At 45.8% G+C, this 122226-nt stretch overlaps 2 protein-coding genes and 2 pseudogenes across 5 annotated transcripts; all 4 read right to left on the bottom strand.

The window, feature by feature from the left end:
* Nucleotides 1-18630: 18630 nt before the first annotated feature.
* LOC116988226 (C-reactive protein-like) lies at nucleotides 18631-20100 on the bottom strand (the record flags this gene model as incomplete). Its single annotated transcript, XM_033044778.1, has 1 exon — nucleotides 18631-20100. A coding segment is annotated over one exon (669 nt), but the record flags the coding sequence as incomplete, so codon positions are not given.
* A 14624-nt stretch (nucleotides 20101-34724) lies between these two features.
* Nucleotides 34725-34830, bottom strand: LOC116988664 (annotated as a pseudogene).
* Nucleotides 34831-37687: 2857 nt separating this feature from the next.
* LOC116988570 (C-reactive protein-like) lies at nucleotides 37688-102709 on the bottom strand. 4 transcript variants are annotated; one of them, XM_033045411.1, is made up of 3 exons: nucleotides 102663-102681; nucleotides 40162-40237; nucleotides 37688-38360 (listed from the first exon to the last, which is right to left on the bottom strand). In XM_033045411.1, exons 2-3 carry the CDS (start codon nucleotides 40223-40225, stop codon nucleotides 37744-37746), a joined length of 681 nt encoding a protein of 226 aa, XP_032901302.1. In that variant the 5' UTR covers nucleotides 40226-40237; nucleotides 102663-102681; the 3' UTR covers nucleotides 37688-37743. The 4 variants fall into 4 exon arrangements, with proteins under 4 accessions (XP_032901302.1, XP_032901304.1, XP_032901303.1 ...); XM_033045413.1 differs by lacking the exon at nucleotides 102663-102681 and adding an exon at nucleotides 51852-51861; XM_033045412.1 differs by lacking the exon at nucleotides 102663-102681 and adding an exon at nucleotides 40357-40451.
* LOC116988571 lies at nucleotides 49992-51723 on the bottom strand (annotated as a pseudogene).
* Nucleotides 102710-122226: the final 19517 nt, after the last annotated feature.

Raw genomic sequence — 122226 nt, 5'->3', positions numbered from 1 at the left:
ATCTATGAACCCCAGATGAACTGGACAGTGGCCTGGGTGATTGCTGAGGCAGACGGGCAGGGAATGGGCTGCACTTGTGCCCAGTACAAAAGCCCCAACAGCGACACACGCTTGATGACCAAATTCATTCCCGTTATTGAGAGGGAACGCTGCTTCCACCGCCCCAAGTTTATTCCGACCTTAGCTATTAGCTCCAGCTAATTCTTGTCACATACCTCGGTCCCTCCAGAATCATATCCTCGGCACCTTCAACAAGGAAGACTTGATGGTGAAGGAGATGGTAGATCAGTCAGGCCAGTTGCCGAGGAGCAAGACCTCGCTTTTCCTGCGGTTAACTTTGGATCCTGTTGCCGACTTGAAGTGGGCGCATGTGCGCATGTGCGGGGCTCTTCTAGAGTGTGCGCATGTGCGGGGCTTTTCCAAAGTGTGCGCATGTGCGGAGATTTCGGGCGGGAAAGAATCAGCCATGTTTGTCAGACGTTTCTGTGTTATATATTAAAGAAATAAGTTGCTTAATGCTTAAATAAAGTTAAGTAAATTACGAGTAGTGTAAAGTTTCATTTGCCTCACAACTTAAGCAACTTAATTTTAAGAAGTCAAGCCGTCCGACATCGGGATGCAGAAACTATTGAAACCACAACGCTTGGATCTGGATCTCAACTCGCCTGCTGCTGCAAAGAATTGGAAGCACTGGTTTCTTTACTAAATAACTTATTTGATGAGTGTGGCAATGATGCACCAGACAGACTCAAGACATTAATAAGCTCTGTCTCTTCTAATGTATACGATTACATAGAGGAATGTACAACTTCTGACTCTGCTATTGATGTACTAAGCTCATTAAGACACCCAACCTGACATTCGCTCGACACCTCCTTGCTACTCGGAAACAAAAACCTGGTGAGTCACTTGATGAGTTTTTACAAGAACTTCAAAGACTTAGTAAAGACTGTGCCTTCAAATGCGACAGAGACTATTAGAAAACAAAACCTTGGATTTACAGTCAGCTTACAATCAAGCTTACTCATTAGACTTGGCTCAGAAAAATTCAGATGCTTATGGCTCATCTAATGTGTATTCTGCTGCAACTACTACAAAAGAATCTCACCCATGTACTAATATGGAGCAAGCTGAAACAATTTCTACTGATAAAGATGCCCTTGCTGCAGCATATAATTATTCAAAAAGGAAGTGTTACTTTTGCAGGGGTAATATTCATAAGAGTGAGAGAGATGCCCTGCTCGAGGCAACTTGTAATAGTTGTGGCAAGAAGGGGCATTATGCAAGTCCAAAGCAACTACTAAAATTGTGACTGCTGCCATGTGTAAGCCTTCTTTATGTGCAATTACAGCTGCATTTACTCAGAGTTGTCTCATGCAGCTACAATGGTATCCATCAATGGCCATACACTTAATGTACTACTTGATTCTGGCAGTTCAGAAAGTTTTATAAGTGAGCAAGTGGCTTGATCTTTTTATTTATTTATTTATTTATTTTATTTATTAGAAGAACAATAAATTACAGTAGTACAAGCCACATATATCTTATTACATTTGTTGTACCCCTTCATTTTTTGGGCTTTGAGAAAGATAGAAATAAACAAAGTAAAGAACGTGAGAGAGAGTCGTAATAGGGCGAGAAAGTGTTGGAAAAAAAAAGAAGCCCATTAATGAAAGAGTTAGGGAAGAAAGTTAAGAAATAGACCCTAGAAAAGAAAGAAAGAAAGAGAAACAATTGCTCTATTGTGAAAAACCGCACAAAAAGGGATATACCAACTTCATATTTTTCATCCCGATTACCAGATCCTGGCACCATTTATTTTTTAAATTACAGTTGCACCTTATACTTGTAGTAAGTCAATAAATGCAGACCATGTCTTTTGGAAGTGGTCTGATTTGCCTGCAAGGAGGAGTCTCATGTCTTGACTAAATCTAACTACAATTCCTTCAAATAGAGAAATCTCGATGGCTCTGACAACTCTCAATACTCAAATTATTGGATCTTGTATTGTAGACTTTATTCTGAATAAAACTAGCTATAAATCTGTACGTCATGGTATTTTGAAAAATTTGTGCAGCGATATATTTCTAAATCAGGATTTTCAGAAACTTCACAGATTGTGTGGTTTTTCTGCTGCATCTGTTGAATGTCCTTCATTATTCATTAATTTATCCTCTATGCAAGCCAATTGCTACAAAATCAAGACATTTTAGTAAAGATGATAGGAACTTTATCAACACAGAAGTAACTAATCTTTTACAAGAAGATATCATAGAACCCAGCTCTTCCCCTTGGAGGGCACAAGTCATGGTTAAGGACCCCTTGGAGAGACATCTGCATTGATTACTCTCAAACTATAAACCAGTTCACGGAGCTTGATGCATATCCATTACCTCGTATAGAAGAGATTATCAATACATTAGCTAAGTATATTAGCTAAGATATTCTCTATTTTTGACTTAAAGAGTGCATACTACCAAATTCCTTTGAAGGAATCAGAGAAGAAATACACTGCGTTTGAAGCAAATGGGAAATTATACCACTACTGCAGTTCCTCTTGGTGTAACTAATGACGTGGCTGTTTTTCAGAGAGAGATGGACAAACCTGTTGAACAGGAAAACCTTAAAGATATTTTCCCTTATCTTGATAATATAACTATTGCAGGAAAAGACCAAGCTGAACATGATGAAAATGTACAATGGTTTTTAGATGTTGTACATTCTAAAAATCTAATATTAAATGAGGCTAAGTCAATAACATCAGTGTCATCAATTAATATTCTTGGTTATTGAGTTGGAAATCAAGCCTGATCCAGAAAGACTCCGGCCACTCAAAGGGATACCTGTTCCAGCCACATTAAACTCTCTACAAAGGGTTCTTGGGATGTTTGCATATTATGCTAAATGGATACCAATTTTTTCCGACAAAATTCAACCTTTGATTAGAGCAAAATCTTTCCCCCTTGACTCTACAGCAAGTTTTCTAAAGTGTCTTTACTTCTTTAAAGAAACAATTAGAATCTGCGACATTACACGCCATCGATGAGGATCTCCCCTTTGTTGTTGAATGTGATGCCTCTGATTTAGCAGTATCAGCAACATTAAACCAAGGAGGACAACCAGTGGCGTTCGTGTCTCGTACTCTCCAAGGCAGTGAATTGCACTACCCACCCGTCGAAAAGGAAGCTACAGCAATTATTGAAGCAGTGAGAAAATTGAGTCATTTCCTTGCTCGCCAGCACTTCACATTGATAACAGATCAGTGTTCAGTAGCTTTTATGCTGGATAATCGGAAACGAACAAAGATTAAAAATAGTAAAATTCATGAATGGAGGATTGAATTATCTGCATATAGTTATTCAATTGAGTACCGCCCTGGTAAGGATAATGTTGCTCCGGACACATTAACTCGAGCATTTTGTGCCTCTCTTCATTCTTCTGCACTCACTGATCTTCACAATGGGCTGTGTCATCCTGGAGTCACTCGTTTGTTACACTATGTTCGTTCCAAAAACTTACCTTTCTCTACAGAAGACGTGAAGATGACGTGTGCTTCATGTAGAATCTGTGCTGAATTAAAACCAAGGTTCTTCCGTCCTGAAGAAGGAAGATTGATCAAAGTTACTCAACCTATGGAACGCTTGAGTATTGACTTCAAAGGGCCTTTACCATCCTCCTCTCGAAATGTTTATATACTTACCTTAGTTGATGAGTATTCGAGGTTTCCATTTGCTTTTCCTTGTCCAAATATGTCAGCTGCTACGATTATCAAATGTTTAGATCAACTGTTTTCATTCTGTGAATTTCCAAGTTACGTACATTCTGATAGGGGCACCTCATTCATGTCAAAAGATTTAAAAGACTACCATTCTAAAAAAGGAATTGCAACAAGTAAAACAACACCATATCATCCCATTGGAAATGGTCAGGTTGAGAGGTATAACGGAATCATTTGGAAAGCAGTGAAACTGGCTTTAAAGTCAAATGATATACCAGATCAGCAGTGGGAATGTGTTCTACCAGGTGCATTACACTCCATCAGATCTCTACTGTCAACTGCTACCAATACTACACATGAGCGGTCTTTAACGTCAAACGGCGTTCTTCTAGTGGTACTTCTCTTCCATCATGGTTGACTAGCCCTGGGCCTGTGTTGCTTCGTCGTTATGTCCGATCAAATAAGGATGAGCCTTTTGTTGATGAAGTTGAACTGATTGATGTTAACCCTTCTTATGCTATTATCAAGTATCAGGATGGACGTCAGTCACCTGTCTCACTTCGTGACCTTGCACCATGTCCGTCTTCTCCATCAGCTCCGTCACGCCTTGATAACACTAATCGAGAACTTCCTCCAACACTCCCATCACCCCCTATGGAAACTTCTATTAGAAATTCTAAAATTGTAATAAAAGTTTAATTTGCCTCACAACACGACTCAAACTGGTCACAAATGCTGATCAAACTGCGGCCCGACCATGGGTCCTAATAGAAGGCGGAGACATCGTCCATATACAAGGATCTGGGTGCCTCCAATGTCTGGCAATGTCACCCCTCTTTTGCTCTTAGGCTCTCGTCCTTCCTCATGGATTTGACAAATGGTTCCATGCAGCACACAAACACGGCAGGGAATAGTGAGCAACCCTGCCTGACTCCAGACCTGATGAGAAAGCTATCCCATTCCCACCTGTTGATTTGGACAGCACTACAGATTACAGTGTAGAACAGTTGGATCCAGTTCCTGATTCTCTCCTCAAAGCCCACATGGATCGTGTACATCTACGATATTCTGTCGAAGGCCTTCAGGTCCTTCTGACCTGCATGTAGGCAATGGCATCCCTGAGCAGTGCCAGGCTGCCTAAGATTTCCCTGCCCGGAACAGTACACGTTTAACGATGGCCTTGGACAGCATCTTATAATCCATGTTGTTTAAGAAGGAACTGCAGATGCTTGAAAATCGAAGGTACACAAAAAAGCTGGAGAAACTCAGCGGGTGCAGCAGCATCTATGGAGCGAAGGAAATAGGCAACGTTTCGGCCCGAAATGTTGCCTTTTTCCTTCGCTCCATAGATGCTGCTGCACCCGCTGAGTTTCTCCAGCTTTTTTGTGTATCTTATAATCCATATTTAGCAATGAGATGGGTGCACAATTCATAATATCATTCATTTCCCCCCTTCTTCTTGTAGATGAGGGAGATGCTGCCCACCTTCATGGAATCTGACATGCTGCTCGGTGGAAGGGAAGCATTGCTCACTTTCAGCAGGACTGTGCCCACCAGTCCCACAGTGCCGAGTACACTCAGACGGTAAGCCATTGCGTCCAGGGGTTTTATTCAAATCAAAGCTACGGATGGATCATGTCAGCTCCCCCAGTGTGAGTGGTTGGCCCAGACTCTCCCACTTACCGTCCTATAAGACCTCCGTGATAGAGGACAGGAGGTACAAGGAGGCTGTGCTGTCTGTTGCCTTTCCGTTATATAGACCAATGTAGAAGGAACTGCAGATCCTCAATATGTCCATCTGGGAGTTACCAAGCCATCCTCTTCCTGAAGGTTGTTCATCACAGACCTCCCGCTGTGAACCGTTTGGAAGAAACTTGTCGGTTCTTCACCTCTCGGAGTTCACCGCTCATATGCACCCCGTTCAACTGCAGAAGAAGTAGCTGTAAATCTGTCCATTGGCACAATTCCCTCTGTTTGATTTAGTTTTAGTTTAGTTTAGTTTAGTTTATTGACATGTGTAACAAGGTACAGTGAAAAGCTTTTGTTGCGTACTAACCAGTCAGCAAAATGTCAAAACATGATTACAATCGAGCCATTTACAGTTTATAGATACACGATAAGGGAATAACATTTAGTGCAAGGGAAAGTCAGCAAAATCCGTTCATGGAAAGTCCGAGGATCACCAATGAGGTAGATAGTAGTTTAGCACTGCTCTCTAGTTGTGGTAGGATGATTCAGTTGCTTGATAACAACCGGGTAGAAACTGTCCCTGAATATGGAGGTGTGTATTTTCACACTTCCATACCTTTTGCCTGATGGGAGAGGGGGGAAGAGGAAGTGGGCAGGGTGCGACTCATCCTGGATTATGCTGCTGGACTTGGCGTGAGGTTTAAATGCAGTCAATGCTGTAGAAGGGAGGTTGGTTTGTGTGATGGTCTGGGCTGCGTCCAAAATTCGCAACAATTTCTTGTGGTCTTGGATTAACCAGTTCCAATCTTAGTTATCAGGAAGCATCCTGGTAAAATCCTTTCTATGGTGCATCTGTAGATGTTGATGAGTGTCATGGGGGACATGCCAGACTTCATAGCCTTCTAATAGCCCTGTCTCACGGTGCGAGTTGACCCACGAGTGACCCCGAGTGAAAGACTTGTGGTTGTGTACAAGACTCCAACTTTATGATCAAGAGTTTAACCGAGTTCCCACGGGTATGTCTAAGTTTGCCGTTTACTATGTTTCTGTCCTGTGTCTATGTCAATGTTTTGGAACCAACAGATACTGATCCTCCCTTCATCATTGCGAAAGAGGGAGAATGTCAAAGAGCCGGTTTTGCGGTAAAGCCCCAACACCCTTCCCAATTGCCCAATCAAGACATCAAAAGTCAAGATTCAACTGTCAACAGTGTTTATCAAAAGTATCAAAATGGAAAAACAAGTTTCTGACTTGCTGCAGTCTAACCTTTCTGTAAACACAGTATTGAATCGATCACATAATAAACAAAGAAAAAATTCAATAAAGTTCTCCTTGGTTTCTTCCCATCAGTGTGCCAGGGATTCATAAAGGGGCTTCACGATTCCACAACCTGCATAGTCCCTCTTTAGCTGCTCAATATTCTCTGGGGTCATGAAGAGAAAGTCTATCCAAGACCGAGCTCAGCAGTCTGGTCTCGACTGGGTGAACAGTGGCTGACATGTGCCTGCAGTGTTGCTGAAAGCGCCACATACCTATGCATCTTTGACAGTCTCCATCAGGAGTTTGGAGGTGCTGTTCAGTCTGCTGTCTGCACTGTTGGAATGTCCTGCTGCATCGCTGCTGCAGTTGATGCACCGACCATCCAGCACATCACCAGCAGTGGTGGGAGGTGGTGGAGAACGGGCAGCCGCTCACTATGCACGGGCGAGAGGTGTACACATTGAACAGCCAGAGTGGACAGTTATGGTACATTACATCCACCATGAGCAGATGACTCCCAACCACCTCCCTGACTTCAGTGATGGCAAAGTTCCCTCCCCACAGCAAGATCCCCAGGCCGGAATCGCAGCTGACATTGCCCCCTGACCAAGCCAACAGTCCGTGAGGCCACCGTCGCGACCACCATCGCGACACTGAGTGTGGCAGCCCACACTCCTGCAGAAAAGTCACGTCTGCCTTGACCTTGGCCATGTACTGCAAGGCATTGTCACATCGCACAGTGCTCTTCACACCTCACACATTTAAAGTTGCTAGTTTTATCTCCATTGTTCCTTTGGAGTTCACACTCCTTTGGCCTGAGTCCTCGTGCTCGCAACTTTGGTGAATTGCAACACCTCATCTGGGCTCAGGTACCAAATGTTTTCTTCCTCAGTGACAGGGGTCTCCTGGTGGTGCTGGGGGGAGAACCCTCCTTGTTTCTTTCTCTATTGGAAGCTCTGGACATTCTGTTTCCCGGAACTGTGTTGCGATGGTGAGTTTACTGCTCCTGGTCTCTGCTACTGCTCTGTGTTTCACAGCTCCCAGTCTCCCAGTGCTGGCGGCTGCTGGCCTCCGCAGTGCTCCCAGTCTCCCAGTGCTGGTGGCTGCTGACCTCCGCAGTGCTCCCAGTCTCCCAGAACCAGGGTGCAAGAGGCATATTTATCCCCTAGCTCCTTTCCGGTTGCTTGGCTGCCATTTCCGTTCCTGACCTCTGCACATTTCATCTTCCTTTGCCTCTGTCGTCAGCTTCTCAAATTTGATTCATCCTCCGACGAAGAGAGGTTGTTGGCATCTCTATGGCAGGAAGCTTATTTGCCATTGTTGTTTTCCTAGTCTATGCTTTGCTGTTTGGATAGTCGTTTCACTACCGTCTGCCATGCACCTTGTTCTTTCCATCCAGGAGAGGGGTCTGTGGATCCCTGTGAAGATCACTCTGTACTAGTTGACCTGATCCATGTCATGTTTTATTGCATACCAGAGCTGCCAAAGTGTGGGTGAAGGAGAGTGAAGCCATCACTGGAGCTGACTGCAAGACCAACATAATCTGTGAATGCAGCGTTGTTTCCCATGTGGAATATTCCATCATTTCTGTTGCTCCTAGTACTGGACTTCATTGTGAAATGCATGTTGGAAGATTGGGAAGTGGTAAGTTGTGTGGAAAACCAGTGTTTAACTGTGTTAGACTGGCATATATAGGGTAGGATGAAGTATTTTACCCATGGTGGAAATGTCCAATACCAGAAGGCGAAGATTTAAGATGAGAGAGGGAAAGTTTAAAGGAGATGTGGGGCAAGTTATTTTACACACTCTATGGTGGTACATGGAATTTGCAGCCAAGCAATTGGTGGAAATAGATACAACAGCAATGTTTAAAAGATATTTAGATGTGAAGTGGCAGGAGGTGCAGAGACGTGGATCATGGGAGATGCCATTAGTTTATCTTGGCAGCATAGTCGGCAAATACATTGTGGCCTTGTAGGTAGGCACAAAATGCTGGAGTAACTCAGCAGGTGAGGCAACATCTCTGGAGAAAAGGAATGGGCGATGTTTCGGGTCGAGACCCTTCTTCAGACTAATGTCAGGGGACGGGGCGGGACAAATATAGAATGTAGGCGGAGATAGTAAGACTAGTGGGAGAACTGGGAAGGGGAAGGGGATGGAGAGTGAAAGCAAAGGGTATTTTCATACGGCTGCGGTGTAAACTACCCAAGCGAAATATGAGGTGCTGTTTCTCCAATTTGCGCTGGGCCTCACTCTGACAATGGAGGAGGCCCAGGACAGAAAAGTCAGATTGGGAATGGGAGGGGGAGTTGAAGTGCTGGGCCATTGGGAGATCAGGAAGGTTAAGACAGACTGAGCTAAGGTGTTCAGTGAAATGATCGCCGAGCCTGCGCTTGGTTTCGCCGATGTAGAGAAGGTGATACCTGGAAGTAAAGGGACAGTACATGGGGCGGGGAAAGTACATGGGGAGGGGGTGGTTTGGGTGGGAAGGTACGAGATGACTAGGGGGTTTCGGAGGGAATGGTCTCTGTGGAAATCATAAACAGGTGGAGATGTGAAGATGTGGCCAGTTGTGGGATCCCGTTGGAGGTGGCGAAAATGTTGGAGGATTATATGCTGTATGCGATGGCTGATGGGGTAAAAGGTGAGGACAAGGGGGGACTCTGTTCTTGTAATGAATGGGGGGAGGGGGAGTAAGAGCAGAGCTGCGGGATATCGAGGAGACCGTAGTGAGAGTCTCATCCATAATGGAAGAAGGGAACCCCCTTTCTCTAAAAAACGAGGGCATATCAGATGCCTTAGTATAGAACACTTCATCCTGGGTGCAGATGAGGCGTAAACGGAGGAATTGGGAGTAGGGGATAGAATCTTTACAGGAAGCAGGGTGGGAACAAGTGTAGTCAAGATAGTCAGTAGGTTTGTAGTAGATGTAGGTCAATAGTCTGTTTCCTGTGATGGAGGCGGTGAGATCTAGAAACGATATGGAGATGTCGGAGATGGTCCAAGTGAATGTGAGTGCAGGTTGGAAATTATTGGTGAAGTTGATGAAGTTGTGGGCTGCAGGGCCTATTCCTGTGCTGTACTGTTCCAATGAAAAGAGACACAAAATGCTAGAGTAACTCAATGGAACAGGCAGCATCTCTGGACAGAAGGAATGGGTGATGTTTCACGTCAAGACCCTTTTTCAGACTCCAGTCAGAGATGCTGCCATTCACTGTTCTTCAGTGTAAACCACATCTGCAGTTCCAGGTTCTGTGTGTGTGAGCATTCCTCTGGCTTCAGGCATAATTTCTGTCTTAATGGAACTAATTGATGTGACACTGACTACCTGCCTTGTTAATGTTGCAACAGAGAATGTCAACGAGCCGGTTTTGTGATAAAGTTCCACCCCATCCCTGATGTGACACAAAGCTCAGTACTCCACCCAACCTGACATACCCACAGCCACGGCTGAAAAACAAAGCTCCTGTTACAGACATTCTGCATGTGGTCCTGGGAACAATTACATTAATGGGGAGCTTATCCCCTCTCATTCAGTGGACACAACTTCCCCATGAACATAACCAAGACATCAAGAGTCAAGATTGTTTACTTGTCATATTACTGAAACGGAACAACAAAATTCTGACTTTCAGCAGCATAACTTTTCTGTAAACACAGTGTGAAGGTTTTTGTCGGAGGCAAGGCTCTGTTGTGACTAGCACAAGAAGACACGTCCACCACCGAGTTAAAGAGCATCTTTATTCAGCAATCACTGCTTTTTATAATTAAAGGTCACCTGGCCTCAGTCTTGAAGCTCAGGCACAAGTTTTCACTTTAGATTACACAATCTAATTACTTGGCCTCCATCACGAGGATCAGGCACAAGTTTCACAAGCTTCTACTTTAGATTACATATATATTTATATTACATATATTACATTTCGTGCCCAGACATCACACACAGTGTTGAATAACCATATAACCATATAACCATATCACAATTACAGCACGGAAACAGGCCATCTCGGCCCTACAAGTCCGTGCCGAACAACTTTTTACCCTTAGTCCCACCTGCCTGCACTCATACCATAACCTTCCATTCCCTTCTCATCCATATGCCTATCCAATTTATTTTTAAATGATACCAACGAACCTGCCTCCACCACTTCCACTGGAAGCTCATTCCACACCGCTACCACTCTCTGAGTAAAGAATCACATAGTAGATAGATCACATCTACTATCACATAATAAACAAAGAAAGAAGTTCAAGAAATAAAAACCCCAATATTTGTGCAAAACAAAATCCCAAAGTCCCTCAGGCAACTAAGACAGTTCACAGTTCAAAGTTTAGTTGGTGCGTTTGATATTCAATAGCCTGATGGTTGTTGGGAGGAAGCTGTTCCTGTACTTGGAGGTCATGATTTTCTGACTCCTTCTTACTGATGGCAGGAGTGAAATGAGAGCATGGCCAGGGATCCTTGATGTTGTTGGCTGACTTTTTAAAGCAGCGACCCCTGTAGATTCCTTCAATGACGGGAAGGTCAGTACCTGTGATGCACCAGGCAGTGTTCACCACTTTGTGTAATCTCCTTCATTCCTGGTTCGAGTTGCCACGACACAGGCTGTGATGCAACGGAAATATGCTCTCTACCGCATACTAGTAGAATTTCAAGAGAGAATTTGTCAGTGTACAGAATCTCCTCAATCTTCTAAGGAAGAAGAGATGTTGATGGACTTTCTATATGATTGTATCAATGTGATATGTTCAGGACAGAACGTCAGAGATATGCATGCCTAAAAAGATTAAGTTGTTGACTCTATCCACCACTGACACGTTGATGAAGACAGATTTGTAGAGCCTTGGCCATCCTCTTCTGAAGACAACAATTAGCTCCTTGGTCTTACTGACATTGAGGGCAAGGTTGTTGTTCTGGCACCATTCAAACAGACGATTGATCTCCCTCCTATACTCTTACTCATCATTACCTGTAATTCGTCCAACAACGGTGGTGTCACCGGTGAATTTAAAGATGGGGTTGGAACTATGTCCATCTACACAGTGTTTAAGAAGGAACTGCAGATGCTGGAAATTCAAAGGTACACAAAAATGCTGGAGAAACTCAGCGGGTGCAGCAGTAATCTCCTTTATCTCCTTCGCTCCATAGATGGTGCTGCACCCGCTGAGTTTCTCCAGCATTTTTATGTACCTTCCAGCTCCACAGTTATGGGTATAGAGTGAATAGATCAGAGGGCTGAGAACATAGCTTTGGGGTGCTCCTTTGCTGATGGTTATCAAAGGGTTATTGATGTTGCTGCCAATTCTTGCAGCTTGTGTTCTGTTTGATGAGGAAGTTGAGGATCCAGTTGGATTGGAATGTACCGCAACCCATTTCCTGCGGTTGGTGACAGGTTTGCAGCAGATTATGCTGTTGAACGCTGAGCTGTATTCGATGAATAATGGCCTGGCCTATGTTTTTTTATTGTCCAAGCAGTTTGGTGCAGGGTGGAGAGTCAGCAAAATCACATGGACCATTGATTTATTGTGGCGGAAGGCAAGTTGTAGTGGGTCCAAGCTCTTGCCAAGATCGGACTTGATATGTGCCACAACCAACCTTTCAAAACATTTCATCATTGATGCCAGCGGTCAATAGTCATTAAGGTATGACACCTTAAGGGCCTGTCCCACCAGCATAACATGGTCTCTTGAGCCATACGGCCTCGCGGGGCCGGTTCCACTTCGATCGCCGGAGCCGTATGTAGTTGTGCGGAGCTGGTCCCGACATCGAGCGGGGCTCCGAAAAACTGACCGTGTTTAAAAATTCTCCACGGCAACGGCCTGCCGGCCCGCAGCCGCCTCGACGATATGTCACTCACTCGACCTCCGCGCGACTCCCGCTTCTGGTTTGGTCGCGCTTGCCGCATGCAGGCGCATGCTGGTGCGACCGGCCCTTTAGGTCACGCTTGCCGCATGCAGGTCGTATGCCCGTGGGACAGACCCTTTACTCTTTTTGAGCACTGGTATTATTGATATTCTTTTCAAGCAGGTGGGAACCTCAAACCTCAATAATGAGAGGCTGACGAGGTCTGCAAAAACTCCAGCTAGTTGGTCCATGCAGGTTTTGAGAATACTATACCAATAGGTTGGGATGTTTTCTGAGAGTTCACCCTCTTTAAGGACCTTCTGATATACGCCTTGTTCCATCTCATGAAATTGAATGGGAAACTTTGTTTAGTGCGTGATCCAGGCAAATCATCCCAAACATGAGTACAACAGGTCAACAGTGCAAAAGAGAAAGGAAACAGGGTTGTAGAACATAGTGTTACAGTTACAGAAAAAGTGCAGAGAATAAATGTACAAGGGTGTTACGAGGTAGATAGGAAGATCAGGATTGGCACGTGAGAAGTTCGATCAACAGTCTGATATCAGCGGCTAAGAAGCTGTTCTTGAATATGCTGGAATGTGCATACAAGCATTTGTGTCTTTTGCCAGAGGGGATGTTCAAGGAGGTAACCAGCAGAGTGCACAGGGTTAGGAATGGTCAGGTGCTGTCTGTCAAGGTGCCACATCACTGGCACAAGGTGCACAAGGTGAGAGCTCACAGTGTCGGGAGGTGAATTAGGACGGAAAGAAGAGTGGTTGCACCTGGAGCAGCAATAGGTGGATAAATGTGTCTTTCTCAGGATAGAAGGATGTAACGTGTAGAGGCCCACAGATCAGTTCTTAAACCTCAATTACTCACAATTTCTATCCACGACTTGGAGAGGGTGGGGCAGAGTGTAAATCCTCCATGTTTTCTGATAACCCACAAACGTGAGCAAGTGCAAGATCATGCACATCGTTCAGGGGAAACTAAATGTGGACTATTTTCTCAATGGAGAAAGACCACTGGTGACCGAAACACAAGCAATTCTTGGGGTTCTTGAACACAAATCACAAGAAGTTATCCAGCATTAGCAGCAGGTGCTGGGAAAGCAATTGTCCTGTTGGCCTTAATTACAAAAGGATTGAAGTTTGGAAAAGGCAAGTATTGTTACAGTGGTAAAGGAGATTGACTGGGATGAATGTAGGGAAGGGTGACTGGTCCTACCAGGTGTGGCTGGAGTATTTTGATCCATATTCTCTGGACGTCAGAAGAATGAGGGTAGACCTGTGGGGATTCAATGGGAACATGAGGTAGATGTTGAGATGTTTCCATGAATGGGAGAGTCTAAATGAGAGACGTAGTCACAACATATGGGAACAGTCATTTAAAACTAAGATGTGCAGGAATTTGCTCACTCAGGGTCTAGTGAAATTCTGGGAGTCTCTGCCTCAGAGGGTTGTGAAGGCTGCATCAATGGAGGTAGGAAAGGAGGGATCGGGGAATTGAGGATAACGGGATGGGTACAGAGCGATGAGTCCCGGTGCACATCATACATGATCATATTGAGTGGTGGGTCAGGTTTGAGGGGCTGAGTAGCCTCCTCTCTGATCATATTTTCCTATATCCAACTTTTCTTTATATTCATGATTTACAGGTCACTCTGTCTTACGGCTAGGGAGGAGAGAAGATTTGTTGGAGGAATGACACTGGAAACTTGGCCTTCTCTGAAACTGCAAATGCATTGAAACTGGTTGAAAATGTTGAAAATGGAAGGATGGGATGAGGCACAGTTTTGCTGCAAGCGGACACAGTGATATATTTCCAGATGAGCATGGTGGGTGTTCCCATGCACCTGCTATATTCTTGTCCTCCTTGGTTTAATTTAATTTAAAGATACAGCCAACCAGCAATCCCCGCACATTACTCTACACCCACTAGGAACAATTTTACATTTACTCCAAACCAATTAACCTACAAACCTGTAGGACTTTGGAGTGTAGGAGGTCATGGGGAGAACGTACAAACTCTGTCGTGGGAATCGAACCCGGGTCTCCAGCGCTGCATTCGCTGTAAGGCAGCAACTCTACCGCTGCGCCACCGTGATTTGGTAGTGGAGTTCATGGGTTTGGGAAGTGCAGACACATTGGCCTGAGTGAGCATCTGCAGTGCGTTGTGCAATGGTACACACCGCAGCCACAGTGTGTCTGTGGTGGAGCGAATTAATGTTTAGGTTTACAGATAGCCTGTCAATCGAGCGGGCTGCTCTGAACCTGTGGCCACAGTGTAAGTGGGCAGACTCACTGACTGTGGAGTCATTGATGGTGGAGGACTCGACAGCGGTAATGTCAGTGATGGCACCATGTGTGTCTGGACTCTCTCTTGTTGAACTTGCCCATTGCCTCCCACTTCTGTGGTGCCAATGTTACTGGTCACTCACCAACCCACACCTCAACGTAGTCGAGGTCCAGTGATAGAAATCCAGTGCTTTCCAATTCCCATTAGAAACGAGAATGGTATCGGAGGATTGGCGTACTGTGCATGTTGTTTCATTGTTTAAAAAGGGTTCTAAGAGTAAACCTAGCAATTATAGACCTGTTAGTTTGACGTCAGTGGTGGGCAAATTAATGGAAAGGCTACTTAGAGATAATATATATAATTATTTGGATAAACAGGGTCTGATTAGGAACAGTCAACATGGATTTGTGCCTGGAAGGTCATGTTTGACTAATCTTCTTGAATTTTTTGAAGAGGTTACTAGGGAAATTGATGAGGGTAAAGCAGTGGATGTTGTCTATATGGACTTCCGTAAGGCCTTTGACAAGGTTCCACATGGAAGGTTGGTTAAGAAGGTTCAATTGTTGGGTATTAATGGTGGAGTAGCAAGATGGATTCAACAGTGGCTGAATGGGAGATACCAGAGAGTAATGGTGGATAACAGTTTGTAAGGTTGGAGGCCGGTGACTAGTGGGGTGCCTCAGGGATCTGTGTCGGGTCCACTGTTGTTTGTCATATACAACAATGATCTGGATGAAGGTGTGGTAAATTGGATTAGTAAATATGAAGATGATACTAAGATAGGTGGTGTTGTGGATAATAAAGTAGATTTTCAAAGTCTACAGAGAGATTTAGGCCATTTGGACTGAAAGATGGCAGATGGAGTTTAATGCTGATAAGTGTGAGGTGCTATATCTTGGCAGGACAAATCAAAATAGGACGTACATGGTAAATAGTAGCGAATTGAGGAATGCAGTTGAACAGAGGGATCTAGGAATAACTGTGCATAGTTCCCTGAAGGTGGAAACTCATGTAGATAGGGTGGCCAAGAAAGCTTTTGGTGTGCTGGACTTTATAAATCAGAGCATTGAGTATAGAAGTTGGGATGTAATGTTAAAATTGTACAAGGCATTGGTGAGGCCAATTCTGGAATATGGTGTACAATTCTGGTCGCCAAGTTATAGGAAAGATGTCAACACCCTCAATAACTTCTCATTTGACTCCTCCCATTTCCTCCAAATACAAGGCGTAGCTATGGGCACGCGCATGGGCCCCAGCTACGCCTGCCTCTTTGTCGGGTACGTCGAACAATCCTTGTTCGAGACGTACCAGGGCCCCATTCCGACCTCTACCTCCGGTACATTGATGACTGTTTTCGTGCCACCTCCGGCACCCACACACAACTGACTGACTTCAACCACTTCACCACCAACTTCCATCCGGCACTCAAATACACCTGGATCATTTCCGACACTTCCCTACCATTCCTTGACATCACTATCTCCATCGCAGGTGATAGACCTCTGACCGACATCCACTATAAACCCACTGACTCCCATGACTATCTGGACTACACTTCTTCCCACCCTGCTTCCAGTAAAGACTCCACCCCCTATTCCAATTCCTCCATCTACGCCACATCTGCTCCCAGGATGATGCGTTCCACACCAGGGCATCTGAAATGTCCTCATTCTTCAGGGAACAGGGGTTCCCCTCCTCCACCATAGATGAGTCTCACACCAGGGTCTCTTCAATACCCCCTCCCATTCCGTATCCGAACTCTCTGTCCTGGGTCTCCTCCATGGCCAGAGTGAGCACCACCGGAAATTGGAGGAACAGCACCTCATATTCCGCTTGGGGAGTCTGCATCCTGGTGGCATGAACATTGAATTCTCCAAATGTTGTTAGTCCTTGCTGTCCCCTCCCCTTCCTATCTCTCGCTCAGCCCTCGGACTCCTCCTCCTCCTCTTTCCTTTCTTCTCCCCTTCAGTCTGAAGAAGGGTTTCGGTCCAAAACGTTGCCTATTTCCTTCGCTCAATAAATGCTGCTGCACCTGCTGAGTTTCTCCAGCATTTTTGTGTACCTTCGATTTTCCAGCATCTGCAGTTCCTTCTTAAATACTTATTCTACCTCCTGTTTAATCATTTACCTTAATCTAATTTAGTACCTCCTTCCAAGGTGCAGACTTACCCCTGTTCAAAAACATCTTAAAACTTATGAACCAGTTCTCCAAAGATGCTGTCTTTCCCATTGAGTCACCCCAGTACTTGTTAAAACGTATAGAGATGTGACTTAATGAAATCAACAAATTCCACATGGGTGGAAGAGGTAACCCCAATGTAGCGGAGAAAGAGTTGGAGGATGGTGCCAGGGCATGTTTGAACAAGGACTATTCAACGTAACGCACAAAAAGGCAGGCATAGCTGGGGCCGATGTGAGTGCCCATGGCTACATCTTTAACGTGGAGTTAGTGAAAGGAGTTGAACAAGAAATTGAGGGTGAGAACAAAGTCCGTCAGGTGGAGAAGAGTGTTTGTAGATGGAAATTGATTGCGCCACTGTTCAAGGAAGCACCGGAGGGCGTGGGCACCTTCCTGGTGAGGGATGGAGGTGTAAAGGGACTGGGCATCTGTGATAGAGATGAGGCAAAGGGGGCTTGGAAATTGAAAGTTTGTCATAAGTTAAAAGGCATGTGGGCTGTCTCAGATGTAGGTCAGAGGGCCTGGACAAGGGGGAATAGGATGGAATCAAGTTATTTGGGAGAAAGTTCTGTGGGGTAGGAGCATGCAGAGACAATGGGTCTGCTAGGGCAGTCCAGTTTATGGACATTGGGATAGAGATAGAAATGCAGGGCTGGGGATCAATAAGATTGGAGGCTGTGCAAGGGAGATAACCAGGGTGATGCAATCAGAAACAGTCGAGAAGATGATGGCCTAGTCTTCAACTGTGGGGTCCTGGTCAAAGGGTAGGTATGAGGAGGTGTCTGAAAGCTGGTGCCAGTCCTCAGCATGATAGAGACACTTCCTCTGACAGCTTGTTCAGTGCATCCAACACCCTCCGAGTGAAAAAGTTGCTCCTCTGGTTCCTATTAGATATTCCCTCTCTCACATTTGCCCTATGCCCAATGGGTCTTGATACCCTTACTCTGGGTAAAGACTGTGTGCATTCACCCGAGGTGTGGGCAGCTTGATTGTGAACATGTATAAACATGTATAGTCTTTTCACTGACTGAATAGCGCCAAAGCACCTTGATACATGTGACAATAAATTAAACATGTCCCGGAAACATCCTCGTAAATCTTCTCTGCTCAGTTTACAGCTTAATGACATTCTTCTGTAGCAGGGTGACTAAAACAGAACACAAAAATCCAAATGTGGCCTCACTAATGCCTTGTCCCACCCTGCTATAACATACCAACTTGTACACTCGGTACACAGATTGATGAAGGCCAATGTACCAAAAGTCTTATTCTCTACCCCATCTACCTGTTACACTATGCCTCTTTAGGGGAACTATGTACCTGCACTCCTAGATCCCTCTGCTCGACAACACTCCCAAAGGCTCTTCCATTTATGGTGAAGATGCTATCCTGGTTCAACTTCTAAAAATGCAACACCTCACACTTATCTGCATTCAACTCCATTAACCATTCCATTGCCTACTTGCCTTGCTGATCAAGATTCTACTGAACTTTGTGCAAAAGGCTTAGACGGTGCAGAATTTGATGGGTGTATTTAGAGATGTTTTTAAGACTTAGTAATGGACACTGAGTGCAGTGAACATTACATGGAACCTGGATACACAAACACAGTCATTCACACACAAGATTCTTTTTGTTTTGATGCTTGTTTATTAAGCTGATGAAACTGCAATGTTACAGTTTAATCACAATCACTGGAAGCACAGAACATATTGTGAGCTTTCCAAATCTTGTTGTAACAAACAATGTGAAATCAAGAGGTTAAATACAGAGAGAGACAGTAATAATTCCAATCAGCACAATCTAAATCAAGACAGGATCAGCCTCCACCACAGGGACTTTCCCACAGTCCGTGTCTGCCCATCACCACCACCCCCGTGCCTCTGACACTTTCTTGTCTACATGTGTGTGTCAGAGAGATGGCACCAAATGTCCTGGACACTGCTCTGTACTGCTGCATCTTTTAACTGGGATGCCCAACTGTTCCCAGTGGGATTTGAGGAAGGGCTCCAGCAGAATGGACGAGGAGGGGAGTCTGGTTAAAGAGGGCGGACTTGTCTGTTCTGAGCAGTCCCTGGGCTTCAGTCAAGGGTCAGTGTGTGGGGCAGTGCCCTGGGGTTTACACCCTGCCGATCCCTGTAGACATCACCATGGTTCCCCGCTCTCCATCCCTCTCTCAATGTGTGACGGAGAATGGCCGAGACTCTTGTGTATTGAGTTTGAAGCCATTACCCTGTCAGTGAGGGGGATGAGAAACTGGAAGGACAGTGAGTTGTCCCTTACCCCGACGTAAACAGCCCTTTATTCTGGAATCAACATTACTTTTACTACCAATCTGGTTTAGAGAGGAAAGATCGCAAAGCAAGGTCATATTCAGCTAGAGTAGTTTGAGGAGATTGTGTTCCCCTCTGCAAATTTAAATGCTTTTTGGAGCCAAAGCATTTAAAGTGTACAATCATTATTGTCTTTAATTATGACATTCCCTTCTGTTGTAAATATTGTTGATCCACAGTCAATGAGGTTCCCTCCAATATTGTAACACCCCTGACTGATGAACTTAATCTCATAGGGTTTTAGAGCACGATCCCACATATTAACATCAGTTATCTCTCCGACAAAGGATTGTTCGATGTCAAATTTACCACCGACTGTGTCTTGCTCCTGACCAAGAATAAACTGCCCACCATTTTTCACAACTCCACCCTTACTACTAACATTCGTTAGACTACGTCTCCCATTGACCCAGGCTGTTATCTCACCATTTTGAGACTCCCAGCTCATACAGATGTGTCTCAACCAGGCATCCATTTTTGGGAGGGAAAATCCCGTTATAACAGATCCTAAATACAGGTCAAGTTGTGCATTACTCTTTTGCCAAATCAGCAGCTCATTGTGGGATTTCTTTGTTGCGTAGGAGAACAAAGCGTAATCATGGTTCTCTTCAGACGCTGCTCTGAGGCAGACAGTAAAGGCAGTCAAATCAGAGAAATCAGCTGCATTCAACTTGACGAAGCTGGTGGCTGTTTTGGTTGGGAATATCACTGATTTCTGCATCAATCCTGTAAAATATGAAGTTTGAATGTTAAATCTCTGTTTGAAATTGTACCTTTGTCATCGGCGATGGAGCACAGGATAACTAGAGAGCAGATTTCTGCAAAATGATTTTTCTTGAATTCTGAGAGACAGGGCAGGAGTTTCAGAAGTGCATTCTGCAGAACCTTCCCTTCAGCCCGTTTCTAGTTTACAAGGAAGGCAGCATTGCTGAAATTGTTCTGGTAAATTAGCCAGAACTGGTAGAGCAAGTCATGGAACACCTTGGAAGCAGAGATTACTGCATCCCAAGGGTTAACAGGATGCAGATCATTGCATAGAAATGGAGGTTGTTGTTACTCCCCCAGAGGAGAGTAGGTCAGGAAATGAAAGGCAAATTCTGGAATGGTCAGAGAGAGCAGGTATGGACATCATGTGCTAAATGGCCACTATCCATGCAGTATCCTACAGTGCAGATAAATGCACATTGCAAGCACTACCAGTAAAAACCTCAATGACTTTTAGCCACAATGTTGAGCGTTAGGTACAAGGAGAGATTGGACTAACTGGGGTTGTTTTCACTGGAGCATTGAAGGTCAAGTGACAAACTGATAGAAGCACAAAATGACGGGGAGCATAGTTAGGGTAGAATGTCTTTACTTGGAAATGGCAAGTACCAGAGGGCACAGGTTTAAAGTGGGACAGAGAAAGTTTAAAGGAGACTAGACCAAGTGCGGTCTCCCCCAACGCACCCGTTCCCTACCCATAACCCCCACGGGAGGGGTGGTCCTCCAACTCAAACCGTTCCCGAATGTAAGATTCCAGCACTCCCCTTGCCTTCCTCAACAGTGATCTTTAAACAAAATTCCAATTGCACCTGCCCTGTGTGTTGCAATAGTAATTCGCCCTCCCCCTGCTAGTCTGGCCATTGTGACATCATCAGTTGAAGCTGTTCGGTTTGAAATTAAAGGTACTTTGATTTTATTAAACTTTAATCCGTAATAAGTCAAGAAATAAAGCATAACATGTTTAGTGAAAGTGATCTCTGCCTCGAGGGGAAAAATGTGAATCAGAATATGTAACAATCTTGTGAAAGTTGCCATTTTTAAAGCTTTAATCATGAATAATGTGTCAAATATAGGACGATATCTTCACTGAGGCAGGTCTCTACTAGCTGAGACATTCTGACGTCATCATTTGAAGCTGATGGTTTTAATTTCAAAGTCCTTTGACTTTTTTTGACTTTTAATCTAAGGGGATGGAGCAAACTCTGCTGCCGCCCAATACTCTGGAGCAGGAAATTATCAAGAATGTTTTCTTGTCATATGTCCCAGATAGATCAATGACATTTTTACTTGCAGCAGCACAAAGTATATGTAAACAACAGTGCACTGTAAGCAATATAATAAATGAGAAAGACAAGTTCAGTGTGTATATATATATACACTTATTCACACATACACACAAATGTATATACATAGACATATATATATATACTCACACACCACACATATGTACACATAAAAAACAAACAACAGCAGTGCAGTACTAACAATGATAGTAATTCAATAATTGTAATTCAGAGCTTAATGGCGGTTGTACTGTTTAATAGCCTGATGGAACTGTTCCTGAACTTGGACGTTACAGTTTTCAGGCTCCTTTATCTTCTTCCCGGATGAAATGAGTGTGTGGCCAGGGTGGTGTTGGTCTCTGATGATGCTGGCTGCCTTTTTGAGGCAGCGACACCTGTAAATCTTTTTGATGTTGGGGTGGTCAGAACATGTGATAGAATGGGCCGTGTTCACAACTTTTTGCAGTCTTCTACGTTCTTGGGCATTCAAATTGCCGAACCAGGCCATGATGCTCTCTACTGTACACCTGTCCGGGAGTGGCGGCGCTGTTGAATGGCTGCGGCTCGCCTGCAGTCCGTCTCTGTTTTTACTTTTTTTTGTTGTTGTTTTGTTTGTCTTGTTTTAGTCAAATTTTAGTTATTAGGTTGTGTTATGTGTGTTGGGGGGGGGAGGTGAAACATGGTTTTCTGTCTCTCCCTTCGGGGGAATGCTTCTCGTTCTGTCGTAACCCCCTTCTCTGCCTCCGTCTGCGCTGAGGCCTAATGGCGGAGCTGGTGGCCTCCAACTGCCCCGACGTAGAGGCTCCGGAGGCAGAGCCAGCCAGGACTTACAATGTGAGGCTGGCCGAGTTCGGGGCTGTGGCGGCGTTCCGGCATTCCGGTGGCAGCGGCACGACTCGGGGCTGAGACGGTGCTCCGGTGAGGGCTGCCCGACTCGAGGCTGAGACGGTGCTCCGGTGGCTGAGGCAGCGTTCCGGCGGCGGCGACCTGAATCCAGGGCTCGGCCGCGGGCCAGTGGACGACATCGTCGGGAGCTCGCAGGTCACAGGTTGGTGCCTGTTTTTCCGGAGCAACAGCTGTGTCCGCTGGACTGGAGGGCGACATCTCGGCAGCTTCGACCACCCCGGGCCGCGGAGCTCGGTTGAGCCGCGGGACTGACTTACCATCGCCCGGTGGGGTAACAACATCGGAGACCTGGATCGCCTCAGCGCAGAGGGAGAATAAGGAGGGGAAGAGACAGTGACTTTAAGACTTTTGCCTCCATCACAGTGAGGAGGTGCCTGGTGAACTCACCGTGGTGGATGTTAATTTGTGTTTATTGTGTGTTTTGTTGTTTATTATTATATGTATGACTGCAGGTCACGAAATTTCGTTCAGACCGAATGGTCTGAATGACAAATAAAGGAATCTAATCTAATCTAATCTATTCTAATCTGTAGAAATTCAAGAGAATCCTCTGTGACATACCAAATCTCCCTAATCTCCTCAGGAAGTAGAGGCATTGATGGGTTTTCTTTATAATTACATTAGTGTGGACTTAACCTCGAATATTCACCCATTCTTTCTCTCCAGAGATGCTGCCTGTCCCGCTGAGTTACTCCAGCTTTTTGTGTCCATCTTGGGTCCAGGAAAGATCTACAGAAATATGCACGCACAGGAATTTGAAGCTTTTGACTCCACCATCGCCCCGTCGACATAGACAGGTTTGTGGATCCTCATCCTTCCTCTTCCAAAGTCCACATTCAGTTCTTTGATCTTACTGACATTGAGAGCCAGGTTGTTAAGCTGGCACCATTGGTCGGTCAATCGACCTCCCTTCTCCCAAAGAGAGAGAGCTGTCATTGATCTGTGTGTCGACATCAGTCAGCATCAGATAATGAGAGTGAAAGTGTGGAGCGAGCCATGGGAGATGAATGAGTTCAACTCTCCCACCTGGTCACGAGCATTTTCCCCGCTACACCCACTCCGACTGGGAACCCATCCCATGGTTGATGCCCTCTCCTGATCTCAGCCTTTCCCTCTACGTTTGGCCCCCAGTCCCACTGAATCACTCCCAGGGTTAATCAGTAAGGATAGTCCAGGAGACCATCCATCTGCTTCATCCCCTGTCTCATGGACTTTGATCAGATCCTCAAATCTCATACTCCTCGGGTGACAGGTGACTGTTAGATACTAGACAATAGACAATATGTGCAGGAGGAGGCCATTCGGCCCTTTGAACCAGCACTGCCATTGAATGCGATCATGGCTGATCATCCACTATCAGTACCCCACCGACACCAAAGTGACTCTTGCACCATTGGCTTTGTTACGACTCCCGAATGCAAGTACTTCAGAGCCACGTAACACAAGTCAAAAACCAGGTTCAGGTTCAAAAACAGTTTTAATTATTCATTGGAACACAAAACTCAAACCTGATTTAAACAACCCAGTCAGGGATATGGATAAACCGACAAACAATTTAACAATGCTCCAGCCAGCCACGCCATGGGCCGTCGAACCGGAGATTCCAAAACCTGCCCAAAGAGATACAACCCTGAAACCAAAATACACGAAAACTCTAAGGTCAGCCCTTATCCGTCCCAATTCAATATCTGTTAACAAGGAATGGTGAAAATACACAAAGTTCTATGCCATGTGGTCAGGCTTCCTCAGCCCCCACCAACAGTCTGCTCATCAGTCAGAGTCTACGACGAAGAGAGGAATCCTGGGAAGTTCTGGTATTTATACTTCAGATGAGTCACCCGTCACCTGACGCAGCTGGGCCAATCGGGACAGGAGCCTTTAACCCCTCGATTCCAGACTCACAGCCACGAGGCCTGTACTTGGGATAGAAACAGAGAGGTAAGTACATAGCATTCACCAGGGGGGGGAAGCGCCTAACACCCCCACCCAAAGATACTGAATAAGTTTCTGAAAATGAACAAAAAAAACACCACCAAATTTCAGCAACTATTCAGTAACACAGACATCACTGGCGCGACAATGCATAAGCCAATACATCATCCTTGCCACGGATATGCCAGTCAAATGAGACAACCGCAAGGGAAGCGTCTCCAAAGCCTCAGAGTTACTCAGCTTTCCCTGCGTTACTGCCACAGACAACCGTGCCTCCCCCACATCACCACCCGTGTCAGGGGGCAGCACCACTGCAGTGGGGCGTAACAAAATGGGGGCTCGTCCGGGATATGGATAAACCGACAAACAATTTAACAATGCTCCAGCCAGCCACGCCATGGGCCGTCGAACCGGAGATTCCAAAACCTGCCCAAAGAGATACAACCCTGAAACCAAAATACACGAAAACTCTAAGGTCAGCCCTTATCCGTCCCAATTCAATATCTGTTAACAAGGAATGGTGAAAATACACAAAGTTCTATGCCATGTGGTCAGGCTTCCTCAGCCCCCACCAACAGTCTGCTCATCAGTCAGAGTCTACGACGAAGAGAGGAATCCTGGGAAGTTCTGGTATTTATACTTCAGATGAGTCACCCGTCACCTGACGCAGCTGGGCCAATCGGGACAGGAGCCTTTAACCCCTCGATTCCAGACTCACAGCCACGAGGCCTGTACTTGAGATAGAAACAGAGAGGTAAGTACATAGCATTCACCAGGGGGGGGGAAGCGCCTAACAGCTTGATATAGGGAGTGAGTCCCCAGGCTGTTCTCCGTGTTGCCGCAGCGTATGAATGAGAAACTTTATCATGTGCCTTATCAAATTCCATGTAAACAAGATCCACTGCCCAACCCTCATTAATTGCCTTTGACAAAAAAACTATATCAAGACATGACATACTGCCAAGAAAGTCATGCTGACTTTCCCTACTTAGTCTATTCTCATTCAAATGCAAGCAAATCCTATCCCGACCTCTGACATGAGGCTCACTGGCCTAGAATGCCTTGGGTTGTCTCTACTTCTCTTTCTTAAATAAAGGACCAACATTGGCAACATTGGCTCGCCTTTTGACCGGAACTCGAAAGAGGGAGCACATTACGCCAATTTTGGCCTCCCTTCACTGGCTCCCAGTGCACTTTCGAGTTCATTTTAAAATTATTTTATTTGTTTTCAAATCGTTGAATGGGCTCGCCCCGCCTTACCTCTCTGAGCTGCTCCACCTATATGCTCCTGCCCGGTGCCTCAGGTCAGCTGATCAGCTGCTCCTTGAGGTACCACGGTCTAAGTGGAAGCTCAGAGGGGATAGAGCCTTTTCTGTTGCTGCTCCGGCACTTTGGAACACCTTGCCGTTGCACATCATACGGGCCCCCTCACTGTCCATCTTCAAATCCTCCCTAAAAACTCATTTTTATTCTCTGGCTTTCGACACTGGCTGAGACATTGCTCCTGTTCTTAGTGCTTTTAATGTCTTTTAATTTTTACTGTTTTTAGTCCTTCGTTTTACGGTTTTTAATGGTTTGTAATAACTTTTTGTCCATGAGTTCTCATGTACAGCACTTTGTGGCAACTGCGGTTGTTTAAAGTGCTTTATAAATAAAGTTTATTATTATTATTATTAACTCTTCAGTCCTCCCAGACCTCATCTGTGTCTACACAAATTGCAAAGATATTTCTCAAGGTCATGACAACTTCTTCTCTTGCCTCTCTTTATAACTTAGGATAGATCCCATCGGGTCCTGAACTTTAATCAACTTTCATCATTAACCTTTAAACATCTCCCACATGTCAGATGTGGACTTACCCAATGACAACTGCTCCCAATGTACTCATTCTACCTCCTGTTTAATCATTTAACTTAATCCAATTTAGTACCTCCTTCCAAGATGCAGACCCCTGTTCAAAACCATCTTAAAACCTATGAACCAGTCCTCCAAAGCGACACCTGTAAATCTTTTTGATGTTGGGGTGGTCAGAACCTGTGATAGAATGGGCAGTGTTCACAACATTTTGCAGTCTTCTACATTCCTGGGAATTCAAATTGCCGAACCAGGCCGTGATGCTCTCTACTGTACACCTATAGAAATTCAAGAGAATCCTCTGACATACCAAATCTCCCTGATCACCTCAGGAAGTAGAGGTATTGATGGGTTTACTTTATAATTGCATTAGTGTAGACTCAACTCGAAACGTCACCCATTCCTTCTCTCCAGAGATGCTGCCTGTCCCGCTGAGTTACTCCAGCTTTTTGTGTCTATCTTGGATCCAGAAAAGATCTTCAGAAATATGCATGCACAGGAATTTGAAGCTTTTGACTCTCTCCACCATCGTTCCATAATTGTACTTCCGGTGGCGCTGGTGCCAGTAGCCTCCACCTACAGCCCGGTATCTTTTTGTTTTTTTGTTTTTTTGTTTTTGTTAAAGTGTGTTTTTGATGTTTTTTTTAATGTCTTTATGTGGGGGAAGCGGGCACGGTAAGGGGGATACCGTCCTTCAGTCGCTTCCTGGAGAGGACGCGACTATTATTCAAGTCATGTCCTCGCCCCCCCCCACCCCAGCGGCCTCCCTGGATTGGCACGGCCTTTCCTGCCGGGATCGACCAGAGCTCCAGCAGCGGCGGGACAGCGCTGAAACATCGCGGGGCTGGCGATGCCTTACCGGGGGTCGCCGTCTGGAGCCCGGAGTGCAGGACCTGCTGCACTGACATCCTGGAGCTGCGGTTTGTGGGCTCCCAACGTGGGCGGCGCTGATGGACAACGCGGGGTCCTGCGACTCCGCCCGGCTCTGCCTGCGGACTCGGGAGCTGCGGACTCCGGCTGCGGGAGGTGGCTGATCTGGAGGTCCGGGCCGCTGAGGAGGATGTTCACCGTCGGGGATCGGCGTCGGCGTTCCACCAGCCCGGCGTGAGGGCCTGAACATCGGGCCACCCGGGGCGGCGACTGCGGGTGCTAGGAAGGCCTCGACCACGAGTGAACAACTGGGATGAACGGAGGGGAGGCTGGCTGGACTAGGGTGCTTTCCTCACCTTGGTGCCACTGTGTTATGTTATGTCGTGGACTTTCAGTGTTTGTGCTTTTTTTTAAATTCTATTTTATTTTTAATATGTTTTATTATTTATTATTATTTATTTATTTTTATGATACTGCCTGTAAGGGAAATTCATTTTGTTGTCTCTAACTGAGACAATGACAATACATTTGAATACAATACAATACAATTCCATCGTCATAGATCCTCGTCCTTCCTCTTCCAAAGTCCACAATCAGTTCCTTGATCTTACGGACAATGAGAGCCAGGTTGTTGCGCTGGCACCATTTGGTCAGTCAATCGATCTCCCTTCTCCCAAAGATAGAAAGCTATCATTGATCTGTGTGTCGACATCAGTCAGCATCAGATAATCTGATTGTCTGGATTGAAAGGGTTATCTCTTCCCTTTCTTAAATAAAGGACCAACATTGGGTACTCTCCAGTCCTCCCAGACCTCACCTGTGGCTACACAAGTTGCAAAGATATTTCTCAAGGCCTTGACAACTTCTTCTCTTTATAACTTGGGATAGATCCCATCAGGTCCTGAACTTTAATCAACTTTCATCTTTAACCTTTAAACATCTCCCACATGTCAGACGTCGACTTACCAAATGACAACTGCTCCCAAAGCCCTTCTCGTGGACCCCCCCCCCTCATGGCCTTCCGACTTTAGAACTTTTTATCCAAAACTGCCGTTGCGACATCAACTGCCTCAACTTCTCCACTCCCCTGTCTCACTCTAATCTCTCCCCCCCTGAATGTACTGCCATCGACTCACTCCGCAACAACCCAGACTGGGTTATCAAACCCGCCGACAAGGGAGGTGCCGTGGTAGTCTGGCGTGCCGATCTCTACAAAGCTGAGGCCACGCGCCAGCTCTCGGACACCTCCTCCTACTTACCCCTGGACCATGACCCCACTGACGAGCACCAGGCCACCATCTCTAACACCATCACCGACTTCATCAACTTTCACGCCCTGCCCGCCCGAGCCTCCAACCTCATTGTTCCACAGCCCCGCACGGCCCGATTTTACCTTCTCCCCAAAATCCACAAACCTGGCTGTCCCGGTAATAATAATAATGGATGGGATTTATATAGCGCCTTTCTAATACTCAAGGCGCTTTACATCGCATTATTCATTCACTCCTCAGTCACACTCGGTGGTGGTAAGCTACTTCTGTACCCACAGCTGCCCTGGGGCAGACTGACGGAAGCGTGGCTGCCAATCTGCGCCTACGGCCCTTCCGACCACCACCAATCACTCACACACATTCACACACATTCACACACAGGCAACGGTGGGTGAAGTGTCTTGCCCAAGGACACAACGACAGTATGCACTCCAAGCGGGATTCGAACCGGCTACCTTCCGGTTGCCAGCCGAACACTTAGCCCATTGTGCCATCTGGCGTCCCGGTAGACCCATTGTCTCTGCCTGTTCGTGCCCCACCGAACACATTTCCACATATCTTGACTCCATCCTATCCCCCTTGGTTAAATTCCTCCCTACCTATGTTCAAGACACCTCAGACACTCTCCGTCGTCTCCGCGCATTCCATTCTCTAGACCCTCATCCTCTCATCTTCACCATGGACGTCCAGTCACTCTACACCTCCATCCCCCACCAGGATGGTCTCAAAGCCCTCCGTCCTTCCTTGACCGGAGAAACAACCTATACCCGGCCACCGACACTCTCCTCCGCCTAGCGGAGTTGGTCCTTACCCTCAATAACTTCTCATTTGACTCCTCCCATTTCCTCCAAATACAAGGCGTAGCTATGGGCACGCGCATGGGCCCCAGCTACGCCTGCCTCTTTGTCGGGTACGTCGAACAATCCTTGTTCGAGACGTACCAGGGCCCCATTCCGACCTCTACCTCCGCTACATCGATGACTGTTTTCGTGCCACCTCTGGCACCCACACACAACTGACTGACTTCATCCGCTTCACCACCAACTTCCATCCGGCACTCAAATACACCTGGACCATTTCCGACACTTCCCTACCATTCCTTGACCTCACTATCTCCATCGCAGGTGATAGACCTCTGACCGACATCCACTATAAACCCACTGACTCCCATGACTATCTGGACTACACTTCTTCCCACCCTGCTTCCTGTAAGGACTCCACCCCCTACTCCCAATTCCTCCATCTACGCCACATCTGCTCCCAGGATGATGCGTTCCACACCAGGGCATCTGAAATGTCCTCATTCTTCAGGGAATGGGGGTTCCCCTCCTCCACCATAGATGAGTCTCACACCAGGGTCTCTTCAATACCCCGTAACACTGCTCTCTCTCCCCATCCCCCCACTCGCAACAAAGGCAGAGTCCCCCTAGTCCTCACCTTTCACCCCACTAGCCGACATACAACAAGTAAACCTACGTCAGTTTCGCCAACTCCAACGTGACCCCACCACTCCCCACATCTTCCCATCTCACCCCATGTCTGCTTTCCGCAAAGACCGCTCCCTCTGTAACTCCCTTGTCAATTCTTACCTTCCCTCCCGTACCACCCCCTCCCCGGGCACTTTCCCTTGCAACCGCAAGAGATGCTACACTTGTCGCTTTACCTCCCCCCTTGACTCCATTCAAGGACCCAAGCAGTCGTTCCAGGTGCAACAGAGGTTCACCTGCATCTCCTCCAGCCTCATCTATTGCATCCGCTGCTCTAGATATCAGCTGATCTATATCGGTGAGACCAACACCTCATCTCGGTCCGCATTAACCAACCTGACCTTCCGGTGGCTCAGCCCGTCAACTCCCCCTCCCATTCCGTATCCGAACTCTCTGTCCTGGGTCTCCTCCATGGCCAGAGCGAGCACCACCGGAAATTGGAGGAACAGCACCTCATATTCCGCTTGGTGAGTCTGCATCCTGGTGGCATGAACATTGAATTCTCCAAATTTTGTTAGCCCTTGCTATCCCCTCCCCTTTCTATCTCTCCCTCAGCCCTCGGGCTCCTCCTCCTCCTCCTCCCCTTTCCTTTCCTCTCCCCTTCAGTCTGAAGAAGGGTTTCGGTCCAAAACGTTGCCTATTTCCTTCGCTCAATAAATGCTGCTGCACCTGCTGAGTTTCTCCAGCATTTTTGTGTACCTTCGATTTTCCAGCATCTGCAGTTCCTTCTTAAATACTTATTCTACCTCCTGTTTAATCATTTACCTTAATCTAATTTAGTACCTCCTTCCAAGGTGCAGACTTACCCCTGTTCAAAAACATCTTAAAACTTATGAACCAGTTCTCCAAAGATGCTGTATTTCCCATTGAGTCACCCCGGTACTTGTTAAAACGTATAGAGATGTGACTTAATGAAATCAACAAATTCCACATGGGTGGAAGAGGTAACCCCAATGTAGCGGAGAAAGAGTTGGAGGATGGTGCCAGGGCATGTTTGAACAAGGACTATTCAACGTAACCCACAAAAAGGCAGGCATAGCTGGGGCCGATGTGAGTGCCCATGGCTACACCTTTAACGTGGAGATAGTGAAAGGAGTTGAACAAGAAATTGAGGGTGAGAACAAATTCCGTCAGGTGGAGAAGAGTGTTTGTAGATGGAAATTGATTGCGCCTCTGTTCAAGGAAGCACCGGAGGGCGTGGGCACCTTCCTGGTGAGGGATGGAGGTGTAAAGGGACTGGGCATCTGTGATAGAGATGAGGCAAAGGGGGCTTGGAAATTGAAAGTTTATCATGAGTTAAAAGGCATGTGGGCTGTCTCAGATGTAGGTCAGAGGGCCTGGACAAGGGGGAATAGGATGGAATCAAGTTATTTGGGAGAAAGTTCTGTGGGGTAGGAGCATGCAGAGACAATGGGTCTGCTAGGGCAGTCCAGTTTATGGACATTGGGATAGAGATAGAAATGCAGGGCTGGGGATCAATAAGATTGGAGGCTGTGCAAGGGAGATAACCAGGGTGATGCAATCAGAAACAGTCGAGAAGATGATGGCCTAGTCTTCAACTGTGGGGTCCTGGTCAAAGGGTAGGTATGAGGAGGTGTCTGAAAGCTGGTGCCAGTCCTCAGCATGATAGAGACACTTCCTCTGGCAGCTTGTTCAGTGCATCCAACACCCTCCGAGTGAAAAAGTTGCTCCTCTGGTTCCTATTAGATATTCCCTCTCTCACATTTGCCCTATGCCCAATGGGTCTTGATACCCTTACTCTGGGTAAAGACTGTGTGCATTCACCCGAGGTGTGGGCAGATTGATTGTGAACATGTATAAACATGTATAGTCTTTTCACTGACTGAATAGCGCCAAAGCACCTTGATACATGTGACAATAAATTAAACATGTCCCGGAAACATCCTCGTAAATCTTCTCTGCACAGTTTACAGCTTAATGACATTCTTCTGTAGCAGGGTGACTAAAATAGAACACAAAAATCCAAATGTGGCCTCACTAATGCCTTGTCCCACCCTGCTATAACATACCAATTTGTACACTCGGTACACAGATTGATGAAGGCCAATGTACCAAAAGTCTTATTCTCTACCCCATCTACCTGTTACACTATGCCTCTTTAGGGGAACTATGTACCTGCACTCCTAGATCCCTCTGCTCGACAACACTCCCAAAGGCTCTTCCATTTATGGTGAAGATGCTATCCTGGTTCAACTTCTAAAAATGCAACACCTCACACTTATCTGCATTCAACTCCATTAACCATTCCATTGCCTACTTGCCTTGCTGATCAAGATTCTACTGAACTTTGTGCAAAAGGCTTAGACGGTGCAGCATTTGATAGGTGTATTTAGAGATGTTTTTAAGACTTAGTAATGGACACTGAGTGCAGTGAACATTACATGAACCTGGATACACAAACACAGTCATTCACACACAAGATTCTTTTTTGTTTTGATGCTTGTTTATTAAGTTTATGAAACTGCAATGTTACAGTTTAATAGTAAGATTAAACGAGAACTTACCAGTTCGAAGTTTGATCTGTATTTTATGAGGAGTAACGTTGAGGGAATACATGAAGAACCCGCCACTTCGCACGTGTGTCATTCTTCAAAGCAACGGAGTGAATCACAGATACGTGTAATGACTTAAGCATAGTAAGATTAGAGAAAAGATACCAGTTGTGTTTATGATCAAGGGTGGGAGCGGAGGGCATGTATTCCCTCAACGTTACTCCTCATAAAATACAGATCAAACTTTGAACTGGTAAGTTCTCGTTTAATCTTACTATTTTACTTCGGAGTCACGTGAGTGACTACATGAAGATTTCAAAGCTCTGTGATTCAAGCCGTGGAACGAGTCCATCATCACGTCTGCCTTGGTTTTGGGGAGAATAGTGATAACATATTAAACATCAATATGATATATATAAATAACCATAAAGTTAATAATAATTGATAGCCCCTGTTTTTTGGGGTAAATTATGGTACAGAAACTTAACAATGTTTCTGAAAAATTCCAGTTTCCATTACTGGTTAGTTATAATCCTTAGAATGTTCTTTCCGATGGCCATCCTGCAGTCCTGAGGATTTTATCCATAGGAACCTCCAATTTAAATGCTGCCGACGTTGCTGCAGCCTGGTGGAGTGAGATTTTAACCCAGTTAGTGTTTACACCAACTTATGTCAATACTATGTTAGCCATTTAGCTGGCCTGGCCTGTTATTCTTTAATGAGGCTGTCTGTCGTTGATGAGAAGTTCCTCTTCTGTGCCACTTATGGTCTGGGTTTGTTCCATGTATATTTGTAGATGTCTCACAACACAGTCAATCATCTGTAGGGTAGGCTCTAAAAAATGTTATTTTAAGGCCTGCTGACCCCTGTCTGTTTAGTTCCCTAATTCCTGAATATAGAAGTGTAAGTTGCCAGGTGAACTGGTCAAGGTATCCAGCCTTAATTTGGTAGGGACTGAGTCCTTAGTGCCGTGACCTAAGCCATCAGCATGACAGTTTTGTAAAATGTCAAAAACTGTAATGACAGCGCTGTGGCTGGAGCCCAGTTCTTTAACAACGTTAAGACGATGCTGATGTCCCATATTTGGGAATACCTGGTCTTTGGGGAATTCTCATAAAAAGTGTTCCTCATAAGCTGTTGTTCCGTTCTCTTGCCATAGGTAAGTAGATGGGCCACTTCTGGCACTAATACTAAGCCCCTGTAGGTTAACAAAGCTTCCAAACAGGCTGGATGATGTATTATGGTTGCAACACATCTGCCATTACTTTATGTATTTTAGACATTGTCTTTAGGTTGATTGTCTGTGGCCCGCTGTGATCATGTCCATTGCTCTGGCCGTCTGTTTTTGGATGGTGCTGCATGGTTCTAATCTCATTCCCTAATACCACCTAGAACCATGGTTCGGTAGGTCAGTCGGGTACTGTTAAAAACACCAGACGCAGAGTCTCGTAGTATTTCCCTTAGTACCCCCCCCCCCCTAATGAGGTTGCCAAATTGTGTTGGCCAGATTGTTACATGATGTAGATTCCCTTTCACCCATGTGGTTGATATGTGCTACCACAGTAGTGTTGTTAATTTATAATCTAATAACCTGTTTAATATATTCCAGAGCAACATGACTTTAGGCCATGAAAAAACACCCAACATTTCCAGGTAGTTATGCCCAGTGTTAGTAATAATGATGCTTGCTGTGTTTTCCATCTTCCTCCACAGCTGGAGGTGGAATTGGTAACACACCATCCTAGTGCATAGCATCCATATGTAGGACCATAGACTGGTTGCTGACAATGATAGGATTGGAGCAATGCCCAATGTTATCTTTCCACCATTTAGTTCCAATATGGCTTCTGTATGGCTTCATCATTCTATTGAAATGATCACCATTAATTTTAAGAGCTCATATTTTGGCCCTCTGTAAATCTTTATAATGTAAGGGTCTGAATTATGTGGCTGGAAACCATATGTTGCCAATATTCTTGCTACCAGTCTGATGGATGGTTTATCCTCATGTCAATGATTTTGCTGTATGCCTCTATTAAGGTTGTAACCTCTGTTGGCAAAGTTACTGACATGAGGAACTGAGTTAATGGTGAACCCCAAATAATCCCTTTAGTTTGAAGGCTTTAATTTTGATTTAATTGGATGGATAATGATCCTAGTTTCCAAATAATTGTTAAGTGGCTGTTACCGTTTGTTCAGCCCGTCCTAAGTTTCCACACAATTAGTATGTCATCCAAAGAAGCCATTACCAATGTGTGGCTGGTTGTCATATTTTGTAAATAACCTCGGTGCTAATGTAAACACATTAGGTAGTGCTCTATACTGCTAGAGCTGAGCCATCCAATTAGATAAAAATAACGTCCGTGGTCACCTGTTATGGGTACTGAAATTGTAAGCATCTTTTGAATCAATGCTTGCCATTTTCGTTCTTAAAACGAATATACTTATCAATAGAAAAGGTTTCTGTTCTTAAAACGAATATATCGTTTTATTTATTTTTCACTTTCCCATCTATTTATTTATTTATTTAATTTTATGGTATATGGTTCATAGATAAGGGACATATCAGACATTTAAACTGATAACAGATATTATACTTGATCTTAGCCAAAAAGCCGAGATCTGATCTATGATTGATGCGTCAAGCGCCATATCCTATTTTGTTAGGAAGGGAATGCGTAGATAATAATTCTTCCCTTGCAATGCAGCTAAAACCCCATCTGTTGCTGATGTCCAGTGTCTGTATCCCTTATGACATATTTGTTAATTGGTGAATATGTCTGGATACGAGTAGATCGGCATCTGGTGTTCCATATCGTGTAGAAACATCAGCAAATACTATAGCCCAACTTGGTGTTCTCCTCCAAATTCCTCTCTCGATATATCAGCTGGACTAGAAGATTATGTGTTGTAAAATTCTATTGTGTATCCCCGGATACTGTTTAAGATATGAGTGTCAAAAAGTTATTTATTCGATGTCTTCTCGCACCAACCTCCTTGCTTCCTTCTGGTTTTACTGTTTTCTTCTGGATCCCCGAGGCCGTGTGTTGTGGGTGTACACATCTTCCAGCATAGGGGCGATACCTTTGAGGATGATGTTTGGACGTTTAGATGAGCTCCAGTTTGGGTTCATTGTCCAACTCCTTGACCTTCTAGATAGGTCACCCCCAAATAAAAAGATTTTGCTAGGAGGTTTCGGGTTTACACAGGCCCGCATCAATCCCGGTTGGATGTAACCAGATGCATAAATTGATTAGTTTAGTACATTCAGGGATTTACAATCCCCGGTGGCAAGTGACAGCTATGGTGTCAGCTAATGTTTGCCCCTGCAGTAGATAGAAAACATATGGTCTATGCTGGCTTCTAACCTGGTTTGTAGATCTTTCCCAGTTAGCTTTACTCACAGCTGTACTGTTGTTCCCCCTGAAACATAAACAGACATTCCCGTGTGACTTCCCAGATGGGAATGGAATTTGTCAGTAAATTTTTGGACTGCTAAATCCTTCAGTCACAACATAAGTATTCCTGTATTTCTATCAGGAAAGGACCAATAATGCACTCTATGTACTTTGTGACTTAGAAAAGGCATCAACTCATTGTTACAGCTCTTACATCTGTTTACCTGTCCAGGGTTTGCCCTAGACTTGACCCCAGCACTCTTCTGACAGAAGAGTCTACTGGGGAGAGAGAAGCATGATTATAGCCCTATAGAAAAGGTGCTGCTTCCTTCTCCCTGAGTCTGTCTTTTCCTCAAACACTTCCCTGTAATAGTAGAAGTGAAATACAGCCCTGTATAAGGTGCTGCTATGGGACTTACCCACTGGCGGATTTCTTCTTGGACCTGCATCGTTGCAAAACGGTATGTTCTCGCAGGTGCAGGCCCCGCAGTGCCAATGCGGAGCGGTGTACACGGTCACTGTGCCGCCTGTATTCCCGTTGGCCTGCGGTGCTCCAAAGCGCGGTGCAGTGCTCACAGCACTGAGCCGCCCGTACTGCCGTTAGCCTGCGGTGCTCCAACGCGGTTCAGTCCCTCGGGGAGCTGGCCGCTTGCAAACCGCAGGTATGGCAGTTTTAACGCGGTGCAGTGCTTCCCGCACTGTGCCGCTCCTTCTCCTTGTGCCTGCGGTGCTCCAACGCGGACCAGTCTTCTCGGGGAGCTGGCCGCTCGCAGCCGCAGGTCTGGCAGTTTACACAACGCGGTGCAGTGCTTCCCGCACTGTGCCGCTCCTTCTCCACTTGGGCCTGGGGTGCTCCAACGCGGTCCAGTCCTCTCGGGGAACTGGCCGCTCGCGACCCAAGCCCAGCGGCTCCAACGCGTACTCAGTGCTCTCGGGCACTGACCGCTTGCCGCTATTTTTAGTGCTGTGGAAAAACCCCCAGCACCTTCCAGCCCCTCGGACCCATGTAGTATAGGTCCGTGGGGCTGTTGTCCGAGACGTCGGAATGACGGCTCCAGAATGCTCCACCGCTGTCGGCGTCCTGCTGGAGCTGAGGTCGGCGTCGGCTCCGGCTCCCGTTTAAGGGAGATAGTGGTGCCCCCGGCCGTTGCTGGCTGCCTGCTGTTCTGCAGACTCTCCCCAGCCAGTTTTCATCAGCCTGCCTGTAAAAAAGGTAAGTCAAGAAACTAAGTTCTCCTACCTTACTTGTTGCAGGTTCAACCCTGCCGTTTGGGAGGAAACGTCCTCCCCTTGTAATGACTTGTTCACAATGCGTGTAGCGATAATGACACACGTGCGAAGTGGCGGGTTCTTCATGTAGTCACTCACGTGACTCCGAAGTAAAATCACAATCACTGGAAGCACAGAACACATTGTGAGCTTTCCAAATCTTGTTGTAACAAACAATGTGAAATCAAGAGGATAAATACAGAGAGAGACAGTAATAATTCCAATCAGCACAATCTAAATCAAGACAGGATCAGCCTCCACCACAGGGACTTTCCCACAGTCCGTGTCTGCCCATCACCACCACCCCCGTGCCCCTGACACTTTCTTGTCTACATGTGTGTGTCAGAGAGATGGCACCAAATGCCCTGGACACTGCTCTGTACTGCTGCATCTTTTAATTGGGATGCCCAACTATTCCCAGTGGGATTTGGGGAAGGGCTCCAGCAGAATGGACGAGGAGGGGAGTCTGGTTAAAGAGGGCGGACTTGTCTGTTCTGAGCAGTCTCTGGGCTTCAGTCAAGGGTCAGTGTGTGGGGCAGTGCCCTGGGGTTTACACCCTGCTGATCCCTATAGACATCACCATGGTTCCCCGCTCCCCATCCCTCTCTCAATGTGTGACGGAGAATGGCCGAGACTCTTGTGTATTGAGTTTGAAGCCATTACCCTGTCAGTGAGGGGGATGAGAAACTGGAAGGACAGTGAGTTGTCCCTTACCCCGACGTAAATAGCCCTTTATTCTGGAATCAACATTACTTTTACTACTAATCTGGTTTAGAGAGGAAAGATCGCAAAGCAAGGTCATATTCAGCTGCAGTAGTTTGAGGAGATTGTGTTCCCCTCTGCACATTTAAATGCTTTTTGGAGCCAAAACATTTAAAATGTACAATCATTATTGTCTTTAATTATGACATTCCCTCCTGTTGTAAATGTTGTTGATCCCCAGTCAATGAGGTTCCCTCCAATATTATAACACCCCTGACTGATCAACTCAATCTCATAGGGTTTTAGAGCACGATCCCACATATTAACATCAGTTATCTCTCCGACAAAGGATTGTTCGATGTCAAATTTACCACCGACTGAGTCTTGCTCCTGACCAAGAAAAAACTGGCCACCATTTTTCACAACTCCATCCTTACTACTAACCTTCCTTAGACTACGTCTCCCATTGACCCAGGCTGTTATCTCACCATTTTGAGACTCCCAGCTCACACAGATGTGTCTCAACCAGGCATCCATTTTTGGGAGGGAAAATCCCGTTATAACAGATCCTAAATACAGGTCAAGTTGTGCATTACTCTTTTGCAAAATCAGCAGCTCATTGTTGGATCCGGTTACTGCGCAGGAGAACAAAGTGTAATTACGGTTCTCTTCAGAGGCTGCTCTGAGGCAGACAGTAAAGGCATTCAAATCAGAGAAACCAGCTGCATTCAACTTGACGAAGCTGGTGGCTGTTTTGGTTGGGAATATCACTGATTTCTGCATCAATCCTGTAAAATATGAAGTTTAAATGTTAAATCTCTGTTTGAAATTGCACCTTTGTCATCGGCGATGGAGCACAGGATAACTAGAGAGCAGATTTCTGCAAAATGATTTTTTCTTGAATTCTGAGAGACAGGGCAGGAGTTTCAGAAGTGCATTCTGCAGAACCTGCTCTTCAGCCCGTTTCTAGTTTACAAGGAACGCAGCATTGCTGAAATTGTTCTGGTAAATTAGCCAGAACTGTTAGAGCAAGTCATGGAACACCTTGGAAGCAGAGATTACTGCATCCCAAGGGTTAACAGGATGCAGATCATTGCATAGAAATGGAGGTTGTTGTTACTCCCCCAGAGGAGAGTAGTTCAGGAAATGAAAGACAAATTCTGGGAAAGGTCAGAGAGAGCAGGTATGGACATCATGTGCTAAATGGCCACTATCCATGCAGTATCCTACAGTGCAGATAAATGCACATTGCAAGCACTACCAGTAAAAACCTCAATTACTTTTAGCCACAATGTTGTGCGTTAGGTACAAGGAGAAATTGGACGAACTGGGGTTGTTTTCACTGGAGCATTGAAGGTCAAGTGACAAACTGATAGAAGCACAAAATGACGGGGAGCATAGTTAGGGTAGAATATCTTTACTTGGAAATGACAAGTACCAGAGGGCACAGGTTTAAAGTGGGACGGAGAAAGTTTAAAGGAGACTAGACCAAGTGCAGACTCCCCCAACGCACCCGTTCCCTACCCATAACCCCCACGGGAGGGGTGGTCCTCCAACTCAAACCGTTCCCGAATGTAAGATTCCAGCCCTCCTCTTGCCTTCCTCAACAGTGATCTATCAACAAAATTGCAATTGCACCTGCCCTGTGTGTCGCAATAGTAATTCGCCCTCCCCCTGCTAGTCTGGCCATTGTGACGTCATCAGTTGAAGCTATTCGGTTTGAGATTAAGGTATTTTGATTTTATTAAACTTTAATAAGTAATACGTCAAGAAATAAAGCATAAAATGTTTAGTAAAAGTGGTCTCTGCCTCGAGGGGAAAAATGTGAATCAGAATACGTAACAATCTTGTGAAAGTTGGCATTTTTAAAGTTTAATCGCGGATAACGTGTCAACTATCCGATGAAATCTTCAGTGAGGCAGGTCTCTGCTAGCTGAGCGATTGTGACATCATCATTTGAAACTGGTGGTTTTAATTTTAGAGATTTTTGACATTTTTAGACTTTTAATCAGTAATGAGTCGAGAATAAATCGAGAAATAAAGCATGAATTGTTCAGATAAGGCGATCCCGGCCTCGACGGGCAAAATGTCAACCGGTATATGTAAAAATGTAATCATTACCGCATAATGTATTGGGGAAGATGTAAAGATAACCACATATACACACACATGTAAACAGTAACAAGATCAGAGTTTTAATAAGTATATGATTATGTGAAAGGCAAGTGTTTGCTTACAGGTGCCTGGAGCACACTGCCAGGTTGGTGGTGGAAGCTTTTACATTAGTAGTGTAGAAGAGGCATTTACACAGACACGTGAACATGCAGGAAGAGAAGGGTATAGACCATGTGCAGAGAGATGGGATTAGTTCAGACCAATATAATGGTCAGCACAGCATGGTGGGCTGAAGGGCCCATTCCTGTGCTGTACCAAGTTCTATCCCTCCACTACCTTCACCAGAACATGCTCCATTTACTAAAGGTACAATTTTCAGACCAGAGTAAGCTAGAATGTTTCAGTACCTGTCCTAACATGCACCATGTCTGATGTTTGCCCTCAGAAACCCCTCACAGCAGAACAAGTACTAACCTGCACTGCCCGATTCTGACACGTAAATGCACAGCACAAGCACAATTGTAACAAAGGGCTTCATCCTGTCTCTGACCTGTTGAAACAAAGAATCCCCCATTCATTTCATTTCATTTGGTGTCAATCCATTGAAACTGAGAACCAGCAGCCAGTCCCGTGTGTCAGCAACACACAAACAACCCCTCTGGTACTCACTATGTCCGTCTCCAACAAGCCAGTTTCACCTCAGGTGGGTCCAATACCCTGGGCACAAGCTGCTGCAATTTATATCCTGCTGAAGCTAGTCACTGCCAATCGCAGGAAGAAACTGAGGGGGTGGAGCAAACTCTGCTGCCGCCCAATACTCTGGAGCAGGAGATTATCAAGAATGTTTTCTTGTCATATGTCCCAGATAGATCAATGACATTTTTACTTGCAGCAGCACAAAGTATATGTAAACAACAGTGCACTGTAAGCAATATAATAAATGAGAAAGACAAGTTCAATGTATATATATATATACACTTATTCACACATACACACAAATGTATATACATACATATATATATATACTCACACACCACACATATGTACACATAAAAAACAAACAACAGCAGTGCAGTACTAACAATGATAGTAATTCAATAATTGTAATTCAGAGCTTAATGGCGGTTGTACTGTTTAATAGCCTGATGGAACTGTTCCTGAACTTGGACGTTACAGTTTTCAGGCTCCTTTATCTTCTTCCCAGATTAAATGAGTGTGTGGCCAGGGTGGTGTTGGTCTCTGACGATGCTGGCTGCCTTTTTGAGGCAGCGACACCTGTAAATCTTTTTGATGTTGGGGTGGTCAGAACATGTGATAGAATGGGCAGTGTTCACAACTTTTTGCAGTCTTCTACGTTCCTGGGCATTCAAATTGCCGAACCAGGCCGTGATGCTCTCTACTGTACACCTGTCCGGAAGTGGCGGCGCTGTTGTACGGCTGCGGCTCGCCTGCAGTCCGTCTCTGTTTTTCCTTTTTTTTGTTGTTGTTTTTTTGTCTTGTTTTAGTCAAATTGTTGTTATTAGGTTGTGTTATGTGTGTCGGGGGGGGGGAGGTGAAACATGGTTTTCTATCTCTCCCTTCGGAGGAATGCGACTCTTTCTGTCGTATCCCCCCTTCTCTGCCTCCGTCTGCGCTGAGGCCTAATGGCGGAGCTGGTGGCCTCCAACTGCCCCGACGTCGAAGCTCTGGAGGCAGAGCCATCCAGGACATACAATGTGAGGCTGGCCGAGTTCGGGGCTGTGGCGGCGTTCCGGCGTTCCGGTGGCAGCGGCACGACTCGGGGCTGAGACGGTGCTCCGGTGGCTGAGGCAGCGTTCCGGCGGCGGCGACCTGAATCCGGGGCTCGGCCGCGGGCCAGTGGACGACATCGTCGGGAGCTCGCAGGTCACAGGTTGGTGCCTGTTTTTCCGGAGCAACAGCTGCGTCCGCTGGACTGGAGGGTGACATCTCGGCAGCTTTGACCACCCCGGGCCTCGGAGCTCGGTTGAGCCGCGGGACTGACTTACCATCGCCCGGTGAGGTAACAACATCGGAGACCTGGATCGCCTCAGCGCAGAGGGAGAATAAGGAGGGGAAGAGACAGTGACTTTAATACTTTTGCCTCCATCACAGTGTGGAGGTGCCTGGTGAACTCACCATGGTGGATGTTAATTTGTGTTTATTGTGTTTTTTGTTGTTTATTATTATATGTATGACTGCAGGCAACGAAATTTCGTTCAGACCAAAAGGTCTGAATGACAAATAAAGGAATCTAATCTAATCTAATCTAATCTGTAGAAGTTCAAGAGAGTCCTCTCTGACATACCAAATCTCCCTAATCTCCTCCGGAAGTAGAGGCATTGATGGGTTTTCTTTATAATTACATTAGTGTGGACTTAACCCGAAACATCACCCATTCTTTCTCTCCAGAGACGCTGCCTGTCCCGCTGAGTTACTCCAGCTTGTTGCGTCCATCTTGGGTCCAGGAAAGATCTACAGAAATATGCACGCACAGGAATTTGAAGCTTTTGACTCCACCATCGTCCCGTCGACATAGACAGGTTTGTGGATCCTCATCCTTCCTCTTCCAAATTCCACATTCAGTTCTTTGATCTTACTGACATTGAGAGCCAGGTTGTTAAGTTGGCACCATTGGTCGGTCAATCGACCTCCCTTCTCCCAAAGAGAGAGAGCTGTCATTGATCTGTGTGTCGACATCAGTCAGCATCAGATAATGAGAGTGAAAGTGTGGAGTGAGCCATGGGAGATAAATGAGTTCAACTCTGATCACGAGCATTTTCCCCGCTACACTCACTCCGACTTGGAACCCATCCCATGGTTGATGCCCACTCCTGTTCTCAGTTTTTCCCTCTTTGTTTGGCCCTCAGTCCCACTGAATCACTCCCAGGGTTAATCAGCAAGGATAGTCCAGGAGACCATCCATCTGCTTCATCCCCTCACATGGGCTTTGATTAGATCCTCAAATCTCATACCCCTCCTGTGACAGGTGACTTTTAGATACTAGATAATAGACAATATGTGCAGGAGTAGGCCATTCAGCCCTTCGAGCCAGCACTGCCATTCAATGTAATCATGACTGATCATCCCCAATCAGTACCCCACTGACGCAAAAGTAACTCTTGCATCGTTGGCTTGATATAGGGAGCGAGTCCCCAGGCTGTTCTCCGTGTTGCCGCAGCGTATGAATGAGAAACTTTATCATGTGCCTCATCAAATTCCATGTAAACAAGTTCCACTGTCCAACCTTCATTAATTGCCTTTGACAAAAAACTATATCAAGATATGACATGCTGCCAAGAAAGTCATGCTGACTTTCCCTACTTAGCCTATTCTCATTCCAGTGCAAGCAAATCCTATCACGACCACCGACGTGAGGCTCACTGCCCTAGAATTCCTTGGGTTGCCTCTACTTACCTTTCTTAAATAAAGGACCAACATTGGCTACTCTTCAGTCCTCCCAGACATCACCTCTGGCTACACAAGTGGCAAAGATATTTCTCAAGGTCATGACAACTTCTTCTCTTGCCTCTCTTTATAACTTGGGATAGATCCCATTGGGTCCTGAACTTTAATCAACTTTCATCATTAACCTTTAAACATCTCCCACATGTCAGATGTGGACTTACCCAATGACAACTGCTCCCAATGTACTCATTCTACCTCCTGTTTAGTCATTTACCTTAATCGAATTTAGTACCTCCTTCCAAGATGCAGACTTACACCTGTTCAAAACCATCTTAAAACTTATGAACCAGTCCTCCAAAGATGCTGGCTTTCCCGTTGAGTCACCCCAGTACTTAGTGAGGTTTTTTAATAAACTTTGTTAAAACATGTAGAGATGTGACCACTATCCCCCCCAAACGTTCTTCCACTGAAACACCAGCACCGGACCAGGCTTGTTTCCCAATACTAGGTCCAATAGTGTCCTTCCTTGAGTTGAGCCAGTGCACAGTTCCCTTAAAGTGGCATCATAGGCCGATAGGGTAGAAAAGGCTTTTGGTACATTGGCCTTCAGTCAGGGGATTGAGTATGCAAGTTGGAATGTTATATCAGAGTTGGACAAGGCATTGGTGAGGCCATTTTTTGTTTTCTGTTTTGATCACCCTGCTATAGAAGAATGGCATTAGGCTGGAAATAATGCACAGAAGATTCTTGAGGATATTGCCAGGCCATGAGGGCCTCAGCTATAGGGGAAGTTCGACAGGCTAGGACTTTATTCCCTGAGGCTGAGGGGTGATCTTTAGAATGGTATAAGATCATGAGTGGAATAGGTCAGGTGAATGCACTATCTTTTACTCAGGGTAAGGGAACCAAGAACCAGACAATATGGACCCGAGTAAGGCATTCAACAAGGTTCCGCATGGTAGGCTGCTCTGGAAGGTGAGATCTCATGGGATCCAAGGAGAGATAGCTGAATGGATAGCTAATTGGCTCTATGAAAGGAAGCAGAGGGTAATGGTGGAAGGCTGCTTCTCAAAATGGAGGCCTGTGACTAGTGGTGTGCCACAAGGCTCGGTGCTGGGCCCGTTACTGTTTGTCATCTACATCAATGATTTGGATGAGAACATACAGTGCAAGATTAGCAAGTTTGCCGATGATACAAAAGTTAATGGTTTTGCAGATAGTAAAGATGGTTGTGAACGATTGCAACAAGATCTGGATCGATTGTCCAGGTGGGCTGAGGAATGGTTGATGGAATTTAATGCAGAGAAATGTGAGTTGTTGCATTTTGGGATGTCAAACAAGGGCAGGGCCTAAACATTAAATGGTTGTCCACTGGATATTATTGTAGAGCATCGTTTAAGAAACACTCGGACAGGTACATGGATAGGACTGGTTTGGAGGGTTATGGACCCAGTGCAGGCAAGTGGGACTAGGGTAGCTGGGACCGTGTTGGCCGGTGTGGGCGAATTGGGCCAATGGACCTGTTTCTACACTGCATCACTCTATGACTCTATGATATAGGTCAAATGTGAGAGGGAATATTTGAGGAGGTTCCTATTAAATATTATAAAAGGAGCAATATTTTCACTCAGATGGTGGTGGATTAATGGAACAAGTTGATAGAAGAAGTTCAGGAAGAGGTAGTGTCTTTACTGTGCTGAGGCCAGGTACCAGGTCTTGGACAGCTAATCATACCTGCACTTAACCATTACCCCAGAGTCAAACACGAGACTGTTTCTGACTTCATCTCCCCTCCATAGCCTCCAACCCATTGTTTACCAGCCCTGCTCTGCTCAATACTTCCCAATATCCATAAACAGGATTGCCCTAGCAGACCCATTGTTTCTGTCAAATCCTGCCTCATAGAACTCATCTACAAATACGTTGATTCCATCCTATCCCCCTTGTCCAGTCCCATCTGACCTACCTCATATGCTCTTCAACTCTAGATAAACTTTCTAAACCCGCGTGGCCTCACCTTCACCATGGAAGTGCAGTCCTTTCACACCTCCATCCCCCACCAGGAAGGTCTCAGAGACCTCCGGTTCTTCCTAGAACAGAGACTCAATCAATTTCCATCTACAAACATTCTTCTTCATCTGATGTAATTTGTCCTCACCCTCAGCTTCTTGTTCAACTCCTCTCACTTTCTTCAAATCAGAGGTGTAGCCATGGGCACACACATGGGCCTCTGCTTATTCCTGCCTGTTTGTTGATTACGTTTAACAGTCCTTGTTCCAATCATTCACTGGCACCATTCCCAACTCTTTCTCCGCTACATTGACAAATGCATTGGGACTACTTCTTGCACCCATGCTGAACTTGTTGATTTTAATAACTTCCACCCTGCCCTCAAATTCACTTGGACTATCTCTGAAACCTTTCTCCTCTTTAGAAAATAGACAATAGGCAATAGGTGCAGGAGCAGGCCATTTGGTCCTTCGGGCCAGCACCGCCATTCAATGTGATCATGGCTGATCATCCCCAGTCAGTACCCCATTCCTGCCTTCTCCTCATATCCCCTGACTCCTCTATTTTTCAGAGCCCTATCTAGCTCTCTCTTGAAAGCATCCAGAAAACCTGCCTCCACTGCCCTCTGAGGCAGAGAATTCCACAGACTCACCACGCTCTGTGAGAAAAAATGTTTCTTCATCTCCGTTCTTTTTTTTTTTTAATTGTATTTTTTATTTTATTAGAAGTAAGTACAATCATATGGCACCAAAGTGTCTAATATATATTTTCATAATACATTTTATGTACAACTTCTTTTTTTTTGTTACATTGAAAAAAGATTAGAATAAGAAAAATAAGTTAGATAGTAAAGGATAGAAAGATGTGAAATATATAGTGTGTGAAGAAAGAAAACGAGTAAATGAAGAAAGTTGAGAAAGAGAAAATAGAGAAAAGAAAAGAAAATACAAAAAGGAGATCATTATTTATAATCTTGACCAACCTTCGTCCAGTCCTGAAACAATTATTTTTTACAATTGTGTTGCACCATATGATTCCAAAAAAACGACGAATGGAGACCAACTCGTTATGAATTGGTCTGATTTATCCATTAGGAGGAATCGCATTTCCTCAAGATGAGCGGTGTCCAACATACTTGCAATCCACATTTTAAGCGTTGGTATTGATGTACCCTTCCAAAATTTAAGTATTAATTTTTTTGCTATTATTAAACCATAGTTAAAGAATAGATTTTGAGATGTGTTCAATTTATTCCCATCTTCCATTACGCCAAATATAATCATTTCAGTATTAGGTTCCATTCTTGTCTTGAATAATTTTGTATATATTTCAAAAATATCATTCCAAAATCTATCAATTTTTATGCAGGAAACTAAGGAGTGTGTTATAGTTGCATTTTGGGCTAGACATTTATCACAAGTGGCGGATATATTTGGATAAAATTTGTTCAATCTTGTTTTTGAATAATATAATCTTTGCACAATTTTAAATTGAATTAGATTATGTCTTACATTAATTGAACATTTGTGAATATATATCAAGTATTTTTCCCATGTAACCTTCGTAATTTTTATCATTAGTTCCCATTCCCACTCTTCTCTAAGTACCTCTGTTGATGGTAGGTCTATATTTAGAATACTATTATATAAATATGATATTAATTTTTGTGAGTCAGCTTCAATATTCATTGCTTCTTCCAATACTTCCGAGGTTATTTTTTGATATCCTTGTATATATTTTTTCATGAAATCGCAAATCTGAATATATTTAAAATATTGGTTGTTTTTCAATTTAAATTTAAATTGTAATTGTTGGAATTATAGTAGGTTTCCCATTTCGTACATATCCCTGATCCTTCTAATTCCGAGACTTTCCCATTGGTTATATGTCTTATCAATAAGAGATGGTTTAAATAAAGGGTTATTCGCTATTGGCATTAACAATGATAGATTTCTTCATTTTAAAGATAATTTTATTTGTTTCCAAATTCTTATTGTACCATATATAATTGGGTTATTCTTATATATTGTGTTATTCAGTTTTTTGGGGCAGGACTTTCATATGAAGAATGACTGGATAGACTCAGCTTGTACACGCTAGAATTTAGAAGATTGAGGGGGGATCTTATAGAAACTTACAAAAATCTTAAGGGGTTGGACAGGCTAGATGCAGGAAGATTATTCCCGAAGTTGGGGAAGTCCAGAACTAGGGGTCACAGTTTCAGGATAAGAGGGAAGTCTTTTAGGACCGAGATGAGAAAATCATTTTTCACACAGAGAGTGGTGAATCTGTGGAATTCTCTGCCACAGAAGGTAGTTGAGGCCAGTTCATTGGCTATATTTAAGAGGGAGTTAGATGTGGCCCTTGTGGCAAAAGTGATTAGAGGGTATGGAGAGAAGGCAGGGTTGGGATAATGAGTTGGATGATCAGCCATGATCATATTGAATGGCGGTGCAGGTTCGAAGGGCCGAATGGCCTGCTCCTGCACCTATTTTCTACGTTTCTATGTTTCTATGTTACTTGTTTCAACTACCTCCTCCGGCAGCTCATTCCATATACCCTCCACCCATTGTGTAAAAGAGTTACCCCTCGTTTTCATTAGATCTTCCCGCCCACCACCCACTCACCTTAAACCTATGTCTTCTGGTTATCGATTCCCCTACTCTGGGGACTCTGTGCATCGACCCAATCTATTCCTCGCACAAGTTTTGTACACTTCTATAAGATCACCCTCATTCTCATGTGCTGAAAGGAATTGAGTCCTAGTCTGTTCAACTGCTCCCTCTAGATCAGGCCCTCTACTCCTGGCATCATCCTTGTAAATCTTCTCTGCACGCTTTCCAGCTTGACAACATCTTTCCTATTACACAGTGCCCAGAAATGAACACAATACTCTAGAAATGTGGCCTCACAAACACCTTATATAACTGCAACATGACTTCCCAACTTCTATACTCAATACTCTGGCCAAATGATCAAGATCTTGATGCAAATTTTGACAAACTTCTTAGATTAGATTAGATTAGATCCTTTATTTGTCATTCAGACCTTACGGTCTGAACGAAATGTCGTTACCTACAAAAATAAACAACAGAACAGACAGTAAACACAAATTAACATCCACCATAGTGAGTCCACGAAGCACCTCCTCACTGTGATGGGGGCAAAAATCTTAGGGCTGCTGTCTCTTCCCTCCTCTTCTCCCTCTGCGCTGAGGCGATACCCCACCGGGCGATGGTAAGTCAGTCCCGCGGCTCACCGAGCGCCGCGAACGGGCCGGTTCAAACACTGCGGCCCGGGTTGGTCGAAGCTGCCGCCCTCCAGTCCAGCGGACGCAGCTGTTGACGACATCGTCCACTGCCCCGCGGCCGAACCCCGCTTCAGCCACCGGAGCACCGTTCCAGCTCCGAGCCGGGTCGCCCTCATGTGAGCATCTCAACCCCGCGCCAGGCCGCCCTCATGGCAGCGCCGTTACCCTCGAGCCAGGCCGCCCTCACGGGAGCATCTCAGCCCCGCGTCAGGCCGCCCTCATGGGAGCGTCTCAGCCCCACGCCAGTCCGCCCTCACGGGAGCGCAGTTACCCTTGAGCTGGGCCACCCTCACGGGAGCGCCGCTACCCTCGAGCTGGGCCGCCCTCACGGGAGCGCCGTTACCCTCGAGCTGGGCCGCCCTCACGGGAGCGAGCCCAGGGCGAGTCCTGACAGGCTCTGCCTCCGGAACCTCGAGGTCGCCAGCTCCGCCATTAGGCCTCAGCGCAGACGGAGGCAGAGAAGGGGGATACGACAAGAAAGTCGCATTCCCCCGAAGGGAGAGACAGAAAGCCCTGTTTCAACCCCCCCCCCCCCCCCACACACAACACAACCCAAAAACCAAAAACTGAGCCAAACAAGACGAAAAAAACAACACAGAAAAGCAAAAACAAACGGACTGCAGGCGAGCCACTTCTGGAATCTTCAAGGTGGGATGGGTTTGACCTTTGTGAGTGCAGAGTGTACGTTGCATGTGGTGGACAGGGTGAAACAAAGCAGTTGCTGATAGCTCCATCTTTGTGTGTGATCTGTAAGTTGTGATCAGCCAAGCAGATGACCACTGCAACACGTGGCTGCTGGAGGAGACACTCTCTTCATTTATGAGGCCAGTTGCAATAGCTTATTGGTCGGTGTAGACCCAGGGATGTGGATTTGGAGATCTCCGCAATGGTGGTACCACAGGATGTTAGAATGTGCTTTGGGGCAGCAATTACTGGGCTATAATGGCCTCCGTTGGCAAGCATGGTACAACAACTGTTACTAGCCAGTGGCGTTCTCCCCTTTTCCCACGGATACACATTCACCCTGTTTGTTTCATCGTCTCTCAGCCTAAAGTGATCTTATTGCCAACAGATCAGCTCCATACTGGGCTGTCTTGAATTAATTTAGTGATGGACACTGAGAATGCACTGTGTTAACTGCAGACCAGACACACACACGCGCACACACACACACACACAGAGTCATTTCTGAGACAAGATCTTTGTTGTTTTGATGCTCGTTTATTAAGTTGATGAAACTGCAATGTTACAGTTCAATCACAATCACTGGAAGCACAGAACACATTGTGAGCTTTCCAAACCTTGGTGTAACAAACAATGTGAAATCAAGAGGGAAATACAGAGAGAGACAGTAATAATTCCAATCAGCACAATCTAAATCAAGACAGGATCAGCCTCCACCACAGGAACTTTCCCACAGTCCGTGTCTGCCCATCACCACCACCCCCGTGCCCCTGACGCTTTCTTGTCTACATGTGTGTGTCAGAGAGATGGCACCAAATGCCCTGGACACTGCTCTGTACTGCTGCACCTTTTAACTGGGATGCCCAACTGTTGCCAGTGGGATTTGAGGAAGGAGAATGGTCGAGGAAGGGAGTCTGGTTAAAGAGGGCGGACTTGTCTGTTCTGGGCAGTCCCTGGGCTTCAATCAAGGGTCAGTGTGTGGGGCAGTGCCCTGGGGTTTACACCCTGCTGATCCATGTAGACATCCACCATGGTTCCCCGCTCCCCATCCCTCTCTCAATATGTGACAGAGAATGGCCGAGACTCTTGTGTATTGAGTTTGAAGCCATTACCCTGTCAGTGAGGGTGATGAGAAACTGGAAGGACAGTGAGTTGTCCCTTACCCTGACGTGAACAGCCCTTTATTCTGGAATCAACACCACTACTTTTACTACTGATCTGGTTTAGAGAGGAAAGATTGCAATGCAAGGTTATATTCAGCTACAGTAGTTTGAGGAGATTGTGTACCCCTCTGCACATTTAAATGTCTTTTGGAGCCAAAACATTTAAAGTGTACAATCATTATTGTCTTCAATTATGATGTTCCCTCCTGGTGTAAATGTTGTAGATCCCCAGTCAATGATGTTCCCTCCATCACCGTAACACCCCTGACTGATCAACTCAATCTCATTGGGTTTTAGAACACGATCCCACATATTAACATCAGTTATCTCTCCAACAAAGGATTGTTTCTTGTCAAAATTTCCACCGACTGTCTTGCTCCTGACCAAGAAAAAACTGACCAGACCCTTTCACGACTCGATCCTTTCCACCAACCTTCCGTACACTGCGTCTCCCATTGACCCAGACTGTTATCTCACCCCCTTTAGACTCCCAGTTCACACAGATGTGTCTCAGTAAAGAATTCATTTCAGGGACGTAAAACCTATCTTCACTACTTCCTAACAACACATAGAGTTGTGTTTTATTTACATGCAAAATCAGGAGTTCGTTGTGGGAATAGCTTGTTGCGTAGGAGAGCAAACTGAAAGGGCGTGTTGCTTCAGTGGCTGCCCTGAAACAAACAGTAAAGGCGGTCAAACTGGCGAAGTGAGGCGCATTCAACCTGACGAAGCTGTTGTCTGTCTCGGTTGGGAATATCACTGATTTTCCATACAATCCTGTAAAATTGAAGAGTAAAAATTTAAAATCTCAGTTTGAAATGGTAACTTTGCCATCTGAGATGGAGCACAAGGTCGCTAGTGAGCAGTGAGTTGCAAAAGGATGGGGTTTTTTTATGTGCGAGACAGTGTGGCATCTGAAGACTGGCAGGTTTGGAGAGAGTGTTGAAGAGTTTACCTGGATTGGAGCACCTTCGGTACAAGGAGAGGTGGGACAAACATAGATTATTTCGTCTGGAGTGTTGGAGGCTGAGGGGCAAACTGTAGAAGTACAAAATGACAGGCAGCATAGTTAGTGTAGATAGTCAGAATCTGTTTTTTCCCCCCAGGGTGGAAATGACAAGTAGCAGAAGGCACAGATTGATAGTGAGAGGGATCAAGTTAAAAGGAGATGTGAAAGGCAAGTTTCTGTTTCCACAGTGGTGGGTGCCTGGAACACACTGCCAGGGGTGGTGGTAGAAACAGATACAATAGCAGTGTTTAAGGGGCATTTAGACAGACACATGCACATCGAGGAATAGAGGGATACAGACCATGTGCAGGGAGATGGGATTAGTTCAGACTGACATCATGGTCAGTACAGACACACACTCTCCAAACCTACACGTAAATCTCATACAAACCTGCACTGTCCGATCCTGACAGGTAAATACACATCACAAGCACAATTGTTGCGAAGGGCTTCATCCTGACTCCAACCTGTTAAAACAAAGAATTCCCAATTCATTTCATTTCACTTGTCGATCCATTGAAACAGAGAACCAGCAGCCAGTCCCGTGTGTCAGCAACACACAAACAGTCCCTCTGGTACTCACTGTGTCCGTCTCCAACAAGTTGGTTTCACCTCAGGGGGGTCCAATACCCTGGGCACAAGATGCTGCAATTTATATTCTGCTGAACCCAGTCACTGCCAATCGCAGGAAGGACCTGAGGGGATGGAGCAAACTCTGCTGCCATCCAATACTCAGAGAGCTGCCATTGATCTGTGTGTTGTCATCAGTCAGCATCAGGTGATGAGGGGAAGGGAGTGGAGTGAGCCACGTTAATTCACCTTCCCGGGAGGTGACGAAGTTCACCTCCCCCGCCCGATGAGAGATATCTTCCCTATCCCACTGTGGCTCTGATCTTTGACACAACTTCATGTTGATAGGGAGAGGCACATGTTCATGTATTGGATGCTTGCCATGAGGTTGTGGTCAGGACCGCTGACAGCTGATTCCTGGAATATATGTAAAGAAGTTTGGTTTACTGCCTGGATTCACCCCATGGGAAAGTGTCCAATCAGTGAATGAGTGGGCAAAACTTAGAATCATGAGTCATCGCATCATACAGCACAGAAACATACCCTTTAATCCAACTTAGCTAACCAAGATGCCCTGTCTACACTAGTCCCACCTGCCTGCATTTGGCCCATATCCCATTATACCTTCCCTATCCATCTTCCTATCCATCTTCCTAACCAAAATTCCCACCACCCTCCGTGAGAATAATTTGCCGCCCAGGTTTCTTTTCATCCTACCCTCTCACCTTGAACCTATGTCCCCTGATTCTTGATTACCCTACTGTGTCTAAAAGACTGTACATTTGCCCTATCTATTCCGTTCATGACATTATACATTTTTATAAAATTAGCCCTCAGCATTCTGCACACCAAGGCATAAAGTCCTGGCCTGCTCATCCTCCCCATATCTTCTCTGCAGTCTTCCTAGCTTAATGACAACCTTCCTATAACTGGGTGACCAAGACAATGCACCAAACTTGCTCTCTGCAGCAAATATGATGAGAAGGCATGATTGGCACAGTTAATGGCACTATAACTTAATTTATTGTCAAAGACCCATTTGAAAATGAACTCCAGTTGTCCGTGCTGTATTATATGTAACATTAGCATTTAAACAAAACACTTCCCATCTCCTGAAGAGGAAATGTACTGCTTTTTTGGTGCTATCCCTGCACTCTGCTGAGAGCATATACATGGATCGGTCTGACAACCTGAGCCGCAGGAACAGTCGTCTCAGAGTTTGCAAGTGAATGAATTGATTTTATCATGTAGAGGCTGGTTCCCCGAGTCACAGGCTGAACCAGCAAAGATTGTGTTTAGAATAACCATATAAGGTTCTATTATTATTCCCAGCATATGCGGGAACCATGGTTGCATGGGTCAGTCCGACTGTACGAAAAAACCTGAAGCAGGATCTTGGTGAATTTATTGCAAGACCTGACTGATGAGGCAAAATGGAGGAAAGACATAAAAGAACATTCCTCCCCCGTGTGGCGAGAATGTATCTCTCGCCACTGTTATGCCACATATTTTTGCAACCGGTGAATGGGCCTGGATGCAAACATATCGATATTCGGTGTTCCATCGAGCCATAATGTCATAAAATACTTTGTGATCCAACATCCATTCTGTGTTGTCATTGATTTTACGTGGTCATGCACCAGCGCCAAATGAGGTTAGGTGAAATATCACAGGATACATTGACTTGATTGCACCCATGTGACTAACATATGCTACCACCACGGTGTATCAACTTGGAATTGAGCATGCAGATTGTGCATATTCACACAATAACCCTTTAACCCATAGAATGCACCTAGTGCCTATAGGTATTTGATACCAATAACTGAAGAATTGGTAACTCATGAAGATTTACTGACCAAAAACTACTGGAACAATGCTGAGTACTGTTCGTCCACCATTGTGACTTTGGTAGCTTCAGCTGGCAATAGCATAGGTCTGTTAACAATGACCTACATGGGACTTGAGAGGTTACTACTTTGCACATTGTAATTTCTGATATTGCAAAGGCCCAACTTGCACAGCTGAAACACAGCTACTATATTGCCAATTACACTTGATGAATAGAAGGCTGCTTCATAACAACGGCTTCTATTAATTCCAATCCCTTGCCCTAGGGCGGAGTCACAGACAAATTAATAGCTAAAGGTAGATACCAGGAACCTCAATTTCTCAGATATAGTTTGCAGCTGAAACAGTTGATTTTAGCAATATACAGTGTTTAGAATATCATCCAGATAAGCCAAAACAAGCGCTTTTTTGAGCTCTGAGCAGTCCAAGCACCAGTTTAGTAATTTGGTAAATAAACTGGGAGCTGAAGTTAGCCCATTTTGCAACGCTTTAACTGTTATCATTGCCCCATCCAGATAAATTTCAAATGTCTCCGGTGACCTCTGTGAATGGGACCTAAATAGTATGCATCTTTGAGATCGATGCATGCCATAAAGATCCTATGGAAATCAGTTGTTAGACAGTAACAAAGTTCCCTATTCTGAAATGTCTATATTGCACATGCGAGTTAATCAAGTATGAACCGACATCCTTCATCTTTCACAATGAACAGGCCACGCCTGCCATAATTCCGTGCCTGCCTCGAACGACAACTCTGGCCAGATTCCCGAGCCGGTCTCGAAAGGCAATCCTGGCCATAATGCTGAGCCTGCCTCGAAAGTCAACTCTGGCCATAATTCTGAGCCTGCCTCGAAAAACAACTCTGGCCATAATTCTGAGCCTGCTTCGAAAGACAACTCTGGCCATAATTCTGAGCCTGCCTCGAAAGACAACTCTGGCCTTATTTCCGAGCCTTTCTTGAAAGGCAATCCTGGCCATAATACTGGGCCTGCCTCGAAAAACAACTCTGGCCCCAATTCCAAGCCATGCTTGGAACCCTTATTTCATTTCCTGGATTTCATGCCCCCTCCAATGCCACCCCTGATAGCGCTGTTCACTGCCGGAACTTGTAGCGTGAGGGGAACTCTGGCCCCTTCCGGGTTTTCTTCCAATGGCTGGTAACCAACTCTTCTGGCAGCTTCATTTGCGAGGATTCCCTTGAAGCCATACTCATGTGCTCCAGTATGTTCCACGGACATAATTTCGAATTTGAAGTCAGTTACACACTGACCACTCGCACTCCCCTCCACAGAGAAAAAGATTCATAGGCAACCATGAAACCGGTGCTGCCGCAGGCCCCTGAGGATACCTGCGCTGATATGCCCCCTCCTACGGACCTATATCAGGATGGAGCATCACATTTGTGGGATAAACGCCCGAGGGCGCTATCCATGCTCCATTTTTTCCATTGCGGGCACTTCTGATTCATGCCCTTCATGCCTCGTGGTATGCTCTCCGGCTATACCTTCGAACTCATGAGTCAGAAAACTGACCCCGAATGCTCCCCTCCTCAGAGAGGGAGACATTGTGCAGCTCTAAAACAGGTGCCGCTGCCGCGGGCTCCCGAGGAGACCCGGGTGATATAACTCCCTCCTTTGGAGCATATCATTGTGGAGCAACCTCTCCATCAGGTGCTCCATGTGGGTTAGACGTCCGAAGATGCTACCCATTGAAGGAGGGGAACCCTCCTGGCCTGACTCACCCGAGTCCATCGGCCGGACCGACTTATTGTTGGATTTACCCCCTTTCATTGGCACCACAGCGGTCTGGGTGCCGCTGACCACATTGTCAGCGACTGGGGTAGCGAACCCAACGTCCGCCAGCTAACCGCGCTTCCACGGTCCGTACAGGGATTTCCCCACGGTCCATAACCAGTTTCCCTGCTGCCCATCTGGACTTCGCCCCAAAAATATCCAGCAGGAAACCTCTGTAAGAAGAGATTCCTGCAAGAAAAAACAGAACCTGGTAATAAGTACAAAACTTACCTGCAGGCTTATACTTACCGCTGGAAGGAGTGAGGCGCCTGCCAGTCATTCGCTGCGCAATGCGTCAGATGTAATGACGCGCATGCGTGCTGACAGCCTTCTTCACGTAGTCACTCACGTGACTCCGAAGTAAAATAGTAAGATTAAACGAGAACTTACCAGTTTGAGGTTTGATCTTTATTTTATGAGGAGTAACGTTGAGGGAATACGTGAACCCCGCTAGGACGCATGCGTGTCATTCTTCAAAGCAGCGGTGTGAAATCACAGATAACTGTAATGACTAAACATAGTAAGATTAGAGAAGAGATACCAGTTGAGTATATGATCAAGGGTGGGAGCGGAGGGCACGTATTCCCTCAACGTTACTCCTCATAAAATAAAGATCAAACCTCAAACTGGTAAATTCTCGTTTAATCTTACTATTTTACTTCGGAGTCAAGTGAGTGACTACGTGAAGATTTTAAAGCTCTGTGATTTCATGCCGTGGAAACGAGTCCATGCATCACATCTGCCTTGATTATGGGGAGAATAGTGTTAACATCATTAGATATCAATATGATATTAAAATATCGAAAATTTTATTAACTCCAAATCATAGCCCCTATTTATGGGGTAAAATCATATTACAGAACTTAAAAGTGTTTCTGCAAATGTTCCAGGTTCAATAACTGGTTTATTATAAAATCGTTGGAACGTTCTTTCCGTTGACCATCCTGCAGTCTTGAGGATTTAGAACATCCAACTGTATTGCTGCTAATGTAGCTGCAGCCCTGGTGGAGTGAGATTTAAAAAATGTTAGTATCTACTCCCGCCTTTTTTAGGACCTGTTTTAGCCATCTTGAGATGGTCTGGACTGTCACTTTTTTTGTGTGGCTGTTTGTGGCTGCTTAACAGTGCCATTTCTTTGCCTCTGATGATTCTTGTATGTTCCATATATAATAGTAAGTGAGTTACTATGCAGAGACAATCATCCGTCGGGTAGGCCCGGAACTCTATTTTTTGCCCTGCTGATCCCTGTCTGTTCTGTTTAATTAATTCATGGATATGAAAAGTCAAATTCCCAGATTAAATAGTCAAGTTGTCCAGCCTTAGTTTTTGTAGCGACTGGACCCTTTATGCCGTGACCAAAGCCATCAGCATGACCGTTTTCATCGTTAGTGTCTGTAGGGACAGAGCTGTAGGTGGAGACCAGTTCCTCAACATGGTCAATACAATGCTCACATCCCAAATTTGGGTGTACCTGGTTCTTGGGGGAGTAGTATTGAAAATGCCCCTCATGAGTTTGGTTACCAGGGGGTGTGTCCCTACCGAATGCCGCTCTGTTCCTTGCCACAGGTAGTTTGACAGAGCACTTCTGGCGCAGTTGATGGCACTATAGCTGAGGCCCTCATCATAGTGGAGGCTTGCCAGAAATTCCAGAACAGACGGAATGTTGTTTGATCTGTGGTTGAGGTTGTTGTCGTGACAGTACTTCCCCCATTTCTTGATGTGCACCAAGTACTGTTTTTTGGTGGACAAATTAATAGGTTTGTATGTTTATGACAGGGGTGACTTTCCTGTGTTACCGGATGGACCAGTAAACTTGGTCTAAGCTGGATGGTGATGCATGGATCTAATACCATGTCTAGTATCACCGGGAACCATGGTTGAGTAGGCCAATCGGGTACTATCAAAATACCAGACGCAGAGACTTGTTGTATTTTCCTTAATACCCGACTGATGAGGCAGAAAGGAGGGAATGCATAAATAAACAATTTCCCCCAATGCAGCGAAAATGCATCTGTTGCTGCTGCCCCAGGGTCTGGTTCCCATGAAACATAATTTGATAACTGGTGATTGAGCCTGGATGCGAAAAGATCGATATCTGGTGTTCCATTCAATGTTTTAATTGAATTTGCGTGACCTGGTGTCTGCCACTAAATTTAGTTTACCTGGTAAGTAGGTAGCTGATATCCAAATATTTCTCTGGATACACCATTGCCAAATTGTGTTGGCCAGATTGTCACATGATGTCGATTTATTTCCACCCATATGGTTGATATATGCTACCACGGTGGTGTTGTCAATTTGTAGTCTAACATGCTGGTGATTTAACCCAGAACAATTTGACTTAAGGCCATGGAATGCACTTAACATTTCCAGGTAGTTTATGCCCAGTGTTTTTAATAATGATGCCTCCTGTGCATTCCATCTCCCTCCACAGCTGGAGATGGATTTGGTAGCTCCCCAACCAAGTGCATTGGCATCAGTTTGTAGTACCATAGATGGGGTGCTGATAATTACTTGATGTTGTGTTCCCACCATTTTAGTTCCATTATGGCCTCTGTTGGTAGCTTCATTGGTCTGTCAAAATGGCCACCATTAATTTTGAGTGCTCTTATTTTTGCTCTCTGTAAATTTCGATAGTGTAAAGGTCCAAATTGTGTGGCTGGAAATGCAGCCACTATTTTCCCAATTATTCTAGCTACCAGTCTAATGGATGGTTTGGTGATGTCAATGATTTCGCTGCAAGCCTCTTTTAAGGCTGTTACCTTTTCTTTCGGCAAAGTCACTGACATGAGAACTGAGTTAATGGTGAACCCCAGATAATCCATTTTTGTTGAAGGCGTTAATTTAGACTTAACTGGATGGATGATAAAGCCCAGTTCTTCAAACAATTGTTTTGTGGCTGTTACTGCTTGTTTAGTCAATTCCAAAGTTTTGCCAACAATAAATATGTCATCTAGATATGCCATTACCAAGTGTTTTTGTTTTCGCAGTAACGCTAGGGCTGGTTTCAAAATTTTTGTGAATAACCTGGGGGCTGATGTTAGACCATTAGGTTGTGCCCTGTATTTTCAGTGCTGACCCATCCTGTTGAATTTTAAATAACATCTGTGGTCACCTCTTATGGGTACTGTATAGTAAGCATCTTTTAAATCGATGCTTGCCATGTAGTAGCCTTCGGAAATCAATTGCTTAGCAGTAACAAAGGATTCCATCTTGAAATGAATATATTGTACAAAGGTATTGAAAGTAGTCAAATCGATGATGATGCGGCAACCACCATCTTTCTTGTTTTTTTATAAAGATATTGGACACGAATTCCTGTGATTCGTGTTGGGTGTGTTCAATTACTCCTTTTTTATATAGCCGCTGTAGTTCAGCATGTGCTTTAGATTTTTCTATACCTGTGAGCACGAACATTCGGTTCGGTACATGCTGTACTGGAGGGTTATGTTTTTGTATAAATTCTATGGTATAACCCTGGATACTGCTTAGAATGTAAATGTCGGTAATTATCTTATTCCATGCATCCAAATAATATCGTAATCTCCCACCAACTTTCATGCTCCCTTTAATTCTTAAGGAACCAGACCCACCTACCTCCATGGTTACCAGTGGTAGGTGTGTTATTTCTTCGGCATCCTCCGTGGACGTTGAGGCGCCGTTGTCTGGGTCTGTTGTTGGGTTTGTATTGAAGGTTTGCGCATTTTCCAGGACGGTCGGTCTGGGCCATGGCCTAAAAAAGACCGATGTTGGATGTTCCTGGTTTTTGCGCTTGCTCCGGTTTGTATTGGCCGACTGGGGGGTCCGTAGGGGTGATATTTTTGGCCGTAGTAGCTTTTGGTTGCTGGTTTTATGAGCCCCAGTGTTTTTGCCTCTTCATCAAGTTCTTTGACTTGTTTTGGTAAATCCCCTCCAAATAGTAGTATTGGCGGTTTGGAGGTTCCAGGTTTACAGAGGCCGGCAAATTTGGGTTCTAAAGCTGGTTGGATAGCACTCTTCCTGATGTTGTTCAACTCATATTGTGAGTTGCAGAGTAAAGCCAGTGCATCTTGGTGGTCTTGGGTCATGTTTTGCTCCTTCAATGTGCGGGCAAAAGCTGTAATTCCTGCCGTTAGGACTTTTAGGACTTTCTGAATTTTCAAGTCACTGGTTCTAATTGATGTCCCCACATGTTTCCAGATGCACTGGTTTACACTGGGAACATTTAGCGACTTGCAGTTCCCTGGTGGTAAATGTCGTGCCATGGTGTCTGATAGTGCCTGTGTCTGCAGTTGGTTAAATGACATATAGTCAATGCTTGCCGCTATTTTCGGCTCCAGGCCTTGGCCAGTTTGGTCTGGTTGGATAAACTGGGACACCATGTCCAGCATGTTTTCTGTCACCCCAGGCATACTGGGGGTATGTTGTGCACTGCCCTCTTCAGGGTCAGCCCAGAATGGACCCTCCGTGCTCTCCTCTGATAAGGGAGAAACACTGTGCAGCCCCACAAGGGGTAGTGCTGTGGGGCTTACTAATTGCCCACTGTGGCTAGCCTCCATCTCCCGGAGCCTGCCACTTTGGAATATTTCCTCCAGCAGCCGCTCCAACTGGCTCTTATGCTCTCGGGCATAGGCTACTCGCGGCTGCTCCTGATCCTGCAGCCGCTCCAACCGGCTCCAATGCTCACGGGCACTGGCCGCTCGCGGCTGCTCATCATCCTGCAGCCGCTCCAACCGGCCCCGGTGCTCACGGGCACTGGCCGCTCGCGGCTGCTCAAAGTCAGACTCATCGGAGTCTGGCATTCGGTCCGTTTTCCGCGGTTCTCCCCCGCCAGCTTTTTCGCAGCCTTCTTTCTCGTGGATCTGTCCTTCTTTCCACCTGCAAGGTAAGTGGGAAAACGCAGATTCTCCTTACCTGCTGTTCCCGGCTTTTAAATTCTGCCGTTAAAGGGGAGCGTCCTTCCCCCTGCTGTGACTCGTTGCAATGTGTGTAGCGATATATGACACGCATGCGTCCTAGTGGGGTTCACGTAGTCACTCACGTGACTCCGAAGTACAATAGCTATAGGCCTTGCCTTCTTTGTAGTCGCTAAGCAGGCGAAAATTCAGTGAAGTAGCGGGCTGGTTAGCCTCATCATAACTCCACCTCCAGCCCCACCTCCAGATTAAATTCCATTTGGAATATTTTGGAGGACCAAGAAACCAAGAAACCAAGAAACTGACAAGATGACGAAGCAGAGATCACTTTCACTGAACATTTTATGCGTTATTTCTTGATTTATTACTGATTAAAGTTTAATAAAACCAAAATACATTTAATTTCAAACCGAACAGCTTCAACTGATGATGTCACAATGGATAAACTAGCAGGGGGAGGGCGAATTACTATTATAACACATAGAGCAGGTGCAATTGGAATTTTTAATTATTTTGAAATCTTTTTATTTGAATTTCACATCAATTTGCATACATACAATAATAACAGACAGTGACACTCAAGGCATAATTGTGCAACAGTATGTAAGCGGCCCTCAAAGCCCTTACCCTTACCCACCTTCAACCCACCCGAATCAGGTTGGAACCAAATGGGGACAAACAACACTCACATACGTACACATCCACACAAATACGTAGAGATAAACAAAACAAAATGTACTGGGAGGGGGGGGGGGGGAAGTCACTAATAACAGTAAATAAGTAGGTAATTAAATAAATAAATGTGGGGAGGGGGGGCTAAGGGGGGAGCAGGTGCAGTAAAGCAGGACAGTGATGGAAAGCACTCAGTCCTCTTCCGAATCCGGGGACAAGTTAAGAGAGTTAACAAGTTCCAGGAAAGGGTTCCATGTGTCTAGGAATGTCTTGGTAGAGCCTTTGAGAGAGAACCTAAGTTTTTCAAGCTTTAAATTGTAGAGCACCTCCTTGATCCAGCGGGCGTGTGTCGGGGGACAGGTGAGCCTCCAGTTAAGCAAGATCAGTCTCCGGGCTAACAAGGTTGTAAAAGCCAGGACCCGCTTCAATGCAACAGAGAGGTTGGTGTTGGGAGGAGTACCAAAAATGGCTGACAGTGGGTTTGGAGCAATAGTCTGGCCATAGGCTCTGCTTATCACGTCGAAAGCACTCCTCCAAAAGGCTGCTAGCTTAGGGCAAGACCAGAACATATGGCTATGGTTGGCAGGGGATTGATTACATCTGTTGCAGGTGTCCCTAACAGTGGTAAATTCTAGATAATCTTGCATTTGTGTAGTGGACTTTGTGAAGGACTTTGTATTGGATTAGGCCATGACGGGCACATATGGAGGAAGAATGGATCAAATCCAAGGCAGAGTCCCATTGCTGGTCTGTTAGTTTTGTATTCAGCTCGCCCTCGCACGCAGCTTTTAATGAGGTATGAGGTTTCAATATAACCGACCCTAACAAGTTATACAAAACAGAGATGCATTTCTTCCGGTTGGGGTCTAGCGCTAGGATGGTATCGGTCAGGGTTTCAGGGGGGCGATTTGGGAAATGGGGGAATGTCTTCTTCACAAAATCCCTAATCTGGAAAAAACGAAAAAGGTGGGAGTTTGGGAGGCTGTAGTTGGACGAGAGCTCCACAAAGGACGAGAAAATGCCATCCTTGTATAGGTTTTTGATAATACTGATATCGTTACCATGCCAAGTTTTGAATGCGGGGTCTGTACTTGAAGGTTTAAAGATGTGATTTTTAAGCAGTGGGGTCAAGATGGAAGGGCCTTGTAAACTGAAGTTTTTCCTGAGTTGGCTCCATATCTTGAGCGAAAGGGACGCAATTGGGCCTGCACCCACATATTTTATAGGAAGGGGGAGTTGGGAGCATAGGACAGACCGCAACGGGAGACGTGAACTCGCCTTTTCCATGTGTACCCAGGCCGGTAGGTGGTCGCAATCGTCATTCATCCAATACAGGAGTTTTTGCAAGTTAGCTGCCCAATAGTATCGCCTGAAGTCAGGAAGTGCCAGGCCGCCGTCACTCTTAGGAGACTGTAGTATCGCCTTTCGGACTCTAGCTGGTTTGCTACCCCATAAAAATTTAGATATTGTCCTTTCTAATTTATCAAAAAAAGATTTAGTGATAAGTATAGGGACGTGCTGAAAAAGATACAGGAATTTGGGTAGGACGACCATCTTGACCAGATTTATCCGGCCCGCGAGAGACAGCGGTAAAACTGACCAGCGGTCAAAATCTCTTTCAGCTTTCTCAACCAGAGGCAGAAAGTTTGTGCGGAACATATCAGATGTAGGTGTTGTAATAAAAACGCCGAGTTAGCGAAACCCGTCCTCCGCCCATTTGAATGAGGTTAAGGAGCGAGGGAGCTGATTAACCAATGAGTTAATCGGTAATAGCTCACTTTTTTGGTAGTTAAGTTTATAACCAGAATACGCACCGAACCGTTCCAAAATATTCGTAATCACAGGGAGAGAGCTGACTGGATTCGAGATGTACAGGAGCAGGTCATCCGCATACAATGAGACTTTATGAGTTGTGTCGAACCGTGTAATACCTTTAAAGCCCTTCTCTAAGCGTAACCAAACCGCCAAGGGTTCTATCGCGACAGCAAACAGGAGTGGTGATAACGGGCAACCCTGCCTGGTACCTCTCCGAAGGGGGAAGTGGGGCGACAGTGTACCGTTTGTTTGTACTGAGGCCACCGGGGACGAGTATAACAGACTGACCTAAAGAATGAAACTATTACTGAGGCCAAACCTGTCCATCGCCTCATATAGGTACCTCCACTCGACCCTGTCGAAAGCTTTTTCGGCGTCGAGAGCGACCACTATCTCTGGAGTCTCACTACTCGGTGAATGGATAATGTTAAGGAGACGCCTAGTATTGTGGGAGGACTGTCGGCCTGGCATGAACCCTGTTTGATCTAACGAGATAATAAAGGGCATCACTCATTGAAGACGGAGCGCAAGGACTTTAGGGAGGATTTTGAGGTCCATGTTCAGGAGTGAGATTGGTCCATAGCTACTACAAAGCAGGGGATCTTTCTCCTTTTTAAGAATTAGGGAGATAGTAGCCCACGACAAGGTGGGCGGTAGGCGACGATGTATAAACGCCTCATTGTACATATCTCCCAGGACTGGTGCGAGGAGAGCAGAGAAAGCTTTGTAATATTCTACAGTGAAGCCGTTAGGGCCGGGCGACTTTCCGCTTTGCAACGCTGTGATGGCTGCTTGGACCTCAGCAACAGTTATGGGACCACCCAAATCTCTCGTGGCTTCATCGTCAATTCGGGGAAACGTCATACTACTGAGCATGTCATCTGCAGTGGGAGGACAATCGGAAGCATATAGTTCAGCGTAAAATTTAGCAAATGCATCATTAATTCTAAGAGGATCAGTATGAATCTCCCCTAAGCTGGATCTAATGGCTGGAATTGGCCGTGAAGTCGCCTCGGTTCTGGCCTGATGGGCCAGGAGCTTCCCAGCTTTATCCCCAGATTCAAAAAAGTGTTGCCTAGATTTAAGCAGTCGGAGCTTGGCTTTATTAGTAGACGTGAGGTCAAAGTCTGTTTGTAACCTAAGGTGTTCTTTATAAAGATTAGGGTCTGGGTCAGATGCATATTTGTCGTCAATGTCCTTTATTTTTTGTAACAGGTCTGACGTTTGGGACGTCTCGGCTCTTTTAAGGTTGGAGACAAAAGAGATAAGTTGGCCCCTAATATAGGCTTTTGAAGCTTCCCAGAGTATACTTCTTTCTACGTCCGGCGAGTCATTCAGCTCAAAATATAAAGTGATTTGGGAGTGCAAGAATTGCTTGTAGTGAGCCTCTGCTAGTAATGAGGAGTTGAAGGGGTTTAAAGGGGTTAGTTCGTTTACGAAAGTGGACATCGAGGGAGGTCGCAGCATGATCTGATATTACGATACTATGATACTCGCTGGATTTGATTTTGGAGAGCAGTCTGTCATCTAAGAGGAAGAAGTCTATACGGGTATAGGTGCGGTGCACGTGGGAAAAAAATGAAAATAATTTAGTCGTGGGAAATGTATATCTCCATGGGTCTGTGAGCCCAAGTTGTTTGGTAAAAGCATGCAGAGTCCTACCTGATTTATTTAAGTAGAGGCTTTGTTCGAAGATCTGTCCAGTATAGGGTCTTGGATCAGATTAAAATCTCCACCCACAATGACATGGTGATTTTCAATGTTTGGGAGAGATGTAAAAAATTTGGATACAAATGAGCTGTCATCCCAGTTGGGACCGTAAATACTGGCCAATATGGCAGGTGTGTCTTGCAGTTTGCCAGAAACCATGACAAAGCGGCCAGCAGGGTCCTCCACGGTTTTCTGTAGTTCGAACATAACGTTTTTACGAATCAGGATAGCAGTACCCCTAGCCCTATCATTAAATTTCGAATGAAATAAATGGCTAATCCAGCCTCTCTTAAGCCGTGTTACCTCTCTGTTGCGAAGGTGGGTCTCTTGAATAAAAAATATATCACCTTTGAGCTGTTGCAAGTGGGCCAAGATCCTGTCAGTCTTAGTAGGACCCCCCACCCCCCTCACGTTCCACGAGATAAATCTAAGAGTGTCGTTTGTGTTGGCCATACTTAGCTTTATCCAAGTGAGTGAACAGAGCGCTGTAGTATGCAAGTCGAGACGGAGACAGAAGAGGCATCGAAGCCAGCTGCAGAGAGTAGGTGGTGTGAGGGGGGGGGGAGGAGTGAAAGAAAAAAAAACAAAAACAAAAAAACTACATACGCACGTACACACACAACAAACAAGCGGGACACATATCACTTAGCCATCTTTCAAACCTGAGTCCCCGGACCTGAGATCCCCAATGTCCAAACTGAATCTTGAGTGCCCATTGCACCAAAGTGCATTGTCCTCGCATCCACATGGAGTTATCCGATCTTAACTCCCAATATTTCCACCTCCCAAAGCAGCAAAATCGCTCAATGTCAGTAAAGTAACATGGAGTGAAATAAATATTAATAATAATAATAACAATGATAATAATAATGTGAAAAATGAAAATAGAGATAAAGTAAAATAAACATAAATAAATAAATACAAAGTTAAAATTATAGCCATAGTAGTTGCACTACCAATGACATTGCTAACTCTAATGGTAATGATAGTAGTGATGATAGTAATAACAAGACAAAGCAAATTAACAAAATGGTGATACTAAATAAGCAAACCAACATATAAGTGAAACAAGAATAGCTTCCTTTGGTATTACATAGTATATCTTAAAGTATACAAGGTATAAAGAAAGAGTAGAGTTAGAGAAATTAGCAAGTTGCAAACTGGGCTCTTGGGTTAAAGCACAGGGCAGAAGAACATCAATTAAGTATGGTTAAACAAAAACACTGTAGGAGCAGATTGGTGTAACACAGCCTTGGCTGTAATGAGTTCTTATCAGCCCTAGAGAGTCCGCTAGGAAGACTAGTGTAAACAAACCAGCCGAATGCTGGCAACGTTAGCAGCCAGCTGCTAAAAACAAGAAGGCAGAGACCAGACCACGAACCACAGAGTGGGTCCCTTAAGCCTAATATTATAGCATGTGCAGGGGAAGAACCTTTCAAGTATGATTACACATAAACATTATAAGGAAAAGTTGGTATAACATAGTCACGAATCATGGTGAGTTCTTACCAGCCTCATACATTTCGAGACAGGGGTCTAGTATAATCAGCAAGGCCGAGCGTTAGCAGTGGCTAGTTGCTAAGAGCAGTCAAGCTAAAGTTAGCCCATAGTGTAACCGTAGATTAGCCGGGCCCCTGTGCCACTCGAATGTAAACGTACCGAGCGAAGTTGGGATGTAATGTTAAAATTGTACAAGGCATTGGTGAGGCCAATTCTGGAGTATGGTGTACAATTTTGGTTGCCTAATTATAGTGTGAGATTCAAAAATCACAAATGCTCTTGAGACAAATTCAGACAAAGAAGTGTTTTTATTAATATCATATTCTGCAGAATAGGTGCCTCTCCCCCGATGTCCCCTAGAGGCACACCGAGGATCGGGATGTCTTTTATCTTTATACATTTCTTTTCATTATTATCACAATCTCATCTCTCCCCATTGAGCTTCTTCCAATCATAACATAAAGCCCAGATTCCCACGAGAACGTCGTGGAACGCCCACCCAACGTCAAAGGCACCTCCCCTATCATGCATCGCATGTGCATTTAAATTAGGCATCTTGTCATAGTGGGTGTGAGTACATTTTCATGGCATCTCATCAAGTAAGTGCAGTACAGAGCAGCTCATGCCCCTTCCCCCAGTCCCCGTTATGTTCTTGTGTGACTGTGGTTATCTTCTGGCTCTCATCCTTGAAATGTCACCATCTGTACTTGCTGCTATTATCTAGAATTTCTCTCTGTTCTTTATATTGTTACTTTCTATTCTACCAGCAGTCTGGTTTCTGCTGACACCTTATTTCTTTCTAAGTTATATTTCTATCCCTAGTCTAAATCAACCATGTCTGTTAACCCTTTTCTCACAATCCATCCTCTTTCTTTTTGCTACGCACCCTTGATTTATACTATCTCCTCCTTTTCTAATGCTAGCAGAAGATTCTTCACCTCCCTATCCTCCTCTCGTTGGTCATACTGTGTTCTGAAGGCCATTATGGTGGCAGCACTGTTCTTCGTCAGGACGGTTTCTATCAATCGCTGAGCCAATCCCCGTACGCAGGGAATGATACAACATGCGAACAAACACAATAACCCTGCCATGACTATTACTGATGTTAGGGCTGATGTAAAGATGTGCTTCCATTTCCCAAACCAGGAGTCTAGAAACCCGGTCCAGGAGGTGTCTACTCCAGAGTTCTCAGCCAATTCGATAGACAGAGAGGTGAGACCTGCTAGGGCTCTTGATACTGACCCATCCGGAGCAGTGTTGTTGGGGATGTATGTGCAACATTGTTCGCCAAACATTACACACACCCCTCCCTTCTCAGCCAGTAGCATGTCCAAGGCCATGCGATTTTGCCAGGCCATTTGGCTGGTAGCTGTCAGTTGTTCCGCTAATCCTTCAACTGCATCTCGAGTGTAATTTATAAAGCGTTGTTGATTGTAGTATAAGTAGTTGATCCAGTCCACATTTTTATTAATTGTGGACCACCAGAAGAGTATGGACTCAAAGCCCGCAGCTATCTGATTTCTGGCTTTAAATTAATCGGGTACCCCTCTTGGCACCCCTATCGCATCTATATAGATGTGTGTGTCGAATGATCCTCTCACCTTTCTCTTTTGTCGTCGGCTTCCTTTATCGAGTTCTACAGCAAGTTCTACTGCTATGGTGAAGGGCATCATCAGTTGTATGAGGGTACAGGTTCCCGTCCATGACCCTGGTAACCGGGGCCACAGGGTATTCTCCCCGCACCACCACCAGACATCGGCTCTACTGACTATCTGCTTGTTCAGCCAGGAGCTATTGAACAGTGGCCCCTGTTCCTCAGCCGTTATATTATACGTCTTATTACAGTTGAGCACCTCCCCCATGTCCTGCCCCTCTGGGTTATTTCTTGTATAGCACTCAAACCCCTCCTCCCCAAAAGGAATGGTAAATGGAGGAGGTCGAGGGTCTTCCCTTCGGCCCTTTGTATTGTTGTTGCTGGCTGGAAATAGGTAATGATAACTCTGGCATATCACATTCTTTGGTAAGAGGGGATTCGTGAATAGCTGTAGTATACATGTCATAGCCCTAGGTGTTCTATCCCAATTCAGGGGAAATGGTACTGGGACCAGCTGAGGCCTAGCTCCTGCGCAGGCGTAACAATTGGTTCGTTGTATACTTCTGGCTGTGTACATCACCCAGGCAAGCCAGGTGTTGGCTCCTTTTCCCCCTGTTGGTATTCCTTTCTTATATAACTGCCTTAATCCTGTTTCTCCTGCTACTATCATTATCTTCAGATCCTTAGACTCATCTTCCCTGGTGACATTGCTGACTACTGGTGGTGCTGGTGTTGCCCCGGGATCCCTATTCTGACTGTCATCTATCTTGAACACCTCTCCCCTATCCTCGTATATTACCATCTTCCCATCTTGCTTTACTTCTATCTCAAACTTCAGACATGCGTCTTTCCCTGTTTTATCTGCACATATCCAATACCTACTACTTTCCTGTATTTGGATACTCTGTATGCTCACATATACGCGTCCTGGCAATTTCTCGTTCGGGTTTTGATATACTCTCCACCTATCAGTTTGATAGGTGGTCCGATGCCACCCATATTTTGATGAAGTAAATACCGCGTGCCAATCTTTACAGGGATGGGTGCATACATACATTCTATAGCCGCACCACCATTTTCCTTTACATACATTAAATGGGATGGTGGTGGACCTTCTATTCTGTGGTATTGTGATTTTTATGCATGTTACATTACTTACAAGTTGGGTAACCACCCAACACACGACCCACCAACACGAAATCTTCATTTTTCCTGCGGGTTCTTGATAAATATTAAAGTCAATGGTTCTTTTCCTTTGCGCACAGTCCACGGGCTGATATCGTCTGGTGGGGCCTCCACAGGACCCTTAACTCGACTTGCGTGTGTCCACCCTTTCTCTTTTGTTCGTACTGCTGTCTCCGTGATTAGTAACACCAGGTAGGGTCCAGTCCACTTAGGTTGCAGCTTTTCTTCTTTCCACGTTTTTATTAATACCCAGTCTCCAGCCTTGACTGAGTGAATCGGAAAGTCCAGTGGTGGGCTCTGGGCCAGCAATCCTTTAATTTTTAGTTCTGCAAGAGATTGGGACACTGCCAGTAAATAGTTCCTCAGGAACACATCGTTCCCTTGTATTGTTGGGACTCCTTCTATCTTCCCTAAGTATGGGAGCCCGAATAACATTTCATATGGTGATATCCCTATGTCTTTTCGAGGTGCTGTTCGGATTCTCAACAGGGCTATCGGGAGGCACTTAGTCCAGGGGAGTCCCGTTTCCTCTATCAACTTGGTGATTTGGGTCTTTAAGGTGCCATTCATTCTTTCCACCTTTCCTGAGCTCTGGGGATGCCATGGTGTATGCAATTTCCATTCTATTCCCAGTGCTTCACATATCATTTCATGTGTTTTGGAGGAAAAATGGGGCCCTCTATCTGAGTCTATTGTTTCCACAATCCCATATCTGGGTATAATTTGTTCTAATAATATCTTGGCTACCGCCTGTGAGGTGGCAGTTGCCGTGGGGAATGCCTCTACCCATCTGGTGAAATGGTCCACTACCACTAACAGGTACTTCCATGTTCGTACCCGGGGCAGCTTGGTAAAATCTACCTGTATTCTTTGGAAGGGCCTAACTGCTAATGGTTGTCCTCCTCCTGGGACTGCTCTCATGATTTTCTTATTAATTCGCTGACATATTACACAGCCCCTTATGACTTGTTTGGCCATGGTAAATATCCCACAGCAAACGTAGGTTCTGAGGAGGGTGTCACAGAGGGCTTGTGTTCCCCAATGGCTTTGTCCATGTAATCTCCCTAATAACTCCCTCATTATTTCTTTGTTCAATAGCTGCTTTCCATTTGGTGTCCACCATTTCCCATTTGAAGTACGCTGAGCCCCCATTTCTTTCATGTTTTCCTGTTCTTTCTCACTAAAGATAGGTATCTTTTCCTCTGGTTCCCTTAAAGGTATTAGTGACTTCATTTCTACCATCTGTTCTGTGGCTGCTCTTTTTGCAACCCCTTCCACTGCCCTATTTCCTCTGGCCTCCAGGGTGTTACCCTTCTGATGCCCTGCCACATATGCTATGGCTATTCATTCTGGTTTTTGCAAGGCTTCCAGTGTCTGTCCTACCAATTGCTCATGCGCTAATTCTTTACCTCGAGTTGTTATCATTCCTCGCTCTCTCCAGATCTTCCCAAAGGTGTTTACTACTCCAAAAGCGTATTTTGAATCGGTATATACTGTTCCTTCCTTCCCCTCCAATAATTCTAAAGCTCTCATTAATGCATATAATTCACAAGATTGAGCTGACCAACTACCAGGCAGCCTGTCGCTTTCAATTTCCTCCATCGTTTCCCCGTTCACTATACCGTACCCACTATGTCTTTTTCCACCTATGCACCTGGAGGATCCATCTATGAACCACCGGCTGCCCTCAGCCAGAGGTTGCTCTTCTAAGTCTTCTCTACTTTTTGTCTGTAAATCTATTATTTCACTACAGCAGTGTACTGGGCCCTCTTCCTTGTCACCCTGTTTCTCCGCTGGATACAGGAATTGGGATGGGTTAAGGTTCTTATCCGTAATTATCATCAAATCGTCTTTTTCCATCAGGATGGCCTCATACTTTTAAAAGTCTGTTAACCATCTGTTGGATTTCTGAGTGAGTATGGTTCTTACTGTGTGTGGTGTAGAAACAACCAGAGTGCCTCCAAAGGTTAATTTCCTACTCTCTTCCACCAATATTGCGGTAGCTGCTACTGCTTGTATGCATCCCGGCCATCCCCTGGAGACGGGATCTAATATTTTCGAGAGGAAGGCCACTGGCTGTCGATTTCCCCCTCTTTCCTGGGTGAGTACCCCTAGTGCCACCCCCTTGTCTGAATTTACAAACAGGTGGAAAGGTTGTTCTACTGAGGGCAGAGCCAACACGGGAGCAGTAATCAAACTTCTTTAATTTCCCAAATTCCACCTCCTGTTCTGGGGTCCACTGAACTTTGTCTTTTTCTTCTCCCAATTTATCATATAGGAATTTCACTTGTCTGGAGTAATCATCTATCCAGTCGACAGTATCCTATCAATCCCAGGAATTTTCGGATCTCTTTCTTATTCTTTGGTAGTGGTATTCCCGTGATCCCAGCTATCCTTTCGGGGTTTATTCGTCTCTTTCCTCCACTTATCAGATGTCCCAGATATTTTACCTCTTGTTTCACAAATTGAAGCTTGTTACGGGACACTCTTAACCCCTTCCTTCCCAAGAAGTTTAACAGGCTTATTGTGGCGTCCCTTACTTCATCTTCTCTCTCTCCTGACAAAAGGAGGTCATCCACATACTGTAATAGTTGCGTTTCCCCGTGTCCTGGGAAATCCTCCAATACCTGCTCTAAAATTTGGCCGAATAAATTTGGTGATTCTGTAAAACCTTGAGGGAGCACCGCCCACCGGAATTATTGCTTTCGCCCGGTTTTTAGGTTTTCCCACTCAAAGGCGAATAAGTCTCTACTCTCTGTTGCCAGCGGACAGCTCCAGAAGGCATCCTTTCTCTTTCTCTTTCTCTGTCTGTGTCTGTGCCTCTCTCTCTCTCTCTCTCTCTCTCTCTCTCTCTCTCTCTCTCTCTCTCTGTCTCTCTCTCTCTCTCTCTCTCTCTCTCTCTCAACGCTGAATAGATTCAGGACTGGACATGGCCCCTGCTTGGCCAGCCTTCACAAATGGGGCAGCAGCCCAACCCCACGGTGTGCTTGTGGCACTCCCTTACAACACATCATTGAAGCATGCCTTCAACCAAGACTCAAAGGAGGACTTGTCACCCTTCATACAGCAGATCAAGAGGCAACTGTTTGGCTAAAGGACTTTGCATTCGCTAAATAAATAAAATCTCTCTCTCTCTGTCTGGCTGTCTCTGTGTCTGTCTCTCTCTCTCTCTCTCTCTCTCTCTCTCTCTCTCTCTCTCTCTCTCTCTCTCTCTCTCTCTCTCTCTCTCTCTCTCTGTGTCTGGCTCTCTCTGTGTCTCTGTGTCTGTCTGTCTCTCTCTCTCTCTCTGTATCTGGCTCTCTCTGTGTCTTTGTGTCTGTCTGTCTCTCTCTCTCTCTCTCTCTCTCTCTCTCTATCTCTCTCTCTCTCTCTCTCTCTCTCTCTCTCTCTCTCTATCTCTCTCTCTCTCTCTCTCTCTCTCTCTCTCTCTCTCTCTCTCTCTCTCTCTCTCTCTCTCTCTCTCTCTCTCTCTCTCTCTGTCTGTGTTTCTCAACTTGTATGTCTACCATAAAACAACATAAAAGCTGGTCATGTTTCATCAATTAACTTATTTCCAGTTAACTTTACTGACGAGAAATCTAAAAGAACATCAAGAAACGATTTTTACAACTTCTCTTTTTCAGGTTACCAGGATACAAAGAGTTCATTTTTGCAGCTTGTTCGCAATCCCCCACGGCCCAAACACAGTGGGAATTCCCACCTCCGCCATGGGGGCGTCTGTGTTCAATTTTACAACTTGCTCATTTCAACCATTTGTTCCAAACCGGTTTTCAAACAAATCACTTTGTTTCATTCTTACTTCAAATAGCTTATTCAATTTATATTTTCTCCCTGCCTGCACTGTTGTCCCCGGCCTTTGCCGTCTTCTATCACATCCCCCTTTCGCGGCCTCTGCCGTCTTCTTATCTGCTACTTTCGGGTTAACTCCCTTATCATCCTGTCTCAGGAACTTTCCTGTCTCTATCTGTTCCTTATTTCTTCCTTACATCAGGCCAGGATTTGGTCACGAAATTTGCCTCTCCTCCGATGTGAAGAGATTCCCCATAATGGCCATCAACTCCTCCCATGTATAAGTGTTTGGCCCAAGGAATTGATCTAACTGCTCTGCCAGACCTAAAGGATCCTCTAGGAGGCTTTTCATTTCTCTCTTGAAATTCCTCACTTCAGTACTAGTTAAGGGGACATTAACAAACCCCATTCCCCCTTGGGGTCCTCCCATGGGTACCTCTCTTAAGGGTCTGATTCTCTCCTCCCTGGGTATTCCTGCCCCCAGCGGCTCTGCTCTACATCTACCCTGGCCCCTGTATTCTCTCTTCCCTGGGTATTCCTGCCCCCAGCGGCTCTGCTCTTTCTGTGGGTATCTCCTGCCCATATGCAGCTCTGCATTTTCCCAAACTGACTATAACATAATTGTTGGCTTCTCCAACCCCTGGGTATTTCCTGTCCTCCAGGGTCCAGCATTTGCCCCCAACGGACTATTGGGCAGAATGCGGGGATTTGGCCCACAGCCTTTTCCCCTCCCTTCTGGGTTTGCCTTGCAGCCCCCTGAATCCTTCAGGGCGTTAACCACAAGGTCTTATATTCTTAATACCGTGTTCATCGTACCGTGTTCATCATTCTCAATAGCCCAGGAAGTACTTAATAGTAAAAGTTTCTTACCGGGGTCTCTGCACAGAATCACTCGATTTTTGCGATCTCCTATCACTCTCACTTCTTTGCCGAGTCTCTGTTTGGTCCGGATACTACTGCTCAAACAGCTGACGGCAAGCAAGGAGTCTGAGACCGCTGAATTCAGCAGGGTGCACCTTCCCTTCGTCCGTCTACTCCCGTCAGCTGTCTAGAGTATTGGATCTCGGAAACGAGCCCCCAAGTTGTGAGATTCAAAAATCACAAATGCTCTTGAGACAAATTCAGACAAAGAAGTGTTTTTATTAATATCATATTCTGCAGAATAGGTGCCTCTCCCCCGATGTCCCCTAGAGGCACACCGAGGATCGGGATGTCTTTTATCTTTATACATTTCTTTTCATTATTATCACATTCTCATCTCTCCCCATTGAGCTTCTTCCAATCATAACATAAAGCCCAGATTCCCACGAGAACGTCGTGGAACGCCCACCCAACGTCAAAGGCACCTCCCCTATCATGCATCGCATGTGCATTTAAATTAGGCATCTTGTCATAGTGGGTGTGAGTACATTTTCATGGCATCTCATCAAGTAAGTGCAGTACAGAGCAGCTCATGCCCCTTCCCCCAGTCCCCGTTATGTTCTTGTGTGACTGTGGTTATCTTCTGACTCTCATCCTTGAAATGTCACCATCTGTACTTGCTGCTATTATCTAGAATTTCTCTCTGTTCTTTATATTGTTACTTTCTATTCTACCAGCAGTCTGGTTTCTGCTGACACCTTATTTCTTTCTAAGTTATATTTCTATCCCTAGTCTAAATCAACCATGTCTGTTAACCCTTTTCTCACAATAGGAAGGATGTCAACAAAATAGAGTACAGAGGAGATTTACTAGAATGTTGCCTGGGTTTCAGCAACTAAGTTACAGAGAAAGGTTGAACAAGTTAGGGCTTTATTCTTTGGAGCGCAGAAGGTTAAGGGGGGGGACTTGATAGAGGTCTTTAAAATGATGAGAGGGATAGACAGAGTTGACGTGGATAAGCTTCTCCCACTGAGAGTAGGGAAGATTCCAACAAGAGGACATGACTTGAGAATTAAGGGACAGAAGTTTAGGGGTAACATGAGGGGGAACTTCTTTACTCAGAGAGTGGTGCCTGTGTGGAATGAGCTTCCAGTGAAGGTGGTGGAGGCAGGTTCGTTTTTATCATTTAAAAATAAATTGGATAGTTATATGGACGGGAAAGGAATGGAGGGTTATGGTCTGAGCGCAGGTATATGGGATTAGGGGAGAATACGTGTTCGGCACGGACTAGAAGGGTCGAGAAGGCCTGTTTCCGTGCTGTAATTGTTATATGGTTATATGGTTATATGGAAGTCAGTCATCCGTGGGTTCCGGTCTGCGTCGACGGTGAGATGAGGAGATGAGATGAAATCCTGAGCGTCCTCGGGAGATGTTAGCCGTCGCCTCTTTCCTTCCCCGGTCATGATGAACGGCTTGGCCGGATAATGAAGGGAGGGTTTGAGGCCCAGGTTGTACAGTTCCTTCATAACGTCTCGGTACGCGGAGCGTTGCTCAACTATCTCGGGACAGTAGTCTTCAAAAATGTGGATCGGAATATCCTTGTTCTTCAGTTTACCCCTCTGCCTCCGAGCCTCACGCACCACCAACTCGCGGGTCTGGAATCTATGGAAGCATATCACAACTGCTCTGGGTTTCTCACCGGGGCTTGGCTTAGCTGTTAGCGTACGGTGGGCTCGGTCTAGCTCCGGGGCTGATTCCAGTACGTGTTCGCCAAGAGTCTCGAGCAGGAGTTGAGAGAAAAAAGCTGTTGATTGGGGGCCTTCGATGTTCTCGGGGAGACCGACTATCCTTATGTTATTTCGGCGACTCCTGCCTTCTTTGTAGTCACTAAGCAGGCGAAACTTCAGTGAAGTAGCGGGCTGGTTAGCCTCATCATAACTCCACCTCCAGCCCCACCTTCAGATTAAATTCCATTTGGAATATTTTGGAGGACCAAGAAACCAAGAAACTAAGAAACTGACAAGATGACTTGAGGCAGAGATCACTTTCACTAAACATTTTATGCTTTATTTCTTGACTTATTACTGATTAAAGTTTAATAAAACCAAAATACATTTAACTTCAAACCGAACAGCTTCAACTGATGATGTCACAATGGCCAGACTAGCAGGGGGAGGGCGAATTACTATTGCAACACACAGGGCAGGTGCAATTGGAATTTTTAAAAAGATCACTGTTGAGGAAGGCAAGGGGAGTGCTGGAATCTTACGTTCGGGAACGGTTTGAGTTGGAGGACAACGCCTCCCGTGGAGGTTACGGGTAGAGAACGGGTGCGTTAGGGGAGTCTGCACTTGATCTAGTCTCCTTTAAACTTTCTCCGTCCCACTTTAAACCTGTGCCCTCTGGTACTTGTCATTTCCAAGTAAAGACGAACTACCCTAACTATGTTCCACGTCATTATGTGCTTCTATCAGTTTGACACTTGACCTTCAATGCTCCACTGAAAACAACCCCAGATAGTCCAATCTCACCTTATACCTAACGCACAACATTGTGGCTAAAATACATTGAGGTTTTTACAGATAGTGCTTGCAATGTGCATTTATCTGCACTGTAGGATACTGCAGGGATAGTGGCCATTTAGCCCATGTTGTCCACACCTGCTCTTTCTGACCTTTCCCAGAATTTTACCTTCATTTCCTGACCTGGGGGAGTAGCAACAACCTCCATTTCTATGCACGGATCTGCATCCTGTTAACCCTTGGGATGAAGTAATCTCTGCTTCCAAGGTGCTCCAAGACATGCTCAACCAGTTCTGGTTAATTTACCAGAACAATTTCAGCAATGCTGCGTTCCTTGTAAACTAGAAACAGGCTGAAGAGAAGGTTCTGCAGATGCACTTCTGAAACTCCTACCCTGTCTCTCAGAATTCAAGAAGAAATCCTTTTGCAGAAATCTGCTCTCTAGTTATCCTGTGCTCCATCTCCGATGACAAAGATTTAACATTCAAACTTCATATTTTACAGGATTGATGAAGACATCAGTGATATTCCCAACCAAAACAGACACCAGCTTCGTCAAGTTGAATGCAGCTGATTTTTCTGATTAGACTGCCTTTACTGTCTGCCTCAGAGAAGCCTCTGAAGAGAACTGGAATTACACTTTGTTCTCCTACGCAACAAGCAGTTCCAACAATGAGCTGCTGATTTGGCAAAAGACTAATGCACAACAACCTGTATTTAGGACCTGTTGTAGGGAGATTTTTCCTCCCAAAAATGGATGCCTTGATGAGACACATCTGTGTAAGCTGGTTGTCTCAAAAAGGTGATATAACTGTCTGGGTCAATGGGAGACATAGTCTAAGGAAGATTGGTGGATTGGTTGGAGTTGTGAAGAACAGTGGCCAGTTTTATCTTGGTCAGGAGCAAGACTCAGATGGTGGTTGTTTTGACTTAGAACAGACGTTTGTCGGAGAGATAACTGATGTTAATATGTGGGATCGTGTTCTGAAACCCAATGAGTTTGAGTTGATCAGTCAGGGGTGTTACAGTGATGGAGGGAACATCATTGACTCGGGATAAACAACAATTACACCAGGAGAAACGTCAACATTAAAAACAATAATGATTGTACACTTTAAACGTTTTGGCTTCAAAAGGCATTTAAATGTGCAGAGGAGAACACAATCTCCTCAAACTGCTCTTGCTGTATATGGCCACACTGATCTGTTTTGTAGTCAATGCCCACTATGTTCTGTTGTGCTGAAGCAAGAATTACATTGTCCTATCAGGGACACATGACAATATACTCACTTGAACTTGAACTTGAACTTGACCTTGCTTTGCGATCTTTCCTCACTAAACCAGATCAGTAGTAGAAGTACTGATGTTGATTCCAGAATAAAGGGCTGTTTACGTCGGGGAAGGGACAACTCACTGAGTCCGTCCAGTTTCTCATTACCCTCACTGACAGGGTAATGGCTTCAAACTCAGTACACAAGAGTCTCGGCCATTCTCCGTCACACATTGAGAGAGGGATGGGGAGCGGGGAACCATGGTGGATGTCTACAGGGATCAGCAGGGTGTAAACCCCAGGGCACTGCCCCACACACTGACCCTTGACTGAAGCCCAGGGACTGCTCAGAACAGACAAGTCCGCCATTTTTAACCAGACTCTGCTCCTCGTCCATTCTGCTGGAGCCCTTCCTCAAATCCCACTGGGAACAGTTGGGCATCCCAGTTAAAAGGTGCAGCAGTACAGAGCGGTGTCCAGGGCATTTGGTGACATCTCTCTGACACACACATGTAGACAAGAAAGTGTCAGGGGCACGGGGGTGGTGGTGATGGGCAGAAACGGACTGTGGGAAAGTCCCTGTGGTGGAGGCTGGTCCTGTCTTGATTTAGATTGTGCTGATTGGAATTATTACTGTCTCTCTCTGTATTTAACCTCTTGATTTCACATTATTTGTTACATCAAGGTTTGGAAAGCTCACAATGTGTTCTGTGCTTCCAGTGATTGTGATTGAACTGTAACATTGCAGTTTCATCAGCTTAATAAATGAGCATCAAAACAGAATGTATTATGTGTTTGCGTACGTCAATGATTGTGTTTGTGTATCCGGGTTCCAAGTAAGGTTCACTGCACTCAGAGTCCATTACTAAGTCTAAAAAACATCCCTAAATACACCTATCAAATTCTGCACCATCTTAGCCTTTTGCACAAAGTTCAGTAGAATCTTGATCAGCAAGGCAAGTAGGCAATGGAATGGTTAATGGAGTTGAATGCAGATAAGTGTGAGGTATTGCATTTTTAGAAGTTAAACCAGGACAGGATCTTCACCATAAATGGAAGAGCCTTTGGGAGTGTTGTCGATCTAGGAGTGCAGGTACTTAGTTCCCCTAAAGAGGCATAGTGTAACAGGCAGATGGGGTAGAAAATAAGACTTTTGGTACATTGGCCTTCATCAGTCTGGGTATTGAGTGTACAAGTTGGTATGTTATGGCAGGGTGGGACAAGGCGTTAGTGAGGCCACATTTGGAGTTTTGTGTTCTGTTTTAGTCACCCTGCTACAGAAGAATGTCATTAAGCTGGAAAGTGTGCAGAGAAGATTTACGAGGATTTTTCCGGGGCATGTGTGTAGTTTAATTTATTGTCACATGTATCAAGGTACTGTACTATAGTGCTATCCAGTCAGTGAAAAGATTATACATGTTTATACATGCTCACAATTAAGCTCCCACACCTGCACAGAATAATGTTATGTGTAAAATGGAGACCAGAAAAGTCCAATTTAAGATATTCTCTACAATGAAGTAGATGGTAGCTCAGGACCATTATAGGATGGTTCAGTTGCCTGACAGCAGCTGGGTAGAAAATATCCCTGAATCTGAAGATAGTCTCAGTTATAGGGAAAGGTTGCACAGGCTTGGACCTTATTTCCTGCTCAGAAGACTGTGGGGTGATTGTATATTGGTGTATAAAACCATGAGGGGAATAGATAGGGTGAATGCACACAGTCTTTACCCAGAGTAAGGGTATCAAGGCCCATTGGACATAGGGCAAATGTGAGAGAGGGAATATCTAATAGGAACCAGAGGAGCAATTTTTTCACTCGGAGGGTGTTGGATGTACAGAACAAGCTGCCAGAGGAAGTGCAGGAAGAGGAAGTGTCTCTATCACGTTGAGGACAGGCACCAGCACTCAAACACCTCCTCATACCTACCCTTTGACCAGGACCCCACAGTTGAAGACTAGGCCTTCATCTTCTAGACTGTTTCTAATTGCATCACCCTGGTTATCTCCCTTGCACAGCCTCCAATCTTATTGATCCCCAGCCTCTATAGAAAAACAAAGCTCCTGTTAGAGACATTCTGCATGTGGTCCTGGGAACAATGACATTAATGGGGAGCTTATCCCCTCTCATTCAGTGGACACAACTTCCCCAGTAACATGATCAAGCCATCAAGAGTCAAGATTCAACAGTCAAGAGTGTTTACTTGTCATATTACCAAAGCGGAACAACAAAGTTCTGACTTGCATAACTTTTCTGTAAACACAGATTTGAATAGATCACATAATAAACAAAGAAGGAAGTTTAATAAATAAAAACCCCAATATTTGTGCAAAACAAAAGCACAAAGTCCCTCAGGCAACTAAGACAGTTCACAGTTCAAAGGTTAGTTGGTGCTTTGAGTATTGAATAGCCTGATGGTTGTTGGGAAGAAGCTGTTCCTGAACTTGTAGGTCATGGTTTTCTGACTCCTGCACATTCTTACTGATGGCAGGAGTGAAATGAGAGCGTGGCCAGGGATCCTCGAAGACGCTGCTGCCATTTTAAAGCAGCGCCCCCTGTAGATTACTTCACTGGTGGGGAGGTCAGTACCTGTGATGGACCGGACAGTGTTCACCACTTTGTGTAATCTCCTTCATTCCTGGTAGTGTGAGTTGCCGAACCAGGCTGTGATGTAACCAGTCAATATACTCTCTACATCTGTAGAATTTCAAGAGAGTATTTGTTGACATACTGAATCTTCTCAGTCTTCTGAGGAAGTGGAGGCGGTGAAGGGCTTTCTATATCATTCTATCAATTTTGCTGGTTCAGATCTTAAGAGATATGCATGGCCATGGATTTGAGGTTGTTGACTCATCATCAACCCATTGATGAAGACAGGTTTGTGGATCCTCGACCTTCCTATTCTAAAGTCAACAAACAGCTCCTTGGTCTTACTGACGTTGGGAGCAAGGTTGCTGTTCTTGCATCATTCAGTCAGATGCTCGACTTCCCTCCTCTAACTCATCATTACCTGTAATGCGTTCAACAATGGTGGTGTTGTCAGGATATTTAAATATGGTGTAGAAACTGCAACGGCTACACAGTCGTGAGCATAGAGTGAGTACGGAGTCAGTATGGATTTTGTACTTTGTCACATGTGGTCGCATGGATTTTCTCTGGTGGCTCCGATTTCCTTCCACATTCGAAAGACATGCAGTTTGTAGGTTAATTGGCTGGTAATTTGTAAATTGTCCCTAGGGTGTACGATAGTGTTAATGCACGGGTTGATCGCAGGTCAGCACGGACTCGGTGGGCTGAAGAGCTGGATATCGAAAGCTAAACACTGAAGTCTAAAAGAATCGAGCAGAAAGCTTTGACTGGTGGTGTTGAGCTTCTTGACCCACCACAGGACATGCATCCTCTGATCCACAGTGTACTGTGGAGTCATTGATGGTGAAGGACTCGACAGCGGTAATGTCAGTGATGGCACCATGTGTGTCTGGACTCTCTCTTGTTGAACATTTTCTCAAACTTCTGTGGTGCCAATGTTAATGGTTACCCATTAACGCACACCTCAATGTAGTCGAGGTCCAGTGATAGGTGGACGTGGGTCAAGTCTCTTAGAATCACAGTGAGAAGCTGCCAGCAACGGCAGGCAGAGATCATCTATTTCAGGGCGACGCAGAGGAGAAGCCCCTGGGATCTGCTCCCTGAGATAAGTCAGTGAATGACAGTTGTAACGTGCTGTAACTCAGTCAGATCTGTATTTACTGTGGTCACCCCTCAATATGCAACCTTTCACCACAGGCCATGAAGAAATCAATTTACACATCTGCATGACGGCCGGATTCCTGAGAGCATCTGACAGCTTTCCAAAAGCCCGATGCAAAAGAGGAGAAATCAATAATTCATCTTCTCCAGAAACAAACGGAAGTGTAATATTTAGGTAGGAAGGAACTGCAGATGCTGGTTGACGCTGAAGATAGACACAAATTGCTGGTGTAACTGAACGGGACAGACAGCATGTCTGGAGAGAAGGAATGGGTGATGTTTCAGGTCAAGAACATTCTTCACCAGAAAAAGCACCGATTCCTTCTCTCCAGAGATGCTGCCTGTCCCGCTGAGTTACTCCAGCATTTTGTGCTATCTTCAGAAGTGTAATACTTTTGGTGTGACTTCAGCTGGAAATATAGAAACATATAAACAGAGAAAACTGGTGCAGGAGTAGGCCATTTAGCCCCTCATGGCTGATCATCCAAAAACAGTACCCTATTTTAGCTTTTTCCCCCATATCCCTCGATTCCCTAAATCTACCTCTCTCTTGAAAACATCCAGAGAATTGGCTTCCAATGCCTTCTGTGGCGGAGAATTCCACAGATTCACAACTCTGGATGAAAAAGTTTTTCTTCATCTCAGTCCTAAATAGCCTACCCCTTATGCTTAAACTGTGGCCGTCCGAAGGGGGGGTGCATTGGGTGCGACCGCACCCCCCTTTTTCCCCCAGAGTAAGAAAAAATCCCGAGGGACAAATTTTTTTTTTAAAAATCGGAAAAATAAAATGGAAAAACAATCTGGCCCACGGGATAAGGGAGTGCCCATTTCTCCAGGCCCAGGGAAGGGGGTGGGGGGGGGGTGCGGTGTCTGGAGCTTCACCAACGGCTTGCCAGGCGACCAGGAGACCGTCCTCCCGTCGCCGTGTGGGAGTGGCTGAATCTGAACCCAGCGGTTGTAACACCAACACCAGACGCCGCTGCGGCGGGGCCCGCTCCCCTCGCCACCCCCTGCCGCCAGGGCCCAAGCCATCTTCCCCCCACGCCACCCCCACTGGGCCCATGCCACCCCTGCTGGCCCTCGCCACCCCCGCTGGGCCCACGCCACCCCCGCTGACCCCCCACTGGGCCCACGCCACCCCGGCTGACCCCCATTGGGACCACGCCACCCCTGCTGGGCCCACGCCACCTTTATATTTGTCCCCCCCCCGCCAGAAAGAGGGGGGGGGGGGGGAGGGAGAGGGAAAGGGAGGAGAGAGAGCGATGTGGGAGGGAAGAGGGAAAAGGGGATTATCTTTAATGAGATTAAGGTAGGTTTTAGAGCTATTATATTTTCACCTCCATATGAATAGTTTTAAACAATATCAAATAATATCAAACAATTGTAACTGCTTTCTTTTCCTTGATAATAATACTGAAAAATATGAATTCCATAGTTTGTGACATAAATATACATTTTAATGGGATCATTATAAACAGATGTAACATTTCCATTTCGAGATCGGGGGAGGGGGGGAAATATGTGTCAAGCCGATAGCCTAATCGTTAAAGAGTTAAAAGATAGCCTAATCGTTAAAGAGTTAAAAGATAGCCTAATCGATAAAGAGCTGGGAAGATGAATCGGAGCTACCAAGGAAAGGTACTCTGAGAAGTTTGGGGAGCAAGTTCTCAGCTAGTGACTCTTTTTAGTTTGGAAGGGCATGCAAGAAATCACCAGCTAAAAGAGGAAAGCCTCTTTGGACAATCGTCAGCTGACGAACAATCTGAATGAGATTTACTGCAGGTTTGAAAATCAGAAACGTAACTCTGAAACCCCCTCCCCAACAAACACAGCCAGACCCCAGTCTGCAAAGAATGGACCCTGCACCCTCTCCTTCCCATTCACCACCTCACACCTACTTAAGGCAAGACTCCAGTAATGAAAAGAGTGGACCCTATCCCACCCCCACCAACACTTCACACACAATTACTCATTTTTAACCAGTACCTGCAAAGATGCACTGTCCCTGCCTGCTTCAAAGTCTCCACTATTGTCCTTGTACCCAAAAAGGTAAGGATTACTGGTCTAAAAGACTACTTGTCGCACTGACCTCTGTAGTCATGGAGACCATTGAAAGGCTTGTGCTGGCCAAGCTGAAAAATATCACAATCCCTCTGCTGGACCCTCTACATTTTGCATATTGGGCCAATAGATCTGTGGATGATGCAGTCAATCTGGACCTACACTTCATCCTCCAGCACCTAGACTGTCAGGGGACCTATGCGAGGATTTTGTTTGTTGGTTTTAGCTCTGCATTCAACACCATTGTGCCAGAGCTACTACGCTACAAACTTTCTGAGTTGACTGTGCCTGAACCCCTCTGTCAGTGGATCGCCAGCTTTCTGACTGACAGGAAGCAGCATGTGAGACGGAAAAGCATATCTTGGACCTGCAAACGCTCAGCATAGGAGCACCACAAGATGCGTACTCCCCCCTCTCCTCTACTCTCGCCACATCAATGACTGCACCTCCACAGACACCTCTGTCAATCTTCTCAAGTTTGCGGATGACACAACCCTGATTGGACTGATCCAGGATGGGGATCTCTGTACTCTTTTCAATTTGACATCTTTCCTATAACATGATGCCCAGAACTGAACACAATATTCTAAATGCGGTCTCACCAATGTCTTATACAACTGCAACATGACCTCACAACTTCTATACTCAATACTTTGACTGATGATGGCCAAAGTGCCAAAATACGTTTTGACCACCTGATATACCTGTGACACGACCTTCAAGGAACCATGCAACCATCAACCATTCCTCTGCCCACCTGGCTAATTGATCCAGATCCTGCTGCAATCTTTCACAACCATCTTCATTATATGCAAAACCACTCACATCTGTATCATCAGCAAACTTGCTAATCTTGCCCTGTTCTGTGATGTTTCACAGAGTGCTGGAGTAACTCAGTGGGTCAGGCTGAGTATGGAGGTTGGGAGGTCATGTTGCAGTTGCATAAGAAGGTGGTGAGGCCGCATTCAGAGTATTGTATTCAGTTCTGGGTACCATGTTATAGGAAAGATGTCATCAAACTGGAAAGGGTACAGTGAAGATTTACGAGGATGTTGCCAGCACTAGAGGGCCAGAGCTATTGGGAGAGGTTGAGTAGGCTGGGATTCTATTTCATAGAGCACAGGAGGAGTAGGGATGATCTAATAGAGGTTTATAAAATCATGATTTGAATAGATATGGTTGAGTCTTTTGCCCATAGTAGGTGAATCGAGGAGCAGAGGACATAAGTTTAAGGTGAACGGCAAAAGATTTAATAGGAATCTGAGGGGTATGTTTTTCACACAAAGGGTGGTAGGTGTATGGAACAAGCTGCCGGAGGAGGTAGTTGAGGCGGGGACTATCGCAACATTTAAGAAACAGTTAGACAAGCACATGGATAGGACAGGTTCGAAGGGATATTGATTAAACATGGGCAGGTGGGACTAGTGTAGATGGGACATGCTGGGCCAAAGGTCATGTCCTGTCCTGCATCACCCAAGGTAGCAGAGACATTATAGGGGTGGGCAAGCACCGTAACAAAGTAGCTCACGATGGTTTGGGTAACATTCAGGAATGTCTATGCATGCCACATCATGAATATTACTGAAGCACGGTCTTGACCCGAAATATAATCTCCAGAGATGCTGCCTGACTCACTGAGTTACTCCAGCACTCTGTGATGTCATCTATCCATGTTCTCCAGAGATGCTGCCTGACTCACTGAGTTACTCCAGCACTCTGTGAAACGTCGCCTATTCATATTCTCCTCAGATGCTGCCTGACCCACTGAGTTACTCCAGCACTTTGTGTCTATTTTCCCTTCACCCAACTGCCAAGCCCACTCTCCCCCCTCCTTTCCTATGTTCCTTTCCACCCATAAACCTCTCTCTGCCTTTCACTCCTCTTTCAAATCTGCTCTACTTATCTACATTAATTTTTCTTCTTAACTTTTTAGTCATAGAATGATGCAGTGTGGAAACAGGCCCTTCAGCCCAACTTGCCCACACCGACCGACATGTCCCATCTAAACTAGTCCCACTCACACGCGTTTGGCCCATATCCATCTAAATCTGTCCTATCCATGTACGTGTCCAAATGTCTCTTAAACATCAGGATAGTCCCAGCCTTAACTACCTCCTCTGGCAGCTTGTTCCATACACCCAGCACCCTTGGTGTGAAAAAGCTAACTCAGATTCCTGTTAATTTCTGAAATATTGGTCATAAATTTGTTGCAAAAATGCTCCAAAATAAGGCTCAGAATGCATCAGAGAGCAATTAAACCCCTGAGCTTCCAGGGCCCTTAAGCGGACCCTGGACCCTGGCATCGAGGGACTTCACGCTTCGCGCTCGTGATGTGCACAGCGCGCACACTATTTCACATTACATTTTTTGTAATCCTGTCATGCCACTCCCCTTTTTGGAAAGCTTCGTATGGGCCTGCCCCTGGTTCTGGACTTCACCCTAACATGGAGAACATTTTTACTGCATCTAACCTGTCCAATCCCTTATGAATTTTATATGTTTCTATAAGATCCCCTCTCGTCTTTCTAAATTCCAGCTAATACAAGCCCAGTCGACCGATTCTTTCATCATACGTCAGCCCCGCCATCCCGGAAATTAACTCCCTCAAAAGCAAGAATGTCCTTCCTGAAATTAGAAGATCAAAATTGCACACAATACTCGAGGTGCGGTCTCACCAGGGCCCTGTTCAAATGCAGTAGGACCTCCTTGTTCCTAAAATCCTCCCACAATGAAGGCTAACATGCCATTAGCTTTCTTCACTGCCTGCTGTACCTGCATGCTTACTTTCAGTGACAGATGTACAAGCATACCCAGGTCTCGTTGCACCACCCCTTCTCCTAATCTGACACAATGCAGATAATAATCTGCCTTCCTGTTCTTGCCACAAAAGTGGAGGTTCACCAACAGGATTGGTGTCTCACCATGGCAGTGTCTGAAATATAATGATGCAGCCCCAGAGTTATCAGACTGAGGACAAACATGGGATGTGAAATAACACACGCAACGTTTTTGGCTCCAGTGGTGGGAACAGGACAAGCAAGGTAACACGGGGAAACAGCTCCATCTGGTGTTGTAAGCTGATAATGCTCTCAGTGTGCAGCCTGGCAGCTGGTGAACAAGTTGTAGCAATGTTACAAAATTTTGAGATTTAAAAAATCAAGTCTGCAATTTATCCCATCAGATAAAGCATAAAAAGAATTTTAATTTGACACCTAATTCGCTTACATATCTTCAGTATTAAAAAAGTTATGGTCATTTTCATACTCGGAAATTAGCATCTTGTTCCCTATTGATTTTCCATTGACTTAACACAAAAGTTGTATCAAGGACAGTGAAATGGCCATAACAATTATTAAACAATCTTACTTGGATGACCTGAAATTAAAGCATATAATTAGTTAGTTACCCAATTGTAGCTAATTCCAAAATTCAATTACTAGATCTAAACATCTATCCATTTCTTAAGAAAAGATTAACATTTTTAAATAGCCCAAGTGTCCATTGATACAAATACATTGATAGATGCTCCTGGACACATCATCAGTTATGTAACCTGGGGTCATTGGGTGTTTCAGGTCTTTCAACATCAGACATCCTCACCCAGGTGACCTAGCCGTGGTTGATCAGACCACGACTTGTGTTCAGGTGGCATTCGCTCCTCCCCATGGACCTCCTCTCCTGATCCAGCCATCTCGAGGCCTTCTCCGCTGCCTCTGTGGTGTTCTTGATGGCCCTTCTCCTTGCCACTCCGTTGATGCCCAGTGCACTCAAGGCTTTGTAGAGCGATTGCCCTAAACCTCTGCAGCCAACCTCGATGGGCATACACCTTGCCTTCCAGCCCTGCTTGCGGCAGTCTATGACCAGTTCTTCATATTTGGCCATCTTCCTCTCGTGGGCCTCCTCCAGACGGTCCTCCCACGGCACTGTCAGTTCCAACAAGACAATGTTTTTGGTCCCCTCTGAGACCAGGAGGATATCTGGCCTCAGGGTGGTCATGGCAATGTGCTGTGGGAACTTCAGCTGTTTCACCAGGTCTACGGAAAGCTGCCAGTCCTGCGCAGTCGCCAGGATTCCTGATGGATTCCTGGCTGCTGTGGTTCTTGGCAGCTGCACTCCGGCCTTCACGAAGGTGATCATCTGGGTGGTGGGGCGTTCTCATCTGCAGCTGCTGATTCCCATGCTGATGGCTTCTGCAATGGGTTTGAGAACCTGGTCGTGACGCCATGTGTACCGGCCTTGCCCAAGAGCCTTTGGGCAACAGCTCAGGATGTGTTCCAACGTCCCCTTGCCTAAGCATTGCGGGCAATCTGGAGGTTCCGCTTTGCCCCAGATGAAGAGGTTCGATGGGCTGGGCAGGACATCATACACTGCCTGGACCAGGAACTTGATGCGCTGTGGTTCAGCCTGCCAGAGCTCAGTCCATGTGACTTTTCGGTCCATGGCCTGCTCCCACCTTGTCCAGGCTCCCTGCTGCCTCAATCCAACTGCTCTGGTACACCTCTCCTCCTCCACCACTGCCCTCACTTCCTCCTGGACCAGCCTGCGCCTCTCCTTCCCCTTGGCCTTGTCAAACTGGGGAGTTGGGAAGATTCCCAGGCCAGCTCTTCCCCGAGTCACTGCTCCCACCAGGACTCTGTGGCGTATCCGCGACTCTGCTTGCAGCACGGCTTCGCGGGCTCTCCACTTCCTCCCAGTTTTCACCTCCACCCCTGCTTGAGCCACCTTGGGGTCGCTGGAGTCCCTGTACAGCATCACCTCTCTGGCCCGAGTCACCTTAAACTCCTCCTTCAGGGACTTCAGGGGCAGCTGGAGCTTGGTGTTATTTCCGTAAAGGGTGATGCTGCTAAGGCTCCTGGGCAGTCCCAACCACCTCCTGAGAAAGCTGCTGACTTTCCTCTCCAATCTCTCTACGATGGATATTGGGACTTCGTAGACAAGCAGTGGCCAGAGTATCCTTGGCAGGATACCATGCTGGTAAATCCATGCCTTGAACTTGCCGGGAAGCCCCTACCGGTCCACTGCTCTCAACCAACTCTCCAGCTCCTGACAGGTTGCCTGGACAGATGCTGTATCCTTCAGGCTGCTGTTAAACACCTTGCCAAGACTCTTCACTGGCCTTTCGGAGACAGTTGGGATTGGTGTCCCTTCGATGCTGAAGCGGAACCTGTCCATGACTTTGCCCTTCTTCAGCACCAGTGACCTTGATTGTCCTGGCTTAAACCTCATCCTTGCCCATCCAATCAGTTTCTCCAACCCCTGCAGGATCCACCTGCCTCCTGGCACTGACTCAGTGGTGACAGTCAGGTCGTCCATGAAGGCTCTGATTGGTGGTTGGTGCATTCCTGACTTGCTCCGAGGGCCCCGGCACTCTGGCTCAGCAGACTTGACGATCATGTTCATCGCCAAGGCAAAAAGGATCACAGAGATGGTACAGCCTGTGATGATCCCAACCTCCAGTCTGTGCCCCTCTGATGTTACTGACCCTGATGAGACTCTAATGCTGAACTGGTTATAATAGTCCAGGATGAGATCTGCCACTTGGCCCGGCACATGATGCTTGGCTATGACTGTCTGGATCAGCTTGTGCGGGATGGAGCCGTAGGCATTGGCCAGCTCAAGCCAGAGCACTGTCAGGTTTCCCTTGTTCTCCCTGGCTTCTCTGATGAGCTGGGTCACCACTCCCATGTGCTCTAGACACCCCGGCACTCCAGATAAGCCTCCCTTTTGCACGGAGCTGTCGATGTAGCCATTGCTGGAGAGGAAGTTGGTCAGCCGCCTCGCCACTATGCTGAAGAAAATCTTGCCTTCAACGCTTAGCAAGGAGATGATTCTGAACTGATCGAACTTCTTGGAATCTTCCTCCTTTGGGATCCAGACTCCTTCAGCGAATCGCCACTGCTGCACCACTTTTCCTCTCCTCCACATGACTTTCAGGATCTTCCACAGCCGTTTCAGTAACAAGGGGCAGTTCTTGTAGACCCTGTAGGGGACTCCGCTCAGGCCAGGGGCTGAGCCAGATCTTGCTCTCTTCACAACGTCCTGGACCTCTTTCAGGAGTGGCTCTCTACTATCAAACTCCTTGATGGGTGGAGGTGGTTTTATCAGGATGTTGCACTGGCCCAGCTCCTGCTGCCTGACGGTGTCACTGTAGGTCGTCTGGATGTGCCGGTCGATCTCCTCCTTAGAGCAAGCCAAACTCCCACTGCGCTTCTGCCCGAATAGTTGTTTGGTGAAGCCGAAGGGGTTGGCTATGAAGGATGCTTGCTTCCTGGCTCTTTCCTTCCGGCGTCTTCGGTGCCACTCAGCTCTACGGAGGGTCATCAGCTTCTTCCTCAGGATGGTTCGCAGCTCAGCCAAGTCGGGACGTTGCTCTTCCCTGGCCTCTTTATACTGCTTCTTGAGGGACTTCAGCTCCTGCCGGTTCTTGTGGATCTTCGTTGCTCGTTGGTTCATGATGAAAGGTGTTCTGGCCGGCTTCTTCTCCACTTCTCCGAACCTTTCCACTGCTAGGCTGATGATGATTGTCGTCATCGTCCGCAGCCTTCGGTCCACATCTCCCTTCGCAGTTGCTTCTAGCACCTTGTCGACGTCCTCGTCGAGCTGATGCCAGACTGCCGTCTTGCAGGCCTGAAGCCATTTGACTCGAACCTTCTCCGGAGAACTGTTCCGAGGGACTAGTTGCGCCACTTGGAGGCTTCGGGCTCTATGGGGTGATTCCGGGCCCGGCTCCTCCTGCGTCTCACCAGGTAAAATACCTGTGCGTTGTGACACTCCCTGTCCCTCCAAACACTTCATCCGGGTCTGGTGAATCTTCAGGCCTCGGCTGTTCTTGCAAACCTTACCACATCTGCATTTGATACTCATAGTCGGTTGTCCATTGCCATTAGTCGTTAACCTTTGATCCGTCCAATTGAAGTGCTCATCCTCCCCCCCTCTCGGGCACCCCTGGGGGTATTTTTCCATGTGTTTTTCTGTAGCGTGATTTGGGTCTCCTCCTCTCAGAGGATGCGGTTTGGGCTGCCAACCCGCCCCGCCCCGGTTGCCGTCTTTCCAAGCTGTCCACTGTCTCTACAGTCCAAAGAACATTCACACAAGAATTCACAATAAAACATGATTTTAAATCTCATTGACATTAATTTATAGGCCAAATGGAAGGGATTTAGTGCTCAATTGCTGTAAATTAATGGCCATTTAAATCAGCTTGCCAGTGGGATTCTGTGGAACGCGCTGGTTTGGAATGTTGCCATTGCGGTGGATTTGTAGCCCATATGCCCAGAAAGATACTGCGGGATTGAATGGGCCCCCAAGTCAGCTACTCGCAACATAAAATTTTGAATAAAGGGATCTTAAGAAGCCCTTTTTAATGTAAAAATACCTTGCCTTGTCCCCTACATGAGATCCGTCCCGTTGTCGGGTTTTTGAGGGTGAGGGTTGAGGGTGATTTTTAATCTACCATAACAATTAAATAACCCAATTTAGTTTAAAAATACCTGCAGCGAACGAATTTCGCAGCGATTTCTCGTCAGCAACTAAGTAGGCTGAACAACCTCGATTTCAACAGCCTAGAGAAAATAGCGTTTTAAACCCGCCCCCCTCTCAAAGGTGCCAAAGACGCGCACACGGGCAGCGACAGAACTGCAGCGCCGCTGAAGGTAAGTTTTGCAACATACCTACAAGTTGATCAGTCAGATACCTGTGAAAGAGCAGCACCAGGAATACATTAAAAAATTCTTGTAAGAGATTATTCTTATTCATTGCTATTGTCCTACCTTTGTAATTATAATGCATGTCTGCTAAAGATAAGAAAATTCTAGATTTTCAAAATTCACAAGGGTTTGTAAGATAAAACTGAGTTATGAAATAAACGCTTCCATGTGAGGTCACACACATGACCAATCATATTTGACCTCTGACCCTAAACAAACATTGTCAGCATAACATAAATATTTCACTTGATAAACTTTGAAAAAAATATGAATCATATATGCAGTACAAAACAATATACCTGTAATGCTTTCAGAATTAGAAGAGATGTATGCCACAAATGTTCTCTTCTTTTTTTTTCCTTTTTTTTTTGGTCACACACGTGACTAAGAATGGGCCTTTTGCTGCTGCAAGTACGAACATTTCATTGTTTTGTTTCGGGACATATTTCAATAAAATATTTTTGTCTCTCGACACATTCTCCCAGTGGTCTCCCACAATCATGTTGAGGCCTCTGATCGATACATCATTAGTCTTCAGAAAAAGCCCATCCAGTCTCTATCTGGGATACGACATCCATTCATTGAACGCCCAGAGTGTACGTCACTCATTGATCTTACCGCCAGCTCTACATTTTGATACAACAGTTAGTGACCCCATGTCACACTGTTTTCTGTTTCATTAGAGCATAAAACCTTTATATTCCCTTCCTGAACCATCTCGAGTAAGAAATAAAACTTTACTCAAAAGCATGCGCTTCTGTCACTATATTATATACAACACAGAGCATGGATCAGTTCAGCACAGGATCAGGTCCTTTGGCCCCAATCTCTGTGCCAACATGATTTCAACATGATCTAATAACATCTCCTGTGTATGATCCAAATAACTCCATTCCATGACAATAGACATTAGGTGCAGGAGTAGGCCATTCGGCCCTTCAAGCTAACACCACCATTCACTGTGATCGTGGCTGATCATCCACAATCAGTACCTAGTTCCTGCCTTCTCGCCATATCCCCTGACTCCGCTATCTTTAAGAGCTCTATCTAACTCTCTCTTGGAAGCATCCAGAGAATTGGCCTCCACTGCCTTCTGAGGCAGAGAATTCCACAGATTCACAACTCTCTGGGTGAAAAAGGTTTTTCCTCATCTCAGTTTTAAATTGCTTACCTCTTATTCTAAACTGAGGCCCCTGGTTCTGGACTCCCCCAACATTGGGAACATGTTTCCTGCCTCTAGCATGTCCAAACCTTTAATAATCTTGTATGTTTCAATAAGATCTCCTCTCATCCTTCTAAATTCTAGAGTATACAAACCCAGCCACTCCATTCAATCAACATATGACAGTCAAATCCATGTGCCTATTTAAAAGGCAATTAAACGCCATGGTTTTATCTACTTCCACCACCACTGGCAGTGATTTCTTGGCACCCACCCTAGTCTGTGCAAAAAAACTTGTCACACATCTCCTTTAAACTTTGGTGTTCTCACGTTAAAGCTATGCCCGCTAGTCTTTGACATTTCCAGCCTGGGAATAAGGTTCTGTGACTGTCTGCTCTATCTATGCATCTCATAATTTTATATGCATCTATTAGGTCTCCCCTCAACCTCCGTTGTTCCAGAAAAAACAATCCCAGTTTGTCCAACCTCTCTTTGTGACTAATACTCCTTAATCTAGGCAGGATGCTTGTAAACCTCTTTTGTACCCTCTCCAAAGCCTCAACGTTCTTCCCATATTGTGGTACCAGATCTGCACACAATTCTTCAAAAGTGAACCAACGAAGGTCTTATTGAGCTGCATCCTTGAGGGTGGGAGGGGAAGAACAATGAACAATAGAGGACCCGGTGTGGGGACCAGCCGGAGGGATGCATGGGGGGGGGAGAAGGTAACAGAGGGGGCACATAGTAACTTTGTCAGCGCCGTTTATATGACGACTATTTACATACTTTGAGTATGCAATCAAAGAATTTCACTGTGCCGTGTCACACTGCGACAATAAAGTGTTCCGTTCCATGATTCCTGACTCTTGTGCACAATCTCCTGACCAAAGAAGGCAAGCATACCGCACACCTTCTTATCATCTTGAATTGCCACTTTCAGGAAGTTATGCACCTGGACCCCACAATCTCTCTGTACAGGTCACACTGATGCATCTCAACAAGGCATCCAATTTTGGGAGCAAACCCACCCCCTACATTTCTTAAATACAGGTCAAGTTGTGAGTTATGCTTTTGCCAAATCAGCAGCTCATTATTGGATCTGCATGTGGCGTAGGAGAACAAAGTGTAATTACGGTTCTCTTCAGAGACTACCCTGAGGACAACAGTAACGTTGGTCAAATCGGAAAAATCAGCTGCATCCAACCTGATGAAGCCGGTGTCTGTTTTGGTTGGGAATATCACTGATTTCCCATCCAATCCTGTAAAATGTGAAGAGAGTGAGATTGCTAGATCTCAGTGTAAAGTTGTACCTTTCAGCTAAGTGAGCAGGTTTCTGTGAAAGGCTGTTATATTTAAACACAAGAGACAGAATGGGAGAAGTTTCAGAAACACACTCTGCAGAACCTGCTGTAGTTAACAAGGAAGGCAGCATTGCAGCAAATGATCAGGTAAATTAACCAGAAATGGTGGAGCAAGTCATGCAGCACTGCACAGAGATCACTGCATCCCAAGGGTTAACATGGGGTGTATATCCCTGCCTTGAAATAGAACCCTCTGTACATTAATGCTCTTAATGGTTTTGCCATTAAACTTGTTTTTTTATATTTTTCCTGAACATTCAACCTTTTAAAGTCAACAGCTCACACATGCCTAAATTAACCTTCATCTGCCATTTATCTCCCCTTTTCTGTAGTTAGTTTATATACTGCTGTCTACTTCTACTTCCTCACAGTATACTACTCCAGCAATCTGTTGTCTGCAAACTTACTAACAAACCCATCCACAATTATGTCCATGTCATATACATCACAAACAACATAGGATCCAACATAGTCTCCGCAAACTTCTGTGGCCACAAATCACATGCCAGATAACGCCCTTTCACCACAACGCTTTGACGTTTATGAATGATTTAGTTCTGAATCCATATGAGCAAGTCATCGTGAATCATGTGTATCTTAATCTTCTGGATCAGTCAACCGGGGATACTTTATTAAATGCCTTTCTGGTCCACATTGACACCATGTACTGCACTACCCTCATTGATCACCTTTCTCAAAACACTTGATCAAGTTACTAAGACATGACCTGCTATGTACAATTATCCATTGCCTACGCTAAATAATGATTCCTTCCCTGCCACTGACATGAGGCTTAATCGCCTATAATTCCTCTGATTATCTCTACTTTCTTTCTTAAACAAAGATACAACATTGATAATGCCTCATTCATCCAGGACCTCACCTGTGGTTAGAGAAAATGCAAAAACCTTCACCAAGGCCCCTGTAATCAGTTCATTTTAAAATCTCCATCTCCATCTTGATCACCAACAGCCCTTGTATATTAGCGTTCCCCACATTGATTTTACAATCCTTCATGTCCTTACCCTCAGTGGATAAAGATGCAAAGTACTTGTTTATTACCTCGCTTACTTCTGGCTCAGATACAAATGTCTTCCTTTATCCTTGAGTGGTTCTACCTTCTCCCTGGTAACTCTCTTATTTTAAGGCGAGTATAAAAAAAACTTTGATTTTCATTAATCTGACGATGAAAATATATTTCATGGTCCTTCTGGCCCTTCTACCTCGATGGAGATGCAAATTTTCTCCGTAACAACGGGAGTAGTGCAGCCTATCCTGAAGACCGGCCCGAATCTTCAAGCCGCAGATTCGGCATGGACTTACCATCCTTTGCTGAGGATCACCAGGGAAAGTGTCCCGAACACGGGGCCCGTGGACTTTAACACCGTGAAGCAGCGGTCTCCAGTAACAAGAGGCCGACTCGGGAACTCCATGCCGCCGAGTGTTCCGATCCATCCCAATGACGGAGATTCCATCATACCGACGCGAGGGCTTGAACATCGGACCGTCGGCAACGGCAAGTGCTGAGGGATCAAAGGCCCTGACCACAGGTGAACAAAGGAGGAAGAGGACTGAACTTTATTGCCTTCCATCACAGTGAGGAATGCTAGATTTTATTTTACTTCGGAGTCACGTAAGTGATTCCGTGAAGAACCCGTTCAGCACGCATGCGCGGCATTACATCCAGCAGAGCAACAGCGGCAAGCGGGAGTCGGGCTCTCCTGCTATGGAGGTGAAAGAACAGACCGTCAGGTAAGCTGACGTCAGTTTTCTTTCACAGGGAGCCTTCTGCTGTCCGGCAGAGAAGAAAGGCTCTGCAACAAACCTGTCCCCCGCTAGACTCCACTGAGGAGCCTTCCTTCAGGAGGGGCAGCAACGGAACAGACCTGTTCCCCGCTCGACTCCACGGAGGAGCCTTCCATCGCGGGGGCAGCAACAAGGCGGTAGGACCGCTAACCCAGCGCTCCGCTATCCCGACACCGCGCCGAGCCCAGCCCCGCTAGCGCCTATGCAGCGGCCTGGAAGTAACGCAACGGAGGCGTCCGGCCGGTGGCTCCGATTTATCGGACGGGACGTCTTTCCACCCGCACGGGAGGAAAGACAGCCGCCTGCACAGACCTGCCCCACGCTCGACTCCACGGAGGAGCGTTTCATCTGGCGGGGGCAGCAACAAGGCGGTAGGACCGTTTACCGGGCGGTCCGCTATACCCCGACACTGCGACCGAGCCCAGCCCCGCTAGCGCCTGAGCAGCGGGCTGGATGCACAAGCCAAGGAAGAGGCTTTCCGGCCGGTGGCTCCGACATCGGACGGGGACGTCTCTCCACCCAGGAGGGGGAGAGACAGCCGCATGAGCCGCATGGAGCGGCTCTTGGAGCAGGAGCTCCAGCGAGGTGCACCCCAGGAGGGGCGCTCTCGCAGAGGGAGGTCAGGCACTCCCTCCACAGTGCCTTGTGCACTGTCCATTGCTTCCTCCTTTCCAGAGGATAGCTTTGGTGACCAGGACTGGGCTGGTCAAGAACAGGGGCAATGGCTGAAGATCTCGGGAGTATGCAAGGGGTGCAGGAACAGGAAGAGCTGCTAGGTGTGGGGGGCAGCTACGTGGAAACCCCACGTGCAGGAGCCCGTTAAAAGCCTGACGACAGCCATCACATCGTTTTTTCTCCTCGTTCCATGGACAAATATGGAGATGACCACAACCTTCGTAAACAAGTCATAAGACCTGCCATAAAATCCTACGTTGCGGGGTTGTGCATACCCCAGCGACTGAGCCAGACCCACTGCTCTTTGGGGGAAAAAAACCTCACAAAGCATATGAAGGACATGCACAAGGTTTACAAAACTTTCGGCTCATGAGGGCAGGGCGGGACGAGTAACCAAAAACAGTAATTCCTACGCAGCAGCACCCTATCGCATCCATTAGTCAACGTCTACCATATGGGACTGATGAAAGCTCGGGGTCCGCATCTATCACCGAAAGTCTTCTTTAGACCAGGGCCCATGGAAAATGTGCCACCCCCCAACGTCACCGCCACGTCAGACGACGTGCAACACTCGTTGGATCGGCAGGAAACAGAAGAATACCCATAACCATGGAGGTAGGTGGGTCTGGTTCCTACCAGTATATAGAGTAATACTAACACATGGGAGTCTATCACGAGTGATCAGTATATACTCAATGGCATTAGTGAATACAATTCATACTAGAAAAATTCCCACCAGGTCAACATTCACCCCAGAGGGTATTTTTCCCCTCTCCGTTAAAGAAACAAGAGGGACAAGCTGAACTGGTGAGAATATTACAAAGGGGTATCATGGGAAAACCTGAACCCTTGCAATTCGTATCAAATATATTCACTAAACCCAAAAAAGATGGTGGATGTCGCATCATCATTGACTTATCTTCACTAAATATGTTTGTCAAGTATATACATTTCAAAATGGAACCGGTAGTTACTGCCAAACAACTAAATGCCAAAGGATACTTCATGGCAAGCATTCATCTTAAAGATGTTTACTATTTAGTACCATTCACTAGGATCATCGCAGATACCTGAAATTTACCTGGATGGGGCATCTATAGCAGTTTAAAGCGTTACCCAATGGGCTCACATCAGCCCAAGAGTGTCACCCAGACACTAAAACCAACTCTGGCAATATTTAGAAGACAAAAACATATTGTCATGGCATATTTGATGATATCCTAAATGGTAGGCAAGACCATGAATTTGACTTTGTTAGCTGTTTAGCTACCAAACAGTTATTCGAAACCCTGGGGTTATCTTACATCCAGATAAATCTAAGTTGAAGCCATCCTCTATCATGGACTACTTGGGCTTCATAATTAATTCAGTCTACATGACTGTAACATTGCCAAGAGACAACATAGTTGAATTGGCACAATCATGCAACAATTTAATGGTCAACAAACTACCAACTACTCGACAAGTAACAGAGTAATTGGGAAAATGGTAGCAGCATTTCTGGCTACATAATTCGGACCTTTGGACCAAAAACGACATACAGGTCATTATTGATCGTTTCATAAAGTTACCCACTGAAGTAATATCAGAACGACAGTGGTGGGCAAAAAACGTTTGACATAGTTTCAGCCTATTATTATCACTAATCTTACGTCAGTTATCCAAACAGATGCCAGTACTCAAGACTGGGGAGCAACTAGCTCTATATCCAGCACAAGTAGTAGATGGACTAACCCAGAATCATCGTTATTCTGGGCATTAATTATCTAGAGATGTTTGGGTGAATTTTTATGGTTTAAAAGCATATGCGTCACTTGCATGTACGGTTATAAATAGATAATACTACGGTGGTGGCCTACATTAACCATATGGGCGGCATAAAATTGGTATCATGCGACAAGTTGGTCAACACAATTTGGCAATGGTGTGTCCAAAGACATATTTGGCTATCAGTAACTTACCTGCCAGGTAAGCTAAATACAGTGGCAGACACCAGGTCACATAAATTTAATGACAACATCGAATAGATGTTAAAAACCCCCAAAAATGTTTCACAAAAGTTATCAAGCAATATGCACGCCAGATATCGATTTATTTGCATCAAGGCTAAATCACCAGGTACCTATGTATGTCGCTTGGGAACCAGACCCTGAGGCAGCAGCGGTAGATGCGTTCGCGCTGGGTTGGGGAAATTCTTCTTCTATGCATTTCCTCCCTTCTGCCTCATCAGTCGGGGACTACGCACAGTACAAATGGACTCTGCTTCAGGTATTTTGATAGTACCTGACTGGCCTACACAGCCATGGTTCCCAATACTCCATGACATGTTTGTTGAAACTCCGATGGTATTCCCCAGTGAACCAGAGTTATTAACACCCAGTGTCGGGCACAAGCCACCCGTGCCATGAAAAAATCAAACTCCTGGGTTGCAGATTCTGCACAAACCACTTCTGGTACTGGGATTATCATAACAAACCGTCGACACCATGTCAGCATCCCTCCGAACATCCACTGAAAAACAGCACTTGTCCAGCATCAAAAAATGGGAGAAGTACTGCTTGGATACAGGGACCACCTATTCAACCGCTACAGTTACCAACGTACTGGAATTCCTGGTGAACCTTCACCACGATGAAGGACTTCAGCTACAGAGCCATCAACACAGCTAGAATTGCCCTGCCTGTCTATTTCAAAACCAGCTCCAGGACAACAGGCCATGGGGTCCCACCAGCTGGTGGTCAATCTAATGAAGGGTATTTACAACTCTAAACCCCTAGACCAAGGTACACCCATATATGGGATGTCAGTGTGGTCCTGACATACCTCAGGGGATGCCCACCAGCCAGATCCCTCGACCTGAAACCATCTATGCTCAAAACACACATGTTGATGGCACTTGTAGCAGCACAGTGGGTCCAGTCACTACTATTGCGACCGGACACCATGCTCACAGCTCCAGACCAGATCTCTGTCGTTGTCCAGGGAACGGTCAAACAGAGCAGACCAGGAACACCTAATCCAGTCGTGGAATTCCGGGCTTACCCGCCAGAAACACGGTTATGTGCCATGACCCTACTATCCTACATAGACACAACCAAAATATTCGAGGGAGATGAAAAGCCTTGTGGGTCAGTCATAAAAAACCTTATGGTCGGGTGACGAGCCATTGCGAGATGGCTCAAGCAGGTGCTAAAAGCTGCTGGGATAAAAACTAACATGTACAAAGTTCATTCCACCAGGCAGCATCCACGTCGACGGCTAAAAGAATGGACGTGCCTATAAACCACATCCTGGCTACAGCAGGATGGTCGGGGGAAAGACCGTTCAGAAATTTTATAATAAGCCGTTGGCAAAACCTGTTTTATTTGCAGGAAAGATTTCCAGACTGCAAATATTTAATTTAAGCCCAGGGGAGCAATTTAATTTCTTTGTTGTTATTGTTAAAAAATACCATTTTGTTTTTCTACAAACAGATTCATTGGTTAATTACGATAACACACTTCCTCCCTCAAAGACTTCGGCAGTGATGTAGTAATAACTGTTACACGGTTTGAAATCACAGCGCTTTGAAATCTTCACGGAATCACTCACGTGACTCCGAAGTAAAATAGTAAGATTAAACGAGAACTTACCAGTTTGAAGTTTGATCTGTATTTTATGAGGAGTTACGATGAGGGATTACGTGCCCTCCGCTCCCACCCTCAATAATATGGGTCAAATTCATAAACTGATGTCTCCTTATCTTTACTATGTTTACTTCAATAACTGTGTCTATCTGTGATTCCACACCGCTGCTTTGAAGTATGCCGCGCATGCGTGCTGAACGGGTTCTTCACGTAATCCCTCATCGTATTCCTCGTAAACTCGTTTAATCTTACTATTTTATGTGACTGTGTGTATTGCTTTTTACTTAGTATGGCTGCATATATACTCAAATAGCACTGCACCTTAATTGCTGCATGTGACAATAAACGCAAACTTGAACTTGAACTTCTAAACAGCCCTTTGAGCTCTTTCCGCATTGCTGTATATTCCTCAAAGACCCTGTCTGACCATTTTATTAATCCTGATATTTACTTCCTTTTTCTTTTTGATTAAATTTACAACCTCTTTGGTCATCCAAGGTTCCCTTACCTTGCCATCTTTATCCCTCCTTTCTGGAACATGGCAGTCCTGAATTCTGATTAGTGGACTTCAAATCCCTCTCACATGTCAGATGTGGACTTACCCAATAACAACTGTTCCCAATTTACTCTCCCCACCTTCAGCCTGATAACATCGTGATCTACCTTACACCAGTTTAGAGCCTTCCCACAAGATCCAGATTTGCTTCTATTCAAAGCAATCAGATGGAGTTGTGATCACTATCTCCAGCGCGCTACACCTGATACCAGCCAGTGGAGTTCTCCCCAGTTCCCCACGGATCCACATTTACCTGGGCTGTTTCATCATCTCTCATTCTAAAGTGATCTTACTGTCAGCAGATCAGCTGAACACTGGGCTGTGCCACGAGTTGATTTGGTGATGGACACTGAGAGTGTACTGGGAGCATTAACTGGATATTGGACAGTCATTCACAGACAGAATCATTTTTGTTTTGATGCTCGTTTATTAAGCTGATGAAACTGCAATGTTACAGTTCAATCACAATCACTGGAAGCACAGAACACATTGTGAGCTTTCCAAACCTTGGTGTAACAAACAATGTGAAATCAAGAGGGTAATACAGAGAGAGACAGTAAGAATTCCAATCAGCACAATCTAAATCAAGACAGGATCAGCCTCAACCACAGGGACTTTCCCACAGTCCGTGTCTGCCCATCACCACCACCCCCGTGCCCCTGACGCTTTCTTGTCTACATGTGTGTGTCAGAGAGATGGCACCAAATGCTCTGGACACCACTCTGTACTGCGGCACCTTTTAACTGGGATGCCCAACTGTTCCCGGTGGGATTTGAGGACGGGCTCCAGCAGAATGGATGAGGAGGGGAGTCTGGTTAAAGAGGGCGGACTTGTCTGTTCTGAGCAGTCCCTGGGCTTCAGTCAAGGGTCAGTGTGTGGGGCAGTGCCCTGGGGTTTACACCCTGCTGATCCCTGTAGACATCCAACATGGTTCCCCGCTCCCCATCCCTCTCTCAATGTGTGACGGAGAATGGCCGAGACTCTTGTGTACTGAGTTTGAAGCCATTACCCTGTCGGTGAGGGTAATGAGAAACTGGACGGACAGTGAGTTATCCCTTACCCCGACGTGAACAGCCCTTTATTCTGGAATCAACACCACTACTTTTACTACTGATCTGGTTTAGAGAGGAAAGATCGCAATGCAAGGTTATATTCAGCTACAGTAGTTTGAGGAGATTGTGTTCCCCTCTGCACATTTAAATGCTTTTTGGAGCCAAAACATTTAAAATGTACAGTAATTATTATCTTTAATTATGACGTTCCCTCCTGTTGTAAATGTTGTAGATCCCCAGTCAATGATGTTCCCTCCATCACTGTAACACCCCTGACTGATCAACTCAATCTCATTGGGTTTCAGAACACGATCCCACATATTAACATCAGTTATCTCTCCGACAAATGATTGTTTGATGTCAAAACTTCCACCAACTGAGTCTTGCTCCTGACCAAGCAAAAACTGACCAGACCCTCTCACAACCCGACCCTTTCCACCAACCTTCCGTACACTGCGTCTCCCATTGACCCAGACTGTTATCTCACCCCCTTTAGACTCCCAGCTCACACAGATGTGTCTCAGTAAAGAATTCATTTCTGGGACGTAAAACCTATCTACATAACTTCCTAAATACAACCAGAGTTCTGTTTTATTTTCTTGCCAAATCAGGAGTTCGTTGTAGGAAGCGCTTGTTGCGTAGGAGAGCAAACTGTAAGAGCGAGTTGCTTCAGTGGCTGCCCTGAAACAGACAGTAAACGCGGTCAAACTGGTGAAGTGGGGCGCATTCAACCTGACGAAGCTGTTGTCTGTCTCGGTTGGGAATATCACTGATTTTTCATACAATCCTGTAAAATTGAAGAGAAAACATTTTAAATCTCAGTTTGAAATGGTAACTTTGCCATCTGAGATGGAGCACAAGGTCGCTAGTGAGCAGTGATTTGCAAAATGATGTTTTATTTTAATGTGAGAGACAGAGTGGCATCTGAAGACTGGCAGGTTTGGAGAGAGTGTTGAAGAGTTTACCTGGATTGGAGCACCTTAGGTACAAGGAGAGGTGGGACAAACATGGATTATTTTGTCTGGAGTGTTGGAGGTTGAGGGGCAAACTGTAGAAGTATAAAATGACAGGCAGCATAGTTAGTGTAGATAGTCAGAGTCTGTTTTTCCACCCAGGGTGGAAATGACAAGTAGCAGAAGGCACAGATTGATAGTGAGTGGGATCAAGTTAAAAGGAGATGTGAAAGGCAAGTTTCTGTTTCCACAGTGGTGGGTGCCTGGAACACACTGCCAGGGGTGGTGGTAGAAACAGATACAATAGCAGTGTTTAAGGGGCATTTAGACAGACACATGCACATCGAGGAATAGATGTGAGATGGGATTAGTTCAAACTGTGCTGGGAGATGGGATTAGTTCAGACTGACATCATGGTCAGTACAGACACACACTCTCCAAACCTACACGTAAATCTCATACAAACCTGCACTGTCCGATCCTGACAGGTAAATGCACATCACAAGCACAATTGTTGCGAAGGGCTTCATCCTGTCTCCAACCTGTTAAAACATAGAATTCCCAATTCATTTCATTTCACTTGTCGATCCATTGAAACAGAGAACCAGCAGCCAGTCCCGTGTGTCAGCAACACACAAACAGTCCCTCTGCTACTCACTGTGTCCGTCTCCAACAAGCCGGTTTCACCTCAGGGGGGTCCAATACCCTGGGCACAAGATGCTGCAATTTATATTCTGCTGAACCCAGTCACTGCCAATCGCAGGATGGAACTGAGGGGGTGGAGCAAACTCTGCTGCCATCCAATACTCAGAGAGCTGCCATTGATCTGTGTGCTGACATCAGTCAGCATCAGGTGATGAGGGAGAGGGAGTGGAGTGAGCGGGGGAGGTGATGAAGTTCACCTCCCCCGCCCGATCAGAGATATCTTCCCTACCCCACTGTGGCTCTGATCTGTGACACAACTTCATGTTGAGAGGGAGAAGTGCACGTACATGTATTGGATGCTTGCCATGAGGTTGTGGTCAGGACCGCTGACAGCTGATTCCTGGAATACATGTAAAGAAGTTTGGTTTACTGCCTGGATTCACCCCATGGGAAAGTGTCCAATGAGTGAATGAGTGGGCACAAGTTAGAGTCATGAGTCATCGCATCATACAGCACAGAAACATACCCTTCAGTCCAACTTGTCAATGCTAACCAAGATGCCCTGTCTACACTAGTCCCACCTGCCTGCATTTGGCCCATATCCCATTATACCTTCCCTATCCATCTTCCCTATACATCTTCCTTTCCAAAATTCCCACCACCCCCCGTGCGAATTAGTTGCCGCTCAGGTTTCTTTTCATCCTACCCTCTCACCTTAAACCTATGTCCCCTGATTCTTGATTACCCTACTGTGTCTAAAAGACTGTACATTTGCCCTATCTATTCCATTCATGACATTATACACTATTATAAAATCAGCCCTCAGCATTCTGCACACCAAGGCATAAAGTCCTGGCCTGCTCATCCTCCCCATATCTTCTCTGCAGTCTTTCTAGCTTAATGACAACCTTCCTATAACTAGGTGACCAAGCCAATGCACCAAATGTGACCTCACACATGTGTAGTACATCTGAAGGGTGCTGTACCGAATGCCTTCTTGACCATGTTATACACCTCTGACAACAATTTCAGGGAACTATGTATCTTCACTCCTAAATCCCACTGCTCAGCAACACTCCCATGGCCTGCCATTCACTGTCAATGTCCTGCCCTGATTTGACTTCATAAAAAGCAACACCTTGCTCTTATCTACATTAAACTCCGCGAACCATTCCTCAGTCCACTTAGCTGATCAAGACCCTGCTGTAATTTTTTAATAACCATCTTCACTATCTATAATACCACCCACTTTAGTGTCACCTGTAAACTTACCTTGCGCATTCCAATTTAAAATTGTTGATGTAAACCACAGACAGCTATGAGCTCAGCACCAATCGTTGAGGCACACTACTAGTCACAGGCCTCCAGTCCGAAAAACAAAACTGCTCCATCATCCTCTGCTTCCTTGAACAAAGCGAAAAAGCGAGTTCGATATTACAACTGCGCATGCCCAGGTCATGGGTCATTCGGGATAAACATTCTCGCCAACTGAGCTACTGTGTGTGTATGGACCTGCGTTTCATACGTATTTTCCAGTTTTGCTTCTTCGTGGTAAGAAAATATTGCTTTCAAAACTATTAACTAGGATGTTGATGTGTGACTTTGTGATGGTGATGCTGCTGCCAAGGTACACAATTCAGGGGGGGAAATCTGAAACGAAAAAGCTGCCAGGAGAACTCTATGCAGATCAAATGCTGCTGTTACTTTCATATGTTTAACTTTGATCCCTTTATTGCTTAATATTTCCACAACTCGAGATGTCTATTTTTTGCATTCTCTCAGGGAAGAGGACAAAAGCAGAGGGAAGATGAATGGGAGTGCAGAGAGCTATTGACATTGGTCCTGTGGTGCCAGTCCCTGGTGATGAGCAGAGCGCGTGCATTGGGTTGGTGCCAATGATGACGGGGGTGCAAAGTCTCACTACACAAACTTCATCAGCCCACAGAACAACAGCCTGGACCCACTTTAGTTTACTTTGACCCAAATCCATCAACTGTGACACACGGACAAGATTCCAGTTGGACTTGGATTCTCGACGTCTTGCTTCTCGAGCTCTAAGGTGAGAGGGGCAAAGTTTAAAAGAGATATGTGGAGCAAATGTTTTACACAAAGGGTGGTGGTTGCCTGGAAATCATTGCCAGCGGTGGTGGTAGGGGCAGATAGGATAGTGGGGGTTGAGACTTTCAGATAGACACATAGATATGTAGGGAATGGAGGGATATGGATCATGTGCAGGCAGAGGAGAATAGTTTAATTTATATCGTATTCGGCATGGACATTATGGGCCAAAGGGCCTGCTTTCTGTGCAGTTCTGTGTTCTATGTATAGAGAGAAAACTACACTGTTGTTATACAGAAATCCATAGGCAGCAACTCTCACTTTGTACAAAAAAACATCATCAGCAACAGTCAGTGCTGTGTCAGACAAGGAAGCATACAGGCAAGTTGTGTATCTTGTAGCCAAACACCACAAACTAATCAATTGGATGGTTTGCCCATTATGCATTGGCGCAGAAGCCACTTTCGAAAGGGCCGGTAACTGGTACTGTTTGCATTTGCTAACTGGTGATAATTTAGTTGTGTGCCATCATTAGGTAGTTCTTCCAACTGGCTAAGCAGATTAGAATTAATAAATGGAACTTCATGGGCAGTGCCCTTGCAACGTTCTGTCCTGCATTGTGGGCATGGGTCAGTGTAGGATTTTGCATCCTTTGTACTTAGTGCAAGGAATGAACATATATGCAACCTTAAATAGAATATTAAAATGACTGGCAGCTTCCCTCTCCCCTCTCCCCACCCGCTTCCCCTTCCCTCTATCCGGGCCTCAGATGCATCCAGAGGTTTTACTCAACCAAAGGTCTTCTCCATTCAGCGCCCCAGCTGTGCAGAGAAGTCTCAACAGAGTCCCGATCGCTGCTCAGAGGGTTGGGGGAGATTCCTGACATTGCACCGCAGACACCGCTGAGCAGGTGGGTAGATGGACCATAACATCTGGCAGTAACATCTGGTCAGTGTTCAGCCCAATAACACACATGGTCACAAAGCCCATCAGCGCAGTTCACTCACAATTGCTGATGGAAAAGGAATAGGAACAAATAAACACAGGGAAGGGTTAATTTCAGTGGTTTGAAAATGGGTCTGCCCTGTAGATCAGTAAATAAACAATGAGACTATTAAGGACGAGATAGTTGGTGAACAAAGTAGATTTATTTTCACAGGAGGAATGGGGAATGGGAAGATGACAAAAGATAGAACAATTAATATGAAGCTGTAACTGGAGGCTTATAATAATAATAATAATAATAATAATAATAATAAATACTTTATTGATCCCCTCAGGGAAATTCAAATGTCCAGAAGCCCCCAGAAGCTTATGATAAACATATTAATTCAGTCACAGATCCACGGCTAAACATAGAAAATGCAGGAAGGAGTTGGAGAAAGAATGAAGATGCTCAGTGGGAGGGGAAGAAGGCAGGCTGGCAGCTCACATGAAAAGCAACCCAAAATGTTTTAATCAAAAATAAAAGGGGATTAAATGGTGATGAGTAAGCAACATGCAAGCAGCCTTGTGAAGACGGGCATTCTATATTACAGTTCACACTGAGGAAGAGGTTGCTGTCAATATCGCAGTAAATGAGCAGGTTGTTGATATATTGGATTGGGTAAAAAATAAATAAGTAGCAAGCAGCTAAGAGGTTGTGCTGGTTTCTATGCCACATCGAAGACCGCATGGAATTGCAGAGTTTTCAATGTAGCCCAGTCCATTACACAAACCAGACTTTCCACCATAGATGATACAAAAGAAATTGCAGATGCTGGTTCACACTTGGTCTTGCTGATGAGCAGGAGGCTACACTGGGAACACCGGTTGCAGTAGACTAGGTTAGAAGTGGAGCGCGTGACCCTCTGTCTCCCCTGGAAGGACTGCTGGGATTCCTGAAGGAAGGTGAGTGAAGTGGTATAAGGACAGGTGTTACATCTACTGTGGTTGCAGGGGGAAGTACCTGGAGAGGGGGTATTTTGGGTGGGAAGGGATGAGTGAATCAAGGAGTTATGGAGGGACCTGTCTCTGCAGAAGGCAGAAAGGGGTGGGGGTTGGGAGAAGCGACTGGTGATGTGCTTACGTTGGAGGCAGCAGAAATATCTGAGTGTTGGATAAAGTCAGCATAGTTTTGTTAAGGGGAGATCTTGACCAACAAATCTGTTGGAGTTTTTTGAGGCGATAACAAGCACGTTAGACAAAGGAGAATCAGTGGATGTTGTTTACTGGGATTTTCAGAAGACCTTTGGTAAGGTGCTGCAAGTGAGGCTGCTAAACAATAGGAGAGCCCATGGTGTTAGAGGCAAGTTACTAGCATGGATAGAGGATTGGCTGGCTGGAAGAAGGCAATGAGTGGGAATGAAGGGGGCTGCTGGTGACTAGTAGTGTTCTACAGGGGTCAGTGTTGCATCCGCTACTTTTCATGTTTCATCTTAATGATCTAGAAGAAGGAATGGATGGTTTTATGGCTAGGTTTGCCGATGATATGCAGATAGGTGGATGGGCAGGTAATGCAGATAAAGTGGGGAGTCTGCAGAAGGACCCGGTCAGGTTGGGAGAGTGGGCAAAGAAGTGGCAAATGAAATACAGCATAGCAAAGTGTATGGTCAATACAATACAATACAATACAATTTATTTGGCATTTGAACCCCATTGAGGTTCAAACGAAATGTTGTTTCTGCAGTCATACACACAGGAAAGAACCAAGACACAACACAATTTACACAAACATCCATCACAGCGCATCTCCTCCTCGCTGTGATGGAAGGCAAAGACTTATCTCTCCCCTGCACTTCCCATTCCCCTCCCGATGTCAGAGTCAAAGTCAAAGCCCCCGGCGGGCGATGGTAATTGTCCCGCGGCCATTAACGCCGCGCCGGGTGATGCAAGGCCGCGCCCCGGGTCTTGTTGCCGGAGCCCCCGGCGTGTGCCAGCAAAGTCCCACAGCCATTCCAAGCCATGCCGGGCGATGATACAAGGCCCCGCTCCAGGTACTCCTCAACCCCGCAACTCGGGCGGGTGAAGTCACCATTGCGGAAGCCCCGAAAAGCGGTCTCCCAGCAGGGACCCGCGGGCTCCCGGTGTCATTGTCCACCAGACCTGCGGTAAGCCTCCGAATCTCCGGGGTCAGGTCGCAGCCGATCGCCACCTCAGCTCCACCCGCTCCGAACTCGGCCAGCTCTACGATGGTGAGTAGGTCCGCAGGCTCCGCGACTGGAGCCCCAGGTCGTTCCTGCTGGAGGCCGCTCCATGGTGCTAGGCTCCAACGACAACAGAGACGCGACAGAGAAAAGGTCGGGTTCTCCGTGCAGGGGATAGATTTTAAAATTTTCCCTCACCCCCCGCCCTCCACACACATACCCACACACATACACACAAAAAATAAAATAAAAACTACATTCAAATGAGACAAAAAATAATAAAAAGACAGACGGACTGCAGAGGCCGCTGCGACGTGAGTCGCGCCGCCCACTGGACGGTCATGCACTTTGGTAGAAAAGCTAAAGGTATTCAGAAATCAAAAGTGCAAATGAATAGTAAGATTAAACGAGAACTTACCAGTTTGAAGTTTGATCTGTATTTTATGAGGAGTTACGATGAGGGATTACGTGAAGAACCCGTTCAGCACGCATGCGCGGCATACTTCAAAGCAGCGGTGTGGAATCACAGATAGACACAGTTATTGAAGTAAACATAGTAAAGATAAGGAGACATCAGTTTATGAATTTGACCCATATTATTGAGGGTGGGAGCGGAGGGCACGTAATCCCCCATCGTAACTCCTCATAAAATACAGATCAAACTTCAAACTGGTAAGTTCTCGTTTAATCTTACTATTTTACTTCGGAGTCACGTGAGTGATTCCGTGAAGATTTCAAAGCTCTGTGATTTCAAACCGTTTAACAGTTATTACTACATCACTGCCGAAGTCTTTGAGGGAGGAAGTGTGTTATCGTAATTAACCAATGAATCTGTTAGTAGAAAAACACAATGGTATTTTTTAACAATAACAACAAAGAAATTAAATTGCTCCCCTGGGCTTAAATTAAATATTTGCAGTCTGGAAATCTTTCCTGCAAATAAAACAGGTTTTGCCAACGGCTTATTATAAAATTTCTGAACGGTCTTTCCCCCGACCATCCTGCTGTAGCCAGGATGTGGTTTATAGGCACGTCCATTCTTTTAGCCGTCGACGTGGATGCTGCCCTGGTGGAATGAACTTTGTACATGTTAGTTTTTATCCCAGCAGCTTTTAGCACCTGCTTGAGCCATCCCGAAATGGCACGTCACCCGACCATAAGGTTTTTTATGACTGACCCACAAGGCTTTTCATCTCCCTCGAATATTTTGGTTGTGTCTATGTAGGATAATAGGGTCATGGCACATAACCGTGTTTCTGGCGGGTAAGCCCGGAATTCCACGACTGGATTAGGTGTTCCTGGTCTGCTCTGTTTGACCGTTCCCTGGACAACGACAGAGATCTGGTCTGGAGCTGTGAGCATGGTGTCCAGTCGCAATAGGTGTAGTGACTGGACCCTCTGTGCAGCTACAAGTGCCATCAAAATGTGTGTTTTGAGCATAGATGGTTTCAGGTCGAGGGATCTGGCTGGTGGGCATCCCCTGAGGTATGTCAGGACCACACTGACATCCCATATATGGGTGTACCTAGGTCTAGGGGTTTAGAGTTGTAAGTACCCTTCATTAGATTGACCACCAGCTGGTGGGACCCCATGGCCTGTTGTCCTGGAGCTGGTTTTGAGATAGACAGGCAGGGCAATTCTAGCTGTGTTGATGGCTCTGTAGCTGAAGTCCTTCATCGTGGTGAAGGTTCACCAGGAATTCCAGTACGTTGGTAACTGTAGCGGTTGAATAGGTGGTTCCTGTATCCAAGCAGCACTTCTCCCATTTTTTGATGCTGGACAAGTGCTGTTTTTCAGTGGATGTTCGGAGGGATGCTGACATGGTGTCGACGGTTTGTTATGATAATCCCAGTCCCAGAAGTGGTTTGTGCAGAATCTGCAACCCAGGAGTTTGATTTTTTCATGGCACGGGTGGCTTGTGCCCGACACTGGGTGTTAATAACTCTGGTTCACTGGGGAATACCATCGGAGTTTCAACAACCATGTCATGGAGCATTGGGAACCATGGCTGTGTAGGCCAGTCGGGTACTATCAAAATACCTGAAGCAGAGTCCATTTGTACTGTGCGTAGTTCCCGACTGATGAGGCAGAAGGGAGGAAATGCATAGAAGAAGAATTTCCCCAATCCAGCGCGAACGCAACTACCGCTGCTGCCTCAGGGTCTGGTTCCCAAGCGACATACATAGGTACCTGGTGATTTAGCCTTGATGCAAATAAATCAATATCTGGCGTGCCATATTGCTTGATAACTTTTGTGAAACATTTTTGGGGGTTTTTAACATCTATTTGATGTTGTCATTAAATTTATGTGACCTGGTGTATGCCACTGTATTTAGCTTACCTGGCAGGTAAGTTACTGATAGCCAAATATGTCTTTGGACACACCATTGGACACGGTGGCGCTGGTGCCAGCAGCCTCCACCTACAGCCCGGTATCTTTTTGTTTTTTTTTGTTTATTTAGTTATGTAAAAGTGTGTTTTTTTGTGTTTTTTTTGTATTTTGATGTGGGGGAAGAGGGTACGGTGCGGGGGATACCGTCCTTCAGCCACTTCCTGGTGAGGACGCGACTATTATTCAGGTCGCGTCCTCGCCCCCCCACCCCCCCCCAAGCGGCCTACCTACTGGATTGGCGCGGCCTTTCCTGCCGGGATCGACCAGAGCTCCAGCAGCGGCGGGACAGCGCTGTAACATCGCGGGACTGGCGATGCCTTACCGGGGATCGCCGTCTGGAGCCCGGAGTGCTGGACCTGCTGCACCGACATCATGGAGCTGCGGTTTGCGGAGCTCCCAACGCGTGCGGCGCTGATGGACAGCGCGGGGTCCTGCGACTCTGCCCGGCTCGGGAGCTGCGGACTCGGGAGCTGCGGACTCGGGAGCTGCGGGAGGCGGCTGATCAGGAGGTCCGGGCCGCTGAGGAGGAGGATGTTCACCGTCGGGGTTCGGCGTCGGCGTTCCACCAGCCCGGCGTGAGGGCCTGAACATCGGGCCACCTGGGGCGGCGACTGCGGGTGCTAGGAAGGCCTCGACCACGAGTGAACATCTGGGAAGAACGGAGGGGAGGCTGGCTGGACTATGGTGCCTTCCTCACCTTGGTGCCACTGTGTTATGTTGTGTCGTGGACTTTCAGTGCTTTTTTTAAAATTCTATTTTATTTTTAATATGTTTTATTATTTATTATTATTTATTTATTTTTATTTTTATGATACTGCCTGTAAGGGAAATTCATTTTGTTGTCTCTAACTGAGACAATGACAATAAATTTGAATACAATACAATACAATACAATACAATTACCAAATTGTGTTGACCAACTTGTCGCATGATACCGATTTTATGCCGCCCATATGGTTAATGTAGGCCACCACCGTAGTATTATCTATTTATAACCGTACATGCAAGTGATGCATATTTATGCATATGCTTTTAAACCATAAAAAGTCACCCAGACATCTCTAGATAATTAATGCCTAGTGTAAGTGGTAACGATGATTCTGGGTTAGTCCATCTACTACGTGCTGGATATAGAGCTAGTTGCTCCCCAGTCTTGAGTACTGGCATCTGTTTGGATAACTGACGTAAGATTAGTGATAATAATAGGCTGAAACTATGTCAAACGTTTTTTGCCCACCACTGTCGTTCTGATATTACTTCAGTGGGTAACTTCATGAAACGATCAATAATGACCTGTATGTCATTTTTGGTACAAAGGTCCGAATTATGTAGCCAGAAATGCTGCTACCATTTTCCCAATTACTCTGTTACTTGTCGAGTAGTTGGTAGTTTGTTGACCATTAAATTGTTGCATGATTGTGCCAATTCAACTATGTTGTCTCTTGGCAATGTTACAGTCACGTAGACTGAATTAATTATGAAGCCCAAGTAGTCCATGATAGAGGATGGCTTCAACTTAGATTTATCTGGATGTAAGATAACCCCAGGGTTTCGAATAACTGTTTGGTAGCTAAACAGCTAACAAAGTCAAATTCATGGTCTTGCCTACCATTTAGGATATCATCAAATATGCCATGACAATATGTTTTTGGGTGGAGAGACGTCCCCGTCCGATAAGTCGGAGCCACCGGCCGGAAAGCCTCTTCCTTGGCTTGTGCATCCAGCCCGCTGCTCAGGCGCTAGCGGGGCTGGGCTTGGTCGCGGTGTCGGGGTAGCGGACCGCCCGGTAAGCGGTCCAACCGCCTTGTTGCTGCCCCCGCGAGATGAAACGCTCCTCCGTGGAGTCGAGCGTGGGGCAGGTCTGTGCAGGCGGCTGTCTTTCCTCCCGTGCGGGTGGAAAGACGTCCTGTCCGATAAATCGGAGCCACCGGCCGGACGCCTCCGTGGCGTTACTTCCAGCCCGCTGCTTAGGCGCTAGCGGGGCTGGGCTCGGCGCGGTGTCGGGATAGCGGAGCGCTGAGTTAGCGGTCCTACCGCCTTGTTGCTGCCCCCGCGATGGAAGGCTCCTCCGTGGAGTCGAGCGGGGAACAGGTCTGTTCCGTTGCTGCCCCTCCTGAAGGAAGGCTCCTCCGTGGAGTCGAGCGGGGGACAGGTCTGTTCCGTTGCTGCCCCCCCCCCCCAGATGGAAGGCTTCTCCGTAGAGTCGAGCGGGGGACAGATTGTTGCAGAGCCTTTCTTCTCTGCCGGACAGCAGAAGGCTCCCAGTGAAAGAAAACTGACGTCAGCTTACCTGACGGTCCGTTCTTTCACCTCCATAGCGGGAGAGCACGACTCCCGCTGTGTCGCGGTTGCTCTGCTGGACGTAATGCCGCGCATGCGTGCTGAATGGGTTCTTCACGGAATCACTCACGTGACTCCGAAGTAAAATTGGGAGTGCTGATGCAAGTCCAAAAAGGTTAATTTGCAGGCTGAGTCGTTTGAGAGGACTAGAATATAAAAGCAGGAATGTAATGCTGAGGCTTTATATGGCACTGCTCAGACCACGTTTCAGTGGTTCAATGGTTCACTGGTGCTTTATGGTCACATGTGCACGTTTTGCATAGATCACACATGCATGAGGTGCCATATTTTGACGCCATTTACGAAAGGTCCAAAGTCCAGTCAATGGACTGGAGCGGTTCCTGATCCAAGTAAGCCCCAGGCTGCTGCATGGCCCATTCTGTTGCCCTTGTCTGGCTCAGCCCACTCCTTGCCCGACTGCCTTTGTGCCTCAGGTTACCTCCTGCAGCCGACCTTGAAGGCAGTGGAGGCAATACCCCAGTCCCTCTGCTATCTCCCCAGTCCTCACGTCCATCGACACCAGCGGCTCCCTCCTCCTTGGCTCTCCGGTCTTTGGGTCTTAGCTTGGCGGCATCTCACCTTCCCCCTTACAGGCGGTCTTCTTTTGTCCGCCTAGCTTGTCTCCTGAGCGGGTCGGCTCCATTGCACATTCCGAGAGTCTTCATACATTTGGAATATTGTGCGGAACTTTGGGACTCATATCTGAGAATGGATGTTCTGGCGTTGGAGGGGGTCCAGAGGAGGTTTATAAGAATGATCCCAGAGATGATTAGTTTAATGTATTAGGAGCGTTAGATGACTCAGGGTCTTACTTGATCGAGTAAGATCTAATTGAAACCTACCAAATAATGAAAAGCCTAGATAGAGTGGATGTGGAGGGAATGGGCGAATCTAGGATCAGATGGCACTACCTCAGAATAAAATGACAGTCCAAAGAGTTGAAATGAGGAGGAAATTCTTTATCCTGAGTGTGATGAATTTGTGGAATTCAGTGTCACAGATGGCTGTGGAGGCCGTCAATGGCTAATTTTAAAGTGGAGATTGATAGGTTCTTGACTAGTAAAGAGTCTGTCCCACTTGGGTGACATTTGGGCAACTGCAGAGCATCAGTGACTGACACCCGTAAAACCGTCAAGTTGCACAACATACACGCTGACGTATGCTGTCATGTGGGTGATGCCCGGTTAGGGTTGAGGCTGTAAAATATTCTTCCTTTAATGCATGGACTTTAAACATTGATATATTAAAATTAATACAATAAAATTAATTGTGCAAATGAAAAGATGTCTGAATCATTCAGTTTTATTTATAAATGTATTGGTCCGCTTCCAGATCCGATCACCATCTCTATAACTTTTCACAGGGATGGATTCAGTGAGTGTAGACTGAATTCCTCTCTCCCATCTCCCCTCTTTCCCCCTCCCACCCCATCCCGCCTTCTCCACTCCCCCCTACCCTTCTCCCCTCGCCTCACCTTCCCTTCCTCCCTTTCCCCTTCTCCCTGCTCCACTCTTCTCCCCCATATCCACTACCCCCTCCCCACACATCCTCTTCTCCCCCTTTCCCTCCCTAGTCTGCGGAGGATCGCTGGTCGCAGGCTCGGTCCACAAATGGGGGGGCATCGGGGAAAGTGGGGGGGGGGGGTGGAGAATAGGAGAATGGATTAAGAGGGGGAGAAGGGGATGTGAGGGGAGGAGGTAGTGGATAAGGGGGAGAAGGGAGGAAGAGGGGGGAAGGGAAGAAGGGAGGGGGAGTGGAGAGGGGAGAAGGGTTAGGGGAGTGGAGAAGGAGGGATGGGGTGGGAGGGGGGAAGAGGGGAGAGGGGAGTTCAGTCTACACTCACTGAATCCATCCCTGTGAAAAGTTATAGAGACGGTGATCGGATATGGAAGCGGACCAATACATCTATAAATAAAACTGAACGACTCAGGCATCTTTTCATTTGCACAATTGATTTTACTTCGGAGTCACGTGAGTGACTACGTGAAGAACCCCGCCAGGACGCATGCGTGCCATATCGCTTTCACGCTTGCGAAACGACAGGCGGGGCGGAGCGTTCCCCCGCAGCGGTAAGTTTGAAACTGCGACCTGCAGGTAAGTGATTTACTCTGCGGTAGTGTTTGGCCCCGCGCTGTTTTTACACGGGGGGGGAAGCTGGACAAAATAGTGTCCACAAGTGCTGCAAGTGAAGCTGGCTGGGGAGGACCACGAAGTTGCGGGAGCCAGCAGCAGCTGAAGGCACAAGCCCCGTAAGTGGGATCAGCTGTGCCGACTTTTGGTCCCGCGCCGGCCAGAACACCACGGCCGGGCGGGAGACTATTCAGAATGGGGCCGTCGACTTTGACAAGTCGAAACGGCAGGAGGCGGGGTGGAACGACATTCCCCCATAGCGACAGTTTAAACCTGGACCTGCAGGTAAGTGAAACTGCGGTCTTTATTCTCCCCATACTGTTTCACAGGTGGGGAAACATGGAGAGCTGTGCAAACAACGGCAGGCGGCACAGGAATCACCCGTAAGGGAACAGCTGTGCCCGACTTCGCACTGGCCAGATTAAACACCATGGCGGGGCGGGAGACTATACAGAACGGAGCCGTTGGCTTTGACAAGTCAAAACGGCAGGAGGAGGGGTGGAAGGACGTTCCCCCTTAACGGCAAGTTTTAAGCCTGGACCTGCAGGTAAGTGATACTGCGGTCTTTATTGTTCCCATACTGTTCTACAGGTGGGGGGAAACATGCACAAGGCAAAGAAGTCGACCAGAGCTGGCGGGGGAAGACCGCGGAGTCGCGGACGCCAGCAGCGGCCGGCGGCACAGGAATCACCCGTAAGGGAACAGCTGTGCCCGACTTCGCCCCCGCACCAGCCAGATTAAACATTGCGTCTGGGCGGGAAGGCAAGAAGAAAACCAAAAGAGTCGAGGACTGATAAGTCCAACTTTGGGCAGCCAGCGACCGTGAGCGCTGGAGCCGGTTGGAGCGGCTTATGGAGCCGAGCTCCAACATGACAGACTCCGGGAGAGGAGTCTAGTCACCATGGGGATATAAAAAACACCCACAGCAGCACCTTACGTAGGACTGCACATTGCATCTCCCTCATCAGAGGGGAGTACTGGGGGGTCAATTCTGGGCTGACCCTGAAGAGGGGTTTTTTTTGGGTTTTTTTGTTTATTTTATTAGAAGTTAATACAATACAAAACAATACAGTGGCACCTAATTATAGGTGCCAACTATGTCATACCGTAATCCATTCTATGTACAACCTCTAGTTTTATGTTATGAGTAGGCAAGACAAGAAAAAGAAAACAATAGAAAGGGGAAAGAGTGGAAAAATAGATGGTAGAGAGTAGAAAAATGTGAAGTGTGGATATAAAAAATAAAAATAAAAAAATAAAATAAAAAAGAAAAGGTGGAAAGTAGAAATAGAAGAAAAGGCCCCTTAAAAGAGAATTTTTCAAATCTATATTCGGAGATGTAGATCTATCCACGTCATGAACTGAAATCAGCAATCCTTATGGTACCGCTGCATCACATGATTCCAAAAAGTCGATGAAAGGAGACCAACTCCTTAAGAATTGGTCATATTTATCTATTAGTCGGAGTCTCATTTCTTCAAGGCGTGCTATGTCCATCATATTCCTAATCCACATTTTAACAGTTGGTATGGTTGTATTTTTCCAAAATGTAAGTATCAATTTCTTTCCAATTATTAACCCATAATTAAAAAAAACATTTTGGTCTTTATTTAAATTGGTATCTTCTCCTATTATTCCAAATATAATCCATTCCATTTTGGGTTCTATTCTTGACTTGAAGAGCTTTGTAAATATATCAAATATATCACTCCAAAATTTATTCAACTTTGTACATCCTACAAATGAATGTGTTATATTAGCGTTTTGAAACAAACATTTATCGCATCTGGGAGAGACGTTTGGATAAAATTTATTCAACCTCGTTTTTGAATAATATAGTCTATGTAATAATTTGAAGTGAATTAAATTATGTCTTGTATTAATAGAACAGTTATGTGTATTCATCAAATACTTTTCCCATCTATCCTTCGAGATCTTTATCATTAGCTCATGTTCCCAATCTTCCCTTAGTGTTTCTGTTGAGGGTGATTCTCTATCTAATATATTATTATAAAAGTATGAAATTAATTTTTGTGAATCAGCCTTAATATTCATTGCTTCTTCTAAAGGGTCTAAAAATATAGTTTGAAATCTATGTATATATTTCTTCATAAAGTCACATACCTGTATATATTTAAAATATTGATTATCCTTCAATTTAAATTTTAATTTTAATTGTTGAAATGATAACAGTTTACCCAATTCATACATATCCCCTACTTTCCTAATCCCCAGTCTATCCCATTGTTGATATGTGTTGTCGATGAGAGAAGGTTTGAATGCGGGGTTGTTCAATAGTGGGGTTAGTACTGATAAATTATTTAATTTCAAGGATACTTTTATTTGTTTCCAAATTCTTATTATATTGTGAATAATTGGGTTCTTCTTGTATATTATACTATTCAATTTTATCGGTGAGAGCAGGATCGTTCCTATATCGTGCGGATAGCACTCCTCTTTCTCCATTCTTATCCACTCCAACTGCTGAGTGGAACTATCCAGCCAGAGGGGTTTTGACGAACAAAACTACAAGTGTGCAGGGGGTGCAGGAAGGTATACATACAGCCAGACCACGATGGACACCACTGCAAAAATACTTGGGACCAGGAAACTGCGCATCCCTGAATGTTCCAGTCGTGGAAATAGCATCTGGAAACATGTTGGAGCAGGACTTAGGAAAGCCCTGGGGCTCATAAAGGCAACAACATTAAGGATCTCCTACAGCCAAAGACAGCACCCTTATGCACCCACCAGCAGAACAAGAGAAGCTGGTGAAAGCTCAAAGGCCGGGCATACAGGACAGCGGTCTTTTAGACCGTAGCCCAGACCGGCCTTTCTGGAAGATGCGCAAACCCCCAACCCAAAAACAAACCCAGACACCGGCGCCTCAACCTCCACGAAGACCACACAGAAGAAGCAAACTTCCACTGGTAACAATGGAGGTAGGTGGGTCTGGTCCCTTACAAATTATAGGAAGAGTGGATAATACACACATTGGTGGGAGATTACACTCTTTTGGATACATGGTGTATATTAACTACAGACACTTATATCCTAAGCAGTATCCAGGGATATACCATTGAATTGTGCAAAAGGGGTAATGGGTAAACCCAACACGATTGGCTGGAATTTGTGTCTTATATCTTTACCAAAAACAAAATAGATGGTGACAGTCGCATCATCATCGAATTGACCAAATTGAATACATTGTACTATATATTCAGTACAAAATGGGAACTGGTAACTGCTAAAGGACTGATTTCCAAAGGCTACTCCATGGCTAGCATCGACCTAAAAGATGCTTACTATTCAGTGCCTACACGGACTGATCACAAACGTTATTTAAAAAAATTCAACTGGATGGGGCAGCTCTGGCAGTATAGAGCTCTACCAAATACATAATCATATGATCATACTAATTGTGGGCATAACTTTGGAGTTGGCCTAACTAGCTGTAACAGCCACTATACAATTGGGTGAAAACTGGGGTTATCATCCATCCAGTTAAATCTAAACTAACGCCTACCAACATAATGGATTATTTGGAGTTCACTATTGACAGCTCACATGTCGGTGACTTTACCAAAGGACAAGGCTACAGTCTTAACTGAGGCCTGCAACAACCCCACTGACATCAGTGAACCGTCTATCAGATTGGTAGCAAGTATAATTGGCGTATAGTGTCTGCCTTTCCAGCCACACAAGTTAGACCTTTGTATTACCAAAAATCTACAAAGGTCAAAAATACAAACACTCAAAGTTAATACTAGTCATTTCGACAGACCAATAAGCCACCAATCAAAGCTTATGGAATTAAAATGGTGGAGGGATAACATTCGGCATTGTTCCAACCCTATCGTTATCAGCAAACCCTTAGTGGTGCTACAAACTGATGCCAGTGCGCTTGGTTGGGGTACTACCAATTTCCATCTCCATCTGTGGAGGTAGATGAAAGGCACAGGAGGCATCATTATCACAGACACTGGGCATAAACTACCTGGAAATGTGGGGTGCGTTCTATAGCCTAAAGTCATACTGCTCTGGGATAAATCACCAGCATGTTAGACTACAGAGTGACAATCTGACTAATACAATTTGGTAATGGTGTATCCAGAGAAATATTGGAATATCAGCTACTTACCTAGCAGGTAACCCAAAATTCAGTGACAGACATCAGGTCATGCAAATTCAATAAAATAAGACTTAATCGCCAGTTACCAAACTGTGTTTCTTGGGAACCAGACCCTGGGACAGCAGGGACAGATGCTTTTCACTACATTGAGGGGGCAATTGTTTATCTATGCATTCTCTCCTTTTCTGCATCATCAGTCGGGTATTACGAAAAATACAACAAGACTCAGCGTCTGTTAATTGGTAGTGCCGATTGGCCTACTTAACCATGGTTCCCTGTGATACTCAACATGGGTTTTAACCATGCATCACCATCCTGAAACAACCAGATTATTGGTTCATCCCGTAACAGGGGAACCCATCCATGTCAAAAACAACAAACCTATCAATTTGTAGAGTCTAAAGAAACCTCTACTGCAACTGGGACTGGCGGACAGAACATTGAACATTATCTCTGCGGGCCACAGACAGTCCACCAAAAACTATATCTGGTATACATCAGGAAATGGGAGATATATTGTCACAGAAACAACATCACCTACAGTTTGATGAACATAACGTCTGTTCTCGAATTCCTGGCAGGCCTCCATTATGATGAGGGGCTCAGTTACAGTGCCATTAACTGCGCCAGAAGTGCCCTTTCAACATATCTATGGCGAGGATCAGAGCGTCATTCTGTTGGGACTCACCGCTGGTAACCAAACTTATGAGGGGAAATTTTAATATCAATCCCCCAAGAACCAGGTACTCTCTAAATGGGATATGAGTATTGCCCTAACGTTGCTAAGGAATTGGTCTTCAGCAACAGCTCTGTCCCTGCAAAGACTGATGCAAAAAACAGTCATGCTGATGGCTTTGGTCACGGCACTAAGGGTACAGTCGTACATAAGTTAAGGCTGGACTATATGACTTCTTCAACAAGAATATAACGTTTCATATTACGAATTAGTCAAACAGAACATACCGAGATCATCAGGCCTCAAAATAGAATTTAGGGATTACCCTACAGATATCGTCTCTGTATAATAAGACAATTATTGTTCTATATGGAGAACACCAAAAACATCTGAGGCTATGAGATGGCACTACTAATCAGCCACAAACAAACCCACAAAAAATTGTCGGTTCAAACTATTTCCAGATGGCTGAAACAGGTTTTAACAACAGCTGGGGTGGATACTAACATATTCAAATCTTATTCCACCAGGGCTGCAACTACATCGGCAGCTATGGAGTTGGATGTACCAATGAACCAAATCCTCGAGACAGCAGGATGGATCAAGGGAAAATGTTCCAACTATTCTACCACAAACCAGTAGTTAAACTGGAACTTTGCAGAGCCAATTTTAAGTTCTGTAATATAATTTCACCCCATAAATAGGGGCTATAATTTGTTGTTAACAATTTATCATGGATTTCAATGTTGGATTCATGTCTAAACATGTTAACACAATTCCTCCCACAGTCAATTAAGGCAGATGTGATGCATATATTCAAGATGGCGTCGCGTGCACAACGCGAGGCTCTGCGTCTCCGTAGTTTTTGTAATTTAGTTATTTTCCTATTAATCATTAGCTTGGTTTTCGCCCGGAGCACCCGAGTGAAGACTCTGTACGGCCGTCAGGAGCTATTGGAGCTCGGCCGTCTCTGCGTAACGAGCCCCAGAAGCGAATTTCAACTGCCGCCGGAGATCGCCAGGACACCGTGGTCTAGCGGGCCAGCTCCCCCGACAGGAAGTGCCCGGAGGCGGCGCAGGGACCGCAAACAAAGACGTGGGAAGCGGGGAGGCCATCGAGCTAGGCTGAAATTAAATCCTCACCAGCCAGCTCTGCCCAGCATTTTCCTCGCGAATGTCCGGTCCCTGGTGAGTAAAATCGGCGAACTAAGGCTGCGGATCACCACACACAGAAGGATCGCCGACTGCAACGCCATGGTCCTCACCGAAACATGGCTCAACGACAACATCCCAGACAACGCCATCGAGCTGGAGGGGCGCACTGTCTTCAGGGCCGACAGATCAGTGGAGGACTCCGGTAAGACCAAGGGTGGCGGACTGTGCATTTATGTGAATAACACATGGTGCACGGACGTTGTTAGGATTGGTAGTCACTGCTCTGCTAACCTGGAATACCTGATGTTAAAGTGCAAGCCCTTCTATTTGCCCAGAGAATTCACATCGACTGTTATCACTGCAGTCTATGTACCCCCGGACGCTAATGCCAGGCTAGCAATGGAAGAGCTGCAAGCTGCTATCAGCAAACATCTATCTGCTCACCCAGAGGGGGCATTTATTGTTGCGGGTGATTTCAACCACTCCGACCTTAAAACTGTACTCCCCAGGTTCCATCAGCATGTTTCCTGCCCAACCAGAGGAAACAATATTCTGGACTTAGTTTACACTAATATTACTGAAGCCTACAAAGCCCTCCCCCTCCCCCACCTTGGTCAGTCTGACCACCTCTCTCTCTGTTCCTGATCCCCAAATACACACCTCTGATCAGACGTGTGAAACCTACCATGAGGACAGTGAAGGTTTGGCCTGAGGGGGCTGTCTCTGTTTTACAGCAGCAGTTTCAGCAGACAGACTGGAGTCTGTTTGCTACTCAGTCCACCTTCAATTCACAAGTGGACATCAACTCATACACCTCAACAGTTATGGACTATATAAAATTCTGCACCGAAAATGTCACTACCCACAAAGAGATAAAGACCTTCCCTAACCAGAAGCCGTGGATGAGCAGGGAGGTCAGACTCCTACTGAAGGCTCGCGATGCCGCTTTCAGATCTGGCAACGCTGAGGGATACAGCTCATCCAGGGCCAATCTGAAAATGGGAATTAGGAATGCCAAACTCAATCACAAACGGCGGATTGAGGAGCACTTCCAAAACAACTCTGACCCCAGGCGCATGTGGCAAGGAATCAAATCCCTTGCCGATTACCATAAAGTTAACACCCCTCCCCCAGACAACGCCACCCTTCCTGACGAGCTAAACCATTTCTATGCTCGCTTTGACGGGGACAACAAAACCCCAGCCATCAAAGTTGCTCCACCCCCGAATGAACAACCCCTCAGTCTCTCCACCTCTGCTGTACAAGATGCACTGAGCAAGGTGAATGAGCGCAAAGCTGCCGGCCCCGATGGCATCCCTGGCCGGGTGCTTAGGGCATGTGCTGGACAACTATCCCCAGTCTTCACCAACATTTTCAATCTCTCACTGGCCCAGGGTGTTGTCCCCACTTGCCTCAAGACATCAACCATCGTGCCAGTGCCCAAACAGTCAGCCACAGGGAGGCTCAACGATTTCCGCCCAGTGGCACTCACCCCTGTCATTGCTAAGTGTTTTGAGCGGCTGATCTTGGCTCACCTCAAAGCCAGCCTCCCCCCCACACTGGACCCCCA

This window comes from Amblyraja radiata, chromosome 27, assembly GCF_010909765.2.
Source record: "Amblyraja radiata isolate CabotCenter1 chromosome 27, sAmbRad1.1.pri, whole genome shotgun sequence".
Taxonomy (NCBI): domain Eukaryota; kingdom Metazoa; phylum Chordata; class Chondrichthyes; order Rajiformes; family Rajidae; genus Amblyraja; species Amblyraja radiata.
The sequence above is the reverse complement of the archived record's forward strand: the minus strand, read 5'-3'. Positions and strand labels throughout refer to the sequence as shown.

Bases quoted from the DNA above. Each gene is read 5' to 3' on its own strand.
- LOC116988570 (XM_033045410.1), bottom strand. From the start codon at position 102,534: ATGAAGCCCTTCGCAACAATTGTGCTTGTGATGTGCATTTACCTGTCA. The intron at 101,839-102,470 runs GTTTGTATGAGA...TCAATTTTACAG, and splicing joins GTCAGGATCGGACAGTGCAG to GATTGTATGAAAAATCAGTG.